The sequence below is a fragment of the Anastrepha ludens genome, chromosome 2 (genome assembly GCF_028408465.1).
Source record: "Anastrepha ludens isolate Willacy chromosome 2, idAnaLude1.1, whole genome shotgun sequence".
NCBI classification, from domain to species: Eukaryota; Metazoa; Arthropoda; class Insecta; order Diptera; family Tephritidae; genus Anastrepha; species Anastrepha ludens.
The window spans coordinates 58,484,001-58,626,397 of record NC_071498.1 but is presented as its reverse complement, the minus strand read 5'-3'; the positions used below and the strand labels follow the sequence as shown (position 1 = coordinate 58,626,397).

The 142,397-nt window shown below is 35.9% G+C and overlaps 3 protein-coding genes across 5 annotated transcripts; 1 reads left to right on the top strand and 2 right to left on the bottom strand.

Annotated features, from left to right (window-relative positions):
* Positions 1-12,830: 12,830 nt before the first annotated feature.
* LOC128871557 (ATP-binding cassette sub-family B member 6) lies at positions 12,831-19,283 on the bottom strand. 2 transcript variants are annotated; one of them, XM_054113406.1, is made up of 9 exons: positions 19,031-19,283; positions 18,864-18,964; positions 17,707-18,042; positions 17,440-17,639; positions 15,157-15,473; positions 14,679-15,083; positions 14,419-14,594; positions 13,804-14,353; positions 12,831-13,726 (listed from the first exon to the last, which is right to left on the bottom strand). In XM_054113406.1, the coding sequence occupies exons 3-9, from the start codon at positions 18,001-18,003 to the stop codon at positions 13,128-13,130; spliced, it is 2,544 nt and encodes an 847-aa protein (XP_053969381.1). In that variant the 5' UTR covers positions 18,004-18,042; positions 18,864-18,964; positions 19,031-19,283; the 3' UTR covers positions 12,831-13,127. The 2 variants fall into 2 exon arrangements, with proteins under 2 accessions (XP_053969381.1, XP_053969382.1); XM_054113407.1 differs by lacking the exon at positions 18,864-18,964.
* Positions 19,284-25,190: 5,907 nt separating this feature from the next.
* Positions 25,191-132,324, bottom strand: LOC128871555 (atrial natriuretic peptide receptor 1). The gene is made up of 9 exons (XM_054113402.1): positions 132,036-132,324; positions 71,940-73,105; positions 47,068-47,182; positions 40,594-40,738; positions 40,069-40,495; positions 39,275-40,000; positions 37,724-37,888; positions 28,071-28,248; positions 25,191-28,003 (listed from the first exon to the last, which is right to left on the bottom strand). Exons 2-9 carry the CDS (start codon positions 72,817-72,819, stop codon positions 26,125-26,127), a joined length of 4,515 nt encoding a protein of 1,504 aa, XP_053969377.1. The 5' UTR covers positions 72,820-73,105; positions 132,036-132,324; the 3' UTR covers positions 25,191-26,124.
* On the top strand, positions 29,595-31,652 carry LOC128871556 (uncharacterized). Of its 2 annotated transcripts, none has more exons than XM_054113405.1 (3): positions 29,595-30,801; positions 30,904-31,155; positions 31,248-31,652. In XM_054113405.1, exons 1-3 carry the CDS (start codon positions 29,799-29,801, stop codon positions 31,502-31,504), a joined length of 1,512 nt encoding a protein of 503 aa, XP_053969380.1. In that variant the 5' UTR covers positions 29,595-29,798; the 3' UTR covers positions 31,505-31,652. The 2 variants fall into 2 exon arrangements, with proteins under 2 accessions (XP_053969380.1, XP_053969378.1); XM_054113403.1 differs by having other exon boundaries at positions 30,901-31,155.
* Positions 132,325-142,397: the final 10,073 nt, after the last annotated feature.

Sequence of the window (142,397 nt, the reverse complement as noted above, 5' to 3'; positions counted from 1 at the left end):
GTTGCCATTGGCCTCTGCAATGATCACAGCATCTTCAGTTAAAAGGTCAACAACCCAGCAGACATAAGTTACCGAATTCGCAGACTTTGCTCAAGTTCTTGGACACAACTCCAGTTTTAACTTTTACTTACAAGTTTTATAAAGGGTATTTCATAAGTGACGCCCAGATGTCAGTGGTGAATAGTTACTAGACGGTACCTTATTTTATGCCATCTTTGACATTTGTTAAAGGTTCTTCTCTCTCCTATATCTGAAGAGGTTTTTGTTCTTTGTGCCACAGCGATCGTTTTTGGAATATATACAATAATATTTAAATTAACAGATTGATTTTATAAAGTTTTGTATTCTAAATATGTAAGTCAATCTTTTTTTTTTAACATAGTTGCAAAGGGAAAATAATCCTTATAATCTAATATTATTTTATAATGCTGGATTATCGAAGGTTTAATTTCGCAAGACTTTTCTGTGTATTTTAATTGCGTAAACATATTATCATGTCACTTATGTATGTATATTTGTGCCCAATGTCGCCCTTGGAATGAATTATAGTGGTATACGGATTCGGTAGGAAATTTTTATGTAATCGAATTCTTTACGAACTTGTGCTTCAGTATCGTTAGCTAAATATGCTCAGAGCTCGTTAATGAATTGGAGTCCCAAACAAGAAAAAATTTGCTAATTTTTTTTATTTGCCACAACTGCCACTTCTTTCAATTTCTCCAATTTCTCCAATTTTTGTTTAGTAGGCATGCATTCATAATCGTGTATAAACACACACATACAAATATTTCAAATAAATGGTTGTTCCATACACTTGTAGTCATTTGCATATAGGTATGTGTGTAAGCTCATATCGGCAGTGACTTTGGCGGGTATGCGTGATCGCTCCCTTATCACTCGGTAGGGGATAAGCGATAATCCGATTCTGAAGTCGACCTATTCATGTGAGTAACGTAAGAATCTCTCGATAGAGGGTGGGGGCTTATTGCTTTGAAGCTACAAAACTGTAAGAGGCCTTGAATAGTATTTACATCGGCGGAGTTTGAAAATATTTACGAAGTATGGGTCGAGTATTCACTATGACCACAGTCTTAGATTAGATTAGATTAGATTTGTGGGGGGTTGGACAAGTCCAAGCACTCAGTCAGCAGACCATTGTACTACACCCGGATAGATTTCAGTAGAAACAATAGAGATAGGAAAGAATAAAAAGTGGGTGGTAAGACGGATAAATTAGTTTGAGGTCATTCTTCCACAAATCTGTTGGATTCATTGATGAATCTTAAGAGATTTGGAAGAGGAAGATTATTAACTTTATCCATACTCAGCATATCGAAACCCAATATCCTAAGTCTGATTCTGGAAAACGCCGGACAGCTACAGAGAAAATGTTCTGCAGAGTCGTCATCCTCAAGACAGGATAGGCACATCGGGCTGTCTATGACCCCCATGGCAGCTGACCGCAGGTGTTGTGCCCTGCAATTACACCCACCAATACTCTAGAATACTCTCTACACTCGGTATAGAAAGTGTGCTGATATCCCGTTAATAAGTTCTCTGGACTTAACCATTGATCTCTATCTGGGATCAAAATATCATACTTCCTACCGAAGCTAACGACGGGCACCCGATTGTCCACTAGCATCGAGAACAGCGTGCATCGCTCCGAGAACTGGTGGTACATCTGACAGTAGCCAGTGCTTACTTCATTTCCCCAGACTTCTTTTAACTTGACTCTATACGCCGCCTTCATCGCTTCCTTTCGAGTTTGAAGATCTAGACGTTGCCAGATGTCGTACTCATGGCACCTGTGATACCCAAGCATACACTTCTCTGTAGCCTGTTTAGAAGTTTTGCTCTGAAATTAACCATTGAAGCCTCCCACCATACTACAGAGGCGTATCTAATAATGGGTCTAATCAAGGTGATCTAGAACCGGTGTACTATCGCCGGCCTTAGACCCCATGTCTTGCCAAAGGTTCTCTTATACTGCCAGAAGACTTTTAGTGTTCGAGAGACCTTCTGCTCGAAGTGCTTTTTTCAGGTTAGTTTACTATCTAGGATTACTCCTAAGTATTTAACCTCAGACCTCAGCCTTGAATTATTAAATAATTGTGTGAATGAATGTAGATTCGTATAAGTTTTCCTTCAAATTGCGAACTTAAGGTTCGTTTGTCATGAAAAGCTTGTCATAAAAATACATACATACAGGCAAGTCTCCGAGCTGAGCTGTGCAATTCACTCTTAGGGTATCAGATAAATTTTTGGTGCAGCTAAATGAGCTCACGTTGTTTATCGTTATGTCGATATCTCTCAAGGATGATAGAGTACAAAGTTTGGCCATCCGAAGCAAAATTGTTAGAGTAACCTCGGCTGACACGTCACCGGGGACCCGAAAGCAGAATTCTGCCTGCTTATTTCACATGTATTCACAGTCTCGTTCAATCAGTTGTTGTTCAGACGAAAATGAGTAAATATGAGTGGAGCGTACGTTGGTTTTTTCGCTTATACACCGCCGTCAAAACCCCCATGACATAAGCAAATCATCTGATTGCTTCAAAATCTTTGAGAGCCCGTTGACGGTCTGATGTTCGCCACACTTCTGCATTCTAATATATATATCGCGAATACATCTAATATAGTTTATCTTTTTCCCGCTGATGGACTGCGAGCACAGCTCTTCATCTCATTTTTTCATCGAAGTTGTAGTAGAGTACGTCTTTCGAACTCTCTAAGGCCGCAGCATATAACTCTAACCCCAATTTTTTTGGAGCATGCCGCTAAAGTGGCAGTCTTTTACCGGTTTAAATTATTCCGGTAGCATCGAATCGACTGTCTGGGGAATGTTGCTAACGTTCAGGCCAAATCCTTAACCTACAGCCCGTGATAAATGATAGCACATCAAAATTTTGACCAGATTTGCCTATTTTATTTTTTTCTTAATGTTAGTTATTTTTCTTATAAAAGTATAGCTCATTGACAGGGTTCCCGGCATAGACGGAAACTGCTAAGCTGAGCTGGCTCGAAAAAGGATCCTGGAGACGGTGTCATCGCAAAATAAGAGGATCGGGGCTTCCCTGAGAGTATGTGGTCTACTCCTGGAAAGATGGAGTGCTGGAATAGTGCGCAAACGAGTAAAGTCGCGTTAAGTGTCCATGCGGTGAGTCTTGGGATTGCTTCTAGTGCTTTCTGCAGAAGCTGTTTGGAGGATGAGGTAGAATCATCTCAGCATCTTCCTCTCAGTTGCCCTGCTCTCGTCAGGCAAAGATTTTGATATCTGGGCACTCAATTTTTTGCTACACCTGTAGATATTGCAGGCTTAAATATTACACACCGGATGAATTTCATCAGTAGTTTGAAGCGGTTAATACAAATGTAATTAGCCACTGTTGGTCGTCATACCCTTCTTCTTTTTTCCTCCTGTTTGGTTCTTCCCTCCGTTTTTTGCCTTCGCTATGGTATTTTCCCTTATGGTATCCCAATGGGCTATATTTTATTCTTTGTCCAGCCATTTATTCTGTCCTATCCTATAGCTCAAGAAAAGCTATATATATCCAAATTGTATGCAAAAGTTAGAAAAATCTCGCAAACTTTGCATCCCCATTCCTCAGTTTTTAATTAGAGTTTTTAGAAAGATCTTTATTTTTGAAGGTGGGAGTTTTAGGTTTTGTATCTCATCGAGAGAACTTGACTTCTCAATTATTTACTCAATTCAAAGGCTTTGCATTTTTTGCCGATAGTCATTATTTTCTGTTGGATGCCAGGTTGAAATTTTAGCAGTCATCAAGATTGTCGCGCTGACCGTTTCTTTGATTACAAGTGACTTTTATGCAGTTTGCTGCGCCAATAATCTTCATTAATTAACTTAATCCTGAGAAAGCCGCGCTGCCGTGAAGGTATCCAAAAACCAATCGGCTTGGCATTTAAGGCTGGTTACAGAAGGAAGTTAAGATCTGCAGTGCGTTACAAAGTGGAAATGGATTAGGATTGGGTTTCTTTAAACCCTTTAATGGCTCAAAATGTGCAGAGAATTTTTTTGACAGTCATAGAGGAAATGAAATAGAGGGATGTTTCTGAAACTTGAAATAACCTACCGATCTTCACTTGCTCGCCATTGGAACTTTTTTTTTTAATTAATACATTAGATCACGCTGGACTCCTTCGACTTTACTTAAGCTATGATCTAAAGTTATTTTAACCTGGGATTATCGAGCAACACTTTTTAAGCGCTCGGAAATTTTTAGGAAAACAAGTGAAGAAAAAAATATAAATACAATTTTGAGGAGAAAAAGTATAGCTCGGTATACATACAAAGTAAAACATGCCTTGGAAGATAGGACGCTTTATCGGTGCCTCTTGCGTATCTGGGAATATCTCAATATATTGTCTTATTTCAAATGTTACATCACACTGTAAGTTTCCTTGCTCGCCCGATGCCTCAAACTGTCCATTTTGTGGTATTTTTTGTCGGTTCTCCGACTCACTAGGCCGAAGTCGCCCAGAAAAAAAGTCTGGGACGAGTTTTTGAAAACCGTCAAATTGAGTGGTTAATTCCATATTTTGTATAAGAAGAAGAGAAATTAAAAACAACAATAAAGAAAAACAAATACCTTTGACGTTTTGTTTGGGCAAGAAATGATGCTTCTGGCTGTTTACGCTTTATTAATAGGGCATTTCGTTGTTTGCGATAATTTAAACAAAAGCGATCTCATTGGTTATTTCCATACATACCGACATATTCGGTTGAGAATATACATACATACATATATACGTATATGCTTAGAAAGTTTATTTTTGAGTAGCTGTTGCCGGAAATTCCAGTTACTTTAGAAGATTGACCGCATACTGATAGCGAATTCTGCAATACAGTGAGTTGCAAGCAGTACGTTTTCGATATTTTTTTACAGATGCACGAATCTGAAGACTCTTGAGCGAGTTCTGAAGGTCAGATAAGAAAGAAATTTCTTGTCTGCCGATAGCTCTAGTAAATCTGCCAAGTTATAGTAAAAAGTTCTCTTGTCATCTGCCACCAAGTACTCAGCTGACTTAATCTATTTGTGTTCCTTATTAAGTTCTACTCCAATTTCCCATACACATTACTTGATATTACATATTTGATTTCTTTTGAACCTCTTTATTCTCCGCTATCTTTCAGATCACTGTTGGTTGCATATCTGGCTATGAGTTGTCTCGTTAGGGTGGGTATTGACGCTTTAATGTGACCTTTTGCCACTGAACTTACTTATAATGATCTCGTAGACATCTACATACAGTTGCGCACCTAATAATCCGTACAACGCAAAAATTGCAATGTTTCTGCATTACATTTTAAGGTACGAATGTTTCGATATTTTTTATCAAAAAATATGCTTGAAAATAAAGTTATGTATCAAATTGATACCTACAGGGCGGCCGCCGTAGCCGAAAGGGTTGGTGCGGGACTAGATTTCACCATTCGGAATCCAGAGGAAACGTATGAAGAAAACGTTTTTTCTTATAGCGGCCGCCCCTCGGCAGGCAACGGCAAACCTCCGAGTGCATTTTTGCCATGAAAAAGCTACTCATAAAAAAAAAATATTTACCTTTCCTTTCTAGGATCCAGTTCAGAGATATAGTGATCACCGCAAAACGTATTTTTAGCGAGGAGCTTCCGAAGATCAGCTGTAGCTCCTTTCCAAATAAATATTTTTACTAATACTAAGTCTTAAATTTTTAGATCAATAAATTTCAAAGTTTTTTCAGAAAAAACTTTGGAAAACTCCCTTTTCCGGCCGTCTAACTGTATATACATATATATAATAAATAAATGGTATGAAACATGCATCATGCAGTAGTTAACAAAAAATTCATCGGATAAGTGTTATAGAAAAATTGATGATTTCGCAAGCAAATATTTTTATTTGTGATCGAATTGGAAGGTAACTTATAAATTTTGTAATCTTTATTTTTGCTTTCAAGTCTACTTTGTTCCTTCCAAAATAATTAACTTCTGATAAAATAATTTTACACTAACGTTGTTCTAAATCCAAAACTGCTGATTTCTGAAATTGGTTTCAGTTCGCATTGAATCTTTTCCATGGACTCAACAGTCAACTTAGGGGCTCCAAAATAACAACGAATTCTTCAAGTTTGTGTAATTCTAAATTCTCCTTGTATATTACTCGGTACTAGCTGCTCTATGATTTTTCGCAGTAGTCCGTTAGCATACGAGGTTTGTCCAAAAAGTAAGGCGAGTTTTCAAATTTCACGGGCTACGTATATTCGAATTTCGATTATTATTTTATTTTTTATGTTGGTACAGTCGTCTTGAAGATATGTTCACGGTTTTAGCAATATAGCCTGTTTAGTTTGTTTGTGAGAGGCATAAATAAGACAAGTGTTTTGCGTGTTCGGCGATTTTCTGCTATCGAAAAAATGTATCAAAGAAGTTGCATCAAATTTTGTGTAAAAAATTGAATCAGGGGCTCAGAAACACTTGAAATGTAGACAGTGGCATGCGGTGAGGGTATTCTGAGTAAAAAAATGCTTACAAGTGGTACAAGCTTTTCACCCCAGCACATCAATAACCGATGAAAACGTTGAGAAAGTGAAGAAAATTGTTATGTAGAACCGTTGAATCACAATTAGAGAAATTGTTGAGGATGTCCGCATATCGGTTGGCTCATGCCATGCAATTTTTTGGGACATTTTGGGCATGAAGCGTGTGGCAGAAAATTCCTTCAAAAATTGCTGAGTTTTGACCAAAAACATCGTCGCATGAGCATCGCTCAGGAATTGTTGAATGACGTCAACGATAATCCAGATTTGCTTAAAAGGGTCATAACTGATGACGAATCATGGGTATATGGTTATGACATTGAAAATAAGCCCAATCGTCCCACTGGAAGAGTCCAGGAGAGCCAAGACCAAAAAAAGCACGTCAAGTTCGATCAAATATCAAGGTTTTGCTCATTATTTTCTTGAATTACCACAGCGTAGCACATCAGAAGTCCTTACCACAAGGTCGTACGGTAAATAAGGAGTATTGCCTTGAAGTTATGCGCCGTTTGCGTGAAGCAATACGAAAAAAACGCTCGGAATTGTGGAAAAAAATGCATGGCTTTTGTACTTGCACTTGCTCACTAATCCTTGCTTCTGACAGATTATAAATAACACCGCTATCATGCCTCAGCCACTGTACACCCCATTTGTCCACTTGCGACTTTTTTCTGTTCCCAAGATTGAAGAGACCCTTGAAAGGACGGCGTTTGGCGACGACTGAGGAGATAAAAACCGATTCGCGGGGAAAGCTCAAGGACATACCAAGAAGTGCATATCAGAACTGCTTCGAACGCTGGCTCAAGTGTATTATATCTGAGGGGGACTGCTTTGAATGAGATAAAATAAAAATTGATGAATAAATAAATATTTTTTGAGAAAAATTAAAATTCACCTTATTTTTTCAACACACCTCGTACGTCGTCTAATAGTTGCAATCAACCGTTCGATGTATTGAGCAAATGTGTCGCATTAGAAGATATGTGCTTAGCTCAACGTTCTTTTAAAATGATTGAATTGCTCCTTACGATACGCCAATAGCATTGCCAGGGTCCTTAATGATCATTTGCCTTTTTTTGAACTCTAAGTCTGAGATGTCCTTGTTGTCGTGTTGTTCATCAGTTGACTTCTTGGTTTGCAGGAAACCACGATTTTTCAACACTTTTCCACAAAAATGCCTTCTAAGGGAGTTCCCAATAGTGATGGTCCTCTGTTACATGTTGTGGGAGCCACTATGTCTGGTGCTGTCTACCAAATCCATTGTTTATTATTGTGTCACGGATGCCAAATCACCATGGCAAAATACCCGATTAAGAAGAGCCTTATTATCGACATGAGTGCTCGTTAGTGTAAACGTGGCGAACGTCGTATTTGTAAAAAAAGTCATATTTACGACGAGGCGAAAGACTATGTTAACAAGCAAAAATGCCGTATATGAGCCGAATGCAATACACACGTTGCTCACCAGGTGGCAATGTGTCAATAAAAAGCTCATGTTTGGTGTAGATTTTGAATCTACTGGGTTTTTATAATTCATACTTCTCGAAAACACCGTTGGTGAAGCTATAAACGACAAACGCCACAAATCGTGATAAAGTATGTTATTTTTTTGGTCTACGTTTAACGATATGGACGAGGACATGCGGTTCCAGTAGAACAGCCTACTTGTCACACAGCGAACGCCACGAGTGGCCTTTGGTATGTACGGTTCGGGTGTAGGGTTATCTCCTGCGATGTTGCGTGAATTGGTATTGTTTGATTTAACCTCGACTTTTTCTTGTGGGGTTACCTAAAGTCGCAGGTCTATACAGTCGACAAAGTCCAGTTTAAAAATTTTACCTCTCGGTCGGTCGTGTCACCATGCAAAGCTGCGTGGAATATTTGAACGATGCCATATTTTATATAATAAGGACTTATATGGGCTTTTCAATTAAAAGAAGAATTCGTTAATATCTCACATACATCATTTCTATCTTCTTCAAAGGCGAGACATTTGTTGTTTTGTGCCTTCAACAAATTGAACAATTTTCTAGATAAAGTTCATTTTAGGGCTTTTGCCACAAAACTCTATAGCTAAAAGATCCATATAACGGTCACTTATCTAACATCATAATAGAAAAAACACCAATCATTCAGATACAACGTTTTGTAACGCCACTCTCTTACAAACGACAAACCGTTGGTACTATAAGAAAATTAAATGGGGGAAAAGAAATCCATTATTCTTATTTTTATTTTGCGCAAATGGTTTAAAAGTGTTTAATGGTCGATCTTTAGCTCTTGGGCGATGCTACGACCACTAACATGCCGGTCACCTTCGATTATTTCTGTGATTTTATCGACATCAAAAACTCCTGAACGGAAAAGGCGAATACAAAATTGCACGTATTTATGTGTTATGGTGCTCACACTCCCCAACGTAAACGTACGCCCGTATCAGCTGACACAATGAAAGAACCATCTACGATACTACGGAACGGAACGGTAGTGAGAATTGATTTACATGGGGCTCTCATTAGTTTCATCGTGTCAACTGATACGGGAATACGTTTAGGTTTACCATTACAGTATGGGCACCATAAACACCGTTCACAATTTCAGCGGCCTGGCTCGGATTTTCGCCTTTATCAAAGAAAAACTGTAAAATGTACCGTATTTTCTCTTTGTTGACTTTCATTGTTAATACCCTGTAACTTCCAACTGAATGCAACAAACAAAAAATAGCAAAGGAGTTTTTTGATCGATATTTTACGAGATACCGATCACTACAACCAGCTACCGAGAAAACAATCAGTGTACAGACAGGCCATAAACGACATTCATCGGGATACCCTTACCACCTTCTTAAGCTCCCGATCCCCGAATGCCGTTATCGCAGTCCAACCACCACCAATCGCAGACGAAGAACTCCAACTTCCCCGAGAGTACCGCGTAACCTTGGCACAATTACGTTCTGGATACTGTATCAGGGTAAACTCCTACTTATCCAGAATCGACCCCGACATACTAAACTTATGTCCGGCATGTGATGGCACCCCGCACGACACTAACCATCTTTTCACATGACCCATCAAACCCACTCATCTAACACCCCTCTCCCTCTGGACCCAACCCGTCGAAACAGCTAGTTTCCTGGGCCTACCGTTAGATGAGCTAGACGAAGACGACCGGTGATTACACTACTCTGACAGGGCAAAGTTACTGCTAAAACAACAACAACAACCGAGAAAATAATGTATTTTTCCCCAAACTAATATTGAAATTTAAAATCCTCTGAATATTAAATTTTCTGCAACCCATTGTTATATAATTTGGGAGTTGTTAGGCCCCTTTTTGTTGTCAAAGGAGGATTTTTGTCAGAATGCCGCGCGGTTAAACCACCTTCTTCAAGTCACTTAGGAACTTTTCTGGAACACACCACGGTGATGCCGTCTTAAATGATTTCTAGCCTATAGACTCCGATTCTATTCTATTTCGGAAACTCATAATTTCCAGATAGCGTTAATTATTCGAACTATTTTTTTATGCGTTCTGCGCCGGTTTTCCTTCTCATTCACCTGGTAAATGGTTCACCTTTCAAGATGGTACACATATCCGACGCTGGATTTGCCAAACTCTAATTCTTCACTTATTTTCATTTATTTCCCTACGATCAAAATGTTGCTCTTGTCAAATTTAGTCATTTTCAGCTAATGCCCTAAAAGATTTGAAAAGTACAAAGAGCACATTTGTATATTAAAGTGTAGCCTCCCCGCTGAGTTGCATACTTCTAGAGTCTATATCCTACATATAACCCCTTAATGCCAGTCCGGATTTTTAGGTTCACAACTGTCTGAAGCATACGAGCATAAACGAATGTATGTACACATTAACTCGCATATCGGTACTCATGAACTTCATAGATGATTTTGGCGAACACGCAGATTGGAAAGATCACTTGTTGTACTTGAGTAACGAATGGACGTCATTGCGCTTGCTAGCCGGCATGACGACGATGAGTTGTTTTGTGGACGGACAATTGTGCTGTTGCATATGTACACATGTATTTATTCGCATGTGAGTTAGCAATCCTCATCGTAGGAAAACATTCACATGTATATGTATGCGTATGCGGGCCATGCGATACGCTACGCGTAGGCACAGGGTGCTTCAATGAGTCCGTCTATTTTCTTTTCTAAATAAAATATAACAAAAGTTGTCTCACATATTTTTTTATTTTTATTTTTACTTATAAATAATTTTTATAAAATAAAATATATATACATATAATAATATCCGTTAAATACCCACCACAATTCCTCTGGCAACACATGATGCGCATATCAAAATTTTCCAGGACTTTTTGGCAGCATATCGCTTGAAGACGCATTATTTCGTTCTTCATTTTACTTTTTACCCAGAGAAATAAGTCTAATGATATTGTGGTAATCAGAGCTTTCTTCATACAGGGTTCAATTCGGCTGTCACAGTTTTCTGGATCGCCTCCATGGAGTCGAAACGCCTCCCCTTCAGCTTTCTTTTCAGGCGCGGGAACAAGAAGAAGTCCGGAGGGGACAGGTCTGGGCTGTAGGGAGAGTGGGGAAGCACCGGAACCCCCATCTCGGCCAATGCAGAGGTGCAGAGGAAAGCGGTGTGTGCAGTGTCATGATGAAGGCTCCAATTGTTGACAAGGTCGAGCCGAACCCGGCGACCCGGTTTTCCACCGAAGGAGCATTTCTTTGTTAAATGCCGCGTTTACATTGCTTTCTGGAGGTACAAATTCCTTGTGGACGATGCCAAATTTGATCGAGTAGCGATTGTCAGCGAACTGGGACCGATTTTTAGTGGAAGGGAAAGGTCCAACGATCATTTTCCGCCACCAGCCGATTCGGTTGATCGCTTGGCAGACGCTCCGCGCGGGAAGGCTCATTACTTTTCCATCAAACCCTGTATTTTCCTTGCTTCCGTCTATTCATGTATGTATGTATATACAATACATACACATAATATATTGCCAAAGCGGTTAATAACCAAGAAGTAGAAGCATAAAACAAAAAAGATACCTTCAACGTTTTCGATTTGTATTTCGGAAACTGCACCAACTGTGGCTGGAGGCTGTGGTTCAGAAGTACATACTTCTATATCATTGGCCGATTCCTATTCAGTATACGACTTCAAATAAACTATGCATTTTAACTAAAATATATTTTCTTATGTTCTGCATTTCAATCACCATTTTTATTTAAATTTAGAATTTTGACTCAATTTGTAAATTTTAATTCGTGTTTATTTTTATTTTGCGATCAGCTGTTTTTCTCACTTGCAAATTCTTACAAGCAAACATTATACAGTAAAAATTTGCAACTTTCCCTCAAAATGAAATGTCACTAACTTCCCCTACTTCGCAAGTTTTTTGGATACACAAACACCAAAACTTGATGCTGTTGCTGTTGCTGTAGCAGCAAAACATTCGCCATAAATGTACGGGAGTCCTTGGTCGGATATATAGTAAATCCGGGTCGTTCCGGTAACGTAGAACCGACTGTCGCGAGGGAACGACCAAAACTTGATAGTTTGTAACAATTGTTACAAATTATTTGTTTCATGAACAGACCGATTGACAATGTAAAGCACAATACGGTACTTTCTTAAGTACTTTACAGGAAAGTCGTGCCGATAAAAAAAAACATCGAAACTTTTATTCACATACACCTGTGCTTAAAATAATAGGAGTGCGACGAAACCAAGTTTTAACTTTTTTCTTTGTATTTAATTTTTGTTTCATGTTTTCTTAAAGTCTAGTTCATTCTGCAGCAATACCTTTATTATTTAATACAATTTGAAAAAAAAAATCAAATTGAAAAGAAACCAAATTTTACAATTTTTATTCGGTTTTCTTATATTGGTGTATGTTAGCTTTGACATACCCAAATTACGATTCGCTGCCGGTTACGAAAGTAGTCGGTTTCAGGTCTTGATGTTGTTCCACAAATGGAGAGATCTACAGTTTTAAGCCGACTCCGAATGCCAGATCATTTTTATGAGGAGCTTTTTCACGGCAGAAATTCACTCGGAGGTTTGCCATTGCCTGCCGAGGGGCGACCGCTATTAGAAAAAACTTTTTCTTCATTTTGGTGTTTCACTGAGATTCGAAACTACGTTCTCAGAATTGCAGTCACGCACCAAATTCATTCGGCTACGGCGGCCGCAACTGCCACTCATTTTTATTGATATTGGTGCGTTTTTTCCTACAATTTCTGTAAAGGCTTGCAGTATCAAATAAACTCTCAAAATAAAAAAAAATGTAGCTCCTTTTTTATAAGTGTTTTATTTTTATAAAGTAGAATTCTAATACATATCTCTAAAATGTTCCATAGTACAAACCACAATCTGCACATACAGTTCAATAACATACCATTACACCATTCATCCAACAGTTTTACAAACATAGCATTTACGGTTACGCTTGGTAAGCATACAAGTACAAGTAAATTTCTAAATTATAATTTTGCGTCTTTCGCATGTCAGCCGAGAATTAAATTCTTATACATATAAAGTCCATAATTGTATGAGCATAAGCACTTGCTAATTTTTTTTCTTGCATAACGACTTCAACGAGCACCTCCATGCGCATGTCCGGCGCGTAATAAAGCGCCGCTACTTCCACTACCATCCGGCGCGGGTTTAACGGGCGCACTCTCGTTTTCCTTGTCACTCTCCAAGTTCTTGAGCTGTTGCATCCACATCTCAGCATAGACGCCATCCTTGCGTTGCAAAAGTTCTTCATGTCGTCCACGCTCTGCAATGCTGCCATCCTTCAGCACGAGTATTTCATCGGCATTTATAATTGTGGAGAGACGATGCGCAATCATAATTGTCGTGCGATTGGCGCAAACACGCGATAGAGCCGATTGAATATTGCGTTCAGTATTTGTGTCAAGCGCTGATGTGGCTTCATCGAGCAACACCAGCACCGGCGCTTTGAGCAATGTGCGCGCTATAGCGACACGTTGTTTTTCACCACCACTCAGGCGTAAACCGCGTTCGCCCACCTTTGTTTCATAGCGCTCGGGGAAGCTTAGAATGCGATCGTGAATATCGGCTAAGCGTGCGGCCTCGTATACTTCATCGGCACGTGCACCAATTTTGCCATACTCGATGTTGTAGTAAATGGTGTTGTTGAAGAGAACTGTGTCCTGCGGTACTACGCCTGTTTAGTAAAGCAAAAAATATTTTAATAAATATAACATGGAGATGTAAGTAAGTACTGCATTTGACTGAATTTACCTATTGCCTTTCTCAAACTTTGCTGCTGTACTAACTTTATATTCTGGCCATCGATTAACACGGCACCTGATTGCACGTCGTAGAAACGGAAAAGTAAGCGCACGATAGTACTCTTGCCTGCACCAGATGGCCCAACAATAGCAACGGTTTTACCAGGGGGCACAATAAAGCTCACATTGTGCAATACAATCTTTTCTGGAGTATAGCCAAATGTAACATTAGCGAACTCAATGCCTGCACCAGCGGTTATTAGCGGCGCAGCTCCAGGCGCATCAAACACTTCTTGATCCTCTTTTAGCAGATCGAACATATTTTCCATATCGACGAAGTTCTTTTGTATGGCTCGGTAGTAGGTACCAAACCAATTGAGCGGCATATACAGATCCATTAGATAGGTAAAGAATAGCACAAAATCACCAACAGTGAGTGTTTGATGATGTACGACAAGATAGACACAAAGCATTGATCCACAAAGTAACCCAAGGCAGAGTATGATGTTTTGCGACGTATTCAATAAGTTGAGTGTGAACATTGAGAGAAATTCTTCTTTCTGCATAAAAAAGTTTTTAAATGGAATCAGGTTAATGGCACAAAAACGCAATGAAGTTTAGATACCTGATATTTTAAAATGGCCTGACGATATTTTTCTACTTCATACTGCTCAGCACCATAGTATTTTACAGTTTCAAAATTTAACAGAGAGTCAACGCTGCGTGCACGCTGCTCATTATCGGCTAAATTCATGCGACGTTGGTATTGTGTACGCCACTCGGTAACCAGAATGGTGGCCACTGAAAGGAGATTTATGTATGTAAAATACTCGCTCGCTATAGCTTACGTCCCATTAGATCTTTATACATCATCACATCACTTACAAATATACAGGAACATGGTGAGGAACACAATCAGCCCGAACCACCAATTGAAGGCATAAATGAAGTAAATCACAGCCACCAGCAAATCGATAATTGTAGGTGCAATGGAGAATATGATGTAGTTTAGCAAATTATTAATGGAGTCCGTGCCACGATCCATAACACGCAACACTTCGCCTGTTTTGCGTTGTAGATGCCAGCGCAACGAGAGCTGATGCAAATGATTAAATAAATCTACTTCAATTTCCCGAGTTGTATACTGTTGCACGCGTATCCACAAGAAGGAGCGCAAGTTATTGAAGAGCCCCATAGTGCCTGTGCCGCCACCTTGGACAAAAGACAAGGCCACATAGATGAGCACGAAGTCCCAACGAAAGAGTATGGGCGGTATGGTGAGACTGTCGACTAGAACGAATTAAATCAAGAAGAATTAATTACAATGGACAGCTTAGCAGGCGTTAAGCATTATTGCGCCTACCTAACTTTTTGCGGTAAATTGGCAAAAACAGCTTGATAACACGCCCAGATATTACCAACAGTATGCAGACAATAACGGTTAACTGTAGTAAGCCATCCTTCTTTGGCCACAAATACGGAAATAATTTGCCCAATTTTCTGAAAGCATTGCGAAAAGTGGAGCCTTGTGGGACATTGTTGGTGTTCTCATTATTGGCTGGTTCATCGAGTTGCACATAAGGGCGCATAATGCCAGGTGCCTTAAGGCCCAGTATGAAGATCAGCAGCGAGGTAATGAAGCGTGTAACGAAGAGGCCCATTTCAATTTGATCTTTATTGCTGTGAAATTAAAAAAAAGATAAAGCATTAGCATGAAATAATTGACTAGAGGAATGGATGAAAAATATGCTAAAAAACATTGTAACCAGAGAAAGTGAAATGAAAATAAACGTTACAGGTATAGCGAAATGTCTATGCATAGAAACTCTTTTCGTGCAAAAATTTATGGTAATTCAGGCAGTAAAGCGTAGGACCGGTGACACATTAGATTTGTAGGATTTTTATCCATACTGAAAATCGCAGAGCACCTGCGGTTGCCTGATATAATTAAATGCCAAGCTAATTGACACATCACGCTCAAACTCTGCGACACTATAGAAAACAGTTATACCAACAGTCCAGCGCTTTTTAAATGAACAATTCCCGATATTTTTTTGACAGAATGTACATCACCATAGCCTATCGCTTATTTAAGTTGAATATTAAAAAAAAAGTACTTATTATAATTATAATTCTGCGAAGATAAAATTAAGCATTGCCTACTACTTTCTTCTTCTTCTTCTTCAGATCCTCAATCCCTCGTGGGACATAGGACATTAACCACGCCTGCGCGCCATCTTGTGCGATTTTTGGCAATGCACTTCAATTGGTTCCAGCTCTTTCCAATATTTCCAGCTTCCCTTTCAACTGTTTGCCTCCAAGTTTCCCTTGGTCTACCAGGCTTGCGATCAACATTGTGCCCAATCCGTCTCCATTTTTGGCGTTTTATGAGCATTTCGACTGGCTCCATTTGCGCCTTTTTCAGTCGATCTAAGTTCGAAATTGTTTTGGGCCTAAAATGCGGAAGATATTCCTCGGGCAGTGATTTATAAAAACCTGAAGGCTCGTAGTAATGGAGGGTTGGATTTTGAAAATCTCATTTTTGAGTGAACGCTGATGTTGTTACTGCGGCTCCAGCCTTACCATCTTTGACATCTTCATTCGTACCACCAAAAGCTGTTATCCGGCTACCAATGGAAATTGCTTAACACATGCCTCTGGTTCACCCGAAATATTTACAGTTGCAGTTGAGTTGCCAGACAAACTTAAAATGTTTGTGTTACTGCAATTAATTTTTAAGTCTGCAGTTATAGCATTTTTGTCTAGTGATTCAACCATACTGTTCAATTCTGGTATTTTGTTGTTGTTGTAGCAGCATAAGCATTCTCCATATTTACATACCGGGAATAATGCTGGAGTGACACTCTTTGGCCTGATATAAATCCGATTGGTTTCGGTAACGTAGAACCGACTGTCGTGGAAACGTAAAATTGCCCCATCTCAATCCGCAGTTTCGATGCGGTAGCAGGACAACTTCCAAGACATCACCAATAACAAACAAGAACAGCATAGGTCATAGGGTACATCCTTGGCGAACGGCGCTTTGTATATCAAACGGGTCAGACAGTTTATTTTTATGTAGCACGCGGCGTTAAGCATTTTCGTATGTTGCCCGTGTTAAAGATATAATTTCATCAGACACATTTCTTCCTCCTAAAACCGCCCAAATGAAATTGTTGTTGCTGTTGTTGTAGCAGGATAAACATTCCTCGTGCATATACGAGGAATGCTGCTGAAGTGACAGTCCTTGGCCGGATATAAATCCGGGTCGTTCCGGTTACGTAGAACCGACTGTAGTGGGAACCCAATTGAAGTCCCGCTTAACGCTTTCATAAAATCTATAAATACAACATGCAAGTTTGTGTCATATTTCGCACTCTGCTCGATGATAATTCGTAGCGTATTAATGTGCACATACGGAAACGTATAAAGCCGTTTTTACTCGTACAAGGATCACTCTTGCTATGATTTTTGCCACAGCAGCGAGTACATCTTTTTTTGGATCTTAACGATTATGCCTTCATTCCACTCCTTCGGGAAGTGTTCATTATTCTAACTACATTATTCTGTGTACTACTGCATTACTATAAATCTTTTTTTTAAGTAGTTATCTACGAAAAATATAATAAAGTTTCCATATACTAACGTTTTTAGTGAGAACCACCAGTCTTCATGTCTCAAATTTATAAACGCCAATGATTCATTGATAAATCCCAAAGTCCAGAACAGCAATAAAATGAGACCATGGCCACGAGTTGGTAGCGATGGCAATTGATAGAAGCGCTCTTTTAAAATAATGCAAATAGAAAAGGGATAGGATATACAAATTAACACCGTTGACAGTATCTAAAAAAACAAGAGATCAAATAAATTAATGTAAGCAAAGACATAACAACAACTTCACAACACTCACCATATAACCATAAACCGCATGATCATTATAGATGCGCGCATTCAAGAAAAATCGAAGCAATGCCAACATGGGAAAGAAGAACAGTAGGAAGAGTTGTAAGGCGTAAAGACGCGATTTGGTGATATGTGTGGGATCATTGCGTGTGGCATATTTGCGATACATTAATAGCTGTACTGTGCCCAAGAGTAGGATGAAACCACTTGCTACTGCATTGCCGACCGTATCCATGAAACAATGCGAAATACCATTGTTAATCCAAACTTGGGAAAACGTAACATTCGGCGGACAGTAGAGCATTTTGATGGTGTTCTCGTTTGCTGCAGCGTTCAAGAAATTCTGTAAGAGTAAAATAATAGTAATTAGCAAATATGGTGCAATAAATACGAGATATAATAGAATAGGTTTTTGTAGGCGATTGCGGGTTTATCAATTTTGCACCCGGCCACTGCTGTGAGCCTGTGTAGTTTTCGTTTCTTTAATACCTAATAATTTCACATGCATTCATATCAATGTTGCTGAGTGGTGAATTAAAGCTTTGACGAGTGTTAGATTGATAAGCGCTACACTGCTGGTGTATCGTGTGAATCATTGCGAAATCAACGAAGTGTAAAATTACAACTTAATTAGAGCGTTGGAAAAAGTTTAAATATATTTTTTTGATGCTATACCGGGGGCGTATGCACCCGCACCAACGCGTTACATTATCACTATTATTTTTGTGAGTACTATTACTATGTCAGCACCTATCAGGAAGAGGGAAGCAAATGTTTGTGCTGGAAAAACTATCAGGGAATAGAATTTATTTCTTAGATTTACGGGGAAATTAAATTGTGCACACAGATACACGCACATATATTTGATACTTTAAATTCAAAACACTGATTGACATCTAACTCGCGTTTAATTTACACACGCGTGCCAATTAAAACAGAAAACTATACCCAATAATAGAACTGGCAACAAGCAATCAATTGTTAACCTCTGCTTTTAGGGAACAAAATATCAATGTAGAAACATATCACTGTTTGTTCCCGCATTTGCATTTGTTTTATATATGTTTGGTGTTTTATATAATATATAATATAATGTTTTTGACCAATGCGACTGATGTTTGGCTGTGTTTTGTTTTGTTAACAATAAAAACACCATGCACATACCTGCGTATATTATTTTTCGTTATTTCACTTGTTCACATACATGGAACTGCTGCCTGACTAAAGTTTTGTATGCCTTTACTTTTTTCTCTTTGCGGAAAGCGCTGAAATCGAAATTTAAATAAATGCTACTGAGGCCGTATAATTATGCAATTTTGGTATTTACGCACTTTTAATTTTGAGTCTTTCTTCTTGGGGATGACTTTCAATTTTTAATGGTGCTCTACTCTTGCGCTATTTGCCCTCTACGGGCTATAAACTTAGTATTATTTCACTGGCTATAATGCACTTCACTATCCGCTGCTTTAAATTAAAATAATATTTATTTTTTTAATTTTTAATCGGAGAAAATTAAATTTCTCTCACACAACAAAAATGCGGTTGCTTTAATTATTGCACAGCTGACCAACAGTCAATGGCAAAAACATTGCTAATAGAGATGGGAAACTGCACAGTAAAACTAAAAATCGATAGATCTGATTAATATTTAGTTGACATATTTGAAATATCCGGAAAACAGCTTTTAAACATTTTATATATACATACATGCAGTTTTTGCTACATTTTTTAAATTACATAACCCAAATTCTACTTCATTCCGTACTGGTTCGATAAATATATACTCCGTGGATTTTTGACGAATTTTACATGTAAAAAATAATGATAGCATACAATATTGCGTTTTTCGAATTTGCTGCGACGTCAACGCTGAAGAATATACAAACAAAAGGAATGAAATTACTTGTTTGTGAAAAGGAAGCGTAAGCAATGCAGGAAATAGAAACTACCAAACTCAATAAATTACATGCACACACATACTTTCTTGCGGCGTAATTGTCGAAATGGTGAAACATAAAGTAATTGTTTGGGAAGGCGCCACTTATGATACTCTATTCGCCTTGCGTGGGCTTAATAATTATCGTAATTTCTAGATTTGGCAACTCGTATCTTCTGGTGAGTTCTGTCTCGCTATTAGCCCCTGGTCACGCTCAAGCATGTATGTCCAGCAGGCTTATATGTGTGCGTGTTGGGTGACTTGTTGCTTCGTGTCACACATACTTGTTGTCGGCTTTTGCATGATGAAAATGAAAAATTTTAGATATTAGCGTCAAGCACCCGACACGCACACATATAAGCCGCAGAACATGCATGCTTGAGCGGTACCAGGAGCTATATCTAGTGTCAAGGCGAATTCATGTTTTTGTTTTGGTATCTCATCCGCTTGGTGCCAGTCGGATCGTGAAATTTTTTACTTCGCTATAATACGTACTTCAGTTTCGATATTTTTAGGCAAAGAAATTTGGCATTCGACTTTTTGTGGTTTTTGGCGCTTCTAGTGCTTGCTAATTAGTTTCGTTTCATCCACTGAAAGAGAATATCCATCTTATATCAAATTTTTGCGTGCAAAAAAATTACTTACTTTTTTCCTCAATTTTATAGTTTAAAGTTCCACTTCACGCCTGGTAATCAAATGTCAATTGTAAAACAGCTGATTGTTATAATTCCAACCACCGATCAGAATTATCAAGCTGGCTACCGCAGCGCTTTCTTACTTGGCGTTTAGGCGTTTTGAATTAAAAAAAAACTTAGAAAACGACAACTGCCAAGTACCGAAGCAACGAGCTTGGTGTGAAGACCTCTAATATATTTCTTGTGTACCACCCTGTGCTTGCAGCAGTTTCGTTAAGTTGAGTTCCTGTCTGTGTATTGCTAAACCAACGGAACAGGAAATCATTTTAAAAGCTTTGTGTTGATATCTCATCGTTGAAGTCGTTTTGATTAATGAAGCAATATTGAAAGGTGATGTAAGTAAATCCGTAATGCCCTCTCGGAAAAGCTACTTTTTATTTCAGACCAAATTTTAAAGAAAACGTACTCGAAAGTATAGAAATGAAAAGTTTAGCGAAAAGAGTTACCAGGCAATACTGTTGCTGTGCCATAAAACGTTGGCAAAAGAGGGCGTTAAGTTTGTTTTGGATCAGAAGATGGCGATGTTGTCTAGTGATGTTTTCAAGCAAATGAAGTGTAAAGTGTAGTTTTATTTAAACGAATTTCGATTAATATCATATATTCATTGGAAAAAGAAATGGCCCATCTTAAGGAATGACTTGTAAAACTGGATACATTCAAATCCAACGTCAGTTAAATACTTTCTGAGGAGTAGATTAAAGAGTAGCTAATATGTAACAAATCCACGGGAATAATTAAATTAAAAATATAAATAATTAAGTACGATTTATAAAATAACATAAAATTATTCTATGGTTCACATCGGCCTTTTTACTTTTTTTCAGAAAGGGGAAACCTTATGCCTCTTCTTCCCTTACTTCCAAATTGCGTCAATGGATTGATTAGCATGCGAAACTCTAACCTGTTTTCATAGCAATTTATAATCCAGTTCATTTTGAAAAACGGCTTTTAAAGGACATATCATTGATTCGATACCCTGTTTTATATTAGCTTTATGGTGCGCGTAAAGCAAGTCCATAGTGTTTCCTTGTGAAAATGTATCATGTACTAGGTTGTTCAATAAGTTTTGCGGTTCGATAAGAAAAACACAATAGTATGGTTGAAATCAGTTGTCAAACTTTACACAACTTTTTATTATTGAATCATGAGTTTATAAATGAAATGAAAATAAATAAATAAAATATAGTGAAATGAAATTCAAAGACTACAAAAAATATGGCAAAACGAAAGTATTCATCGAAAAATAATGAGGGTAATGAAATAAACAAAATATTGGGGATATAAACAATTAAATAATACCTGATATTATGTGAAGAATGAGCCATTGGAAGCTACAACTTTACTTCATAGGTAGCATACGGATTTCTCTGACGAAAAAGTGGAGTTATTTTCACTTGATCTATTCATTGAACCAGTTTGCCATGCTCTCGTAAGAAGTGAACCGCTCTCCAATAAGGGCTGACTGCATTGATCGGAACAGATGGTAATCCGAAGTTGTAATGTCTGGGAAATACGGCGGGTGGGACAAGCTTTCCCAATTTAGTCCCTCTAAATATTTCTGGACCGATTTAGCAACGTGTGGCCTGGCATTGTCATGCAGCAAAATCAGTTTGTCATGTCTACCGTCCCATTCCGGCCGCTTTTCTTTGAGAGCTCGATTCAAAGGCATTAGCTGCAGTCGGTAACGATCGCCAGTGATGATTTCAGATGGTTTAGGGAGTTCATATTAGATGACACCCTTCTGATCCCACCAGATGCATAACATAACCTTTGCAGCATCAATATTTTTGTTCGCTGTCGATGGACCTGGTTCACCTGGCAGGCTCCAACTTTATTGACGCTGAGAGTTATCATAATAGATCTATTTTTTATCGCTAGTGACGATACGATGCAGAAAATCTTTTCTTTTATGCCGTTCAAGAAGCATCTCACACGTCACCAAACGTCTTTCGATATCCCTTTTCTTCAATTGATGGGGCACCCAGTTACTTGCTTTCTGGACCATTGCATCATGTGCAAACGTTTACCGACGCACATACAGGTATTTGAAAGATCTACGGGATCAAAAGTCCATTTAACAAAACAATAAATACATTTACAAAAATGACTTCCTGAGGTACCTGACCCTTACGAGAACAAAAGCCAGCCCCTCCCGCGCACCCTACAAGCATTTGACATACGATAACGGCAGTCGAAATTCGATCGTATCACCTCGTGTACGTTATCTGTTCTCGGCACTCTTGCAAAACCCAAACTTTAAAAGAGATATTTTATGTTTTTGTGTACAACAGTGGAGTAAAGAGTTATGGATTCTGAAGCATCAGGTTAGTAATGAATGAAATGAATTAGAATCTTTATAATTTTCAAGTATTAAAGTTAACTTTTCAACCCTATAAGTACACACCTTCTCAAACTACTTTTTTTGTCTTAAAATAATATTTGTTAGTCAATAAGTAATACTATCGAGATAGATCCGGTTAAGATTCGATTGTAATTGTTTAGTATGTACCTTGTTTTGACAATTCATCAAAGAATTTAATCCGGATAAGTCCGGATAAACGGTATTTTAGTACTTTGATTGTTGTTGGTAAAATTTTATGAAAAAGGTCTTCTCCATTACAAGGGATTAAGCGAAATATTTATTTGTTGTAGGTTCAATGGGAACATCGGGAATGAAGATTGTGACTAGAAAATACTTGTTTGACCTCATGAACAATGAAAATTTACCCAACATAGAGGCAAGGCTAAATTTCTTGAAAGATCAGTTTATGTCTATTAAAGGATTCTCTGACAATCAAATTCAGACGTTGAAAAGCAATTTTGCACATTTCAAATCAGAATTTAAAAATCGATGGACTAAAGCTCATTATAAAGAAGCGGTATTCCTAAAAAGTAATGAATCTTGGCTGAACGGAACCTTCGCCATTCCTGTTGTTGCTGACAGTCCTTCAAATCGAACAGGACGACCGAGTAAATCTTTTGGAGATCTGAGCGAAAGAAGTAAAAGAAGAAAAACTGAGGAAATGCGCTCTAATTTTGATCAAAACCTTATCGTGCATGCTGCGCAAGTAGAATTAAGAAAGTCAGGAAAACGAGATGCTTCGAATGTGCTAAAAGAAATCATTACTTCGCCAACTCGCGCAACCAAATATAAAAAGGCCTATTATCGAACAAAGTTATCAAAAGATAAAATTTGCCCCTTATCTGTCCAGGAAGCATTGCAAATGTTCATCGCTGCAGATCTAACACGAGACCAATACGATACAATAAGAAGAACAAATAAGAAATTCTTTCCTTGTTATAGTCTTTTACAAGAAGAAAAAAAGAAGTGTTATCTGCCACCAGAATCTTGTACTGTAAATAGTACAGGTGCGGAACCCGAATTGCAATCTTTGGTCGACCTTACCGTTAGACGATTATCGGACTACCTGGAAGAGGTACTAACAACATTGAAGGTCCAAGAATGTGGGACCCTTAAATTAATTTGTAAATGGTGTTGCGACGGGTCCCAACAGACCCAGTTCAAACAAAAGATTGAAAATGATACGGATTCAGATACGAACATTTTTCAAAGCTGCTTTGTTCCTGTAAAATTAGTAAGATTTTTCGACAATCCTTAATTAGCATCCGATATAACAGGCATCAGCTACGAATTAATATATAGACTGAAAATTATTCTAGAAACAATTTCTAGTGGTCATAAAATTAATCCTGAAAAATATGATATTTATGCAACAGAAACTGCTCGATTATATGTGGATCTTTATCCGTGGCATCGCATGACACCCACAATGCACAAAATACTTATTCATGGAACTGTTATAATAAAGAGTGCTTTGTTACCAATTGGCCAGCTCTCTGAAGAGGCTGCAGAAGCCCGAAATAAGCAATTCCGCTCTTACCGGCTAGATTTAGCCCAAAAATTTACTAGAGAAAATTGCAACAGGGATATTTTTAACCGCCTCCTTTTAAGTTCGGACCCCTTAATGAGCTCTAGGAGACAAATAAAAAGAAGAAAGTCCCAATCATTTCTGCCAGAAACATTGGAAATGCTCATGCCTGCCGATCCAAACCTAGAATTTTCTTCACGTAGCGATGAAGAAAATATAGATAATACCATTTGATTGGATGTTTTTTTTAATTGTTTATATTTTTTTATGTTTGATCTTGTAAATCTTTCTTCGTTCTCATATTATATTTCATTCAATAAATGTTTTAAGTTCATTATTTTAGTTGGTTTTATTCAGAAACATCCATTAGCACACGTTAAACCCAAAAAATACTTTTGGCCCCTTAGATTGTTCAAATACCCCTATGTGCGACGGTTGATCTGCCAACATACAACTACATCTAGGGTTCGACATGCGTCTTCATCCAATAATTGTTGTAGTTGAGTATCTTCGATTTTTTTCGGTGTCACTTCGCGATTTTTATCACTCATGTCGAAATCGCCATTTTGGAAGCGTGGAAACCACTCTTTACAAGTTGTATTTGATGGAGCGTGATAACCGTAAATATTGATCAATACAAGACTCGTTTCGGCTGCACTTTTCTTTAAAAGGTAATAATGAAGCATGACTTCCCGCAAATGCGTTTTTTCGGGGCGAACGTAGACATTTTGACGTCAAACGAATGCCAACTACTGCGATCGTGATCTCACATATACACTACAAGTCACCAGTGTATTACTAGAGCGAACACAAAAATAGTATCAGCAGCGACACCTCTTTTACGAGGGCGGAAACTTATTCCCATACCAATAAAATCACCATTTACTTATTGTACTTTATTCCTCCCCATAGCTTGAGAATGAAAATATCATAAATTAATATTTAAAATAATTAACTACATGCTTTATTTTTTAATCTACAGTTTTTTTACAATAATTTAATTATTTTTCTAATTAGACTATACGATAGTTAAGTAAAAATAAAAAAATAAATACAGCTTAAAAAAAATTTTTTTACACATCAAAATAATTTGTTAAAGTTTTGAGAACAGCCACTGGGGAAGGATAATTTTAAAGAAATACTAAACCATATGTATACATTCAGTGAAGCTTAGCACACAAGCAAATCATATAACTTACAAACTATTTGTGATGATCATTTATTAAGAAAATGCATTTACAGTTAATTAATTAAAATTCATTTTTTAGCAATAGTTAAAATTTGTTGCCTACATTTTGCATATTGCTACAACTACAATAATTTAACATTGAACTGGGAGAAATTTCTGTTATGCATCACTAATTTATTTTACCCATGAGTAATTTTTCCAACCAGTTTTATTTTTAAGACAGTACTGAGTACAAGTATTTGTGAAGCTTTAATTTTTGTAACTATTTACTTATGGTTTAAAACTATGTAGATGTATAGACTTACTGCTTAATATATTTGTGTGTACGCGCATTTTAAATCTACCTATCATTAAATCCATAACACATGCATATGCGCGTACAAATCAGTATTTTTTGTTTGTAAAATTTTCGTATATTTTTTTTCATGAAAAATCCAAAATATGTAGTTTAACTTTTTTAAATATCTTCGTAATTTTCTTGCTTTCATTTTGATTGTTACCCAATTATTTAAGCTACTCCGCAGTTTCCTTTCAATAAAAGCAGTTACCCTAACAGTTACTCTCGTTACAATAATTGTACGTGTACAGTTCACTGCGTAAGCGTACAAATGTTCCACCTCAATTCCGCATTTGCTTTGCAACAGAAAAGAAAAAATTTGTTTCCATTTTACCTATTTTACCTATTTTAAAATCTAAAATAAAAATCCATACTAAATTATGAATTAATTTTGCCTAGCAACGGCTGTGTCGCAGTTCCCACTGAAGATGGCGTTACTGCCACAGCGTTGCTGCTGCCTCCACCTGTTCCCACACTCACACCGCCCACAGTCGCGCCATTCCCTCGATTATCCATAGGCGCTGCAGCTTTGCCTATAAGATGCAAATTTTTCGCATTATTCGCTTTTACAATGTTGCTGTAGCTGTTGTTGTTGCTATGGGATGCACTATTCCCATCGCTGCCGGCACAGCCACTTCTAGTTATAGCAATATTATTCACTTTGCTGCCTTCCAACAAATGCGCCTTACTACTATTCAGATGATTGTTTAAGGGTAGGTCGTCTTCATCGTCGGCATTACTGCAAAGGTTGCACATATCCGACCCTGTGCCTGATATGGGTCGTTGTTGTAAGAGTTGGGCTGAAGCATTCGTTTCACAGGTGTCATTGACGGCGTCATCTTCATGATCACCATCATCATTGGCTACTTGAAATTTGATGCGTAAGCCACTCTGTAGGCTGCCATTGTCGGGGCGCGCACTTGAAACTAATGTCGAAATTGTCGGTGAGGGTTTCATACGTATGCGTGGCGCCGCCGATACAGTAGGTTGAAGCACGCCACTTAGATTGGAATTCGAGTTGGATTGCAGCAAGTGTGTATAGCTGTTGCGGTGATGATTTGTTAGATTGTTATTGTGATTCTTTAGCGCGCCAGATAGCGGTAGCCGTAAGTTGGCCAATTCGTTGTGGCTCTCTTTGCGCGGTTCATGCAATGAACTGCTGCTGTAGATGTCTCCAGCCAGTCCAGGCGACTTGCAGATAGCCAAATTATGATCCTTACCGTATTGTTTAGTGTTGTCCAGGTAGTAATTGAAGTCTTCCGGCTTAAATTCGTTGCCATTCAATTTCGGTGATGATGAGGATATTTTACGCTTAACGCGCAAGGTCGGCGTTGTAACTGAATTGCTTTGCTCAGTTATCACAGGTGGCGATGTTTGTGAGTTTTGTGAGATCTCTGAATGCTGTTTTTGCAGTATAACACCATGGCGTTGGGGCGGATGCTTCAGTGAACAGCGCCTCGAATTCAGCAATTGTTGCGAGGGCACCGAAGGTGATTCTGGCTTTGGTACTTCCCCTTCCAGCCAATAGGTGAGCATTTCACCCTTGCCCTTCATGGGCACATAGCCACGTTGTGTGGTAACGAACGTGCCGAACTCGTCGAGCGCCTTCTTGGTATTTTCACTAATATGTATACGCAGCGCTTCACCATTCGATTCCATACGTGACGCCGTATTCACTGTATCGCCAAAGAGACAATAGCGTGGCATTTTAAGGCCGACAACACCCGCAACGCAAGCGCCGGTATGTAGGCCGATACGCAACTTCAGTTGGTCTTGCGGTCGATGGTGTATTCTGAATTTGTGCACTGCACCTAGCAACGCCAATGCTAGACGCGCAATCTCGCGTGCATGCTGGCTGCCATTACGTATAGGCAGGCCAGACACAACCATGTAAGCATCACCAATTGTTTCTACTTTATAAACATCGAAATTTTCGACGATGGAATCGAAGCAGGTGTAGAGGTCATTGAGAAATTGCACCACCTGCATAGGTGTGCTCTCCGCAGAGATGGCGGTGAAGCCAACAATATCACTAAAGTAAATGGTGACTTGATCGAAAGTTTCAGCCACCACTGGTTGGCCGCTTATCAACTGCGCTGCAACGCTCTGCGGCAAGAGTTGGTATAGCAGCTTTTCACATTTCTTCTTCTCTTCAATGTAGTCTTGTGTGCGTTCTTCGACGAGCTCCTCTAGATTATTCGCGTACAATTCCATACGCTTGAGTAGATTATCGACAATATTGCCAGTCTCGTTGTCCCTGAGTGAAAGAAGGTTGGATTATAAGAAAGATTTTTGAGGTATTTTACGTGGCGACTCGTACTCACTTATTTATACGACGTATGATTGATTTGAGTGCATTGAAGTCGGGACGATCTATAGGATCCTCGGACCAACATTTAACCATGAGGTTGTTAATATCAAGATATCCATCGTGGTCATCGATGTAGGGACGAAATGGTATGGATGTTAGTTCTGGATAACATTTGACTAGTTGAATAATTTCTAAAAACAAGAAAAAAGTTAAAATGTAGTGTTGAGGTTTAAAATGATGTAATGAAAAATTTCAAAATAATTTGTTGAAATGAATTAAATCTAGACAGGGTTGATGGCTACTGTAGCTGATTGGACTTGCGCGCGGAATATCGTTTGTTGTTCGATCACACCTTCACTGATTGCGATTTGTTTTCAATAAAAGCACTGTTTGTGCTACACAATGTTGGTCTTCGGCCAAGATTTCTAGCGCGAAAGAGCTGTCATTGTCAATCTAACAAACAAAACATTACATGGACTACCCTGTATAAGATCGTAAATGCTCGTAAAAGGTGTCAAGCATAGCGACCATGTACTTGGAGTCATTGGCTTGAAGAAGTTTCCGTATAGCTGACTTCTCATTACTCTAACATTTTTTCATAGAAATTTATACTCCAATACATTTTAAAAACAACTTTTAGAGGACGCTATCAGTGTGTCGACACCCTTGAAGCACCAGCTTTTTATTTCAGCCTGATAAAGATATCTGCTGCGCGTAAAGCAAGCCCTTAGCGTCTTTCCTTATAAAATGTTTCATGTACTAAGTTGTTTAATAAGTTTAGCGGGTCGATAAGAAAAACTTTATTTTATGGATTGAAATACATTTTATTATTCATTAGAGTCTCCCTGAACATCAATACCCTTGTTCCATTCCAATTTATGAATTCCGGAAAAATTCGCTTCCACAGCTGTTATGAAAAACCCTATACACGCATGTGTTTTTTTTTCAGGTCTGAAAACAGATGGAAGTCACTATGGACCAAGTCTGGTGAATAGGTGGATGCTCCAACAATTCGACCTTTAATTCATGGATTTTAGACATTTTCAAAATGCTCTTGTGAAACGCTGCATTTGTCCTGATGAAAAATATTATAATTTTTTTCTACGTCCTTGACGTGGATCGTCTTCAAGGCTTGTACGACCACTCATCTTTCTACTCTACTAATTGATGGTGAAAAGTCTTTATACACTTTTAACATTCGTTCATAAATTTCCCTTGCTTTTAAACCTTTCAAAAATAAAAATTCCATCACTTGGCTTGTAAACAAAGAATGAATTGGCAGACTCAAATGAAACTTCACATCCAACATAACAAAAAAAAAAAAATTAGGTTAGTAGCAACACCTTCTCTTGTCGAACAGCAAAACTTATTGAACAACCTAGTATATTTTTAAGTAAAAGTAAAAAAAAATGTTTTCCCTAATAAACATTCTTCTGATTATACAATCGCAACCGTATTTATCTTCTGTCATATTTCAATTTGAAATGATCTTTTACAAAAATAAAATTAAAATTAATACATATATATGGAAGTTATATTTTCTCTAAAATTGTACAAACTTTAAGAACAACGAGTGGCGAGCTTTGAAAACTAAATACGCAAATTATTATACTGAGAATGTTGCTTTCTTTGTCTTGAATAAAGTTGGCCTCCAAAAATCTGGGTGTAGTCCGAAAAGCTAATATAATATTTATCGGCCGAAAATCATTGATGCTCAATAAAAAGAAGAATTACAGGTGAAATGTCAAAATGCAGGCTGGAAAAGGAAAGTGCAAATAGGAAGTGTAGCTCCAGCAAGGAATCACTACGAAATATTTGGGCTGCTTCGGTTACGCTTGGCAAGGGAAGTGATACATTAACCAATTCAAAGGCTTCAAAGGAATACGAAGAAAGCAGTAAGTCGAAAAGTCAGTATCGGGCGAATCCAAATATAACAGCGAAACAACATAGATTTTCGCGACTACAATCCACAGAAAACCAAGATTCTACAGATTCACATGTTGCAACTGTAGCGTCTGACAAAACAGAAAATTTTACTACTATAACATTCAATTTACCAAAGCACAACACTTGGTTAAGGAATACCAAACCTAAGCATGCAAGGCAATCATTTCTATATGAACATTATCCCCTCAAACCTTCACTGCTGTATGGTAGTCCATCAAAAGTCGGACATGATCATCTAAAACTTTTGGACCAGATTTCTTATTTGCCACAAAAATCACTGCATTCCATTTCCGCATCATTGACCACTTTTCAATGTGCTTTGGTGAATCCGCGAATCAGTCCAGCGGATAGGCAGGAAAATTTGCAGCACACACGTCTAGGGAGTGGAGCGGAAGTAAGCAGCAATAACGAAGCTGTCATTTCTGATACGGCAAGGAAGACAAGAAGTGCGTATAAAGCAGAAGGGGAAACAGTGGAAAATGTTTGTGCGAAATGTCGCCGCAATGCATTTTTAGTCTCACATGGCTCGCAATATTCCACGGACACTAAAAGCACAATTAAAGTTAGAGATGTGAACACTACGAAGAGTTTAGGCGATACAACACAACCGAAAGGCCACACTACTTTGTCTGAGAAAGATAAATCCGACTTTGATGACCAAACAAATTTACAGCAACAGGATTCACTGTTGTTGTATCGCAACAAGCAGCAACGTTATCCGCAAGAATATAAGGCAGAATTAAATGAGGGCAACAAGGATGTGCTTCCGCTGGCTTCGTCGCAATCCAGCGTAGATGGTAAGTCTTGCCAAACAAACACTTGAATTAAAAATTATCTAATATCTCAGCTGAAATACACGAAAAGCATTAAAAATCGACTTAAGAAACATTTTTCAGTAGAGAAAGTGTCAACCGCACAAGCAACCGCCTCCACCAATTCACTCGCACCGGACTACAATGCGTCTGTACCCATTTTCGAAGTGCTAACGGCAAACACTGTCCACAACTACACTAACCAACTGCCATTAAAACATAAGGATTCGCTATTGCTTTATGCAAATTTAAAGAAAAAACGACGGAAGTCATGTAGCGTTAAAATTTTGGAAGTTCGGGAGGGTAAACTTTTACGTTTTGTTAGGTTTTCTGACGAGGGTATGTATGCCTTATAAATATGTACTTGTATATGAATATTTATACGCGCGCATTTATTTGTGCCATTAATCCCGTTATTTACGTACATCTAGCGCATCTCATACGTAAGCCGTCAGACGAGGATATTATTTTTAGCAGTGCTCGAAGATTAAACCACAAAGCACAATGCTGGGATGAATCACGCATTGCTTGGCTGGCTGAGTTGGAACGTCGCCAGGAGGTTCGTAGGCGGCGAAAGAGACGCTCAGAATATCAAAAGTCGAAACAGAATGCAACCAAAAGCGTTTTTGGCCAATGTACGTTCTTGTGTCAAAGAATACGTTTGTGGCTGGCTAATTTGATCATTTAATGCAAGTAGATGTACTGATTAATATGTATATTTTTTATTCGAAGCTTCTATACCTTGTTATTGACTCATTTAAAGAGAAAGTGAATTAGTTAAAAAAAAATTACGTTAGCAGTTGAAATAAATTGTTGATTCTGACGATTACCTTGAATGCCTTGAGTGCATTATTGCTATACTACGCAGATTATAAGGAGATAATTGTTGGTAAAATCCTACTGAGGGTCGTCGGATTATTCGACTAGTTTGATACAAACGTGTTCAAATCAGCATGGAACTTGGAGAAACACGCCCGTTAAGATCTAAACGGACGGATCTAAAATGGATACCGGTGTAGAATTAGTGTTATATTGCGAAGAGCTTTTTATCAGTGAATCCTTAAACTACCCCATCACTGTAGTGTTTTCCAAGCGGAAATAAGCGCTATTCATGAAACCTTAAGGCCGGCGGGCCAATTAGATGTCCTAAATTCAGTAGTTTTCGCGAAGCGTTGTAGGATGAGAAAAAAAACAATTAGCCAAATGAAGTTTTGGGGATAGTTTAATATATATTTGAACTAAAAAAAAAAAAATTGTGCAATCTCCAACAATATATTGTAAGCCGAGTTATCAATAGATTCCCAGAGCGCCTTGCCACTGAAGTATCCAACTTCTGTACAAGATACAACTTGCAATTTTCATCTGAAAACAAAAAAAGAAAAGATTATTAATTTTGATGTAATTATCTTCGATGTGAACTAAGAAAATTGGGAGAAACACGTAAAATTCGAATTTTTGGGGAAGGTAGAAAAAAAAGTGGTTTTTCAAGGAAAAAAAAACTCTTCAACTGGGTAAAAAAGTCGCTTAAAAAAAGTTTTTGGATGTTTTTTTTAGTTCACATAGAAGATAATTACATCAAAATTAATAATCTTTTTTTTTTTTGTTTTCAGATGAAAATTGCAAGTTGTATCTTGTACAGAAGTTGGATACAGGCGCTCTGGGAATCTATTGATAACTCGGCTTACAATATATTGTTGGAGATTGTACACATTTTTTTTTTAGTTCAAATATATATTAAACTATCCCCAAAACTTCATTTGGCTAATTGCTTTTTTTCTCATCCTACAACGCTTCGCGAAAACTACTGAATTTAGGACATCTAATTGGCCCGCCGGCCTTAAGATGGTTAGAGATAACCACAACATCAGCCAAAGATATCTGCATTCTATTAGACAGCCAAGCTGCCCTACGGGCTCTGGATGCATTCCACATAACACCAAGGAGTGCCTTACATCGCCGCCAATATCTTAATGAGGTGGCTAAATAGTATCGTATTACCTTATGCTGGCTTCCAGTCCACACAGATTTACCAGGGGCCAACTTGGAAGAGAAGGTACCTGTATGCCAAACATAAATAATTTTATGGGGGTACCTCTCGCAACTTGTAAGCTTCTTCTTATAGACGCACTAAACAACTATGTGAAATTGCTAGGTAAACATGGCTAAGACTAAATTTACGTCTATCCAATAATATGTAATATAAAATGGAGTAGATTTCAAATTAGGACCTTAGTAGGGGCCCTTACAGGACATTTGCTCATAGGAAATCACGCAAGGAGATTAGGCGTTTACGTGCATGTTTTCTATCGTAGCTGTTGGAACGGGGAGTTGGAAACAACTGGCTCTAGCCAGAAGCAGGAACCGATATTTAAGATCCTACCCCTTACTGAATTTGGATAATCACTTTAGGTGTCAACAATCTTTTACGCTTTGTTCAAAGCTCAGTATAGTTGAATCTGGAAGGGGAAATGTAGCCCCTGCGGCTCTCAACGGACCCATTTCGTTTTCTAAGTGACATCGCTGTTTCTATGTGCGATGCGAAACACTATTTTAGAAGAAAGTTCGGCTGGTTTTGGCAACGCACAATATAAATCGAACCGAACTTTTTTGGCCGAAGTGAAAATGGCTTGATCTCTGGCTGAGCATCGTCAAACGTGCATAAATAAGTGGTTTTCCAATAACAGGTGTTATGAATGAATGGATCGCACTATCGAGAGATGATTAACGATTTTTTATGGCCGGAATTGGATGGTATTGATCTGGACAACGTTTATTTTGAACAAGACGGCGCTACGTGCCACACAAGCAACGAAACCATTGATCTTTTACGGGAAAAGTTTCCGGACCGTGTTATCTCTCGAAGAGGTGATCACAATTCGCCACCGTGATCTTGTGATTTAGCACCTTGTGACTTTTTTCTTTGAGGCCACGTGAAAGAGAAGGTCTACGCCAACAGCCCAGGGTCGATTCAAGACCTCAAAGATGGAATTCGTGAAGCTATCGAGGACATAGGGCAGCCAATTTCATGAAAAGGATATTGTCCTGTAAGCTTGGTCGTAGTCGTCATTTGCCTGATGTTATTTTCCACTATTAACCTTCCTCTTTATAATGAAATAAACATCCGATCATTTGTATTAAAAATAGCATTTTCCTTTGAATATCAAAATAAAACCTCTTATTGGAGAATCCTTTACAAGGTGGCGCAAAATTAGCCATCAAATGTTTTTTGAATCATTCTTTTACTAAAAAAAAATTATTTCAAGTGATGAAAATCTTTATTTTGACCACTATGCACTCCACTGCTTATCTTTTTATTTAGTGCAGCTGTATAGTCTGCAAGTGTTAAATTTAATTGACGTACGACGCCATTTGTAAAAATTATAAGTCTTCCGACAGGGTGAATAATTATGCGTCATCTTTTAAAAACTTTCATCTACTATTCCACAAAAAACAAAAAAAAAGCCTCAAATTATCTACAAATTTATTGCCCTTAATTTTTCTGAAAGTATTCAAGGAAAGTTGAGCAACGCCTTTTGGATGAATGCAGAGAAATACGAAGTTGAAAAATGGCAGAGCAAACATTGGCAACTAAAAGAGTTATTTGTGAAAATGCTATTTATTCCAGGGATACATAGGGATACATCCAAAGTAAAAGCAATGGCAATGTATATGAAAGCGAACCAACAGTTCCCTAACGAACGCGCAATACCAACTCAGGTAACATTCTTCCAAACGCATTTATATCAACCACAAAATGGCTACACATTTCTCAACGACAATCCACCACGAAGCAGCTTACATAAACTTCAAGCTCCCACAAATTTAGGAGATCATTCAAATTTAAATGAGCAACTCCCAAACACACAACAGAACCTTCATAAGAACGATTATGTGGAGAGAAAATAGTTGCAGTGGAAAAAGGAGAAACAAAAGAATGTGAAAGGTGCTCAACTAAGGAAACATATTCCAATGAATCAGTGATTTACTTAAATTTGAACAATAAAAGAGAATCGGTAGCATCACCGCCCAAGGAAGAAATGCAGCCAGTACTCGGTGACACTAAAGAGCGATTGACGTATATTAAGTTTTTCGAAGAAGGTATTTATAAAGTGCATTAGTTGACTTAAGAGTTTGCGCTTGCAATTAAAAGCACTAAGTTTAAGGTACACTTATGCCACAAGGAGACAATACAGATATTACGCGTGCGAGTGAAACAAAACCAACCGTAGTTGAACGTGGATATTTACTTTGGGAGGTACGAAGCGCTGGCGCAAAAGTTTTGAATTTAGAAACGGTGATGAGTCGCACAATTGAGGAATTAAATCCAACGCTTGAAAAAGAAAGAAACTAGTTAAGTATTAATGGAACTAACATGTAAATACATAAATGGTCTTGAAGATAATTATAAAGAAAAAATCCATGGAATATACAACTACATTCAGAAGGCAATAGGTAGGTAGGTAGGTGGAAGTGACAGTCTGTTTTTAAAACAACTTATTTCGACCGTTGCCGACCCATTGTGATACTACAGTAGCAGTTCACTTGGTACGTCTCGTTTTAAGTGCAAAACCCATTTATCTGGTTGACACTTTTGCCTCCAAGATCATCAGTATAATTCAAGAAGGATGAGCCAAAGTTCTAAACAAAGTGGCATGATACGCGGGACAGTGACAAAGAATATGTCTGACAGACTTTCCTCCTTCTCATTCTTGTAGTTTCTGCAATAGTTGAAATGAGATACGTCCGATCTTTGAGCGTGATCCTGTAGTGCCTTTGAGCGCCTGACGTTCCATTCTGGCCGAATTCTTTCGGTACACGTCAGACTATCAATCCATCTCATTCTGGCTGAAGTGGCAAAGTGCCGATGACTGGGTAGGAGACGTCTGATAGTATTTCAGTCTGCCCTTCCTGGCAAGCTCATAAGCAATTTTATTTTTCTCTATGTTCCACCCAAGAGATTTGATCTCTTTACAGGAGTTGGCCAGTTTGGATTTGCTACATGGTGTCATCAGAGTTTTGATCGCGACTTGACAATCGGAAAAAAATTTTAATATCTCCCTAGCTCCCACGTTCCCTAAGCATTTTACAAGCCTGCAGTATCGCAAAGACTTCTGGCTGAAAAACACTAGCAGTATTTGGATAAATTGGATAAATTTGTTGATTTAGAGAAAACCCCTGTTCCCTGTTCGACTCCATTTTGGAGCCGTCAGTGAAGACAGAGGTACCAGTATCGGTACAGATCTTCCCCTTGTTCTAATTATTGTCTACTGGAAAAGATTGTCCTGGCACGATCTTCCAACTCCAGTTTGCGGATAGAGAGATCCAAAGTTCGAGCAACAAAAAGTCTATGGTCGGAGTCCAAACGGACATGGAGAACAAATGAAAATATGGAACTCGTCGCTGCAAGCTTAAATGATAATCCGCGTGAAAACCATCTATTCTAGGGCCTACGGTTGGATGAAATAGGCGATGATGGCCGGTGATTACAGCCTACTGGCAGGGTTTGATGAATTGCTGCGACAACAACTGAGTTCGTCAGCAACCAATGATACATGACGTAAATATGGTTTAGCAAAGAGGTTTATCGTTCCTGTCCGAACAACTTATTATTTGCACTACGGTTCTCCGTTCAGCGCTGCACATTTTATTTTCTTCTTAAGTCAAAATACATTGAAACTTTTGCCGACGTGCAAAATTTTGATTTTGATAAACATAAGTTTTTACGAAGCGGATAAAAAAGGAGATATTGGAAATCCTGTTCGGGCAGAAAACATTTTTGTTGCACTCTTAGTGAGATAGAGTGGGAAAAGCACGTGAAAATTGCCATCAAAAAGTTATCTGGTAACGGTGAATCTGCATTTAGATTTTAATAAGTAATCTACATGTACCTTCTGCTCAAATATGAACGAGACGTTATCAATAAAACGGTCCGCGGATGACATATGGCAAAAATAAATTTTTTGTTTTTTGGTAGGACTGTTATAAGCTTACATGGCAAATTTCAGCGTGATGTGTCACATAGTTTCTTTTCTGTGCTACTGTAAACAAGTTAAGCTCGAGTGTGTTCTTCGAATTCTCTTTTATGACTTCAATTGTCTCAAAATGTTTTCCACGGAGCGGCAACTCGAGCTTGGGAAACAGGAAAAACTCACATGGAGCCATATCAGGCGAATACGGTGCTTGCGGAACGATATTAACATTATTTTTGTTCAAATAATCGCGAACAAGACGTGATGTGTGAGCTGGTGCACTATCGTGATGCAAGAACCATGACTTGTTGTCCCACAATTCCTTCCTTTTAAGACGAATGTTCTCGCGCAAACGCTTTAAAACGTCTAAATAACGTCCTACCAAAAAACAAAAAATTGTTTTTTGCCATATGTCATCCGCGGACCGTTTTATTGATAACGTCTCGTTCATATTTGAGCAGAAGGTATTTTAAGACTCTCAAATCTGACGACTTTTTAACTAATAACAGATCTTCTACGTTGCAATTATTTCCATGCCATAAATAGGTCATAAAAAAAGAAGTATAATCGTAATGCCTTCAGAAATATAAAAAAAAATTACCATTTAATAAAAATACACCCCGCTTGTTTCACTTAACACGCTTGGGCAAGCACTGCATGTAAAATATTTTCTCTAAAACACAATAAAAAATATTTGAAAAATTATAGTGTGTTTGTAATTATGCAACGGGGTGTATACTAGTTTTTCCACGCCTAATACCCAGTCTATCCAATTTAAAGCATAACTTAGCATACATATTTTTCTTACGAACTTACACTTTCCCCTCTCGAGGGAAAATCTTCTCTTTTGCTCACAAAAGTCTAATAAATGCAAATCTTCTTGGCATTTATTTAACTTTCATAGTTGTTGTTGTTTACACAGTTAGTTTGCAACTTACCTTTGGGTGATTTTTCTATTTCAGTCTTGCCCAGGTAAAATGGTCCTTGTCTTGTACTGATTTCGTGCACAATTATGCCAAATGAATAAACATCACCCTTTTGTGTGCCCTCTGGTGGGCGATTGTTTTCCATTTTCAACAACTCAGGTGCTGTCCAAAGCAGTTCTGCAAGTGAAAGGGCAGCAACGGCAAATACATTAATAAAACAACCATACTGATGGTGAATAAAAAAATGCCAAAAAGTTTAGATGTAGCACAAGTAAATTTATAAGTTAATAAGCCTAATTGTAAAGGGTGGGTCATCACAGATTTATTTTATTATTTGTTTTGACACTGACATTCTATGCGCACTCAAGAAGTTCTCAATTGCACTTCGACACTGTTTCGAAATAATGAAAGTTTATTTTCAAAGTGAGAGTTGGGTTGCCAAAATTGCTTCGAACGAGTTGCTTTTTCGCCTTAGCAAATATATATACAAGATAATTGGCGCTTACACTCTTTTTCGGTGTTTGGCCGAGTTCCTCCTCCTATTTTGTGGTGTGCGTCTTGATATTGTTCCACAAATGGTGAGAGGTCGCTCCAGCTATAAACCGACTCCGAACGGCAGATATTTTTTTATGAGGAGCTTTTCATGGCAGAAATATACTCGCGAGCGCTATTAGAAAAAAACTTTTTCTCCATTTTGATGGTTAAAGGAGATTCGAACCTACGTTTTTCGAATTTCGAATGATAGCCACACACCAACCCAATCAGCTACGGCGGCCACCTCAGCAAATATGTTAACAAAATTTGCGCAACTGGTGATCTCAAACCGTACACCCAATTGATTGCCACGAAGCAAACGTAGCCACTGAGAGGGACCAAATTTTGTTTTTTTTTTAAATACTCATTTAAATGTTATTTCGGTTACGGAACCATCATTACCGATGTTTCTTGAGCTGAAATGAAGATATGAAGTTGGCCGAGCTTCGGTGCCAATAAGATGCCACACTAAGTCAGAAAGCCCATTAAACAAATAATCTTGATTGTCGTGACGAACCCAGTTGCCGCCATTGGAGCTGAATGAGGCCTTTTTGTGTAAAATTGGATCGAAAGGATGCTCTAGTGGGCTGTACGAGGAAATCATCCTTTATTACCCTTTATTGGGTGTTTAGCCGAGCTCCTCTTCCTCTTTGTGGTGTGCGTCTTGATGTTGCTCTAGTTGTGAGCCGCATCCGAAAGGTAAATGGTTTTTGTGAGGAGCCTTTTTATGGCAGAAATAGACTTGGAGGTTTGAGAAAAATAAAATTATCTATAATTTAATGTTTCATGGCCGGATATTCGAATCTACGCACTTTCCATTCGACTATGTCGAATGTGAAACTACACTCCACAATTAATTGGAAGGAAAAATATTAAATGTTTTTTTATCGCACTTTCAAAAGATACCACCCATTGACCCATCCTTTATAAAGGCTCTCTCTTTAAATGTGCTTTAAATTTTGTGTTAGTGAATAACCAGAGTTTGAGCTGGTAAATATTTTATTCGAATATATTCGAACGTTTACTTACTACTCCAATACGCATGACTATTGCAATCCTCCACATCGTTCTCCAATGCTTCGGGTCGTGTGCGTTTTAGCGTATGCAAGCCAAAATCTGTTATTTTCAAAACGAACCGAGAGTCCACCACACAATTGGAGGACTTCAGATTGCCATGAGATCGTATAACTGAGTTGTGTAGAAAATGCATGCCGCGCACAATATCGTGCATTAGCGACAACTTAATCATCCAGTCCAGCTGGAATTGCTCATTCTCCAGTATGTCCTGTAGTGAACCCTTCGGACAATATTCGGTGAGTAGAAAACGCTTCGGTGGCTCCAAACACGCACCATAGAACTTCACCAAGTGGTCGTGTTGCAGATCCTTCATACTCTTCAGTTCCAACATTAGCGAGCGTGTCAAATTGATTTGTCGATTTTCGATGGCCTTAATTGCTACTTCACAACCACGATACATACCCACTGGTATGAAAATTTGACGATCACCGCACAATGAGCGCAGATCCTCGGACATAAGCGTTAATTGAGAGTTTTGTCGCACCAGCGAATGGAAAGATCCACGTATGCCGCGTCCACCCAAGTCGGGACATACTAAGTCACTAATTGAAACCTTCCATGTCATGGAATTAATCTCGGCTTCTGATTTGTAGTGGCGATAACCGAAGAAGAAACAGACGGTCATTAGCACAACTACAACACCGAGTATGATAGAGAGTATTGCGTATCCGGGTAGTGCTGAAATAAGAATTTAGTTATATTACATAGAAAAAATATATAAATTTTTGTGGGCTGACAAAACCTACAATTATCTGGACATAGTGAGCCATCATAACCGCATATCGGCGTGCTAGGTGGTGGCTCCTTGCGACCACCTGCCCAATGAATCTCTTTGCCCGGCACAAAGTCCAAACGATTGTGCATGAAGTCGGCAACGATTTCAAATTGTCCCGTATCGGGATTCATATCCAATAGCGAGTAAGCTGAGATGCGATCTCCATTGGCATCGATAGTTACATTACCGGTAATACCTTTGAAGCTGCGACCCCACATGCGGCGCACCATATCCGTGCCGTTTATAGGCCGTGTCAACACAGTCGGATCTTCCCGGATACTATCATTGAGCGCTTTGGCATAAAGCAATACTCCGTCAAAGAAGGATGTCACAAAAGCAGATATGTCCTCATTTTCTTGGAATGTGTAATTGTATTTTTCGGCGGCGATGACTTTGATCTGGAGAAAATAAAGGAGTTAATTAGTTGATACTGCGTAAAAAATTCGTGATCAAAACACTTGAAATTTATTAACTGTTCAGTTAACCACCTATGTACCTTGTTTGAAACTTTTATGTAATCTTCATCATTGGGTTGCTTCGGCGTTAAAGTCAATATTGCTGTATAGGCCTTCCGAGCGCGTTCATTATTTTCTTCTGTATCATTTTTATCATACCAAGGCTTCCACGTGAGGTGAGAGGCGCTTTAAATGGAACAAACGAAAAAACAAGTTCTTGATTAAATACTCTGCCGAAAAAGAGAACATAATATAAGGAGATTCAAGAGTGATGCGGATATATGATAGAAATTATTGCTGATATGTTATTTGTTTTTAGACAACTGGTACTACTGGCTTTGTCAAACTTAGTCATGGAGCGATACACAGTTGAACTAGGCGAAGAAGGTGAACTAAACGTTTTATGAAAATGGTCACTCTGTAAGAAGTACATTTCACGCACTTTTATGGATGTATTTGAGAGCAAAGCTATACAAATTGTTTTTATACCATATACATCTGCGCTCGAAATAACGAAGTCATAACTATTGTACAATATTTGATTATGTGTATTGAGATTTTTTTGTTTAATTTTGTTTATGTTTTTATAAGAGTATGACGCATTCCACAACAATCATCATATAACACAAGCCCCACACATTGTACGAAATTAAAAATTTCGAGTGACTCAAAATGATCGTTGATTTTTGACAATTTTTTCTGCTGCCGATGTTGGGTGTTTTCTTCCATGTAAAAAAGGAGTAAATGCTCAATACCGCTACCGACAAAAATTCTCAAAATCCAATCAGATTTTTGATCTACTTTAAACTTAGACTTTATTATACCAAAATTCAATGATCAATAAAACTGCATATCTGAAATTTTTCTAAAAATTCTGAATAAAAAGTTTGAAACTTTGATGAAATTTTGCTGAAATTTTACACATTTGTGCAAAGTTCGAAACTTTACTTTATAAGGTTTTTGCTGTAGTATGAACTATACTTAAAAAAAAAAAAATAATTGAAATTACTAAACAAATAAATAAATAGTCAAAACTTATCAATATGTAATGTACACTTTCTTTTGACGTTGACTGTACGAGATTAAGTGACTCCACTTTTGTAATCAGATTTGGCTGAATAATGGCAAATATCTCAAATATTTGTTCATAAAAAAATTTTTTCGAAAAGTTTTTAGGTTTTCGGTATAAGTAGTAGTTCGCTCGTTTGTAATGATAGAAACAAGTTTGCGCCCATCAGAGAGTGCGTGACGTCACTTTTGCCAAGTTGTGCAGTATTGCCAACCATTTGCTCTTCATAATAATTTTAGTGCTTTTTTATACCCAAAATGCGAAAATTTATAAGTTTGATATTTTGAAAGTACTAATTTAAATTTTTGTTCCTTCTAAGTTAAGTTAATTCTTTCAACTCTTCTCAACATTGAACACCTTTTTATAATATATATTTTAAAAAGCGTTTGAATTTGCTGAATGCTAATTAAAACCATAGAGGTGTAATCCTCTATCCTTAGAGGGGCATAGGGCATCAAGAGGTGTATTCACAGTAAAAATAAGCAAAAAACGACCAGAAAATACCAAATAAACCATAACGACATTTTTACAAAAAGAATACCTTATCTTGTTACATAATCTCAAATATAGTAAAAAAGTCGTTCTATTAACAAAAAGCTCATAAATTAAATTGTATCTACATAATAATAACACATTTATTTAAAAAAACGTACATTTGAAAGACAATTTGTCACGCATACAAGGTTGTTTAAGTAATAAAAATTGGGTTTTTATTTTCTTTAAATGGGCATTTTAGTGCGTTTTTATATCCAAAGTTAGGCAACACTGCAGTAGCGATAGAGAGATTTGACTGCTGAAAGCAGAAGAACATCAACAATAACAGCAAACTCGGGCAATGCAACCAGATGTTAAAAAAAGTAAAGCTAAGTAAAACTGAGTGAATTATTGAACTAATTTAAAAAAAATATATATTTTACAAAATTATAAACATAACTTTTAATTAGAACAGGCTAGAAAAATGTCATGAAGAAAGAACTAAAACTCCGTGACTAAATAACAAAAAAAAAAAAAATGCTAAATCAAGTTACGAAAATGGTAATCTGGCCATACTGGTGCTAATACGACGTAACTCATTGTCAAATTCGCTGAGCGCAAAGTAACGGTGCCACGATAGGCGCCATCTCATTATTCTTTCTATCATTTTGTATGGAGACATGCGGAGGAGAAAAATATCAAAATCTGTGAACCAATGTTAACTTCTTTTAAAGATTTTCTTACGAATATCACCAAAACCAGAAAGTATATGGCTGAGATGGAAGGATCTTAATGAAGCATCTCTTACTGATTTGTGACCAGAGCGAGTGGAGAGGAGTAGCTAGTGGCTAACGGAAAATGGGACAAAATGCACCTAAGATCCATTGGATGTGCAAGTAAAATTGCAAAATTCATTTTCCATTTTTCAATTTCCCAAGCACAAGTTCTCATAAATAAAATCAAAAAAATTTCCGTTGTCAAATTGAGTAAGCTAAATTGAGTGTGTATGAACGCTAAAGACGATGACTCAATTTAAAAACTAATTGTTTCATTAAGATGCATGCCAGGACATACATAGCGCAAAACTTGGAGGTACGAGTAAAGTAAATTCTGTGTCAACAAGCTCGAGATGATTCCAGAGCTCAAGACCGCGTATGGTTTGAAATATACTCGGATACAACTCTAACTAAAGCAAAAAGTGATGGACAATTTTGATATACGCATTCTTGCCAGAGGAGTAGCGGTGGGAATTTAACGAATATTGTATTTTTTCTTTCTCTATTATAGAATAAAAAAAAATGATGAAATAACAAAAAGAATAAAAAATAACATTATTTTTTTCGACTAATTTTGTTAGGTTTTTTATATACATAATATATATAAAAATCTGTAGTCGTAATGAATCACCCGGCAGCTTTTGCAAATTTTGAATTTGATAGGGATGATTGCCACATCGGCAATGGAATAAATTTTTTTATTATAAACTGGTAGATAATTTCATGGCATTTTTTTTTTTAATATGATATCCAGGATATGTCTGGCGCTGCTACGAGTTACATGATCCTCTCGATCAGTTCAATTCTTTACTACGCTTCGCAATTAATCTGACCGTATGGCTTGAATAGTGGCTTGAATATTGCAATAAGTCGGCTGTTCGGGCGCGCTGTATGGTAAGTTGCGCCATCTTGTTGGAACCAAACGTCGACGATGTTTAGCTGATTAATTTTTGGAAAAGAAAATTTAGAGAGCTTGGCTCGATAGCACTAGCCATTCATCGTAACGGTAGCTCCTCCTCAGGCCGATGATGCCGCCAAGCTCTATAAACTTCGCGAACATATTTTTTTTAAGTAAATTTCCACAATTTGTAAGCACTGTTCTGGCATTAAAATACATTACGAGTTGCCAAACTTTACTGAGCAGATATGTCAAGACAGTTTGCCATTATCAGCTGTCAAAGCATAGCTATCATGCAACTAAAACACACCCGATACTTATACATTTGTAGAAACAATATTGGAATTGTACTGGTTTTTCTAGGTTATTTTTAATTCCTATACTTTTAATCGCATGCTCATATTGAGTAAATTATTACCTACGTTTTTAATTATTATCTTACTGGCATACTGACTATATTTTGTAATGAGCAGGTACTTAGTTTTTAGTGTTCCTAATTTGCATAGTTAATCACGTTTTTAAAACCGCGAGCAATAGTTAATTAGGGTACTAAAGCTTTGGTCACCTAATGATTTTATTGTAAAAGCCTAGCAGTATTTATACAAAGACTTATTGCACATAACATACATATCTACTACTTGTATGTATAAAAATGTTCAAAATGATGAGAATAATTTATTTAGCACGATGTAATTTCATACGTCTATCTGGAAAACAAATAACGTGATCAAAAACTGAGATATCGCTACGAAACTGGGTAAGTGGATATAATCAAGATTGGACCTATCGCCGATAGTTTTCAGGAATGCATAAGAACCTGTATCTCATTAACTGCTAAAGAAGGATTGTTAAAATTTTTTAAAAGTGATGACTTCAAATAAAGATATACGATCATTTAAAATAAACAAGGCCTTGACAGTGCCGGCTGTTCAATTAACACTTTACCAACCATTTCCTTACTTAGCACACATAATGCAATTTGTTCTCAAAAACCATGGTACTGAAAATGAATGAGAATAGATGGCAACCATACACACTCTATGTCCGTGGGCTGTCGCCATAGCTGAATAGCTGAAATTACTATTTGGGAGGGCCCAGGTTCATGATCCGCTGTGGCATGAAATAGCAAATGATAGAAAACGTGTTTTCTAAAGCAGACGCCCCTCAATAGGCAATGCCAAACCTCTGAGTGCTTTTGTGCCCTGAAAGAGTTTCCCATAAAATCCATCTGCTCTGTGGAGGCGACACACAATTGGAGGTTCCTCTGTTTGTGAAACAACATACAAGCTCTGCCAATGTACACACCAATTACACTGTGCGACAGCCGAAACCGTTATTGAGTGAAACAAATTGCAAATAATAGTTTGAGGTGCCAATTATAGGTCTAATGGCTTTTTTGGAGATTAGCTCAAACAAGGATACCACTTACCGCTTAATTTGGTCAAGTTTTCGAAACAATTTCTCAGAAAATGCTTATATTTCCCTGCCTACTATTAATTCGTACCCCTCTACCATTTCTCCTTATCTACACCACGTTGCGAAATTATAAGCACACATATAATTTTTTGTACAATATACTACAACAGAAACAGTATAATGCAATGTTTCAAGCTTTGTTAAAAATTTGTCTAAATTTTAGAAATATTTCATCAAATAAATATTCGTAATAATTTTCACGAAATTTTTTTTTTTATTTAAAAAACTTATAAATTAAAGTTTGAAAATTTGCACAAAATTTACAAAAATGTAAAAAATTTAAAAAAATTGCCATCAACATTTTCAATTTTTCAAAAAAAATATCTGCCATTCTTAAAACTGTAGGTCCCTGCATTTGTGAACCAATATCAAGACGCACACCACAAATAGGAGGAGGAGCTCGGCCAAACACCCAAAAAGGGTGTACGCGCCAATTTCAAAAAAAAAAAACATAGACTTTAAGGTAAAGTTCTTCACGCGAGAGGAATGATATTTCAATTCAGTAGTCAAAGAGAATACAACTGTGAGTTACACTGACGGATCCAAGATGAATTGCGGCGTTAGCGCCGGTGTATATTCGAAAGACCTCGAAACTTCCAAGCCTTTTTGCTAGGGGGATTGGAATAGTATTTTTTAAGCAAAAGATCTCGGATTAAGGGAATCTTGTAGAATAATTAGAAACCATACACAACAAATATCGGAAGTATGTATAGATAGTCAAACAGCCGTCTTAGCTTTAAAGTCATCTATAACCAATACAAAAATCGACAGATAATACAAAGAAGAATTCAATGCTTTAGCGCGCACGAGAGACATAACTATCATCTGGATATCATTTGACCATAGGTCCATAGAAGGAAATGAGAAAGCTGATGAACTGGCCAGACAGGGGCAGCATCATGTAGCGAATCCGAGGCGGTAGAATAGACTAACCTCAAGACGTGCGCAAAAGGGATCTCTTCTCGCTATATCAGAAGCAGACCGTATATGGACATATGGACTAACAAGGATACCTTCAAAATAACTAAAGAAAAGGGGCCCAATTGCAGCAAATCCAGAACTAACGAGTGGTTAAGAAAGCCACGAGCAGACATTTCCAGAATCACGTTAGCAATAACCGGCCACTGGCCTTTGGAGACCATGCCAGGAAGATGGGGTGGCCGTGCAACGATTGATGTAGAAGCTGCAATCCAGAAGAATCTAGAGAAAGAGTTTTTCACTATCTATGTGAGTGCCCAAGTGTGGGTGCTCTACGACATAGAACGCTGGGGGAATTCTCTATGGTTAACTTGAAAGAAATCGCAGAAAAGAAATTAGACGACATATGCAGATTCATAGTTAAATCGAGATGGTTCGACTAATAAAAAGCTGTGCTTCTACAAGTGGTGTATCAAAATGTCATTTTTGTGCTAATTAGGTCTGGGCTGAGTCACTCAGACAACACTTGCAACACCCCTACCTCAGTTTTATGGCGTATTTTTCAATTTAAGTATATTAAAATGAAAAATCGGGCTAATTTCTTTGTTGGCATACAAAGATCGGTAGTCTTTTATATGAAAGAAAATGCTCAGCAACATATGCCAAACACAAAAACAATGTCAAAAATCTATGCGAGATAATTTTAGTGTTTAAAAAACGAATATACAAAAATCAAATAATAAAACGAAATCAATGAAAGTAGTATGAGTATGTATTTGGAAATTGAATACTCTAAACTAGAACTTCAATAAGCTGTCATTTTTATGCATAACAGTACTTTTGTAGTTCCAGATAGCACGCAAATCATCATTTTCCCAATCATTTAATGCGTTCTTTGACTTACCGCGAAAACATTTCAATATTAATAAATACATATTCGCCGCTATCAACCATATTCAGCTCCTCAGCGGTCAGCATAATTCGACGAATGTTCTCCGGTTCCGCACACATAATGACAACTGAAAAGAGAGGCAAGCGAGACGGAATTTTTAGTTTATTTATTTTTATTCTATGTTCTAAATATAGCATTTATGGAAGAAGAGGCAAATCGCTTGCTAGCTGAATGCTAATTAGCCTGAAGACCAACCACTTCTACTCGTACGTGCCGAGAAAATAAACATAATTTTGCATAAAATACATAGTAACCCTTGGGTATACTTAAGAGCCCTGAATGTGGTGTCTTGTGACCGAAATTTAGACAGTTGTTTGATGAACTGAATATTTACATTCTGCTAGGAAAGTACCGGAAATTGATTATTTAAAAAGCACGTTTACAGGGGTTGTCAATAATGAAAAAACACGGTTAGTTCCCAGATAACAAATATTATGGAGTAATTTCGTCAATAAAGGCCAGATTTGTGGAAATACTTATGGATTTTGTATCGCTAAAAATCACTATTTCCCAAGATTATTATTGTGCATGAATTTCGTGTCCAGAAATCCGAAAAGATCATCGCATAACTGCCATAATTGGACAATGGCACTGCCAAGCTGAGATTCTAAGCTGAGATCTACGCAATAGACAAAACACTAAAAATGATAAGACTAATGAACTTACCTCCGGTAAACATTACCAATTTTGTTGATAGTCCAGCAGCGATCGAGGCACTGGTGTCAGCGCCCATTAATTCAAGATGTGCTAAAGAATACAGGAGGTCGCTTTCGCTTATCCAACACCACACTTTACTGGGTCCCCGGCCACTCTGAAGTGGAGTGAAATGAAAGACCGTATGAGTATGCAAGGAGAGGCTACTCGTATGAACTCCACCTTCAGCGAATGAAAGAGGACATAAGCATTCCTCTAAACGAACTGTACACTCCGATTGACTTAAGCGTAATCGCGGAAACCAATTGAAAGTGGTCTCTGACTACGAACTGCAGGGCATCCAAAGCGCTCTGACCAGAACTGAATCTAAAAAGGTCGAAATGTCTTCTTGGATGCAACAAATCAACCACCAGCGTCCTTAAAGGTGTTATAACGAGTCATTGCATTATTGGCACCATGGTCAGTAGAATGGGTTTACCTCATAATGACTTTTGCAGGACTTGTGATGATAAAGAAGAAATTGAGTCGGTACAACACCTCCTCTGTGAATGTCCTGCTCTTCAAAGAAGCCGCACAAAATATCTTAGCGATTATTGCTTTGAAGATCTGAGAAATTTGTGAAATGTCTCACTGGATGGACTCGCTACCTTCTTAGAAAGTGGTTTAAGCAACTGAGTTATGCGATGGAAATCAGATGCAGGTACCACAATGGGCTTTAGGGCCACCGAGTGCCTTGTCTTAGCCAACCAACCTGGTTAACCTAACCTAACTGCCGTATTCACTTGAGACCCGCCAAACATAAACATTTTGACTGGGTTTCTTTATTTTTGAATATTCAATATTATTATTTCTTTTTTAAATTTAGCTCATTTGTAAACAAAAACAATATATGCAATTTTAAAATTTTATACAAAAATTATTAAAAAATCCCACAAGGTTTTTTTCAAATTTCACGGATTTTAGTTAGAAGTTCTAGTAAGGTTTTTGGTATGCAGTTCTGTAGTTTATTAAGTTTTAGTGAGATTAAGTACAAGTTTGAAGTAGCTAAAAAATCTCGGTAATTTTTTATAATATTTTTTCTTTACGGTGATGCGCATTTTCTTCATATAGGAAAAAAAATTCATTAATCCTTTCTTAAAATTCTATTGATTAAAAATCGTGGAATTGAGATTAAACTGTTGAAAATTGGATGAATATTGCTTTTATCAGAAAAATATCAATATTTTTACACAAAAATACAACACATTAAAAAAAATAGCCAAGTGGTAAAAATGTTAATTTGCTATAATTTTTTGCCGGCTGTATGTGGCTCCGCCTGACATTCTTCTCTTTCCGAAACTGAAATTATCACTCCACCCTAGCACCCGTTTCTAGTCGATATAAGCTATAAACGAGAATTTTTAAAGCGATTACGGAAATTTTGTTTTTTTGATAATTTGAAAAATGTTACGATGATTCCAATCATATCTGTAGGCATAAATGTATTACCTACTTCGGGAGGGGCCTTTTTGAAGGCGATACAAAAAATTTTAATTAGTGCTAAATATCTTGTGTTTTATTGATCAATTTCCAATCCTTTTTTGACAAAATGTATAGGCACAAGTGTTCGCATTTAAGTTAATGACTGATCTTTAAATAGGCTGCTTACCTAATTTGAGAATAAGCGTGTTTGCACATTCTCTAGGTTTAGTTCATAGTTCATTTGTATTCGCCACACTTCTCGCTGGCAGCTATCAAATTTTTATTAGGTTACTAAGCAATAACGTAAAAAAAAATTATGATGCATATTTAAAGTTAATGACCATAAAATACCATTTATTTATTTAAATTATTTTTGATTACATACATGCATATATAATCGTGTATGCGAGTTTGGTTAAAAAAAAAAAAACTAAAATAAAATAAAAAAGTGCGTGTAGCGTAGTACACATAACAGAAGCGAATATTTTGAGGCAGACAAAGAAAGAGGGAGAGACCCGAGAGAGAATGAGAGAGAAAGAGAGAGCGAAAGAATATATATCTAAATAAATTCACAACATTTGCAGAGAATACAAATAGACAAAATTTACAAAAAACGGAGACCGGACACAAACCGTGGCAACAACGCGTCCTACTCCGAGCGTTTATCAACCGTACAAACGCAGCGACTCCAGGACCGCAGCAATGGCACAAAATACCGCAAGGCAATACCAATAAATCCGACGCCGGAATGGATAGCACTTTATAGTACGCACAAGCACTAGCAATGAAACGGTAATAAGCGATAAAAAGTAGGCACAAAAAAACAACGCCAAAAATTTGGGACCAAAAAACGCCCCAAACAGTAGACACCAAGGAAATATAACGCCAAAAAATAGGCACCAAAAATATATTTCCTACAAGTTTGCACCAACAAACAAGCGCCAAAAAATAAGCAGTGTTATTTCTCACTAGAATTAGCAACCACAAGGAAAAACTCAGGAAAAATAGCATAAAGTGTATCTAAGATATATATAAGGTATAGCTTTCTCTCTCCTTATCCTCTAAGTTTTATCTTTTTTCTCTACGTTACTCTCCATTCTTACTTGTCCGTCGACGCCTAAGAAGTTTCACTTCAAAAAAATATTTACAATGTTTCTCGTGTGAGAATTTTTTCTGTTTATTTTGCTTCATGTTATCAATTCTTTAACCTCAATCAAATGAGTCAAACATTCAAGCTTTATACAAAATTTAGAGAAACTCAAAGAATTTTCTCAAAATTTAAATTTTTTAGAAATTTTCATCTAAACTTAAAGATTGTTATTTTGAATTTTTAGAACATTTTCGGGTATGCAGAAACATGCCTCATGATATTCTAGTAAGACAAGCAGAAGTCTAAAGTGTCTAAATTGCTCGAATTTTTAATATTTTTTTCCGACGGCTTTTTGCATTTTATTTTATATGAAAATGAAATTATTGTGGAAATCAAAAATAAAAAAAACCCAACTTTAGATGTTTTAAATAGTTCTTATGATAAGAAATACCCGCAAATCACCAAATTTTTGTTTTGTAAAAAGGTTCAAAATTTAGATGAACATTTTTCAAGGCAAATTTATTAAAGGTGGTATCATTAAATCAGCTGATTTGCTTATTCTTCTTTCACTGTGTCCATGTGGTTATCAGCCCAAAATGAAACAAGGCGAATTCATTCTTTGTTTTCTCCTTTGCTTTGACAATCAAACCTACAAAACATTGTTGTTTGTCTAGTGTCACCATCTTTAAAGAATGCGCCTTGGCTTTTTAAAATTTTTTTAAGTTTTGTATAAAGTTTCAAGGTTTGATTTATATGATTTTGGTTAAAGTACAACGTGGCGCAAAATTTATCACCCCATTGGAAGATTCTTGCAAGTCACATTATACGCGAATCATATTTGACACCTGTGAACAAGACAGCTACAGCGTACAAAAAAGTGGAGCGCGCAAAGGGCAAAATAAAGAATCAAAATCATTTTTTTTATTTAGTAGAAAAGGTAATTCAAAACCAAAATGATTATTAATTTTATGCCACCTTGTATAAATAATATTTCATCATGTAATCAGTTATGCTCGCGGCTGTATGTGTGTCTGAGTCAGCAATCGCCAGCTGTTTAGCGTGAAGCCTCCTCTTTCGAATGCTGTAACTCTCGCTTCTGTAAACAAATGAGGCTATCGATAGCATTTGTTGGCACTCGAGAGATTTCTTTTGCTTCCCTCGAAAAATGTTAATTGCAGCAAAACCTTAATGAAATATTTGCGAAAGTTCATATGAAGTTACTGATGAAGTTACTGTTAATTAAGATGTATTGAAATGTATAGGTGGATGGCAATGAATATTTATCGCGTACACGCGCTTTTGAATAGGTTCATATTTTCAATATAGTCAAGAAGACTTTTAAGGCGATTTAAGTTAGAAGCGAATGATAATTTTGTAAAAATTGGTAATCTGGCTTGAAATTATCGTCAAGTACTTTGCTACCGGCTGAATTGGAACAATGATCTTTAATATGTTAGCTTTGAGGACAGCGATCAGTTGCGGCTTATTTGTACAAACTTGAGATTTCAGAAAATCGAATTAGTAAGATCTTGGTGATCAATTTACGCCACCTTCTTGAGAGGTAAACATACCCATTGTTCAATACTGTAACTTGCCATCGTGATTTTGCATCAATTACTAAATAATAAATAATAGATTTAGATAGATAGATAATAGAATCGCCAAAACAATATGGCCCGTACAGCCTACCCAACATACACCAGTCCCTATTCGAAAATCTGACATTTATATAAATTGCTACTCGTTCTTCATCTTCTTACTGAACTCTACTAAAGAATAAGGAAATAAAGCTTCAAATTGTGGAAAGCCAAGCCTTGGTCGCTCCATCAAAATAATCCGTCGGCCAATTAGTTCTTTCGCGGAATGGTAATATGAAATGGCTACATTTGGGCATATTAATCGCCTATATTTGTTGTTGTTATAATATTCATACATTCTTGGGAGGTACCGGAATATACTACCGTAGCTGAGGTCCGCACTGGAATTGGTGAAGCTGAAGTGTAAATATTGAAATATTTGGAAATCAAGTTTAGAGTATTTTGCATGAAATCCAGGGGACACATTGTAAAATTACTTAAAAAGGCAGAAATATTAGTTTGATGACTACTGTGAAGGTTAAATAAAAATAAAAAAATACGAGGGGCATTAAATACGAAAGCATTTTAAAACAACCGCGAGAGCAAAAGAGCTGTGACTACAGGTTACTTGGCTGGGCATAGGCACACTAAGATATCATCTAGACAGTAATCGTCCGTCTTTTTACGGAACCTAAAAAAACCGAAGTTCCGAACAATTAATTCATATTTATGACCTTATGAGGTAATGCCATGCAAGCCGTATTAATCAAATTTCTAATATGGATATAAAAGTGGTCTCTCATATTTATTTTGTAAATTCTTTACTTTAAACTCCAGTAAGGGTAGCGGTCGCCATAGGATGGTGCGTGATAAAAACCATCTTCCGTTCGGTAGGTAGGCAGGTAAGTAGGTAGGTGAAATGGTTGAAGCACCACTCTGGAACTCCCCAAGTAGCACGAAAGCGCCGTTGTGATACGATTATGAGACCTGTAACAGGCAGATATCTACAGACAGCCAGAGCTGTTGATGTAATGGAGAAGTTTGATGGGATTTAGGTTGGAGCACTGCCTGAGGCTGTCGAAGAAAGGATCACTCAGTGACCTAGCTGTCAAACCTGGAGATTTACATAGAAAGTGCGCAATGGTTTCCTTCTCCGAAAGGAGAAAAAAATAATCTTAGCTTTTTTGCGGGGGTTAAGAGGTAATCTTAGCTTTTCTGCGTGTGTGCTGATTGTTAAGAGTTTGGAAATTGAATGGCGTGGGGTGACTAGGAATTTTTGAGTCCCCCATCTTTTTTACTGGGGCCACAGGGTTTTCGAAATAGCACGTGAAGGAAAATGGAGGCCCATCTTTTCTGCGCTTTCCTGAGAAATAAGCGTTCGAAGACGGCTTAAAACCGTAGGTCCCTCCACACCATAAATAGGAGGAGCAGCTCGACCAAACACCAATTAGAGAGTGTGAGTGCTAATTGTATAATACCCTATGCTCAAAAAGTACCAGGAAGGTGATGTTGACTGTTTTCTTGGATTGCCAAGGCGTAGAGCACCATGAGTACCTTCCATCCGTTTGCGAGATGCTGTACGTCGCAAAGGGCCAGAAATGTGGCCAAATCCAATGATGATAACGCGCCATCGCACCGAGCCCAAATAGTGCTGGATTATTTGACCAAATACCAAGTAAATACCGTCGTGCAAGCACCGTATTCACCTGATATGGCCCCGTGCGATTTATTTTTGTTCCCAAGTTGAAGTTACCACTTCGTGGAAGGAGTTCTGTCGATAGAGTAGATCAAAGAGAATGCGACGAAGGAGCTGAAGACCATCCCTTCCGCGGCGTACCAGTGGTGCATTTAGGATTGGGTTAAACGTTGGCATATGTGAGTTGCTTCAGACGGGTCATATTTTGAAGGAGATAAAATAAATTTGCTTGAAATTTAACTCTGTTTTGTTTTATTTAAACATTCCCGGTACTTTATGATCATAGGGTATGTGTACTATATATGGGTAGCTTTGCTTGAGAATAAAAAAATGTTGAAAGATGAAGATCAATTCAATCATCTTGTTGGCGAAATTTAGCCGAACAGCTTTATAATTTCTGTACACATATTTTGATGGGCTTAGTATGCACTTACATCGTGCTAAATTTATATGACACAAATGATGAAGATTACAGCATTTTTGCCTCACGATGAGGACATCATTTTTGTTATTTTATATTACTCACGTACGCTTCTGAAATAGTCCCTACATTCACAAGAATATGGTTAGTATAGGCATAACACCTGCGTTAAATTGAAAATATATAAAAGTAAAGGGTGATTTTTTAAGAGCTATAGGAAAGTTTTTCAAAAAAAACACACGTAAAATTCAGAAAAATGCATGCAATTTTTATTTAAATCGATAGTACAGTCCATATAATTGATATAATGTTTGATAATTATTTCATGCAAATGTTGACCGCGACTGCGCTTCAAATGTTTCGGCCGGTATCTCACATATAAATGCTTTAATGTTGTCTTCCCATGCGTTAATTGAAGCAGGCTTGTCTGAATAGACATGAGCTTTAACATAGCTCTAAAGGCGTTATATCGTACGATCTGGGTGGCCAATTGACAGGTCATGAACGCGAAATAAAATGTTCACCGAACTTGCCTCTCAACAAGTCCATTGTTACGCGTGCTATGTGGCATGTGGCACCGTCTTGCTGAAACCACATGTCATGCAAGTCAAGGTCTTGCATTTTGGGCAAAAAAAAGTTGGATATCATTTCACGGTAGCAATCACCATTCACAGTTACGTTACGATTCGCAGCATCTTTGAAGAAGTACGGTCCAATGATACCTCCAGCCCATAAACCGCACCAAACTGTGACCTTTTCTGGATACATTGGTAGCTCTTGCAATTCTTCTGGCTGATCTTCACTCCAAAATCGACAATTCTGCTTATTTACGTACCCATTGATCCAAAAATGAGCTTCGTCGCTGAACACAATTTTTCGACTTTAAACTTTCTTAACAGAACACGCATTTTTATAATAAAATTCAATGATTTGCAAGCGTTGTTCGTTTGTAAGACGACTAATGGTTACATTATAGACCAAACTGAAGATGTGTGACAGTGAAACAAAAGACGAAACGTGCGTCGACTGTTTAAACCAACTGTTTAAAAAGATAATAGCTAAAAAATCACCCTTTATATAATATATCATATTCCGGGTCACCCTGTGTAAGAAGGCGTCCATTGCATGCAAGTAAATATTAAGCAATTCTTATACTTCTACTAGGGGAGCACGTTGCCGATCCACGAGCACCTACTTGATTGCTTAGCAGATTATGATAGTATAATTATAATACGTAGCTATGAATGTCTGGATGTATGAATATGTTTGCAATACTGAAGTGCATTTAATTATTCATGGCAATTTATACTTCATTTCAAAATGAACTGTGGACAGTAGTCGTTACGATGAATAGTTGTGCGGTCAGAAATCGTCAATCAAATTAAATAATAAACGCGGATTGATGAACTATTATAAATATTGACATTACACTGGTCTAAATGATTTACCTACTTACAAATTTATGTGTAAATCAAAATCAATGTAGCGCAACCTACAATGTAAGACAGTTAGCTGCTTTTATAAAATGCTTCCAACGCTAAGGAAGGTAAGGGTAAGGGAAATGAAAGGTAAGTGTGTATGTATGTACATGCATACATCTGTGTTCACAATAATAGCAGCGTGATATATTGCAAAGTTTTGATTATTATTTGCTTTTCTATTTAAATGTTTTTTATTTACATTTTTTTTTATAGAAATAAAGTTCATATTAAAACATACTCTTTTTTGGCGCAAAAATAATCATCCATATTTGTTTTTGCATAAATTTTTTACAAAAAATGATTTTGAGTAATGGAAATCTTTGTTTTGATTTTAAAGCCTAGACAGACCGTGGCGTTAATCGGGATTATCAACTTAATTTGAAATTATCTCAGGAATTAATTCAACTAAAGCTGATTGCTAACTAGATCTAATTCTTATAGTTTAAGCGGAATTTTCAAAAACTCAACAACTTATACTCAAAGTTTCAACCCATTTAATTAGAATTTTTAGAATGCCATTTTATAGCTCATTGAATTTGGGTATAATAAATTGCAAGTCTGAAGTGGCTGAAAATTCGAGATGATTTTTGACATTTTTTTTTTTGTGTGGCCGGCATTCCAGAATCTCAGCTAAGACGAGATAAGCACAGTCTTAGCACACTGATTTTAGTCATAATGGGGCATCGCCTAATCGGCAGACACGACCAAAGGGTGGGTGTGCAAACACATCACTTCTGCAGAAGTTGTCTAGGTGAGGAAGAGAGGATTCAGCACCTTTTGTGTCACTGTCCAGCTCTATTCAGGCATAGGCTTACCATTTTAGGTAGACAAATCTTTAATGAATCGGAAGATCTTCTGTTCTGTTGAAATCAAGGCTATTCTAAATTTTTTTAAATTTTGCCCACGCGGCATCACAATGGGTTATGAGCCTGAGAGTGTCTCACAGTGGCTAACCGCTTGAACCTAACCTAACCTACAGAGAAGAAAATGCATAGTACCGTCAACGAAAAAAAATTATCAAAAATCCATACGTATTTTGAGTCACTTTAAAGTGGCATAATATCATACCAAAGTTTAGTACTCTACAAAGCTGCACATCTAGAATTTTTTTTTAATTCGGGCTAAATAGTTTCAAATTTTGATGAATACTTATTGAAATTTTTAAAATTTTGAATTAATTTCTGATATTATTAGGTGCGTAACTAAGTTCTCGCTGTTTTTTTTGATGAAAATACAACTTTATTCTGAAAAAATGGTTACAAGTGAATCATTGAAAGTATTGCCCATCGCTGGCTTTTCTTTTGAGGCTTTTCCACGATTAAGCCATTTTTTGATATCTTCATATGAATGGAACTGCTGGTCGGACGGCGCAATATCTGGAGAATATGGCGAGTGGGGTAGGATTCCCCATTTCAGTGCTTCCAGGTAGGTTTTAAGGGGTTTGGCAACGTGAGGCAGCGGGCTGTCATGCTGTAGAATCACTTTTTCAGGCCTCTCCTCGTATTGCAGCCGCTTCTCGCGCAGTGCTCACCTCAATCACATCAATTGAAGTCGATACCGATTCCCAGTGATGGTTTCGCTTGGTTTTAACAGTAAATAACACCAACTTGGTCCCACCAAATACGTAACAATACTTTCGCAGCGTGAATATTCGCCCGAGGCTACGACGTAGAAGCATAACCGGGCAGTCCCCATGACTTTCTTTTCTTTGGATTCCTGTAATGAATTCATGCTTCATCACCCATCACGATGCGATGAAGAAAACCCTTTTGCCGCTGGAGCAGTTGTTCAAAGGCGAAAAAACGACGCTCAACATCCCTTGGTGTTAACTCATAAGGAACCCAAGTCGCCTGTTTCTGAATCAATCCCAAAGCATGCAATCGCTGGAAATGGATTGGCGGGTAACTCCTAATACTGAAGCAAGCTCTTTTTGCATTTGACACGGATCCTCATTGAGCAATGCCTCCAATTCAGCGTCTTCGAAGGTTTTCGTCCTTCCTTCACGCGGACGGTCGTCAACATTAAAATCACCGTCTTTGAAGCGGCGGAACCAATCTCGGCACGTTGTTTCACTTAAAGCAGCATCTCCATAAACTTTTTGTAGCTCTCGATGCGCTTCAGCCGCTTTTTCGAATGAGAGAAGAGAAAACCAACCGCAAATGGCGACTATTCGACACAAAATCAGACATTTTCACAAAACCAAAAGTATATAATACCAAAACAAAATCACTAATGTATCGAAGCAGTTTGCGGCATCTATCGACAAACTCTTTAGTTGCGCACATAATATTTGCTATTAAGGGGGCGTCCATAAATTACGTGAGATGTTTAAGGGGGGGAGGGGGTCGAGTCAAATCTCATCTAATCTTACGTTGGTGAGAGGGGGGGTCTCGGCAAATATCACGCAATTTTTTTTCTGATTGAAACAAAAAAATTGTACATGCTTAAGATTTAATCTCAAGCGTAATCGTAGTATGATTAAGATCATTCACTAATTCGTTCGAAAGAAAATAATTTCATTCATACTTCGACGTTATACATTACTACTGTCAAACCACCATATTTGTTTTATACCAAATAGCTCAATTTAATCTGAATTTGCGGTACAGTGTAGCCCGTCGGTTGTTTTCGCGCCACTATGAGCCGAACGCCCTATCACTCAGGTTGACGTTTGACAATTCCGGACTTTAAAGAACATGACGGAAAATCATTTGCTCCATTTCTAATATGCGTACCGATTCAACCGCTGAATGCCTTCATTAGCACGCCTATTGATCTCTATTGCCCAAGTATACGTGATGATTTAGAGAAAATATGCTGCAGTACATGCGGTATTTACTTCGCATCTATCACAAGAGCTGCAGAGCACAGGAGAGCAGCTCACATTGCACCAGCTAAGCAAGCGCGTATGTTCCGCAAAGTGCGACCCTCACGGATTGTCACAAGCCGAGCTAATGAGTTACTGTGCGCAAGCGTCAACGGCTTAGAGTGGCTAGATTAGAACGAAGTTGAAGGAGCACATGATTTTACTGAAAATCATATGGACATGTTGGTCCCAATAGTCTCTCTTGAAACCGCGCATGATTCTCCATGGACTGAATTAGAGTAGATATTCTTTTTTTAATCGCAGTAGTTACGATTTAAGTCTCCTATTGTTACATTTTTATTACACTTATAACTCTCAGCAATATTGATTACTAGTCTTAACTAGTCGTAAATAAGAGCACGAAGCAAATTTTTTTACTTTTTACAATAACAATCCAACGCGTTTACATAAGAAACCCACATTTTGAAAAATCTCACGTGAGATTGGGGGATGAGGGAGGGGGTTGAATAAAATCTCCCGACATCTCACCAGGAAGGGAGGGAGGGTCAGAAAATTGAAAAAAACACCTCACGTAATTTATGGACGCCCCCTAACTTAAAACAAAATGGGTTATATGGTTCCTCTTATATCTTTTAATAATAATAATGGTAGAAAATAAATAGTCAGCACTTTGTAATACTTCGCGCTGCTATTACTGTGAACACAGTTGTAAATCCCTCCGCCAAGTAACGCAAACAGACGACAACAAATGTTGGTACGGCAACCGCACAGGTACGCGTGTTTGTAAATTTGTGTTATTGACAGTTTCAAGTCTAATGGTTATTAAATTTTCAATTATTTTTATTACATTCGCTGCCATATGTAAAAATTTCATTGCGTTATTATTTTTACTCGTACGCTTTGTAATATATACACATGCAATGCCGAGTATCGTACGCTTACTACTCTTTGACCATTGAATGTGATGCTTATTGACGTAAGTTGTTGGCGTATAATTCCTATGAATGAGCATCTAAACACCATTGACTACAAACGATTATTAAACAAATGTAAACATGCATATATTTATATGTATGTGGCTATGTATGAGCATAAGCATTTCTAGTAGCATATATACTCGTATGTATGTACTATGTATCGCGTGTGGCGTGTGTGTTGTGAGGACAGCCGCACGCAAATAAAACGTGACGTGTAATTTTTATTGCCCACAAGCAGACTTTATGGCGCTACAGCTCGGCGCCCACGGTCGCTTGATACTTCGGAAAATGGCAACGTTTATATTCACAATGCAAAGGTAAAGGTGCTAGTAAATTGACAATTAATGTGTGAAATAGTCGCAATTAACACATTTCTGGAGAGTCCATATATTTGTTTGTAGTTTCATTATGAGTTTTTCATTGCAATGAACGAATGTGCGATGATGGTTGTTGACATAACTAAATGTACAGATATACATATGAGAACAATGAATTGAATGATTCAATGGATTGAAAATGTGATGAGCTGTTGGGTAGGAGAAAAAACAGAATCATTTAATTTGAATAATTATTGAATGAGTATGGACATAATTGAATAATCGTTGTAACACTTTTAGGGCCGTTGTCTCAATGTCCAATTAAGCGATCATTCAGAGCAAAATCGGTAGATGACTTCAATGACATTTATTAGCAGATGTGCTGAAAAAACAATAACTGGCAGCCGATGGCAGAAAAAATATTAAATAACATTTCGTTTTGCTATCGTTCACTTCGTATCTGTATTGAATCAGAGGCTCTTTAAGTATTACTGCTGATTTCTGTTGAATAAGTGCGACCACTATAAGGGTGATGATGATTTTAAATAATTTTGTTTGTTTTTTTTTGCTTTATTTTACAAAACTAAAAACATAGCATTAATACATCATGTGTCGACTTGACTTCAGCAAAATTAAAAAAAAAAAATAATAATAATAATAATGGTAAAAGTTATCGCTGTTTGTGTGGATCCCGTTTCTCTAGAAGTCTCTTGCAGTGATCATCACAAGTCGTTGGAGATTCATCTAAAATCAATCGAACAAGAGAAATAAGTTTTATTAATAGATAATCTTGTGCCTGATCAAAGGATTTTTTTTTCAAAATTAACAATATGGCGGCCTCATGCACGAGTTTTTTATGCTTTCTAAAGCAGTATATATTTTATTGAAATCTACGAAGCGGTTTTTGAGTTGACGTGATCACCAGTTCAAAAAACATAGTATTGAGAAAAACGTATTTAAAGTTTTGATACCTGCTCTCGAACGTTCCGGAGCGCCCATTGTTAATTGTTGAATAACTCGAAAGTATTTGTCGGATTCACTTCAAAATTTCACACAAATTTTTAAGATATTATACTTTAAGAAAATGCAAAAAAAAAATCAAGTTTTCTAAAATTCTGACTACCCCTAACCCCATAAGTCGAGTAAATATTGAAGTGAAAGCCTTTTTACATATTGTTTTTTAAATTCCGCTTCCCTTTTCCTCTTATTTGATTCAATACAATTGGCGGCCGGTGCTAACGATAATTTATTTATTCGACGCTCAAGAAATTTTGTACCCGATTTCTTGTACAGTAGGTTCTGTTTTTATGCGGTAGATACGTTCCGCAAGAAACAGCATAAAAAAAAACAGCATGAAAAAAGCTACTAGTTCTATAGTAAAACTATAGATACGTTTCAAATGCTAAAACCGCATGAATCTGAAATAATTAAATAAAATCGCATAAACAAAATATTGTATTTTTGAAAATTATATCTTTATTTAAGAAACGTCAGAATCGAAAAATAAATTTAAGTCAGAAATAGAATCAGACAATACCCACATGTTGCGCGTTCGTTTAGGATTTGGCGTAAAATCACTTCCGTCACTTTAGGAAATGTACACGTCTGATCTAGATAGTTATGCAGGCGGTTCCATACTTGTAGGGTTAGCATTTCTGATGTAATCTGTGATGAGTTTTTGCTTAGCTGGTTTAGAATCTTGTTTATATGTACAATTCCCGATAGGTCGACATGCATTTTGTGATTTAAAAAAAAACCGCACTATTTCAAAACCGCATAAAAAAAAGCCGCATAAAAACAGAACCTACTGTACATATCTTCTATTATATGTAATAATAATTTAATAAAAAGCAAAACTTTAAAATTACGCCTGAATTCTAATGATATTAAGCTCAACTGATAGCCTAAACAGACGGCAGCGTTGATAGGGATTACCGGCGCATTTAATTCTGATTAAAATTGTAGTGTGACAGATGATTATTACGCGTATTAGTAAGCAGCTGATTTGTTTAATGGATAGTTTTGCCAGTAAAAGAGGGACCGCAAGCGACAAATACGCGTATTAGCTGCCCTGATACCAAGAAATCATGATTTATTAAAAAAATCTTAAATTGGAATTTTTCAAACTGTTCTGAAAGATAGAAAAAAATTATTTTTTCGAAGGTGTTAGTGCAAAGTAGCATTGCATCCAGTCTTTATTGTTCTTCTCTTTAAAAGTTTGATTATTTTACTATTATTATATTATTAATTGCCGTTTTTCGATAATATTGTCATCGAAAATTCCTGCCTACCGCTACCGTCAGGCTAGGCTCATTTGAACACATAGAAATTACAATACCTACCTTCACCTCTTAGAGCACGGGGTTTAATAACTCGCAAACTGCCAACTTATAAATAAAACAAAACTATTTTTGTGTGGGGGTAAGGGTTAATTGAATTTCGCAACAAAACTAACTCCCAACTGCAAAATTTAAAAATTACGAATTACTCAAATTAATTTGTAAAATTTAATTTGAAAATCGGTATTCTTAATGGCAATATTTCTTTTTGTACTATATTACAGTGTCATATTCGAAATTACTTTAAAATGCTATTCGATTCGAGTTTTTCGGACCGACTTTAACGCCAGCTAATCAGGCGACGGTACGGCAAGTAAAAGTAAAAGCCAGCATCTTGCCTGATAAAGTGCTTCAAAAATTCTACATTGAGAGGACTACCTATTAATCTACTCTATGATAACGCCACTTTCATAAGGTTGGCAGTAGAGGCAGTATCAATTCATATGGCAAAGTTCATTGTACATACATAGGTTGTCAAAAAAGTTTTGCGGTATTTTTATTGAATTTTCAATTGTTCATAAAATTGGTTATAATAATACGATTTAAGTCAAATATGCGCCGTTTTGTTCGATGACGAGTTCCCAACGAGATGCCAACTTCATAATGCCCCTCTTATAGAACCTCGCTTCCCTATTGTCAAAAAACTCGGAGAGCCAATTTTCACAGGACTCTCTTGAGGACAACTTCCGACCAACAAGCTCGTTTGCCATGGACAGAAATAGGTGGTAATCACTTGGTGCGAGATTCAGACTATACGGTGGATGCAAAAGAACCTCCCATCCGAGCTCCCGGAGCTTCTGGCGCGTCACCAAAGATGTGTGTGGCCTGGCGTTGTCCTGATGGAAGACAATTCGGCCTCTGTTGATCAAAGATGGCCTCTTCTGCATGAGTGCTGCATTTTGCGGTCCAGCTGTTCGCAGTACAGGTACGAATTGAGCGTTTGGCCATAGGGGAGCAGCTCATAGTGGATGATTCCCTGCCAATCCCACCAAACACACAGAAGAACCTTCTTGGCCGTCAATCCAGGCTTGGCCACCGTCTGGGCAGCTTCTCCGCTTTTCGTCCACGACCGTTTGCGCTTCAAGTTGTCGTAAGTGACCCACTTTTCATCGCCAGTCACCATCCGCTTCAAAAACGGGTCGATTTTGTTACGATTCAGAAGAGATTCGCATGCATCCATACGGGCAAAAATGTTTTTTTGCGTCAAGTCGTGTGGCACCGATACATCGAGCTTCTTTTTGAATTCAAGCTTCTTCAAATGGTTTATAACGGTTTGATGACTCATGCCCAGCTCTTGGCCGATGCTACGGCTGCTACTATGCCGGTCTCTTTCGATCAATTCAGCGATTTTATCGCAATTTTCGACGACAGGCCTTCCGGACCGTGGCGCATCTTCGATCACCTCTGCACCAGAACGAAAACGTTGAAACCATCGTTGTGCGGTGGAAATGGAAACTGTATCGGGTCCATAAACTGCACAAATTTTATTGGCAGCATGAGATGCATTTTTGCCTTTATCGTAGTAGTACTGTAAAATATGCCGTATTTTCTCTTTATCCTGCTCCATGTTTGCGACGCTATAACTCACGAACGACTAAAAGCAAACAACAATTAATTAAACACGTGTTAGCACGTGAAAAGATCTTTCCAAAAAGCTCTAGCGTGAACCGATGCGACGAATACAACTAGAACTACGCGCTTGCAAAGACAAGCTTGCGGAAATACCGCAAGACTTTTTTGACAACCTATATTATTATATATACGAAAGTTTCGAAAAACTTTTTAAAAAATGACAATTGCAATGTAGTTGAAACTATTTGCTTTAGAAAGGTAAAGGACTGCGAGATTGCATCGCCAAGGCGATTCAGCTATTCGTTTAACTTCGCTTTTCTGTATTTTTGGATATTTTTCTCTTTGAGAAAGGATTTGATTGACTTCTCTGAATTTATTGAACTCTCAGAATTTGATTGAATTCTGAGAACTAGAGTAATTTTCACTGAAAAACAGCATGAGCGGGGCTTAAAAAGCATAATTATTAATACAAATTTATAGTCATCGCCCAATTGAGACGGCTTTAAAGACTGCCATTTGTTTCCAGTTCTTAAAACTTTCTACAATTTTGGACTTGCGAAAGTACTTTATATGACGGAATTTGAAGAATTTAAGAATGGGACCGATTTGTAAATGAAAATACTTGCAAAAGCGTATACAAATTATTTTTGAGCAAACATTAATATATATATATTACATATATATATATATATATATATATAATTGGCGCGTACACCCTTTTTGGGTGTTTGGCCGAGCTCCTCCTCGTATTTGTAGTGTGCGCCTTGATGTTGTTCCACAAATGGAGGGACCTACAGTTTCAAGCCGATTCTGAACGACAGATATTTTTATGAGGAGCTTTTTCATGGCAGAAATACACTCGGAGATTTGCCATTGCCTGCCGAGGTGGTATACCCAGACCATACTCCGTCGATTTCAACATGTGAGTACTGGTTTCGACGATTCAAAAGTGGTGATTTTCACACCGAAGACAAGGAGCGTCTTGGCCAGCCCAAAAAGTTCGAGGACGCGGAATTGGGGGAATTGGTAAACGAGGACTCGTGCCAAACCCAAGAAGAGCTTGCTGAATCATTGGGCGTTGATAAATCAATCGTTTGCAAGCGTCTAAAAGCGATGGGAATGATCCAAAAGCAAGGACATTGGGTCCCGTACGAGTTGAAGCTGCGCGACGTCGAACGGCGATTTTTTACCTGCGAATTGCTGATCGAGCGACAAAATCGGAAGGGTTTTTTGCACCGGGTGGTGACTGGCGACGAAAAATGGATCCACTACGATAACCCAAAACGCAAAAAATCATGGGGTTTGCCCGGCCACGCATCAACGTCGACGGCCAAGCAGAATATTCACGGCAAGAAAATCATGCTCTGCATTTGGTGGGATCAGGTCGGCGTCGTATATTTTGAGCTGCTCCAACCGGGCGAAACAATCACGGGGGATCGTTACCGACTGCAATTGATGCGTTTAAGCCGGGCATTGAAAGAAAAACGGCCGGAAACGGTAAAAAGGCACGATAAGGTTATTTTGCAACATGACAACGCTCGGCCGCATGTTGCTCAACCTGTCAAAAAATACCTTGGAACGCTTGGCTGGGAAGTGTTACCCCACCCGCCGTATAGTCCAGACATAGCTCCCTCCGATTATCATTTGTTCCGGCATATGAGTCTCGATTTGGCGGACCAGCGGTTCTCCTCGTACGAGGCTACCAAAATATGAGTTGAGTCATGGATAGCCAAGCAGCGGCCAGAATTTTGGAGAAACGGCATCCGGAAATTGCCCGAAAGATGGGCGAAAGTTGTAGCTAGCGATGGCCAATACTTCAAATAAAATATTTTGTACCGTTTTTTCACAATAAAGCCCCAAATCTTCGAAAAAAACCTTTAAAACTAATTCAACCTCCCAATAGTTGCGCACCAACCCATTCGACTAGGAATATCTATTTTCGCTTCCATTTCCCAATGCAGAGCCATTGATGCAGAACCAACACTTATAGAGAGCCTTCTGGCCGTCACAGTGGTACATTGTAGTACAAAACTCGCATATGATATTAAAAGAGAAAAAAATGAAAAGTAGAGGATGCAAATTAATTTATGTCCTATGAGGAACAACCAGTTCAGGTGCAGTAACAGTTAAGATGTTTCAGTTCTCATGATTCACTGGATTCTAAATTTATTCTTCTTGCGTCAGTATTATTAATCACAGCATCATTTCCGTTACTTGCAGCCTTCAAACGCAACATTGTTGACATTTATGGATATACAGGTTGGTTGAAAAGTAAGAAAGCGAAAATAAGAGAATGTGAATTAGAAAATAATAATAATAAAATACTATAAATCCAAAATATGATTTAGATTCCATTGTACTTGAATTATGGTTTTAAATTGTTGTAGCGTCCATTCTGTGACGCTACATATGCACCCACATATCTTATTCCAATGATTCTTCAGTAATTTTATATCTGCAATGATTTTCCAAAACCTCTGTGAAATAAAATTCTAAAACTATATGTTGAATTGTTAAAATATGTGGCATTGACTTTCCGAATGGATTTTCCATATGATAGTATCCTTGTAAAATACTTGTTCATATCTGCAATTCCACTATTGGTCAAATATGAGTCTTCACGAATACCATACATTTCCTCAATGATATTTAATGTTGTTGCACTTTTTAGATTCATCTTTTAATCTCTAAAATCCATCCCATGCGCAGTTGGAAATGAAGGAGAAGATTCCTTTAATACTTTCGCCATATTTCTATGAATTTATGTTGCCTATAAACCTTCGAAAACAAAGTATTTTATGAAAACCGATGTTCGTTTCTTTCCATAATAAAAACAACAAACACTGAGACGTGGCTTGTAAATAAAGAAAGATTTGACAGATCGAAACACAATTTGTTGTGTGTTCGAACGAAAAATGAAATATTAAAATGGCGTATTTCTAGCCTCGACCACTTTGTCATTACGTACAAGGCAGTGTTGTTGGTCTAGTGCCATCACGTTTATTGAATGCGCCTTGCATAAATTCATAAATGAATTGTTTACAGTGCCTCTAAAAAGTCATCTCAACGAAAAAATTGGAAAATGAACATTTTCGTCCTATTATTTTTTACAATTTTCGACCTGGATTAACTAGACAAGAATGTATCGATGAACCAAAATGTGTATACGGAACGGAAGGGAAAACAAGAATATACAAATCTGTGATAAGACCCATTCTGAGGTATGGTGCAAAGGCGTGAATGGAAAATGCAAAAACAAAACAAATGCTACGCACCACAGAAATACAAATTTTAAGATCCATCGCAGGAAAAACTCGTCCAGATTGTAAGGACTAGAAGACGAGCTTGGAATGACCATATGTGATGGAATAATAAGGATTGCTAGAGATTCTAAACCAAACGGAAGACGTGCACCGGGAAGACATACAAAACGATGGAAGAAGAGCTGGATATCTACGTCAATTGAAGACACATAAAATCCGTTTTTATTATATTTTGTTTATGAATTTTATGTTTTTTTGTGTAATGAAATGTAATTTACTTACAAGTATTCCGTGAAGAAAAACAGGCAAGACGCCTATAATAAAAGACAAAGAAGAAGAAAGAGGGTACTCGCTGATTAGGCATAGTGAACTTTGGAGTGAGTTCGTTTTTCAACAGAGCAAAAAATATTGAAATTTTCGGAAGTAGAAAGCTTAAAATTTTTTGCATAAATACAGACGTAAGCCCAAGTACCGTTTCCGTTATACTAACATTTTACAATTACGACGATTTTTGTTTTTCTATGGATAGTATGTTGCACCCTGTATACACGTTAGACGCAATGCACTTTTATCGTCGCAATTTTCATCGCAATAATAAATTTGATCATAAAATTTGCTACGGCAATAAATTTATGAAAAATCATTAGCACACCAGCTGAATTTTGGGAAATATTTTTTTACGATTTTTTTTAATTAGTTGGAACATTTTTTTTAAGTGGAAAGGGTTCAAATAAATAAAATGGCGATAAATAGATATGACAACGCGATAAAAATTAGAAAAACAGCATGAAATATGTAGATATTTTTGTTAAACAAAAAAGACAATCAAACTGAAAATTTTCGGTACTGGCTTTCGTAAAATTTTGCCTTAAAAATTAAGTGAAATTAAGTCCGAACACTACGTTTATTCACATATATTTAAATTAAATTTTTAAAAATTCATACTTCCTTATTTAAATAATTGCTAAATTAAAAACACGTGTGAACTTTATTGGTAATAAACTTGTTTTTAAAGAAAGATAGCGAAATAAGTGTCCGAGTGCAATTAGTGTTGACATTTAATGACCTACTGACGCAGCGGACTTGAGTATACATTTTGCGTAAGTACAAGTATATTTACTTGTGTATGTATGTAAGACTATACTAATGCAAATACGTACTTACATACATTGAATAAATTATTGATTATAAATAAATAATGAGCGAAAGACATATGTTTAATTGTATGTAAGTCAAAAAAGCTGTGCGAAAAGCTGGTTCAACTTGTGCAATCATTGATGGCGTTCATTAACCTTTCGTGGGTTCTCATTTTATACATTTATATATGTAAGTACAAATGTATGTATGTTATGTAGCAACAATAGTATTTATTTATTGCAGTTTGCGTAAATCGGTGCCACATTTGCTATGGTAGCTGCCTTCGTAGCCTTCATAGCCGAGAATGCTTAAGCCTTACTTAGTAGCCCCTTTTTCTACCTGCGCTACTTGGCTACTCAATATACAGTCTGTGTCAGAAGAAAAGAACCGGTTTTTTCTTGTAACTTCAGGATATATTTCGTTCTGCTTTTTACTGCGTAATAGTCCCACTCAAAGGCTACGACACCAGTGCTAACTCAGGTTAGTGTCGTTCGAAGCTTTTCCGTAAACGCAACCAAACAAAAATGAGAGGGAGAAGTGCGCGAAGCGTTTCGAGGCGGTATTTTTATGCACGCATTCGAAAGGGCCGAAATTATCTTACGCCGCGGCTGCAAAAGTAATTAAAAAATCAAAAAAGTTTGTTGTGATGTGGAATCAGCGGTTGAAGTGAACAAAGTGAATGCTGATGACTTTTCCGAGCGCGGCTTGAAGCGAGTGTCGACAAAAAAGCAGGATAAAGAGATCAAAAAACTTTTGAAGCGGACCCGTCTTTGCGACTACGCTAAGCAGACAAAGTTCTTGCTCAAAAGGGAATATATGTTATTACCAGCACCATCGAACGACGACTGAAGGAGGCGAACATATCCCACCACCCCACATCATCAAAACCACTGCTCTCAGAAAAATACATTGAGAAACAACAAAATAAGAAAATGGTGTCACAGTAATGACCTTCTCAGTTCCCAAACGTCAACCCCATTGAAAATGTGTGGGAAATTATGAAAACGCATCTTGCCCGAAAGCCAGTCCCCGATTTAAAGCAACTCGTGCGTCAAGTTCGCAAAATCTGGTCCTCTGTCGACGAGCTATGCAGAAAAGCTGGTTCAAAGCATGCCGAGAAGATGCCAGGCTATACTCGACAACGATGGAGACTATACGACTTATTGAGTAATTGCGACTCGTACTTTTGTACAGACTTTCATGTGAAAAAATGCTTAAATATATATATTTTATATTTGAATATGAATAATCGCGGTTCCTTTTTTCTGACACAGACTGTAACTACGAATACTAAGTTTCAATCAATTTGTCACACTGATCTGTGAGATTTCGCCGGATAAAACAGTCATCCAGATAGAAAATATCAACTCTGGAGAAACAAATCAAACCAAACAAGGAAAAATACCAAATATCAGTACGCAAGATGGGCTACCAGTTTTATTTTTTAAGAAATCCTAAAACTGCTGTGGGCTTAAAATCTACCATGGTGGTTTGGATCATTAACCTCGCTTCCCAGGTAATTTAGTCAGCGTCGTGCCACTGCTGGGCAATCGTATAGAACAAGTTTTGTTGTTTCTTGTACCTCTTTACAGAGTCTACACCAATCATTTTAAGCCACACTAATTTTTGTCATGTGGTAGTTGAGTTTACAATATGCTGTTAGTAGTTCAGTGTAGAATTTTATGTCTTTTCTGCTGAGGTCAAGTTTTGCCTCTACCTTTATACATTCTGGATCGATGAATCCTTTCGATTACCGCATGCCCGTTTCGGCTCTCCAGTACTCGATTAGGCTTCGTTTTTCCCGCTCACGTAAAAAGCACTTTTGAAGCTGTTGTTTACCCCTCACATAGGTTCAGGACTAATGAAGGGAGTGCTTGTATCTTTTTTCGCAAAGTTTCTTGATGCTAGAGTTTCGAGAATTTTAAAGCATTGCCAGGCCAACCTTGATTGATATGAGAAGCTATCTAGCGATTTTAGAGCTGCGTGCGAGCCTCGCGGGCCTCTACGAAGACACTCCCTGGCACATAGATCTAAGACGTGAACCTCTGCCTGAAAAATGGAAGTCTTTTTTCCCATTGCAATTGTCAAGTGTCATCTGAGTCTTAATTTGGTCTACTTTTGGCCATCATACCAAAGAGGCTCAACTCCTCTTCCTATTTGTCGTGTGCCTCTTTATGTTTTCCAGTTAAAAAAAAAAAAATCGGTCAAATTAGTCTAAAGGTGCTTGATCAATGCAGGCTGGCTTTGCTTGCTGTACTTGTTTTGCTTGGCTTTGAAAACTTGTATGGCCAAATGGGCGCTTTGAAAGCTGTCACAACAATCAGATGATTCGTAAAAGGAAAAAGAAAAATTTTTGAATCATATTGCAATTTTTTCTTTTAATAGTAAAAATATACAAGATAAGACACCGATCACGCCAACCATGAAAACTTGGATGCGCGAATTATATTTAGATCGACAAAAACATTGGCACATTCAGCTTTGCGTAAGCTTTCAAGAGACAAGGAACGATTCAAGAACGATATGTACATCTATGCTTTTCAATGGCTTTTATCAAATTTTCTTCAAACATTTTTGAAAAACAAATCTATATGTGACCTTGTCTATGAAAAGGTACCTTACGTGTCAAAAAATCATTTTTCACTTTTTTGTTGATTCGAATAGTGTGTGAAAGGCTCTTTAAAATGGTGAAAACCAGAAAGTCATAATTTGCTTAAAAGTTTGTTAAAAGTAAAAAAAAAAGAAAAGTACAAATACGAAAAAGACTGATTTTTTTAGAAGTTTAAACCTTAACTGCCGTTTTCTCGAAAACTTGTTTTCGCACGTAAGGTACCTTTTCGTAGACCAGGTCACATATAAACAATTTTTAATGTACCGAAAATTCACAAATGAAGCTAAACAAAATGAAATTAAATGAAAGACAGAGGTGTTCGATTCCTAATGGTAAAAGCGCTGCAAAAAGAACATGAAGCTGAGTGAAACTTCGCGGTACTTTAAGCGCTTCAAGCAAAGCTGCCATTTAGTCCCATTTCATATATTTTATTGTAGTATTATTCTATTTATTTTTGACAGTTACCGAAGTCAGGAAAGCAAAGCCAACCTGCATTGCCTCACTAGTACCAAGTTGCCTTTACCATACAAAGAATGCCGATGCTCGAATTTGTATATGGAAGAAAAAGCCTAGCACAGCAGACAAATGATGATATTGTAATAAAAACTGCGTTGAAAGCATTTTTAGTCTCTTAAAAATAATAAAATTGCCTAAGAAAATATTAAATATTTAAAATATAAAAATTCAGGCATTTCTGGGTTAATGCAGGTGAAGTTTCGGTTCACTAATAGGAAATTTAGTTGGAGCAGGAGGATGCGCAAAAAAAAAAATTTAGCGCTGCCTAAGAAGTTTAAGGGAATACAATTGGCTGAAAAGGTGATAACTACAGTCGCATTAAGAAATGGTGAATAGATGAAGCAACGGCATAAATAAACATCTGTTGGCAGTACTGGAAAAGAGCTGTCAAAAATTAAGTTACAATAGTTTGGAAGCTCTTAATGAGTGTGAGAACGCCTTCATATAGGGCAACTTTTGTTGCTTCAACTCGTTACTTCTAGTGCTCGTGCTCTGTTAACCCCCTCTGTGATTTCGTTACTTTCAATGCTATTGTTGACTGTAGGCTAAAAACTAACAATTGCAAGGTAGGGAATGCGAAGAGTCTAATGAAATTCACTTGAGAGAGAGTTGACAGCATTGAAAATAGTGAGTTAGTGGGGAAACTTGCTCGGTCATTTTGTTGTGGCCTCACTTACAAATTTTTCGTCAAGCGAGCAGTGTTCAAACTAGCGAGCAGGGACGTGGTGAATCGAAGGCGCCTTAAATTATTTTGACAACAAGAGAAATTATGTTTTCAACAATTCAATCTTAATTTAAAAATAATCAAATAAAATAATAAAAAGCTTCACTTTATTTGGCAATCCCACCCAAATATTCTTAAATGTCTACCCCCATGTTACTTACTTCGGACCTCCTTAGACAATTTCTTCAGCATGTTGATGATCTTCGTGCCATTCCAAGTATTCCTATCGAATCCCTGCTGCATGATCGAACGTGTTCCCAGCTTATCGTGAATCACGTATGAACAGAAAAAACACACAGAATATCCTTTGTCATCGATACTGTCCGACTCATAGATTAGCGCCGTGCGTGTCCAATTGAACTCACTGATGATCGCAAAAACCGCATTGCCCAAATTGTTGCCTTGTGTGCCACGCAAACGTGTTAGGGTTGGAAAATTGCCAGCTTTCTTGCCAAATGCTGAAGCACTGCCACCAGTTGTTATAACTGGGATGTTATAGGCGCCAGCATAGCGTGAGATCGGTGCCAATACATATTCACATGGCAGACCGAAAATGGCATTTAAATCCGGTTGTCGCAAGAAAACCTCATAGAAGCCGATGGGCCCATAGATGGATGAACAAAAGGAGTCGCGTGCAATGAGTGTAAAATCGATGTAAGCGTTATGAAAGCCAATCTTCTGCACGACATCAAAACCCAGCTCGAGTGCGGGCAACATTTTCGCCATGAAGCAATCATTATTTCTATCCGGTTCAGTGGTTGGCATCATGGCCAACATTATGATGTGATACTGAGCATAGTTAGCGGTGTCATTGCGACGTGGCGCTATAAAATTTTGTATAAGTTCGCTCCTAACACCTTTCGCAACAAAGGGCAATGTGCGGTTGGCAATCTGGGTGGGTAGTAGTGCGGGTCCCGACAATACTGGCGCCGTCAATTGGCTTGCGCTAGTGTTGGTGGCAGCGATTAGGTGGAACAGCAGCAGCGTATGAGTGACTAAATACCACAGATGGCGCTTCATAATACCACCTGCGCTTCCCATAGCGTTGTGATGAAGGTCGTGTGATTAGAGCATTTTACCGCTAATGGGCGGGTAGTTGGACAAGACTTTTGACGATTTGTCATTAATTGTTGGGATTCTTTAACGTTTTCACTCTATGTATAAGCAAACTGATATGCATATTTTAGGTTTTTGGTATTACACTTGGTTTACACTTTTTAGGGGCTTAACGATTTTTCCAAGTTTACGATGTTTCACATTTCTGCTACGATATTACTCATTTCTACGAAAGCGTAGACTTTTTATGTCATTTATATTCTATTGAGATCTATTATGAGGAGTAGAATATATATTAAATTATTATAAATTAGCGATGAAAAGTTAACACTTATTTTCTCGTCAACTGCAAATTACCGAATAAACGCGGAATTAAATTTGTATTTCTTTCATTTTGTTGTATTGAATAGTTTATGTCCTTTATGAGTGAAGAATAATATCTACGTCTTACAGTCGTTCTTTTTTGTTTTTTGTAATTTTTGTTTCAACATAATCACACTTTCTATTGGTGACCGGCTTATACATAGTGGCCACAGTTTTATTAGTCTCGCGGTGTATAAAATTTGTAAACATTAATAAAGGAAGGCATTTTACGGTACGGTGTAATTTTTTTTATCATATACAGCCGTTGACAGCTAATTAGAAATGTGACATTTTGATCAGCTAAGACTGCTTTTGCTTTCTTTTGTTTTATTTTTAATAATTTCCTATAAAAATTAAGTTTTTTCTAAAATAAATATACTATAATATAAATCAAAGTTTAAAACTTTGTGCAAGATTTATAAAAATTCAACAAATTTTCATCAAAGTTTTGAAATTTTTTAATCAGAATTTATTAAACTAAATTAGATAATAATAAGACATGTTTGAAGTGCCCAAAAACGTTCGGTGATTTTTGATAATTTTTTCCAGAGGGTGTTACGAATTTATTCCAGATAAAAAATGTCTGACATTCAAATTTTTTTTCACGTAAAACTTTTGTTTTACCTTTTGATATACTTTTTTTTGACGTTTGTAAAGGGAAATTGAAAGAGAAAATTAAACATTTTATACCAAATGGTAATTTTCAATACTATTTTAATTAGGTTTACTAGTTGCGGGGGAAAACAAGTCTATGACATCGATTTCATATTTTCTCACGTTCTCGGTGGACATTATTGAGTACTCGAAGGCATCCGAGTGAGTTATGCATGCACTCTAGTTTTTGATTCTATAATACTAATATAGCTTATACCCAAGAATGATAGAAACAAGATTGCGTTCGTCAGAGAATGCATGACGTCACTTTTGCCAAGTTGTGCAGTGTTGCCAACTATTTGCTCTTCACAATAAATTTAGTGCTTTTTTATACCCAAAATGCGAGAATTTTTAAGTTTGGTGTTTGTTTCTTTTTGTTTTTAATTTAAAGCTACCGAAACTGTAAGTTAAAAAAAACGTATTATTATTAAACAAAAGAATTTTTAAAAAGGTCACTCTGAGAAGATTTTTGTGCTAATGCAAACTTGTTGATTCTTATAAAGTTTGATATTTTGAAAGTGCAAATTTAATTTTTTGCTCCTTTTAAGTTAATGCAAGAATATTACATGCCCCCCTCTCAACTCTTCTTAACATTGAAAACCTTTTTCCACATTTTAAAAAGCGTTTAAGTTCACTGAATCTGAAGTAAAACCATAGAGGTCTAATCGTTTCGTACGGTCCTCATTCCTTAGTGGGACATAGGGCATCAAGAGGTGTATTCACAGTAAAAATAAGTAACAAAATACTGAAAAAACCATAACAACATTTTTACAGAAAGAGTACCTTATTTTGTTACATAACCTGAAATATAGCAAATAAGTCGACGCACATTTTAAAGACAATTTGTGACGCATACAAAGTTCTTTAAGTAGTTCAATAGAAATTTGGTATTTTATGTTCTTTAAATGGGCATTTTAATGCATTTTTATATCCAAAGCTAGGCAACACTGCAGTAGCGAGAGAGATAACACCAACAACAACTGCAATCGCGGGCAATGGGAACAGATGTTAAAAAAGTAAAGCTAAATAAAACTGAGTGAATTATTGAACTAATTTATAAAAAAAGGTATATTTTACAAAATTATAAACATTAATTTTAATTAGAACAGGCTAGAAAAATGTCATGAAGAAAGAACTAAAACTCCGAGGCTAAATAACAAAAACAAAAAAATGCTAAATCAAGTTACGAAAATGGTAATCTGAACATATTGGTGCAAATACGACGTAACTCAGTGTCAAATCCGCTGAGAGCAAAGTAACGGTACCACGATAGGCGCCATCTCATTATTCTTTCCTTAATGGCTTATATCCATGGAGAAAAGATTTTAGAGGTGTGCTATTTAGTAAACAGCTATTTGGCTATGAGCAAATTTGACAGAATCAGCTAGCGTTATTTGGGATGTGTTTACTCTAATTAATTGCGCTCAAGAAGAAAAGTACTGACTACGAGGTTCGATAAAACATCAGTTGGTTCATATAATATTAAAACAATTACGAGGTAGATATATTTTGTTTTTTTATTTTTTAATTTAACGTTAAGGAAAAAAATTAGTTTATGCAACATTTTTTTTTATCTATTTATAAATTGGAAAATTCGTTAAATTAAGGTGTGATTTTTTTCAACTTTGGGAACCCTGTACTGATTCACATAAAGAAATAAAACAAAATTTTATTATTCTTATTCTACGTGATGTCTCTCGATCGCTTTAAAAAAAACGTACTTTACTAATGTGTATCTCAATTGTTTTTTTTTATAAGCGCAATCTTCCACAATTTATATAAAACAATTACTTGTTAAGAATGACCTTATTTTCAACAGATTCTGTGTATTTACAGTTAACGCTATAAGCGTTCAAAGTTATCAGTGGCCATTGAAGCTTTCAAAGTGAGGAAAAGAAGTTCGCACTGGTTCAGCGACTTAAGGGGTTATATACCTTGTGTTTTTCAAAAAAATCAAAATAAATTTTATTTCTTTATCGTAAAGTACAATCCCTTGAGAACATTTTCCAAAAATTTCATAGAGATCTGAGCAATAGATCGAAAGTTACAGCGTTTTAAATTGTGCGTCGTCACGTCCTGAGCGTACGGCCTCATGCGGCGCTTGAAACTTTAAACGCGATTATCTCAAAAACGTGTTTTTCCAAAAATGCTTTTGCGGTGGACGCGATTGCAAAAAAAGTATTCAACCGATTTTTATAATTTTTTTTTTTAATTGTTCGTAATTGATGTCGCCTCTTAGTGAACGATCAACTTTTTATGTATAAATTTTTATTTTGCAGATATGAATTTTTTAATGCCAATTTTAGGACTGTAGAAGTGGAGTTTTTTAAAAACATGTTCCTATTTTCACAAAAATCAAAATATTTAATATATTGATCGTTCACTAAGAAGATATAACCCTATACTAATGAAATCTTTTCGATTTTTTGATTTCAGTTGACTTGGTGGACTTGAATCGCGTCCACCGCAAGCCTCTTCCAAAAAAAGGGTCTTGGGGGAAAACGCCATAACTCCGCCATTTTTAAATATTTTTACACAAACAAAGCCTTTTTTTTTTCTTTAAACATTGTAATATCCAATAATAAAAACTTTTATACAATAAAATTATTGCTACATATCTTTAAAAAAAACCCAACTTTCGCTAATTTCACCGGACCACAAGGTATATAACCCCTTAACAGATCAGATTTTAAGTGCAAAAGTGCTGTCACCCGGATCACTCGGTACTAATTTTCAATACATACACATTTATGTGTCCACAATAATAGCAGCGCGATGTATTGCAAAGTTTTGACTATTTATTTATTTTTTTTTTTGATTATGTGCGTCTTGATGTTGTTCCACAAATGGATGGACCTATAGTTTTAAGCCGACTCCGAACGGCAAATGGTTTTTATGAGGAGTTTTTTCATGGTAGAAATACACTCGGAGGTTTGCCATTGTCTGCCGAGGGGCGAGCGCTATTAGAAAAAAACTTTTTTCTATCATTTTGGTGTTTCATGCTCGGAGATTCGAGCCTACGCATTACGAATGGTAGTCACGCTCCAAAAAATTGGGCTACGGCGGCCGCCGTTATTTTATTTATTAATTTTTTTATAAAAATTAGCTCATACTAGAAAAAACCGTATAATTGAAAGTTTCAAACTTTGCTTAAAATGAAAAGAAATAATAATCAAAAAATGTTTCACAAACTTTCAAACTTTTTAGTGGGAGTTTTTAGAAAAAAAATTGCTTAAATTGACGCACTTCTTTATATTCAGAAAATGCACAAGACTGCCAGCAAAAATAAAATTAAAAAAAATCAACACGAGTTTTTAGCCACTACAAACTTGCGCATTCTGGCATGTTCTAAAGGGTGTTTTTTTAGAGGTTAGGTTTTCAAGTTGGCACTACTTTTTTCGTAGATGGTCTTTTTGACAGCTGTCACTTGATTTATGCTCAGTTTGGTTTGCCATTTCATAATGAATAGACTTACACCTGAACAACGTTTGCAAATCGTGCAAATTTATTACCCAAACGAGATGGCCACCGATCCCGATTTTCACAAGAAAATTTTGTTCAGCGATGAAGCTCACTTTTGGTTGAATGAGTATGTCAATAAGCAAAATTGTCGCATTTGGAGTGAACATAATCCACAAGCCATTGCGGAGACGCCGTTACATCCTCAAAAAGTCACTGTTTGGTGTGCTCTATGGGCAGAGGGAATCATTGGTCCATATTTCGTTAAAAATGAAGCCGGCCATAATGTTACAGTCAATGGAGAGCGCTATAGAGCCATGATTAATGACTTTTTCGTGCCTGAATTAGACGATGTTGAAGTGGACGACCTTTGGTTCCAACAAGATGGCGCTACATGCCATACAGCCAACGCAACAATCGATTTATTGAAGGAAACTTTTGGTGAGCGCATTATCTCGCGCCGTGGACTTGTGGCGTGGCCTCCAAGATCGTGCGATATAACACCGCTGGACTATTTCTTGTGGGGCTATGTGAAGTCGCTTGTCTACGCAGATAAGCCCGAGACGATTGACGTCTTGGAAGAGAATATTCGGCGCGTTATTGCTGACATACGGCCCCAATTGCTGCAAAAAGTGGTCGAAAATTGGGCCTCTCGGCTGGAATTTATTCGAGCCAGCCGCGGCGGCCACTTGCCCGAAATCATTTTTAAAACATAATGGCAAACCCTTATCTTTATATTAAAGCTAAATTCTTGGCCATAACATTAAATTATATACGTTTTATTTCATCTTGAAAACCTAACCTCTAAAAAACACCCTTTATCAAAATTTAAGGGGTACAAAAAATTTAATAAGAAATATATAAATAGTTAAAACGTTGCAATATGTCTCGCGACTAGTGTTATTATGAACACAAGTGTAAGTGCAATCTACAAAATATTTTGAAGTCGTCGACTGCCCAACGCAATACGAAAGGAATGAAAGTGAAATAAGGGACAAAAAATCAGTAAAAAATTCAATGGTTCTTGTATCTAACCAGGCCTGAATTGTTTGACCTTCAACTTTGTTGGCGCACAAAAATGTTCGAGTGTATATACAAGTACATATGTATATGTGTGTACCTGTGTGTATGCGTTCGAAATCGTAAGTTATTTTGTTAAAGCAAGTGCGTTTTTGGCAGTTTTAAAAATGTAATTGCTTGTTTTATGTCTGGCTAAAGGTAAATAAATATGTTTGAATGTATAACGACTTTGAAATGAGAGTTTCGTGTTTATTGACATACCTACATATGCAGTAGAGGGTCTACAATTCACGAGTATTAATGATAAATTATAATTTTGAGATGTGAATCCGTTTGTCAAAATTTTCAATTTAGGCATAATTGGGCCTCTGCCTTAACAATTTCGAGCCGAATATACAAGTAAGGTATTTTTCAAACCTTAAATTGTTTCTGATTCCTTCATATAAACTCTATCTTTGACATAACAGCTCCATTGCGGCCTAATATCGTGAAATTATTCTTCCAGGAGAATTTCGTTTGCCAATGAAATGTTGCTAAGATATGTCGATATCGAAAACCGTTGATGGAAAGTGCAAATAATTGTGTACGCTATGCAAATAATTTGTACGAATTATCACAAATTTTGATGCCGTTCGCAGAATCTACAAAATTAGCAAGGAAGGGGAAATTGAGAGAGCAAAATGATATTTCATTTTGAAGGGAAGTTGCAAATGCTTGCTGGACAAACAGCTGGTTGGTAGGTTGAATTTTCTTTAGGCCAAGGTTGCATTTTCGCCGAAAGTTCGAAAAATTTGTATATATTCAAATATGTAAGAATGAGCAAATCACTCAAAGGAGTAAGTAAATAAATTTGTATCCTTCTATCTTTACGGCGGTCACCGAAATGGTTTGTGCGTGAGTATCATTCGGAAGTGCATAGGTTTGAAACCTCGGGTACGAAACACCATATAATAGAAAAAGTTTTTTCTAATGACAATCAGCAGACAATAGCAGCTCTCCACGAGTGTATTTCTGCCATAATAAAAAAATCTTCAAAAAAACCGTGCGGAGGCGGTGTAAAACCGTAGGTGTCTCCATTTGTGGAAAACATTAAGACGCCCACCACAAATAGCAAGAGGAGGAGCTCGGCCAAACCAATAAAAAAGGTGTAATTGTCATATATATAGAAATATATATTTATTTATTTAATTGCAAAAATTTAAATAAAGTATCTACCAAAAATTGCATTCATGATCGGAGCTCCGTGCAGTTGTTTACTACAGTCATGTATCCTACTGTAGAAAGACGGCAGTCCAAAATTGGGAACAGTGCGGGTACACATTTTTAAAAATTTCAACACATTAAATAATTTTGCGCTTTCACCGTGAAGTTAGCTGTGTTAAAATCACCCCAGAAATTTGCTCTGCAACCGTGACAGTCAGCTGTCATTGAAACTTGCAAGTTTTAGCGAATCCCGCGCTCGCGTAAAAATGTCCAAGTATCTCTCTTTGGAGGGCTGCACATCTTTCATCGAAACCAAATGGATCCGAATGAATTCAAGATATTCTGATATTTGTCCGCAAGGCGGAAAATTTACTGACAAAATTTGGGTTGCAATCAGTTCCTAGCCTGGGGCTGGGAACATCTAGGTTAAATAGGGCTTGATGTAATATCTCAATGGTAGTAGTGACCCTCAATAGTACTAATATGAACTACTCCTAAAATATGTAGTATTACTCAAAAGATTTTTTAGGTCGAAGTGTCGGCCATTGGACGCACTAAAAATACAAAGTTATTATTTTTATCTCTCTTCGGGAGTTTAAAGTCTTTAAAGTTCTCAGGAATTTTGTTGCTAAATTATTATTACTGGACTTTACACGAACGTACCTAATTTTGATATTTGGCAATATTTACTCCCTTGACCTACGGCAGTCGGATTAATATCCGGCCAGGGACTGCCACTGCACCAACATGCTCCATACATTTGTGGAGAATGTGTATGCTGCGACAACAACAACAATTGAACCACATTTAATTAATTTTTTGAATCAACATTTTCATCAATATTGGACTATGTTGGACGATTAGAATAAGGAAAAAAATTTCGCAGATTCACTATTTTTCGAAGTTTTTAAATATTTTTTTTTTATTTTAGTAAATTGTAAAAAGAGACACCATCCAGCTGTGACAATAAAATAAATAAACGCTGCTAGAAAGGAAACTCGATCTCAAACGAACCCTGCATGTTTTTGACATTTTGATGCTCCTTATGTTATTACTCTCTAAATTTTCTTCCTCTCCCCTTAAAACGAGAGTTATTTCTGATTTTGAAGAATCTAAATAGTATTGCTCGCCATATTTACTAGCCATTTTTACTTTTGAATGTCGCTAAGGTTGCTCCAATTCCTTTTTTCCCCGAACAACAAACTTTTTTAAATTTATAAATTTCTGAATATTCCAGGAATGTGCAGACGTCAAACACTGGATTAATATTTTATTAGGACAAAGAAAATAAAACTTGTACTTGTAAATGCTGTATATGTATATTTTATTTATAAAAAAAAAAAGAAATCGTGATGCTACAAAACCAATATTGCATTTTTTAGGTTAAAAAATCTGAGAATCCTGAGCAACCACAGCAATTATGTCCCCGAATATAAACTGGTGGACGCCGTAGCCGAATGGGTTGATGCGTAACTACTATTCGGAATTCGGAGAGAACGTAGGTTCGAGTCTCCGTGAAGCACTAAAATGAAGAAAACATGTTTTTCTAATAGAGGGGCGACCGTACGCAATGAAAAACTATATTTCTGCCATGAAAAAACTCCTCGTAATAACCATTTGCCGTTCGGAGTCAGCTTAAAATTGTGTCCAATAGAATGTCAGCACAAAATTAAATAACGTCCATTGTTGTGCTTCTAGCTCCAGCTACATGTTAGCCGTTCACGCAGTTCGTCCTTTCTGCTTTTCTTTCTCTTGCTCTTTTTCTTTTCTAGTTTTTTTTGTCTCGTGATATCCTAATGTACAAAACGTTGTTGCTGATCTAAATCCACTAACTTGAATTCGTCATGGGTTGTGCGGGTTATACATTTCACCAGCCGCTTAAGCTAACAATTAAGGAAGATATGATATTTGATTTCCTATAGGGAACATAAATACAAAAAATTTAACGAAAGCTGTTAATCGTATGGCTGGTCGGACACACAAATATTTTTCTCTATATTTTTATGTGTATTAGTAATGTTACTTTCCTGTTCCTTTTCTCCTGGCTCGCTAACTTTAACTTTTTGGGGTTGGCCGCGGTTTGTGTTTTCTGTGCAAGCGATTTTTTTTTTATTTTGCACCGAATGCTTGCAACTCATTAAAATCGCGTTTGGCTTCATTTTTGGGTTATTAATTTTTTACTTTCATTGTTTAGACCTAAAGCTGTTGAAGAGAACAATAATTTTCTAATTTTGTGCATATTTTTCACATATGGACATTAGGGTACATCACTCCCCATACTAAAACCAAAAACAAAAAAAATCGGAATAATAAAACTCTTTATATTTTAATACCTCCGCCAAAATATTTCAGAAAAGTTTTAAGAATTACGTGAACTGAACCGATTTCGAAGTACTTCCGAAAATAGGATCATTATTTTGATCTTGTCGATGAAACTTTCTAACGTTTTTAAGCAAATTTTTCAGACCCAATACTTCTATCATCTAAACGCTGTTTTGGAAAAAAATTTTGCAAAACTAGTTTTTTAACAGAAAACTCGATTTTTGAGGTATTTTTAAATCGGTTCAGCTACGTAAATTTTAGTGTTCCGAAATAGTTCGCAGAAGACTTAAAATATAATAAATTTTATAATTTCGGTAGAAAACCTACAACTTCTTTTGACGACCTACCCTAATGTACATACATATGTATGTAAGTATTTGCATCTCAGCTAGCTTTATTTATTTTTGCAACGAATTTAATTGAAATCTACATATGTGTTTCCATGTTTATCCACAATTAATATGCAAATATGAACGAGTATCAGAAGTCATAATGACTTCGCTGTTTTTTTTCTTCACATTATAATTGCTTTCGCACCTTAATTTTATTCAAATTCTTTATTTTTCTGTCGATGAATGCCCAAGCTGTGGATAGGATGCTAAATATAGAATTACCTACTGAAGCTCCGTTTTAGTTTTGGCGTGCGCATACAGGTGCGGTCAAGTAAATAGTAATGGGTTTAATCAACAGCGAATGAGAGTCGCTGCTCTTTGTATTTAGTTCGTATTTCTGATTGTGAATTTTAATGTATAAGTAAGATGGCAACACTGATTCGCAAGTCGAACACTGGCATAAGAAGTTTACCTTAAATTTACCATTTCATGATGTGAACCAAAGAAAGACCAATTCACTGGACCAATGAAAGATTTAATAAAGCACCTGATCCCGGAAACCATCATTAAGCACGTCATTGACACCATGCATCAAATAACTACCCAGGTAAAATGTGCGAGTGGGCTAACCCAAAGCTTTAACATTAATGTAGGCGTACTTCTAGGCTCATCCTTAAGCCCTCTTCTCTTTAATCTGGTCATGGACATCCTTACGCGTGAATTCCAAGACAACCTCTCTTGTATGTTGACGATGTAGCCCTTCTCGAAAGCAAGAAGAAAATCTGAACCGTTGCGTTACCGTCCTTGAATTGAATGGGCTACAAGTAAGCCGGACAAAGACCGAAGCAATCAAGTTTAATTTTACCACAGCGATTTCTGAGAGTCCTACTCGTACAATAAATAACGCCTCCCTCAAAATAGTTTATAGCTTTAAATACTTGGCCTCGCATGTCAGCGAAGATGACAACTTCGAACAAGAAATTGCTCACCGAATTGAATGTGGATGGTAAAGCTGGAGAGCAGCCACCGAAGTCCTCTGCGACAAGCAAATTCCACAAAAATTTAAAGGTAAAATCTACAAAAGCATGATCAGACTGGCAATGACATGTGCACCCAAGTGACATGACATGAGCACCCATGAGCGGCGTTACACTGCTGGAAAATATTCAAAACACTTATATTCCTGGTAGTGTGTATCCTTATATTTGGGTGGAAAATCACAACCAGCGATTGTTCGTGAGCCCGAGCATCTTAAAGGAAATAAAGTTTTTATTTATCGCACTACTCCTCGTTACAATGTTACTGGTAGCATCGCGAAACGTCATGGAGGTGATTATCAAAAGACTGCAACGTCACGTGAAATGGTTCAAAAAGGGAAGAAGCGACTCGAGCGAAATCCCTGCCGAAGTGCCAATTAAATAGCAAAAGAACTGAAAATATCTGACGGTAGCATCTGCCACGTACTGAAAAATGATTTCAAAGTCAAGGCTTACAAGATCCAAAAGGTGCATGATCTCACACCAAAGCAGCAACAAGTCAGACTTGAGAGAGCGAAGGAGTTGCTTCGCTTGGCCGAAAGCAGTCAATTTCCGAACATTGCGATTTTGGCGAAATATTTTTTTCAAATTGAGCTATACGTAAACTCCCAAATCGATAAGCTTTATTTGACCGATCGTTCATACGAGAATTTGAGTCATCGATTGGCCACTAGGAGGCAGCATCCATTACAGGTAATGGTTTGGGCCGCTGTAACCGCAGATGGGCGCTCCCCAATCGTTTTCATCGAGCCTGGCGTCAAGCTAAATGGAAAACATTATCGATGGATTATTCGCTTTGGACCATTTTGGAGAGAAAGGTCCGAACTAAAAGATTCATCAATTTCGAGGCGCTGAAAAAAGCCATTGCCCGCAAGTGGGCCAAAATACCCGCAAGTCACATTCGGGCAGCTTCCGATTTGTTTTTGGCCCTTTCAAAGCCATAATCGAGACAAACGGTGGTCATATCGAGCTAAAGGAAATTGATTCTTATTTTGTATTATTTTTACACACTTTTTACTTTGAATTGAATAACAGTAATTTTCGGAACTAAATTTATGGCCTTTTTAATTGGTTACACTTCGAGTGCCGGACCCTATCAACAAATATATCGAATTAAGTTATATTACATTGAAAAAAATTGGCGCATTTTAATTAGCTTTTATTTAAAAAAATCGCATAAAAAGTCAAGGTTCTTATAATTGATGTCTTGACTGGATGTACTATAGTGGTATTATTTTTATTGCAACTGTATATAAAATATAACACAAAACCGCCACACATACAGCTTTGGACCAATCTATACATGCGTTTTTTTGGATCATTGCTAGTTCTGACACTGAAAGCTCTGTGCCGATCAAAAATGTGTATGTCAGTTGGGAATTTGTCTTTGAAGAACGAAATTAATAACTTTACGCGTGAACGTCGTTGACAAATATTGCATTGCTGGTGCTGCTTTAATTAAAGTGAAAATTTGGTTAAAAAGTGACGGCATCATTGTCCAATTTTTTCCGAAAAAGCTGCTTGAAATATAATACCATTTTGGTTAAAGATCAATGAAGAAGTTATATTTTCCCTGCTAAGCTTCCATTTTGCAATCTTCAATTTGCATTTTTCTTGCTGCTTTTGTGACAACAGTTGACGGCCTCGAAGTTTTGTCTTAACTCCGCTGGTTTTTATTTTTGTCATAAATAATGGAACTTTAGAATACCATAAAGATGGATGATATGAAACGAACTTCGCCTGAATGCAAGAGATAGATAACTGAAGATGACGGGGAATTGGTATTGAAAGAATGTTCCATTTTGAAGCCATCGATGCAGCCGGTTGAAAGAAATTCTTATTCATAAATAATGCTCTCTATCTAGTGATAATAAATAAGAAAATAAGAACAAAGAACGACCCGAATTGGGGTAGAACAAGTAATGGGTTGTCTCCCTAGGCAATGCGGCGGCTCATTCAAAATAACATTTCCTTTATTCGCTGAATTTAGCGTCTTGATATTGTTCCGCAAATGGAGGAACGTGCAATTTTAAGACAACTCTGAACGAGGAATGCTTTTTATATATGAAGCTTTTCCATGGCAGAAATACACTCAGCGGCTTGCCATTATCTGTCGAGGGGTGGTCACTATCAGATATAACTTTCTCAATCATTTGGAGTTCCAAGAATGGAGATTCAAACCTGTACACTGTGAAATTTCAAGTAAAAGGAACAAGGTTTGAGTCTTTAGAAAGCTGTGAAGTAGATAGCGGCACGCGCCATGAAGGAGCTGGGAGGAGATTTTCAACACTGCTTTGAAAAACGGAATATAGACACAAATTGTTGTAGGAATATTATTAATACAAGGTGGCATACAAATTAATCACCTTATCAGAAAATGTATAATTTTTGCTATTGGCTGCTGCTATACCTGCGTACAAGTAGGTTAGGTTGAAACGGTTGTCCTGTGGGACACACTCAGGCTCATAGCCCATTGTGATGCCGCGTGGGGAGCTTGTCCCTATCTCTCCTAAAACCAGTGTGTGTTTTTCAAAAATTTTAAAATATCTCTGATTTCTATAGTACTGAGGTCTTCTAGCTCATTAAAAAATTGTCTACCCAGAATAGTAAACCTGCGTCTGGATAGAGCAGGGCAGTGGCACAGTAGGTGCGAGATTGTCTCTTTCTCGTCCTCATCTAGACAACTTCTCAGAAGTCATGTGTTTGCACACCCATCCTTTGGGCGTGTCTGCCTATTAGGCAGTGCCCCGTTATGACTGAGATCAATGTGCTAAGACTGTGTTTATTTTGGCTTAGCAGAGATTCTGTGCGTTTAGCATTTAGAGTCGGCCAAAGTTGACGGGCGATTTTGCAGGTAGCTTCATTTCGCCATCTTCCGTTTGCTTTCTTTACAATTTCTTCAAGGATGTGTAGCTTACATGTTTGTAAGGGTATCCCCATGTCATTATCTATGTGCTCGTCAGACAATTTAGTGCCGAGTCTTGCTAGTTCATCGGCTCTACAGTTACCCTCAATGTTGCGATGGCCAGGAACCCATGTTACCTTTAGGTGAAATGACTCAGCCATCTCGTTAAGAGATGTGCGGCATTTCATGGCTACCTTGGAGGTTGTCGACTGTTTTGTGAGGGATTTTATAGCCGCTTGGCTATCAGTGAAAATGTAGATATCATTTCCGGATATCGCATCACACTGTATCAGTGTCGCGGCTTTTATTATTGCCATCAGTTCAGCCTGAAAGACACTACAGTAGTCGGGGAGCCGAAAACTGAAGGAGATCCCCAGATGTTCAGAATATACACCTCCGCCCACCCTGCCCTCGAGCTTTGAGCCATCTGTGTAAACATGGATGGACTCGCCCTGTCTCACGTCGTCCCGTTCCCACTCTTCCCTTGAGGGTAGGAGGGTCGTAAACGATGTAATGGCATGTATAGGCGGGAGTGCATAGTCCACCAGTCTGGGAAGCCCCAAAGTGCCAGCCAGGATTTTACCGTGGCCATAATCCGTGTTTGACCACTTGTTTAGAGTGTTCAGCCTTATTGCCGCACTGCGTGCGTTATATATTGCCTGCAGATCTACCGGAAGGAGGTTTAGTGTCGCATATAATGCTTTCGATGGTGTGGTTGACATGGCGCCAGTTATCAGAACAGATGCTAGTCTTTGCACTTTGTCAAGTTTCTTGATGTTCACACCCTTCTGAAGGGCATCCCACCATATTACTATACCGTAGTAGAGAATTGTACAAGTAAAAAACAAAAATATTTCCATTACACAAAATTATTATTTTTTGAGTAAAAATCTTATTTAAAAACAAAATTGGACAATACAATAGCAATTAATATGACTTTATGATATAGCTCAAGCTTCATTTATTTGGTCTAAAAGAACTCGGATTAATTTTTTCCAAGTACATTTGCTTTTGCGCGAAAAACATTTATTTTTTGGTAGATAAGACATATTTCGAATATAAACCGAATGGTATTTAAAACCAATTCTGCGGAAAACGATACATCTCTTACGCCTCTGTTAATTGTTTGCTATTTTTAAGTCTATAGTAAAATAAATTATACGTATGCGTGGATGTGTGTACCCGTATGCCATTTGAATAGAATTGACAGCTCATTAATGTTGCTATTTATGGTATTTGCATTTTCTATAAATTATAATTGAAAAAAATGTTAACTCGTGGCTTATTCATGTCAACGACTTGTTGCTTAAAATTCAGAGGCAAAAGCAATACATGTAAATTTATGCTGTACCCTGCAGGAAAATTTGAACTAGTGAACAAAATTTTTAGTTCAGAATTCTTACGCTTTTGATGGTTGTAAATCACTTCGTTTTGCGGGTAGCGACGACTGTCTTCAGAATTTGAAAAGTAAAAAAAGCATGCATCATTTTTCTCGCACAGTACAAACACCAAACATTTCTCATAAAGCTTGGAGAATGCTACTGAAGTAATAGTACTTGGACGAGTATAGATTTGGGCCTGACGGCTGTAGTACTTCAGTTCGAATCAACCTAAATTTAAGTATACATAGGGACTTTATTTTTTGGGTCAAAAATAAAACTCATTTTTCGAGTGTTATTTTTTTATTCTCAAATAATGATTTTTTGTGAGTTGTTATTTTTTTGATAAAAATAATAATAATTTTGAAAACCCTTTTTGCGAGCAATATTTTTTCGTTCTGAAATAATGATTTTTTGTGAGCTGTTATTTTTTTGATAAAAAGTAGTCGTTATTTTTTAATAAAAAATAATGACATTTTTTGAGTTTTATTGTTTCATCCTGAAATAATGATTTTTTGTGTGTTGTTTTTTTTTTTGATAAAAAAATTAAATCTGAAAACCAAATTTTCGAGTGCTACTTTTTCGTTCTGATCCACAATAACCGTTACTTTGGGGGCTCTATTTTTTTATTATTATTATTAATTGTGTTTTATTTTTTGATCAGAAATAATAATTATTTTTTTAGTTTTATTTTTTGGTCAGAAATAATCTATATTTTGAGAGTTTTTTTTTTTTTATCGGAAATAATCATTATTTTGGGACTCACGTCATCTCATCTCATGAAACGTATGCCTTTGTTCCATGGAGCTTGAGTTTAAGAAAGTCTTGACGAAACTACCTTCAGCCCAATCTTATGTTATGTTAAGAGCGAGGCATACAACTATCGAAACTATGGAAGCCCTTCATTTTTTTCATTGAAAATTTATAAATAATGACTATGTGACAGACACTTCTGAATGCTCCAATTGTAGTTTCGAAATTATACAATGAACTTCAGAAAATGTAAAATGTATTTCAGTATAGTCAACTGTACTTTAAGACAAATATTGCATAGGGTACTAGTTCACATTTGTTGAATCTATAACCAGTTGCGAACTATCGAAAAGGAAGAGCAAACCAGTTCCTTTCTGCCAAATTTATTACTCGATCGAACAATTGAAGTGGTATAATTAACATAAGAAATGGAAATTAGAAATAACGCGCGCTAGTGACTTTCCCTACAGGACATAGTGCAGACTACGTTTGCTATTGTGAATTCAAAATGCGTGTAGCGACTCAGATAAATAGATATGTTAATGGTATTTTGCCTGTGCCAATTATGTTTAGAAAATTAATGACTTTGCAGAAACCACGCACAGACAGAGATAAACAATTTTTTCTTTCTCAGACTTCAGCACAGAACGAGTGTTGCATGGAGTTGTAGCTTAATAAAGTAATGAGTAGTGCATACTCAATACCACGGCAGAGAAAATCTGGACTGGTGAAAGAAATTACCAATTCAGAACTAGTAGGATTTCAGCAATTATGGACTACTTAGCTACTTACGCAGTAAAAAAGTGAGTAAAAGTCTTGAAACAGTGTGCGACAGTTTTAAAGCTGAAAGCCAATATGACTACACAACCTGGGAAGGAGGGATGCGGTAGCAGTGGAAATTCGCGATCTCCATTTGCCAATTCTGCGCAAATTGGTCAAAATCGATTATAATTCATCAAAAAAGAAAAATTGAATGAAAGTTTCGTTTCCATGTAAGGATAAGGTTTTTAACAAAAATTTAGATAAATGGGAATTTCTTCTGTTCTATTATTGATATAATTTGTTATTGGTTTTTAGTATAATATTGGTGCTTTTTTCCATTTGTTTTTGTTAAAAATTTTTATGTATTCCATGTGCAAAATTTTACATGAACCGTCATATTTGGTACCCGTGCCATCGCTTTGTGATCAGACCCGTGTTTGCAGTTTTATAGTCCATATAATTTTATTGTGACAAAGAGCAAGTTTCAAGTCACTCCAATTGAATTTGAAAAATCCACATCACGCAGAAGATGGAATTAACTCGTGAACATTTTTGTGCGATGATTTATTACGAGTTTCGAGACAGGAGTGTATTAATTGATCCACTTCAACTTTTGCCGTTGAAGTACCACATTTAGCCACTGTGAAATGCTGGTACAATGAGTTTCAATATGACCGTCGATCCTGTAAGATGAATTTCGTGACGATTTTTGTACCAGAAATTGATCTTGAGCGCCAATTGATAATGCAAGGTCGGAAACAAACAGCAATCGCCAGTGTGAATTTTCCAAGTCGAGCTTTATCCGACAAAAGTTGTTTGCGGAAAAAACAGCTAAAAGCTAATGATCGGTTGTTTTTTCGAAAAATCTGGTCATGTCACAGAGAAACCTAACGCAGTCAATTGTGAGTGGTACACAATCAATTGGTTGTCAGAAGTTTTCGGATAATGAAGGAAAGCTGACCACCGCAGAGGAGTTATCCTTTACCAAGGCAATACGAACTTTCTCGTATCGTCTCACACAAATGAGTTTTGAGAACGCAAACGATCAAATTAACGGGTCACCCGCTTCACAGTCCTGATTGGGACCGTAACGATTTCATTTGTTAATAAAAAAATAGATATTTACATTTCTCAACGTCTGAAAAAACTATTGAAGTCTTTAAACAGCTGCTTTAGAAGTATCCACTTCTGAGTGGAAAAAGTGATTTGCAAATTGATTCAAGCGAGGGCAGAATAGTATTGACTTCCAAGGAGAATATTTTGAGCAATAAAGCAATAAAGCTCGGCCCAAAAAGGGTGTAAGCACAAATTACATATATATATATAGAAGTAATTTTTAAGGTAAGAGGACGTCTTTAAATCCGCAGCAAAACAAATATATTTTTTTATTTCTATTTATATATTGACTTTTTATCTATTATATTCTATTTATTTATATATTGGCTATCTATCTATTAAATAGCAGCTAGATAAAAAAAACAACAAGTATTATAATATTGTACAATACTAAAATGCCTACTCCCATTCATGACTGATCACCATAGGCGGCAGAAAGATTAAAAAACTGGAACTCGGCAAAGTTCAATCAATCAAAAGACAAATAAAAGTAAATTTTGGCCACACGTGTTGGACTTTGACCGTTAGAAACACTTACTAATAAGTAAATATGAAAGTATCTTCAGTCAACGTTTTTGCAAGCTGTGCTAAATATAAAAAAAACGTGTGTGTAGACCACTAACAGACTGAGATAAAATTTATGAGTATTCATTCATAAAGCTTAGACTTTCTAAATTGTAATGTATGTATGTAATTAATTCAGCACACGCGCATAACAAAAATTAAAACTAGAAATACAATGAACTCCACTTAATCCGTTTTGCTGATAACTCGGAATACTGAAATGGAAGATAAGGTCGCGCATAATTGAATAATTCGGTTAAGCAGAAAAATATTTTGGTACCAAAATTTGAATTTATACCGACTCAGCGTTATCTAACGGAGGATGTATTCTTGCTTTTACCAGCATTCTAAATCTGTTTTCTTTTATATTTAGGACCTAGAATGCCGCAGTTTCATGAAACTCGGAATAAAATAATAAAGCGTTGGGTTTAAGCAAAAAGCTACCGCCCACTCTATTTTACTATTGAGAGTTTCCATATCATTTCAAGTATTTTAGACCTTATCGTCAATTAAAAAAAAAAATTGGTTTATTTGCCGGCTTGAGAGTAAGGAAATAAACTGAAAACTTTTTGGAAAAAAATAGTAGTAATTGTAAAATTATTCAACGTTAAAATATTGCTATGGAGTTTTTTACAATGTAATATTTAAATATTGAATACAAACTTTTTGAACAAAATTTTGTGTAGAATTTTTTTATTTATATTAAAAAAAAAAAACACCTTTTTGTTAGAGAAAACCTTTGTTTTTGTTTTCGAAAATCACGCAAACTCAGATTTTTTCTTATTTTTTCCTTCAACAGCTGGAAATGTGTAAACTCATTTTAATATTTCTTTTTAAAATTGTAAATCAAACATATTTTGCTTGTAATTTTTCAAAACCACCCCAATTCTAAAATAAAATACAAACTTAAAAACACATTTTTGTTCAAAATTTCGGAGAAATCATTTTCTTGTTGTTTTTTGAAAATCTTCCCAACTAAATTTTTTTCTTATTTTTTCCATTAATAGCTGAAGAAGTGTAAAATTATTTTAAATATGATATTTTTTTAAATTCAAGTAAACATTTTTTAAAATAATTTTTCAACATCACCAAAATTCAATATCTAAAAGTTAAAATGCAAACTCTTTAAAAAAAGTTGAAGTTCAGTTGAATCTTTTTTTATATTTTTGTGAAACATTTTAGAGAAAACATTTTCTTTGGTTTTTTTGAAAATAACTCCAACTTAGATTTTTTTCTTATTTTTTCCGTTAAACTGGATATCCATAAACTGGAAATTATTTAAATATTTTTGCTCAAAATTTTATAGCAAAATTTGTTTCTGTTTTGTTTTAATTTTTCAAAATTACCCCAATTCAGTATCTAAAAGATACTTAATTTTTCCATTTCTGTTGAAAATTTTAGACAAATATTTTGTTTTTATAATTTTTAAAAATTACCCCAATTCAATATCTAAAAGATAAAATGCAAAATTTTCAATTAAAGTTTTGAGCTGAAAATTGTTTATTATATTTTTGTTTAAAATTTTTTTTGTTGCTTTCGAAATCACACCAATTTAAATTTTTTTCTTATTTTTTCCATTAATAGCAGGAAAAGTGGAAATGTTTTTAAATTTCTGTTTATAATTTTGGAGAACAATTTTTTTTGTAATTTTTAAAAATCATACCCACTCAGAATTTTTTCTTATTTTTTCCATTAATGGCTGAAAAAGTGTTACATTTCTTTTATTTTTTTTTTAATTTTTCAAAATCTTCTCAATTCAATATCTAACAGATAAAATACAAAGTTCTTAAAAAAAGTTTAAATTGAATTTTTTTTGTTGTTTTGAAAAATAGTCCCAAATTAAGTTTTTTTCTTATTTTTTCCTTAATAGCTGAAAAAGTGTAACATTTTTTTAAATTTTTGCTTAAAATTTTAGAGCAAACTTTTTAAAAAAATTTTTCAAAATCACCGAAACTCAATATCTAAATGACAAAACACAAAGCTTTTAAAACGAGTTTTGAGTTGAATTTTCGAAATTTTTTTGTTGGTTTGGAATATCATCACATCTCAGATTTTTTTCTTATTTTCTGTTCAAAATTTTGGAGAACAATCTTTTTTGCACTTTTAAAAACCATCCTCGCTCAGAATTTTTTCTTATTTTTTTCCCTTATTATACTTAGTAATGCCTAAGATTTTTATGGAGAGTTTCTACTAATTATTTGAGTTATATTCAGATTCGTTCAAGGAACCACTGAAAAATATCATTCAAATATCTGCTTACTGATGTCCGTAGCGACGTTTCAATCGATTTACGGACGTAACATACAAGTTCTTTGTTAGTTTTTTACTGAGGAGTCAAGGCATACCATCTTGCTCAAGGAAACATAAGGAAATGGCCAAAGCCAGCGACCTAACTATATTTTACGAGTAAGTGAGCTAAATATATCTGAAGCATATTCCGTTTGATATTTTACTAAATTTTTTATTCGTTTATGCAGCTTTAATAGGTTGCATCACTGCATAAATTATACAAATTATGTTTCAATTAAAACCTTCGTTCAATTATCTTTCGTACGACATCGTAATGATACATTAAATTTTATTCCCATTGCTAAAAAATTAAATAAATATTTTATGCAGATGCAAGCTGGCTTCCGTCCAGCTACCGCGTTGTTCATGCGTCGACGGTAGAAATACCTTGAGGCTGATAGTGAAGGAGTCGGCTGAGTAGCGCACGCCTCTCTGCCACTGCTTTATCGATTTTGAAAAAGCGTTTGACACTCTCAAACATGAAACAATTTGGCGAGCGCTTGCACGCAAAGGAGTGCCTGAAAAAATATCATTCATGCCGGGTGAAATACGAAAATGTTTTAAGTGGTGGCAACGTAGTTAAAACCGTTTTCTCACCTTTTGTTCAATGGTGACTTAGGTAGCAATGCGAAAGTCTGTGCGGTTAACAGAGGCATTTCCTGGGGGTTGAGGGGTCGCCTTGAAGATCTAGAGAGGCGGAAAATATTTTCTGCTATCACACAAAGATTCGCATACTATATATCAGCAAAACTACAAAAGGTAAGCGGCGCTGCGGCATGAGCCGGACTAAGAATCAACATCGCAAAAAACAAAGGACAGACCATCAATACCACCGAAACCCAAGTGGAATGTGGACGAATATTGTTACCTCGGGAGCAGTATTTCAAAAACTAGCAGATAAGCAGCGCACATACGCACGGGAATATCTAAGGGACGCGCTGCGTTTGGTACGCTGGAAAAGGTATGGAGAGCGATTCACATTTCCAGCGTACGAAGCTATGGATATTCGACGCTTGCATGAAATTAGTAGCTTTAGGTATATGGATGCGAAACGTGGAATATAACAGACGTTGTAATCTTTCCTTAACCGTTGACTTCGTAAGATTATACGGATATTCTGGCTCGACATTATAAGCAATGCTGACCTTTGAGGTGCGGCCAAGCAATTACTTATCTCCAGAGAAATCCAGCGTCGTAAGTGGAAATGGAATGGACATACGCCTACACTGGATCCCTCAAGGAAGTCGGAGACTCGGGAGACCAGCCAATACGTGAAGACGACAAGTTAAAGCAGAAGCAAAAAAGTAGGCCATTCGTGGAGCCAAATTAAATTCTTCTAAAACTAATTATAATTTGGAAAATTTCCAATCAAATTATATTTTAGTATAGGAACTACGGGAATATATGTATTAATTATTAAAAATTATTAAAAATGAGATGGCAACCCTAGAAGTAGTATTTCAAAATAAATGTTGCCTCAAATACCTCTTATTGCAATTATTTGTTATTGCACTTTGGCAATATTTTTGTGTTCTTCTTGCATTAAAAGTTAGCTGGCAACCCTGTTAAAACTTATACTCCATTAAAATATTGATTTTAAAACCTCTCGACTGGTACCAATACTGTTACACTGTATGCTCCACTCAAATTGCTAATCAATAAAGAAAAAATTATCGGCTTTAAAAAAAAATTGTGGCAACGCTATGAAACTTGTTCTACTATTACATTCCGTTCATTTTATAATCCCATTTATTTTTTATTATTTTTACTCTTTCACAAGATGTACCGCTTAATACACGCTTAAACAACGCATTGAAATTATTAAAATTCACTATAAAAATGGTGAAAATTTGGCAGAGACGGTTCGTAAAACTCGAATATTTTTGGGTCCTCGTGAAGCACCTTGTCGGACCGCAATACAGAAATTGGTGAAAAAATTCAAATTAGTGATGTGAAGCATAAAACCCGTGCACGTCGCTCAAGAAAAGCCGAAAATATTGCTGATGTAGCCGAAAGCGTTGAAGACAACTCAGGTTTGTCCATTCCTCGTCGTTCTTTGGAATTAGGCATTTCACCAACGTCATTACACCGTATTTTGCATAAAGATTTGGGTCTTAAGGTTTATAAAGTCCAGTTAACACAAGAACTCAAGCCGGCCGATCATCAACAACGTCGTGTCTTTGCTGATTGGGTCGTTCAAATGCATGAAAATGATCCGGAATTCCATCGAAAAATCATCTTCAGTAATAAGGCCCGTTTCCACCTCGGTGGCTTCGTCAACAAGCAAAATTGTCGTATCTGGGGCTCAGAAAATCCAAGAGTTATTATTATAAAGTCTCTCTGTCCTCAACATGTGACTTTTTGGTGCGGTTTATGGTCCGGCGGAGTCATTGGACCTTACTTTTTCGAAAATGAAGCTAGAGCAACAGTTATTGCGCTATCGAGAGATGATTAACGATTTTTTATGGCCGGAATTGGAACAACGTTTAAAACAACGTCGTTGAAAATAAAACAAGACAGCGCTACGTGCTACACACGCAAAGAAACCATTGATCTTTTACGGGATTAACACCTCTTATTGGAAAACCCTTTATTTGTACCCATTATACATACATATGTACATACATAAGTGCATAGACTGATAATTTTGTTTTTTGTTTACATAAATTTAAATACTCCTGCATACTTGCGTTAATTCTGCAGAAAACTTTAATTGCAAGAAACGTTAAAATCGTTCCAAGTAAACAACTAAGTCATTATGAATATTTTATTATTCTAAGATAATTTATTATCCCTCGCACCGCTTTAAAACCAGTTATACAAAAAGTCAGCAAAGCCACTCAAAGTCAGACAGATAATTCAAAGCAAACTGTATAGAACAAAAATAAACTCTATAAGCGCCGCGGTCGAAGCTGCCGCTAAAAATAGACATGCAATAGAAAAAAACAAATAAAAGAAAAAAAAATGAAAAAGTAAACAATAGAAAAAGAGTCAATTGATTATTTCGGCAGCAATCACGGCGAAAAATAGCATTGGATATGTACACAACGCACAATGAGGGAAGTATCACCTTTCCGTATGAATGTGTGCGCTTATAAATGTGCATAAGGGTGATCCAAAAAAAGGTTGAAGTATTGAATATTTATTACCATACAATCAAAAATAGTTTTTTAATGACATAAATAAATAAAATAAAAATAAACGTACATATACATATGGGCTGAAAAGTCCTGGGCCTAACACATATATGACACTAGATTTATTGCAGCCACCTCTTTTTCGATTAGAACTAACCTTAAAAAGACAACTGTTAATATTTCGTGATATTCTATTCATTATTTCGTTTGTTATTGGCTAAGAGTGACGCTATTTTTGTTACTTTTATATTTAATGGATCAAAAGGAATTTCTTGATAGGTAAAATACCGTTAAAGCAAAGCAATGACTTGAAAAGTGTTATGGGGATTCCGCTCTATCAGAAATAACAATAAAACATGTTTTGGTGACTTCAAATGTGTTCGTAGAGATACCGATGATAACAACGGAGTGGACGTCCAAATGAGACGGTAACGCCAGAAAATAAAAAAAATCCACAAAATCATTTTGAATGATCGAAAAGTGAAGTTGCGTAAGTTAACTGACATCGTAGAGATATAAAAAAAAAAATGTGGGCTTTATATTGCATGAGCATTTGACTATGAAAAAGCTCTTTTCAAACGCGGCGCTCACTGTTGACCGAAAACAAGAACGTGTTGATGATTTTGAGCAGAGCCTAATAAATGGAAATTTTTGCATCAATATGTGACAATGGAGGAAACATGGATCCCTCACTTCAGTCCGGAATCAAAGCAATCGTCATCTGAGCGGCACCTTTTTAATGAGTTAGTGCGGTGGAAGTTATATTCCTAGCTGACTTCCAGTGAAAGCTTGGTGACATTCGGTTCAGTGGAAGCGAAAGTGTCAGTATATTTGTGCCATCGGTACAAAAATGAGTTTTCAACAAAGAGCTAATATCAAATTTTGTTTTTAAATCGGTAAAGCGTTTACCGAAACATTTGAATTGATGTAAAAAGTTTATGGCGATGATTGTTTATCTCCTGCCAGAGTTCGTGAGTGGTTCACACGTTTCAGAGATGGTTGTGAGGACATAAATGACAATGAACATACGGGCCGCCCAAAATCAGTAATCACCGAAAACTCCATCGAAATTGTTCGTAAATTTATCAAAAATGAACCGAAATCATTGTTGAAATTCATGGAATTGGTGTTGAATATCTTCAAAACAGCGATTTATCGCATTTTAACTGATCATTTGGGTTTATGAAAGGTCTGTGCACGTTTCATTCTGCACAAGGTAACTGAGAACCAAAAATTGCTCAGAATTCAACATTCGAAAGACCTCATTAAAGAGGCGTGAAAAGACGAGAACTTCCTTGATAACATTGCAACTGGTGATGAAACGTAGTGCTTCCAACATGAACCTGAAACTAAGCGTCAAAGTGCCGAATGGAAGGCCCCAGATGAGCCACCACCCAAAAAATCGCGTTTGGATTCCAAAGGAATTGTTCCCAAGGAGTTCATGCCAACGAACCAAACCGTCAACGCAATTTTCTATCTTAGCGTTTTGAAGCGTTTGTTGCATCGCATTCGTCGACTTTGCCCTGAATACCGTGAAGGAGGAAGGTGACGCTTATTGAATGATAATGCACCATCTCATCGATCCACTCTTGTGACTGATTTTGTGACTAGAAATCGCATTTTAACCATCAATCACTCAGCGTTTTCACCTGATATAACAACTATATTTGTCCGGAAGTGAAGAAATTATGAAGTCTTAGAAAATATTTATTAATTTTGTGCCATTTATAGTTTTGTATCTGACGTCGTACGTCATATTTGACACGTGTGGACCAGACAACTGCTTTATAGAAACAGACAAGCAATGGAGCGCTTAAAAGTCAAAATAAAGATTTCCATCACTTAAAATCATTTGTTTATTTAGTAGAAAAGTTATTTAAAACCAAACATGATTGATTAATTTTGTGCCACCTCTTTGTGGTGTCGTCCAGTACTTAGATTTTTTATGTACCACCCTAACGCATACTTCGAGGTATGCAAATGTGAATGCTTATGAAGCGCGCAAATATCGATTGGCCTAGAAAGACATTTTTATGAAAGCTTGATTCAGCTGGTAAATAGAGTTGATGCTCAAGCACTGAAAAATAGCTACGCCGTTTTTGTTATTGCAAAAACAGGCCGGCCTGTGGATTTGAGATTGCGGCATAGATTTTTTATGCAATTTAACTACTTCAAGAATTCTCTGGCAAATGTATTTTGAAATATTTTGTGAAACACTGTTGCCACTCAAGTGAAGTAATTTTAAGAAATTTGAGCTTGAATGATTACGTAGAATACAACTCAAAAGATGTCTGAAATATATTTAATGTTATATTCAAGTCTCTTTGTACCTCTGATTTGTAAGCTTTGTAACCATAGAAATGAAAATGAAATGGAACGAAAATGTTTATGTGACTAAAATTAGAAGAATTCAAGTATTGCGCCAAAACCCGAGCTCAGGAGAACAAATCTTAAGTCAAGGATGCATTATATGGTGTTCCCTTGAGTTCGATGAGAGCTCTAACAATAGAGTACAAAAAAAAATAATAGCTAGCTTTTATTAGCTTGACGTGAAATGGAAAATGAAAGCGCAGTATTCGTTGCAGAAGCGCAAAAGTTTATGCAGTTCCCGGAAATCAATGAAACCACTAAATGATATCATATACAAATAAAAGAGCCATAAAAAAGAGGTGTAGGTAGCATATAATTATCTAACAACTACAAAACGCCCACCACAAATTGGAGGGGGAGCTCAACTGAACACCTAACGAAGGATGGAAGGATGCACGGATGTAAGGATGGAAGGATGCACGGATGTAAGGATGGAAGGATATACAATGTACATGTACATACATATATTATAAATGCCATAACATTTTCGCGCTAATAAATTGAACATATTTCATTATTTTATTATTATTGTGCATTTTTATTGAATATATGTATGGCAAAGGAAATTAGATGAGCAAATTAGCCGGTAAAATGGAAAGGTGCCAAGCAAAGGCTTGCAAGCCTTCAATAAAAAATTAATATTAAAACTAAAAAATATGAGAAAAATGTAAAAAATTGCAAACCAATTAAATGTAAAGCAAAGTAAGACAAAGGTAAAATTAATTAAAATTTATAATATCAGATTTATGTGTGTGTGCATGTAACTAAATATGCAACCTGGGAATGAAACTGGCAGCTCTCGAACCACATCCGGGCCGTGGAAGCTACATTTTTTCTCAACTTTCAACTTTTTCCACAGTAATTAATTTTTTCAATGCTTGTATGATAAAATAAAATAAAATAATTCTAAAAATAAATATTTGTTTTTTATTCCTCAAATGATTAACGAGCGCCAAATTTACTTTTAATAGCGAATATCACGCGCGCATAAAATTCACAGTAATTTATGCTAATTATAAAATGAGAATAAGAATTTTGTATTAATTAGCATAATGATTAGATGGCTATTAAAACGGAAATGGTTTCTAATTCTTTAAGAAGAAGCTGAAGACTAAAAATACGAGCAAAATATAAATAATTTATGATATGCCATTAATAGATTTATGGTGTTAACAGAGTTGTGGGGTTGGTTTTGAGGCACATAACAAAACTTGTTGGCTTAAACTGTAAAAACTATGCTACCATTGATGATTGATATCGATGATAGTTAGCTAAGGTGGCGCAAATTTATTCACCCATTTTTGTTTTTGAATAACTTTTTTACTAAATAAAAACCAAAATGATTTTGATTGGGGGATTTCTTTATGTGGACTTTTAAGCGCTCCATTGTTTGTTTGTTTGTATGCTGCAGCTGTTCATTTCACAAGTGTCAAATAACATTGACATACGGCGCTATTTGCAAGAATTATAAATCTGCCGATAGGGTGACAAATTTTCCGCCACGTTCTACTTATATTTTATTTCTTACTCTTTGACTTTTGTGACAGAGCTATATAGAAAATGGATTAAGCCGCCAAAACTTTACTGACCAACCACGAAAATATAATATTTTTTAGAATAATTGGAGCAATTTTTGAAGAAAATAGGTAGCAAGTCACCCAATTTTTGTTTCTGTACAAAAAATAAATAAATTACAAAAAAGTAAAAATAAAATAAAATATGGTGGAATAAAACTAAATAAAATGAATGAAAAAAATGTGTTAGATTAAAAAATGAAATAAAAAGATTAAAAAAAGTATTATAAAAAAATATATGAAAGAAAGTAAAACTAAATATGTTTAAAAAACTAAATGAAAAAATATAAAAGAAATTTAATTAAAATGAGTAAAATAAAATAAAACTAAATTAAATTAAGGTAAATAAAATATTTTAAAATTAAAATGACATTTTATGTAAAAAATATCGCAAAAATAAAAAACGATTACATCTAAAAAAATAAAGAATTAAGTGTAAAGGTACTTATGTATATGTACAAAAATAGGAATAAGCTAAAAAATGAATTTAAATGAGATAAAATAAAAATTAAAATTAAAAAAACTAAATAATAAATATAATTAAATTAAGTAAAATAAAATAAAATGGAATAAGATAAAATGAGATATAAAAATAACAAAATAAAAATTAGAATAAAAAAATGAATACAAAATATAAATAAAAAAAAATTATATACAAAATATAGCAAAAGAAAAAACAATTTGATGTAAAAAAATAATAAAAAATATAAGAAAAAAGTATTAAGCTCAAAAAATAGAATGTAATGAGATAAAATAAAACTAAATAAAATAAAAACTATAACGAAATGAAAAAATATAAAAAAATTAAGTAAAATAAATTTAAACAAAATAAAATGAGATATAAACAAATTGAAAAAAATATAAAAAGTGGAATAAATATTGTACAAAAAATAAAAAATATCAAAAAAAAAACTATTAGATGTAAAAATATAAAAAAATTAAGTATAAAGGTATCACACTTATGTACAAAAAAAATAAAATGAGATAAAATAAAAAATGAAATAAAATCAGATAAAACAGAACCAAATAAAATTTAAAAACCGAATAAAAAATATAATTAAATTGGGTAAAATAAAATGGAATACAATAAAATGAGATATAAATGAGAAATAAAAATATAAATAAAAAAAATCAATAAAAAGAAATATAAAAAAAGAAAAAAAAAACAATTAGATAATTAGAAAAATAATACAAAATAAAATGTATTGAGATTAAAAAAACTTAATAAAATAAAAACAAAAACCAAATGAAAAATTCAAAGGGTTTAATTAAATATAAAGATTAAAAAAATATTACAATAAAAAAATAAAATAAACATATCAAATTAAAAATTAAATGTTAGAATTGTAGCAAAAAACAATCAGATGTAAAAAATAAAAAAATTAAATATTCAAGTGTAGGTACAAAAGATAAAATAAATTAAATCAAATGAAATAAAGTAAAATAAAATATAACTAAAATAAGAAATAAAATAAATGAAGCTAAATTGAATAAATTAAGCTAAATTGAACAAAATAAAATGGAATAAACTGACTAAAACGAGATGCAAAAAGTAATTAAACATAAAAAATAAGAATACGAAAAAATAGATGTAACAAATATAGAGAAAACAATTCAGCATAAAATAAAATTTAATAAATAAGTTTAGAAGTATATGTACAAAAAAATATTAGGTGCGCAACTAAGTTCCCGCTATTTGGCAATAGATGCAGTGTGTGCTAGTCGATTCTAACATAACCTAAACGTCATAAACCAAGCTTAGACATATGGTAAACAAACTGCTTCGACGCATTAGGGATTTTGTTTTGGTATCATATACTTTGGTTTTGTAAAAATTTCTGATTTTGTGCCGAATAATCGACATTTGCGGGAAGTGTTGATTTTCCTCTTTCATTTGAAAAAAGTAGCGGCTGAAGCGCATCGAGAGCTATTTACAAAAAGTTTATGGAGATGCAGCTTTAAGTGAAACATACATGCCGAGATTGCTTTCGTCGCTTCAAAAACGGTGATTTTAATGATAATGACCGTCCGCGTGAAGGAAGGCCAAAAACCTTCGAAGACGCTGAATTAGAGGGATTGCTCAATGAGGATCCGTGTCAAACGTAAGAAGCGATTGCATGCTTTGGCAATGATTCAGCAACAGGGGTTCCTTATGAGTTAAAACTAAGGGATGTTGAACGTCGTTTTTTCGCTTGTGAACAACTGCTCCAGCGGCAAAAAAGGTAGAGATGGGGAATCCTACCCCACCCGCCATATTCTTCAGGTACTGCGCCATCCGATTATCACCTGTCCCGGTCGATGGCTTAGCTGACCAGCAGTTCCATTCATATGAAAACATCAAACAATGGCTTGATCCGCGGATAGCCTCAAAAGATGAACAGTTTTACCGCGACGGTATACGAGATCTACCAGAAAGATGGGGAAAAGTAGTAGCCAGCGATGGGCAATACTTTCAATGATTCACTTGTAACCATTTTTTCGGAATAAAGTTGTATTTTCATCAAGAAAACAGCGATACCTTAGTTGCGCACCTAATAATAAGTTCAAAAAGGGCAATAAAATAAAACAAAACTCGGTACAATGACCAAAAAAATTAAAAAATGGATTGAAAAGAATGATGAAATAAAACGAGGTAAAAAAAAGTTTTAAGAAATTGAAATATAAAGTATATACTAAAATACAAAGAGAAATTAAATAAAATAAATACACAGATAAATACAAAAAATCTATTAAATCAAATTCATTAAAAATAACTTCAATCAATTAAAATTAACCGAAATCAAACGGAATGCTTGCATTTTTTGTTTTGCTTTGCATTACTTTTCCGCATCCAAAATCTGAACTAAAATTAATTTTATGTTCTTCTCTGTGAATGGTGTTCCTCAAATATCGAATAAACATTTATACAAAATTCTTTTTATTTTAAACTGGTTAAATTAATTGCTCACAATATTTTTCGGTTCGTTGGCAGGGTTTGGCAATTAAATTCAAATTTAGTGGCACATTTAGCGGAGAAGTTTGTTTTTGCTATCACCTCAAGCCAGGTAAAAAATGTTTAACTTTTTAAAATTAGCGTTTTTGCACACGTTTACGTTTAAACAAATAAAGTATCGGGTGAAGTGATTTAGTGATCGTTTGGGGAAAATAACTGAGCAATTTCTATAAATATTTACACAGCGAAAGCATTTGACTTTTTACTTGGCTAAAAAATAGATGAAAATTAAAGAATTCCATAAATGACGGCAGGCAATTCGTTAAATGTACAGCATAAACTTTGACACACACACATACATGCAAGTTTATATGAACCCACAGATATAAATGTACGAATATTTATTTATCTGTGGCGTATATTGCTAACCAGATGCTCATTTGAATGGGTTGCCTTTTTTTGTTGCGTGGCCTTGAACATTTCACGACTGGAAAAATGTGCGGTTAATCGCGCAATGCACTCGTGCTTTTTTGGAGTATAATTTAAAGTATTTTTATTTATTTTTTGTCGCATATCTTAGTCTTGATTTAGTGACAGCAGGAACGTCAGCATTTGTAATGAAAGATTAGTTGCTATTAGTAGCAAAATAAGTTAAAAAAAAACGGTCAAATAAATTACGTTACTAGATTAACTGTAGTTAGCTAAGTTGGGTTATGTTGGAGTCAAAGCAAGCCATTTTATGCACAATGCCATATAACAGATAAACGAAAACTATGAAAAAAATTATATGAAAGTGAATACTGCATGACTGTGAGCCCCCCTATCTGCAAGTAATGCTCAAAACGCTCAAATTAATTCGGTTACCTCATAGCCATGAAAAAGAGGAATTCCAAATTCCAGCCAGAATTGATTGATTTCACCGGATGCGGCGATTGCGCACACATTTCTACAAGCAATCGATCATTGATGGCCATTCGCCAATTTTTTTGATTAATTTAATAGGTATGAGTAATATTAGAGCTAATTTAATTATGTAGTCGTTTGACAACTTCGTACGGAGGCATTTTAGTATTTATAAATAAAAAAAATGAATATAAATATGAAAGCAAATGTATCTGGTAGACTAGACTGTAGAATCTATTGACAGCTATAACAGTTAATATTCATCTCAAGTTCTGAACTGTAATATGTACTACTAATCATGATTATTGAACACCCCCATTGTCAATGGTTTGTCTGACAAGAGGTCTTGATGGGACTGGTTGACGGTATTATTACCAAAAAAAAAAAAAGCAAAAAAAAAAAAAAAAATTAGAGCTCATACAATACCGAAAGTTGTTTGGGCTTGCGTCGAGTTATTTCTAAAATCGTACGACCAAATAAAATGCGATCGGTTCATACTCAGAATATAAAATGTTAGTTTGAGCAAAAAGAAATCCATTATTTTTGCGTAAATGGTTTAAAACTGTTTTATGATCGATCTTTAGCTCCTGGGCGATGCTACGACTACTAACATGCTGGTCAACTTCGATGAATTCTGTGATTTTATCGATATTTTTGATATTTTCGACATTATCGACATTTTATTTAACATCAAAAAAGCTTGAGGGGAAGCGCCGAAACCAAAATTACACGGCTTAAACATCATTCACAATTTCAGCGGCCTGCCTTGCATTTTCTTTTTGCCTTTATCAAACTGTAAAATCTACCAATTTTTTTTCTAATATTGTAAATGATTACTATAAGTAGAAGGAGTTTAGCTCTACGGTCTGTGCTCACTTAAGGGGTTATATACCTTGTGTTTTTCAAAAAAATCAAAATAAATTTTATTTCTTTATCGTAAAGTACAATCCCTTGAGAACATTTTCCAAAGATTTCATAGAGATCTGAGCAATAGATCGAAAGTTACAGCGTTTTAAATTGTGCGTCGTCACGTCCTGAGCGTACGGCCTCATGCGGCGCTTGAAACTTTAAACGCGATTATCTCAAAAACGTGTTTTTCCAAAAATGCTTTTGCGGTGGACGCGATTGCAAAAAAAGTATTCAACCGATTTTTATAATTTTTTTTTTTAAATTGTTCGTAATTGATGTCGCCTCTTAGTGAACGATCAACTTTTTATGTATAAATTTTTATTTTGCAGATATGAATTTTTTAATGCCAATTTTTGGACTGTAGAAGTGGAGTTTTTTAAAAACATGTTCCTATTTTCACAAAAATCAAAATATTTAATATATTGATCGTTCACTAAGAAGATATAACCCTATACTAATGAAATCTTTTCGATTTTTTGATTTCAGTTGACTTGGTGGACTTGAATCGCGTCCACCGCAAGCCTCTTCCAAAAAAAGGGTCTTGGGGGAAAACGCCATAACTCCGCCATTTTTAAATATTTTTACACAAACAAAGCCTTTTTTTTTTCTTTAAACATTGTAATATCCAATAATAAAAACTTTTATACAATAAAATTGTTGCTACATATCTTTAAAAAAAACCCAACTTTCGCTAATTTCACCGGACCACAAGGTATATAACCCCTTAATGGATGCAGAGCATTTCTCCCAGCTCAACCTTCTCAAGGTACTCAAAGAGATGCCGGCTTATTTATCTGCTATTTCGATCCCACGAATTCTTATTTACCCTGGAACTTATAGGATATATACTTGGTTGCTCTGGCCTAAGATATTCAGTTTATCAAGACAACATCAAGATGCACAAAACAAATACGAGCAGAAACTCAGCCAAACTTTGTTGGGTACAAAGGGTGTAACGCCAATTATTAGTATTATTAAAGTGAAAGTTGGGAGTGCCTCAAAAATCATTTGGAATTTGGAAATTTTTTTTTGCTTGTGGTGTTGAACTTTTCCTTCATATCAAAAATGTGTTCTACAAGGAGAAAATGGTATTACGGTGGTATTCTAACAAATTTTGTTTTTAAATCAACGCAATTTTTGAGGCAACTCAGATTTTCACTTTGTTAGACTATAAAAAATGTGCATATGTATTTATAGTATAATACCCTCTTTTTTTTCTTCGCCTTCGCCGTGTTCCCTTAGATGGGGTCGGCCCTCCTATTTATGGATTAATACCCAGGTACAAAGAATTCGATAGTACGGTCACATTTTGCGAATGAGCAATGAAAGAACTGTAAAAATATCTTCGCAACAAATCTATAAGGCGATAGAGAAGAGGTTGCCCGAGAAAAAGATAAAGAGAGATGGCCTTGAAGGCGATTTTGGACCTATGGGTATATCTGATATCAAACGAAAAGCTGATGTAGAGGTGAATTGTAACGGAAGCAATGGTTCACTCCGAACTTTGATGCTATGATGATGATGATGAGGAATGTTTTTAATACAATTTTTTTAATGCATTGCATACTTATAGTAGATAGTGTATATGTAGGCAACTTTTTTATTTTTTCAATTTTAATTTAAAAGTTTAGCACTATATTTTTTAGGCAAAATAACATACAAAAAAAATTCAAAAAATGTTATATTAAGAGTTTTCCGTTTCCAATGAAAAAGTTCGCCAATCACTTATTGTCTGCGAATCGATGTTTTTTGCATGGCCAGTTTATTTATCTCCGGGTAAAATTGCGTAAGGGGTTATCGCGTCAATCAAGAAGAGTTTATTTGCCTTTACGCAGAATGGAAAAACACTAAAATAAAGAACTTTAAAGCACCAGAACAAAATTATGTATATTTCAATTTCAAACTAACTAAAGAAAGAAAAAACAAACAAATGAAAGCGAAGAAATTAATAATTAATCGTACTTTCAACACAAAAGCCAGCCGTGTAGGTACATACCTATTTTACTCCAAGACCCCTAACAGCGGGGGGTCACCTCATTTTTAAACAATTTGCTTGTAATTTTTAAGGAAAAGGTGGGGGTTTTATGTAAATTTTTATATCATCTTACGTTTAAATTTATTACAGCTGCCTTTATAGTAGTCACTATCTATACATATGTATGTGGGTATGTATGTATGTATTCATTCAGATGAACTCTTCTTTAGCTTGAATTTATGCAATTACCCTGCGGTCATTATAAAGTAATATACTTCGACTTAAACCTGTTTGGCCCAGTCGACAAAGCACATTCCATAATTCGTACACATTTTTTAGTATGTGCAAGGGATGATAAGCTTGGGAACACGGGATTTTCGATATGAAATGTAGGTGAAAAATTGTTTTTAGTAAAAAAAGAAAAAAGAAAAAAAAAGAAAAAAAAACATTGACCATAACTTCGGGGTGTCTGAAGGTTTGTTTTTGATTTTTTATACAATTTCTTCGAGTTAAGTTGTTGAAAAATAATGAATATGAAAATTTGAGGGATAGTAAAAACTGAACATTTGACAACTTCGGTATGTACATATATAATAGTATATGTATATATGTGTGTAGAAATGTTTTCAAAATATTCAGGACTCCAACGAAATCCCGAAAATTTCGAGATCGTAAAAATCGAAAAAATTTGCATCACTAGTAGGTACACACATGATGGTAAATGATTTCTAAATAGTATTTGCCGGTCGTTCAGTAACTAAGTGGCTGTAGGTAGTAGCATTCATAAACAAAGGGTAATTATTATTTTTGTGAGGCGTGCAATGCACATACGCGGACGGAACTCAAATTACACGACAACGATAACTATTGACAATACCCAGTGTCATTGGCAATGAAAACCAAATGAAGCACCTGAAATTCGTCACCGTTAATTAAGACATGCAAACACTGACCCACGTCAATAAGTTCGAAAAGATTAAAGGGGAATAATTAAAACATTACACATTTGCACTCAAATAAATAATTACCGATAGTAAAAGTAGGTTCAAAATAAATAAAATATTAATAAATGTGCAATGAAATTGAAAGTTCGAGTTTTTAATAAAAATAGTAAAATGAAAAAAATATATTAGTTGAAAAAACTTACACTTAAAAAGAATTTTCTTATGAAATGAAAACGGTTAAATTTATTTCTTAACTTTTATTGTAATTAGACTTGGCTCTTCCACCATTCAATCGACACCACGATAATCCGCATGACGTACAATAAAAAACGCGTGCATCTTGATGTTGTTCCACAAATGGAGGGACCTACAGTTTTAAGCCGACTCCGAACGGCAGATATTTTGTTCTTATGAGGAGATTTTTCATGGCAGAAATACACTCGCAGGCTTGTCTGCCGAGGGGCGACTGCTATTAGAAAAATGTTTTTCTTAATTTGGGTGTTTCACCGAGATTTAAACCTACGTTCTCTCTGTGAATTCCGAATGGTAGTCACGCATCAACCCATTCGGCTACGGCGACCGCCTGTTGCAGATACTCAACTGATATTTAACCTAACCTTGCACTCGCGAAAAGGTGAACTAATTAAAACCAAGAGCGTTCACGTTTGCGAATTGTTCACGTTTTCGAATAGAGATATTTACTGGAAAACGGTGTTACATATTTTTATAATTTTTTCTTTGCAGGTTTTACAACAAAAACGGATTTTAGGCGCAAACAAATGAGGGAAGATTTATTTGAAAAAATAATTTCATGAACACAAATTACTGAAATTAAAGTATATTTTTCATGCGCAGTTTGGCGTTTTACTCGTATTAATAATAACGCGCATTTCAATGAGTTTTTAAAAATGTCACTAAATTTTTTCTGCTGTTTTTTCATCATGAAGTCATTCAGACTCGTGCGGAGCTTTTATAATCAGTCGAATCCGAACTCCGTTTTACATGAAATAATTAAACATCCATTCAGCGCTAGAAAAGACAAGAAGTGGCACAATTTTGCGTGACAAGAATAAACATATGAATGTATTCTTGGAAATTGGTATACCAAACGTGCATAATTGTCTAAAAAGGGATTCCCAAAAACTAGCAAAAATAAAATTTAAATGTAATTACGCAAACGTGTTGAATTATTTGATATTCATGCTTTAGAGCTTTCTAATTTTCTTCTTCTTTTAGAGCAGTCAATGTAAAAAAATTTGTTTATTTTAAGCGGTATTCACGATATGCCGTGTTCACCTTTTCGCGACTGCACTGTAATGACTTTTCATAAATTTAGCGGTAGACAACTTTTCACGAAAATATAAAAAATCCTGCGGAAAAGAGAGTAGCTTATGACTGAAATTTTAAAGAAGAGGGTCGTGACGAAATCGGCAAGTTTCTTCAAAATAATTCAGTTGCACGTATGTTCGAACGAAAATAATTTTTTTTTTACAATTTCAGATGCTGAAATTTCCATAAATTTCAAATAATGCTTTATGCAGTAGTATCTCTAATTGAGCCTAAAAAATCATGATAATTTCATTAAAAATTGTGTTTGTCTTGACTTTTCTTCTTCCATCGCAAATTTTACCATTCTTTCATAATTTTGAGCGCATTATATGTCGCGAATGCCGGACATTCGCAAAAGTTGCAACATTTACACATCGAACATGACGCTGTGCAATATTGCCGCATAGCATAGCATGGGCTCGAACGAGCCCTGTTCCTCAATGATTTCTAGCCTATCTATGGAAATTCGGTAATGCAGATTCCATATTACTGAACTATTGTATATTCCAGTAGCGCTCTGAATAATAAAATCAGGTATTCTCATTGACTATTTGGTGTGGGCACACCAAGATAATACAAACAAAAACGAAAAAGAAGAAAAAAAGAAAGGAAAAAAATAAAAAAAAGAAAAAAAAGACCTTAAAAAAAGCTATTGAACTTCTGTTTTTGGATTTCGGTCCATTTAAGAAGCTCCATTACGATGATTGCTGGTTCGCTTTAATGTCATATTCATAAATCCATATCCCGTCATCGATATTGATGCCTTTGACAGCATTTTGCTACAAAGAAAGCATTTATTTTTTTTGTAAATTCTAAATTTTTGGCATTTTGGGTGTTTGGCCGGAGGAGCTCGGCTTATTGTATGCAGCTTGACGTTTTTCGTCAAATGGTGGGACTTACAGTTTTATGCCGCCCCCAATTGGTAGATGGTTTTTCATGAGGAGCTTTTTATGACAAAAGTTCGAACCCATTAGGCTGCGGTGGCCGCCAATGTTACTCTCGCAATTTTGCCTCGGATGGTCAAACCTTGTGATCTATCAGCCTGGGTACAATTCTATGCTGTAGCAAAGCGGTAGTATTCGTACCAGTGTAACCTGTCTGCACATCGATCGAAGCTTCGCTAGGTAGATTAGTAAGCAGATCCTCGGTATTTTTTGTTGTTTACAGTTGAATATAATTCGATAAGTTATGGGAATTCCATAATAAAACTGGTAGATATCACTGTGTGACAAAAAAAAAAATTAAATATACTTTTATGGAGACCTAGCACAACTTGTAGGTATAGTAAAACTAAGAAAAATGGTATAGGAGAAATTTCCGATACACCCCCAAAATCTTATTTTATGGCCATAAAACCGTTTTTCAGTAGGTTGATGTGAAGAATAACTCCTAACTTCGCCAATTTCCATCCGATTTCGAATTTGCTTTTTTAGTTCGAAAGAACAAAAACAAGCCTTTTTGACAGTGTGTTGACAATTTTTCTGAAATGACAACTGACGAGACTGTAGACGGAAGTATTTGGAATTTTTTTATTTTTTCAACTTTGACATAATTTTTACGATATTATCCGATATTGAGGATTTTTTTTAGTACACTACTGTTGTAGTAAATTTAATTTTGCGTCGAATGAGCTATATTTGACTGTAATTGAATTAAAATTAATAGAGTTGTGTGGGTTTTAAGATTTTTTCTTTTCTTTTACTACGAGATTTGGTATGCGTTTCGAAGCATGAAAATGATAACAAGTGTCATTATAAACACATAATATTTATTGGAGTATTGTGCAGTGCAGCACTGTACGGTATGGTACGGTGCGGTACGGTGCAGTACACAACGGAACTGGTTCCAAACTTAAAAATGCAGTGGAAACGGCCCTTTGGAGTTTAGTATGGTACGGTACACTTGTCATTCTCTTCATCAGTTTTGAATACTTCTCTGTAAGAAATTCGATCATCATCATTCATCTGAAGTCGTCATCAACTAAATTCCATTGTTTAAATCGAGAAGCGAGCGTTTCAGATTGTCTTCCCGATAGAAGTAAATCACGAGAAAGATCCTGAAAATCTGAATTTGATACAATGTGTCGTTCTGAAGACTTAGAACCAGACGGAAAGTACTCTTCATCATCAGGTTTATTGGTATCAGTTTGATCATCATCAGCAATGAGTTGAACTTCCTTCAGTTCCTGCAGTTGAGTCAATCATATCGTCCAAGACTACGGGGTTCTTAACAGTTGCAACATCAGCATACTTTATGCGCTTTCGAGCTTTTTAATGATGACCGTTTACGTCCGTTTTACAAAAATAACAATCATCTGGTTTATGATAAGGCTGATGATGCCACATCATCGGAGAATATAAAGAAATTCGACTTTTCTGGCAACGTTTTGATTTATATCTCTTGAATTTCAATGAAACAAACAATACAACTTTGACGTTTTAATAAGGTTAAATTATAATAACAAACGTCTTTTGTTAATCAATGTACAGTGTGAACTATGGTACACTTGGGAGCTTTTTCATATTTCTATTGAAAAAAAAAGTTCGTAAGTTCTAACCAGTTCTGTTGTATGCAGTACAGTGTACTCTTATGTATACATATACACTCCAATAAATATTACGTATCTATAATAACGCATCAAAACACGTCCTTATTCCCATTTAGCGTAAGTTACACCTACATACCAAATTAGTAAAAAAATAAAATAAAATCTTAAAACTCACACAACTCTATTAATTTTAATTCAATTACAGTCAAATATAGCTCATTTGACTCAAAATTAAATTTACTATAACAGTAGGGTACTAAAAAAATCTTCAATATCGGATAATATCGTAAAAATTATGTCAAAGTTGAAAAAATAAAAAAATTCCAAATACTTCCGTCTACAGTCTCGTCAGTTGTCATTTCAGAAAAATTGTCAACACACTGTCAAAAAGGCTTGTTTTTGTTCTTTCGAACTAAAAAAGCAAATTCGAAATCGGATGGAAATTGGCGAAGTTAGGAGTTATTCTTCACATCAACCTACTGAAAAACGGTTTTATGGCCATAAAATGAGATTTTGGGGGTGTATTGGAAATTTCTCCTATACCATTTTTCTTAGTTTTACTATACCTACAAGTTGTGCTAGGTCTCCATAAAAGTATAATTTCACTGTCGCACAGTGTATTTCTCATCTATTAACAAAATTTTTAAGAAAATTTCGAAAATGAAAAAAAAAATTTCCCAAAAATTTTGAACAAAAAAATATATTTTTCTCAAATAAAATTTTTTCTCAAAATTGTGAGCAAGAAAATATATTTTACGGAAAAATAAAAAAGAAAAAAAATTCTTTCCCAAAAATTTTTAACAAAAAATGTATTTTACCAAAAAAAAAAAAATGTTTTTTCTTTATATTTTTCCAAAAAAAACATTTTTTCCCAAAAATTTTGAACAAAAAATATATTTCTCCTAAAAAATAAAAAAATTTAATAAGTACATTTTATCCTAAAAATTTAAAAAATATATATGAGAAAGTTAAAAAGAACCGAAGATATTTTCTTTTAAAAAACTGCATACCAAAATTTTAAACATTGAATAAATATCAAAAAAAAAAAAACATTTTTTTTTTATTTTTTGAGTTTAATTCTTATACTCATGATTACAAATAAACTAATTTTTGAAAGCATTGATGACAATGTCCAAAATATTTGGATCACTTCATGTGGAATAGCTCTTAGCGAATTTAAGACGCAATGGACTGTCCAATTTTATCAAATTGAGTTGTTGAGAACGGCGTTGAATCGACAAGATCTGAATCCTCAGAAACATTTGTTTCTATAGCAGATACGCCTCAGCTGCAGTTACTAGTATAAGAGTGAATCGTGACCCCAATGAAGCCATCGTAGTCCTGTAAGTTACACTGACGGACGATTGAGCGCACATGGGCGAAGTGTTTTCTACCCCACTCGGCTTGTACATACATACATATGTACATAGGTTTGCACTTACCCATTTTGTATTATACTTTCTATTACATTTTGCGTTTTATTGCTTCACAAAGCGTACATATCTAGATCCATCCATAAACCAATCCATATACACGTACATACATAGGTGCATAAGTATTTGCACACATGAACGCACGTACAAAGTGCGAATCGATTCACGTGTGAAAGAAATTGAAATCGACGCAAACGAAAGGCATAAAAATGCAGTCAATGTAAAATGCAATGCAAATGTCACGTTGCGATTGTCATTTAGTATTTGCTTTTATTAATGGACACTCTTTGTGCGTTTCAGAAGTTTCAATAACTTGGCAAATAGATTATCGCCTATCGGCAAGCACATAGAACGCTTATATGTGTGCATGTAAAACAAAAGTAGATCAAATTTGGGCCAACTATTAACTCTCTAATAGCCATTGGCAACTTAAGTTACATCCTAGGTGTTGCTTTTCTTTGCGTTTTGAATGTGAGAAGGACGAAAAATATAAAAAAGATGAAAAATGTGCAGGGTACATACGGTAGTTGAGGACATGTAGCTATAACTTCCCGAAACCGGTACTTTTCTGTTTGCTTTTTTTTAGATAAGACATGAAGGACTATAAACTTAACTCAAGAAATGCACGCAGTTATCGTCGCTATATATGCAAAGTCCATGAGGTCGAAGCTGATTCTATTCTATGCGCAAATCACACTGATTTAGAAATCGCTAATTGTCTTAAGGGGGGCCTCTTATCAGTGGCTTCAAAAAAAGCTGTTTTTTCTCTATTTTTTTTTTCGAGGCGAAAAAAGCGACACACAGGAATAATCTTTTGCATTTGTTTGAAGGCATGATTGAAGAGTAATAAACAATTTTTTAACATCATTAAAAAAAGCAAAATGGCGGACATATGAGGGATCTCGCACAACTTCTCGTTGCGCGCCAGTAAAACGGCGTGTAAGATTGCGGAAAAAATGAACACACAATTAATTATTAAAAAAAGTGCTTTTTTTCGCTTTTTTTTCAAAAAAGGGGTTAAATAACATTAAAAAATACATTTTGTTTTTGTATTTTGTTAGTTAATTAGTTGCGCATTTTAATTATCTTTATATAGATTATCGGTTTGAAACGATAACTTTCGTCGTTTTTTTTAATCTTACACGCCATTTTCAAAAACATGGTTTTGAGAAAACGTGTTTCAAAGTTTTCAGAAGGTAGATACTGTCTACTGGTAGATACTGTACTCACAAGGACGATACACAGGCTTGTAACTCCGAAATCACTTTGAATTCCGCTATAAAATTTTGAGGGCACATTCTCCTGAAGCGGAAGCATGTCTATGAAAATCAATTAGGGTTCTTGCGAGGGAGCTCAATGTTTCTGAGGGTCTTATACGTAGAATTGTCCACGAATATCTCTGTTATGGTTCTGGGTGTTGTGAGTAACAAAGGGGATTCATGTGATCATTTTACTCAATGATTTCGAGTGAATTCTGCTGCATGTATCGAGGTTCTAGATATAATACAATATTGGGGGGCTGAAACATTTCCATGACCACATAACATCGAACTTATGGCCGCCGAACTCCAATGGATTACTCCCTTGGATTACTACGCGTGGGTTGAAGTTGAACATGAAATCAATGAGCATCCTCATAACACCATTTCTTCTCTGCAGGCTGTAATTAATAGTGTTAGGGTCAATACGAATAAGGAACATTTGATTCGGGCGTGCAATCATTTCCGGGTCCGGATCGAAGAGGTTATTGCAGCTAGTGGGAATTTTATTGAATGATTTTATAGATACATAATAAGGTGATGTAACGTAATAACTTCGTGAAGTTTCATTATATTTTTTTCATAGTAGACGCTAAATAGTTTTACTCTCAAGTTGTCCTAAAATACCGTACGCATATTGTAAAGAAATATATTTTTGTGCTCATTCAAACACTCTCTGTGGAGTTGTCTGTCTCCCATCGGATACGTCCCCAGACGGAGGATCGGGAAAGGCTCGGCATCATGCAGGGTAAGTAGGAAATAAAATACCACTCGCGGACCAAAACAGGCAAACACCTGCTTGGAGGTGCGGATAGTTCACCTATCACCAAGCAAGGGTAGGAAGGCTAGCAACCTACTTATATAAAAGGTGGATTAAAAAAAAACAACAAGCGTTTATCTCAGATTGAGTGGCACCCTGGCGAGCGTCTGTTCTCTGTGTAAAGAGCGGTCGTACTAATCACTTAATGCGAATGGCTATGAGCCACTGTTACCTAAGCATACGGAGTGAAATCTGACAAAAATGGCTTTCAGAAGGGTTAATGACATCTCGCCGCCTCGTTCAAATCTGGCAGGTCCCACACAGCGATCAAGGAGTGTAGTCTTAAGTGATCACGTAGGTCGGGTTGAGATTATAAATAAATAAAAAAAATAAATAAAAATAAATAATTGGCGCGTACACTTCTGTTAGGTGCTTGGCCGAGCTCCTCCTCCTATTTGTGGTGTGCGTGTTGGTGTTGTTCCACAAATGGAGGGACCTACAGTTTCAAGCCGACTCCGAACGGCAGATATTTTTATGAGGAGCTTTTTCATGGCAGAAATACACTCGGAGGTTTGCCATTGTCTGCCGAGGGGCGACCGCTATTAGAAAAATGTTTTTTATTAATTTTGCTTTCACCGAGATTCGAACCGACGTCTCTCTGTGAATTCCGAATGGTAATCACGCACCAACCCATTCGGCTACGGCGGCGCTCGGGTTGAGATTACTTCCCATTAATTCTGGCTTTAAGTCATGGTTGTTTTTCGGAGCACCTCTATCGGTTTAATCTGGAGAACACCTCGTTCTGCCCAAAATGCAACAACACAATTGAAAGTGTGGAACTCTTATTCTTCTACTGCGATCGTTTCAGAGAGTAGCGTCTAACACTTGCATCACTTCTGGGTAGATAGCTGTGCCCGGAAAATGAGAACCAAGATGAAAAACCAAACCATTAAATACTTTCTGGAATGTAGTCAGAAATTTTGCAACAATGATAGTGCTATACCTTCAATGCACAGAGTGGCAACGTGAAGAAATCAACAGCAGCTTTCGACTGGAGATGGACTGCCTACGAACTGACGACAAATCACAGGATTTGGATACTATCGATAGCATATAACCTCCATACGCTCATGTGAGAGGAACTTGGACGCAGGTACCTGTTGTGTCAATAGACACAAACGCGGCTCCACCTTGATGAAATGTTACTACCGTCCCAGTGTGGAATTTAGTCGAGAAAGAGGATTGATATAGTATTAGTATGAGCATGATCTACATACCAAGGGTGCGACGGCCCCCTTGATGATGTTTCTGACATTTTTATTTAACCCTTCTTAAGAAGAAACACAAGAAATTTGTTCTTTATCAACCAAATCGAGATCAGTGCATATTTTTTGAAAATAAAAGTTTTGGGCAATAATGTGTAAACTCTTCGGGAGAGAATATAAATAAAAGGCTAAGAGGATTATACAGTTATCACATATTAGGATTGCGCTAAGCTAAACTTGTTACTTGGAGGGCGCAACCATGGGAGCTTTGAACACCTTACATACCTACCTCTCAAAAAATATTTTTTTAAAATGCTTGCAGACGGTTTTGCGGGCAGGGCATATGTTCGTTTGATAGCGACATCAATGCTCCTGCTCCTCGAAAGCAATACCATTTCGAAAAGTAGATAAAACCAAATTGGATCAGCATTACGAAAAGAGGAGCACATGCGTTGACTACAATCCAGTGAAATTTCTGAGTTTATAGGGGGTTTGGATGGAGTATGATGAAGAGGAGAGAGGAGAATATCCCTGCACACCTCAGACTGCTGTCAAGTAATCTATTTAACCAAGCTATCGATACTTCAAAATTCCGAATTCAATTACACTACATACTTTAGGATGATTCGCGTGATCCATAACCTATTTATTCCTAGTCTATTTATTAATTGACAAAATTATCAAAGAAATGAGATCACAACACGTGTTCCTTCCCTATCTAATCAAATGATCGCTCTCACTAGTCAATCAAGTCAGATAATCAATATTAGTCGGCAAGCAGTTTTCGAGATTAATTATATTTTCTTACTTCACAGCACATCGATTTATGACCGATTCTTTCTATTCTATTCTATTCTATTCTATTCTATTTCTATTTGTTTATACAAATTTCGTGCATAAAATTCGCGCGGTGCCTTTCATTGTTTTTCATGGTTTGAAAATTTTGAAATTGCTTTACTATTGCCTCAACCGCATTACTAATATGCATGAATTTGCAACAGTCAACAACAATAAACGTTCATTGCACAAACAATGAAAAAATATACAAACAACACAAAAAAAAAAAAGTGAGTGCAACGAGTAACTAATACATCCACATAAATTAAAATATGCGTGATCAAGTATCTTTATGCCCAAGTTGGAAACCGAGACCTGACATCTTACCATATAAGACATGAAAAATCTTCTATGAAATTCCAATGAATTTTTCAAACAGCCATCGGGTTTTCCACGCTCTCCTCTGGATTCAAGACGCTCAGCATGACATGGCACATATCATGTCATGCATCTTAAGCTGCTTTTCGCGCTCTTCTGAACTGCTTTTCTCACCTGACTCATCAGAATTATCACGTCAACATTGTGTGTCTCTCAATGTTTTGTCATGCATGGCACCCAGTATGCCATTTAGACTGTTATGCATTATAGATTATTGTGACATCATTCCCTCCTCTCTTTTTAAACTATAAACTAGTAAACTCCGTGAGAGCTCATATATAGATTGTTTAAATTTTGTAGTAAAATTTTATTTGAGTGCGAATGAAATATTAAGTTAGGTTTGGTTAACTTAGCGGAGCAAGAATGATATCACAGATACTAGTACTGGCCCCTAGTACTGTTAAGTGATAGAGTGTTTGGAGGCGCTTTAGTGGATTGCCTATCATTTGAACAATCGATATAAAGAAAAATTAATAAATATTATTTCTCAAAACTATCTTAGGTAAAAAACCATTGTCATCCTCAAGTAGCGATTATAGCTCAGGGTGAGCTTTAGCTTCGTCCAAAATCCTCTTCCAATCTGCACGGTTCATAGCAAATGATTGGCAGCTCCTAACTCGTAGCTTTGCGAGGTCCGCTATGATTTGGTCAAACCAGGTTCACCTTCAACGTCCTCGGGCCCAGGTTGTTAGAGAGTTTGTTGATAAAAATAATTTTTGATGGCGGCTGTGTCCTAACCAACGAAACCTTAGAGATTTAATGTGTTGAACGACATCTTCTCTCCGGCTTAGCATATTTGGTACGTTCCATCGTTGCAGCGTATGGGGCCAAATACCCTTACGAGCAATTTTCGCTCTAATTCACAAATTTTAATATTTAAATTATTTTTTGCTACTTCGCAATTAGTTTTTCGGCAAATGTGTTTTGTGTCATCTGTTCTTCAATGTTTTCATCATTAAAATAAATTTATAATTTTTTTTACCGCTTTTATCCCTGAGATTGTGTGTCTTTATATGACTAAATTTGTGTTTGAACTGAATTTTTGTTTATAATATTCACAAAATTCCTTTGAAAAAATTTCACAACCTAATGGCACGAATCGATGACTAGCGACATGTGAAGTCATCGGGGAGGTCAACTGTTCCATGCTAGTTTAAATTTTTTAGAGAGTTCTGGCTATGGATGACCTACTGTATGAATTTCCATAGAAACAAATTTTAACTAACAAAAATTATTTCTTTATCATTGTTTTAAAGTAAACTCCATTGGAAGTACGGTAATATCAGTTTTAAATGAAGACAGGCGGGGAAATTTAAGAACACTTTAAATGCAGCGGAAACAATTGAAATATGCCTTTAATCCTTTGGAAATGGATGACAATTTGTAATGTATGTAGGTAAGTGAAATGGTTGATGTTCCAGCTTGGGGAGCTCCCCAAGTAGCACTAAAGTCTCGTTTTGATACCAATATGAGACCTCCAAAGGGCAGATAGTTACAGCCAGCCAAAACTGTTGATATAATGGAGAAGATTGATGGCGCACTGTCCCAGGCTGTCGAAGAAAGAGAAACCCAGAGACCTTCGTCTTCTAGGTGCCAAACCCGGACATTTACAGAGAAATTGCTCAACAGCCTCCTTCTTCGAAAGGTTCCAACAGCTTCTGTAAGAGGGGTTAAATGGTAAACCTAGCTTTTCCGCGGTCGTGCTGATCGTTCAATTACCGGTAAACACAGCTACGAGTTTGAATTTGTAAGGTAATCAAGGAAATAAGGAAATAAAATAATGCTCTCATCTTACTACCTGTAATTTACCAATTTTTTTATTAATTGATCCATTAAAAATATGTATTGCTTCTGAATTTTATTTTGAAACTTTTCTCCGACAACCAAAACACGTTGTAATAAACTCCCTGCAAAATCTACGAATTAGAACTATTAGAACTCAGGATACGTTTTTTCCTAGAATATATGAAAATCCTACTACGAAGGATTCAGTAAAAGGGCTGATTATCTCTTTATTAACATATGACAAGCCATAAATTAAATAATTCGTTAACCGTGTGGCACTGTGTTTTAGGAACCACATATCGTCAAAATTCATACCATCAGAAAAAAGCAAAAATATGTTGTTGTTGAAGACATGAGACAAGAAGTTGCTTAATGTTGGGTACTCACCACGCACGCCAAGTAGGCTTATAACTGGCAGCCAAAGGGACCTCTCTCTTTTGCGCTGATCGTGACCAGTCAGAAAACTAAGCGGCCAAAGGCAAAAAGCAAAAGTAAAAGTACTGAAAACATGAAACAATGCTTAGAGAGCAAGCCGCACAAAAGGGCGAGAAAAGCAGAAGATTAAAAAATAATATTAAGTAAATTTATGTACTTTTGTTTGGTTCATAACTTAATGAATAAAACTGTTAACAATACAACGAAATAATAACCAGTTGTTAATAAAACTCGTTATCCTAATCTGTTGTCATTAAAAGCAATTCCAGCTACATATTCAAAAAAAAAATGGCTGGACCGCACCACAAGATCGGGACAGCCGGAATAATTGGGATAGCTGTGACGACCGTCCAACTCGACAACTTTCGATTAACTTCTTCACATCGGGCTCTGCCAAATATTCTAATCGTATATACGATTTTAAAAATGTTGTTTTCTTAAATCCACCATTTTCTTATTCGATTTCAATTAATTTTATACGACTCTCAATTGAAGTCGAACTCATTTTAGTGAACTTAAGACGCCATTGAACTATGGCAGCACCGAAGCCACAATTTTTTATAAAATAACTCAAACATCAATGAACTTGTATATGCAAGTAGTAAAAACTAAATGATTTATCGTGTCTGGCTGCTCTCTGAAACACCATCAATGACTTCATAGCACTGCCATCCATGATTAATTTTCCAACAGGGGTGTGTTTAGGTATACACATACATGCATACATATTTCTCTTCGACTGTGCGTAGAAATGTTGTGTTTGCCCAATAAGCACAACGAATTCGGTTCGAATTCAAGAATAATTTGTTTTCTCTGATTTAGCTAATGAGATGATACAGCGTGACGAAAGATCGGCGAAGTCTAATTCGCAGGCGAGTCAACTATCGTTAGCCAAACGAGTATTTTTAGTTTTTCGAATTGTTAGCAACTTGAGATTTCAGCTCGTTGGCGATTTCAGTTTGTACTATATGCGAATTAAAGTTTTATAGGTTTTAAGTACTAGCAAACCGAAATGAATTGTGGCACAAAATTAATCACCCTATTGGTAGATTTATAATTTTGGCAAGCAGATTTATAATTTTAACAAATCTTGACTTAGCATAATATGTATTTGACACTTGTGAACTAGAAAGCTGTAGTATACAAGCAGACAAGCAAAGGAGCGCGCAAAGATCAAAATAAAGATTTCCATCACTTCCTATTTTTATTTAGTAAAAAAGTTATTTAAAAAGAAAATTGGATGATTAGTTTTGCGCCACCACAATTATAAATATACAAATGGTAAAAAATTATGAATTGTAAATTAATAGTCGGAACTGATTATTTTTAGAAAAAAAAATTCCCAAAAAATATCCCAAAAAAATTTCCCCAAACAATTTCTAAAACAAAGTTCCAAAAAAATATCCCCAAAAAAAGTATCTCAAAAAAATTTCCACAAAAATTTGTTCACAAAATTTATTTTCTTGAGTTCGCTTCGTATGCGTTACTGTGCCACCTTCGTTTTCGTGTTTATTCTGTACAATGTATGCGCTTTTGGTCGTTTGGCTAGGCAATGATCTTCAAAGTGAACATCTGTCCATATATGTGTGTGTATGTGTATGACAATTTGTTTTTGTAGAATAGTTTGATGTTTACGCGCTGTCATATCAAATACAATACATTTCGACAGCCGCTGTTCTGCAATCCAATTGAACTTAATTAAATGATATTTTGCATTAAGTATACACCCGCTCACCCCTACAGTTATGCAGATCTATGGCAATGATAGACAGTATTTTTAAAAAAATATTATCATGAAACAATTTGAAATGTGTGAAGGGCAAAATGCAAGTGTATGTGGGTAAACATTGCGAATAGCTGTGGGAAAATCTTCGATTGCGAGAAATTTTACACGGTGGCGCAAAATTATACATCCAATTTTGTTTTTGAATAACATTTTTACTAAATAAAATAACAAAAACACAAATTATTCTGTGATGGAAATCTTTATTTTGACTCTCACGCGCTTCATTGCTTGTCCGTTTTTATATTGCAGCTGTTTAGTTCACAAGTGCCAAATATGATTGACATACGACGCCATTTGCAAAAATAATAAATCTTCCTATAGGGTGATTAATTTAGTGCACCTTGTACATAAGTTATGGATTAATATACACATTACGCGGATTAAGGCAACTTGCCGTTGAAGAAAGTTTCAAAAGGGCTGCCAGCATTCAATTCAATTACTGATAAACTAAATATGAAGAAATATTTTTATAATGTTCTTTTATTTATAATTCAACATTGTTTTTTTAAATACAATTTCCGATATTAGATTACATGTGTTTTCTGTTGCTACCAATGCTAGTGAGTTCAAATGTGCTTATCCCTCCAACGTTCTTAAGGACTTTTTGATGCGCTTCAAAATAGAAAAATGCCTTTCTCCATGGCTGTGTTTGCCAATCATGCAAAGATTGCTTGCTATCAGGATTAAAAAATATAAATAAAGATAACCGAGATTATCATTGACTGAGACATTGAGTTTAACTTCAATTAGCACTGCGACACTGGCGTACTCGGCAGCGGAATTCTGCCCGCTCATTCCACACACATTCACACACTCGTCTAATCAGCCGTTCTTCAAACGAAGTGAATCGTATATTACCAACACAATCCTAGTTTTTTCGTAAACAAATCGATTCATGACCCCTGCTACGTCAGCCCATCAACTGATTCTGTCAAACTCGCTGAGAGCCGACTAACGGTCTGACATTGGCCACACCCTTAAACATCTTTTCGCCATGTTCTGCCACTTCCTAACGCATGGTGAATCGAAGACGTCTAATAAAAAAATAAAAAGTACTTTCAAATCGGCCAGCTCACGCAAATTTTAATATTTTTCTGAAATATTTTGGAGAAAGCTTTAAAATATAAAATATATTATGTATGAATATATAGCAAATTTTAAAATAAAAATTTATAAGAAAATTTATATTTATAAAATGTATACGAAAATTTTTATTTCCGGTGGAAAAAGAATATTTCCCATGAAAAAGGCTACCGAAAGTGTGATTTATATGGCAGAAAGTATAAAAATTTATAGAAATATAAGCAGCACGTTGAGAAACAATGGACTCAAACAATTCTGAATTAATTTCATTTATATGACCACTTTTCTCTAACTAAGTTACGGCTAAACAAAGACAGTAATATTATACTAATAATTTGTGCACAAATCAACAATAATTGTGAGTTATGAATCCAACATATTTCGTGTTGCATTTTTATTGAACCCATTCGTACATACTACATGTATCCAATTTTTTTTGTTTTTTGCATTTCTATTTATCAACCCAAGTTGATTGATGATGCATGGAATATCTTGAAAAATTAAACTATCTGAAGTTTAATTTTGTGTTTAATTAATTTTTGTCAGATTACGTTTGGTTTTGTTACATATTTATAGCACTAGTACATACAGACATTAAGTTTTCACGCAACTATTTCCAAAGAAATGTTGGCTTTCAAGTATGTACATATGTAGGTATGGCGGCCGTTGTAGCCGAATGGGTTGGTGCGTGACTACCATTCGGAGTTCAAAGAGAACGTAGGTTCCAATCTCGGTGAAACACCGAAATTAGGAAAAAGCTTTTTCTAATAGCGGTCGCCTCTCGGCAGGTCATGGCAAACTTCCGAGTGTATGATATGAGTATAATAAATGAATAACGGCGGCCGCCGTAGATTATTATACTCATATCAAAAAAAGGAGTTGACAGCATTAAATGGTGACTTTTCTGTCATGTGTATATGTGAGAGCAACAAAACAATCGGGCGAATCTCGATTCCTTATTTTGATATGAGACAAGTTTTATTATACCGCGTTCACACAGGGCTACTTTTGTTGATTCAGCTTGCAACTTGGGGAAGCAGTGGAGACGAGGAAGGGGGAGGGGGGTCGAGTACATGCTCTGTATTATCGTTCTTTTAAATATTCTTGTAGGTCGTTGACTAAAAACTCTGCATTATCGTTTTTTCAAATATTCTTGTAGGTTGTTGTCTAAAAACTAAAACAATTACAAGCAACGGAGTTCCCATATATGAACACGACGGGCAAAACCAAAAGAAAATTTGCAAAGTTGAAGCAAAACAAGTGTTTACGGGTTTTTCCAGTGCGGCCAGCATACGCTTATTTATGCCAGTAAGACTTGGCTTCTTAAAACATCCCAAACGAGTGTGATGTGGTTTATGTTTTCTTGTGGTAGCAACATAAAACATTCCCCATGAATTGTTGCGGTACGCTACTAACGTGGAAGTTCTCTATATATATTAGCATATATGCATAATTGGCACCCTCTTTTTGTGTTTGGCCGACCGCCTCCTCCTACGAGGAAAGATTTTTTATGTGAAGATTTTTCGCTAAAGAAGAAACACATCACAAAATACTCCTTCAAAATAAAGGAAATCATTGAAATTAAGTAATCTAGCAATGGAAGTTTCTAATTGACAGTGAATCATGGTAAAAAGATTTTAAAGGTGAGCTCTTTAGCAGACTGTTAATCGGTTCTGAGCGAAATTCACAGAATCAGCTGGATGGGCTGACGTCATTTGGGGTGTGTTTACAAAAAACTGAAATTGCCATTTCAACAACGACTGGTTGAACGAGTGTGTGAATATGCGTTATATGATTGCGCAAAATTCGGCTGCCGAGTCCCCAAGTGACGTGGCAGCCAAAGTTCTCCTCACAATTTTCCTTTTCATCATAGCTAAATAACAAACCTGGTAATCTATCATCAACGATAGAGAATAGTCGCCATACAACTTTTCAGGCTTTTGAGCGCTTTGAGTGATGATTTTGATTCATTTTTGCTAAATGATCTTTCTACTACCAAAACCTTATACATCCAAGTTTCAAGCTTAGTTGAATTAAAAAAAAATTTATAAAAATTTCAATATTTTCATAAAAATTTTCAAATTTAAAATTTTGGAAAAAAAATTGATTTTGAAAAATTCAATTTTTTAATCAGAAATTCTCGAACATTTTTGATAATACGGTTTCAAGCATAGTTTAGATTTAAAAATATATACAATACATATATTAAAAAAATGTTCATAAAAAATATAAATTCTTCATAAAAATATACAATACAATTTACAATTTACAAATACAATTTAACCAGAATTTCTCGAACATTCTTGAGCATACTGTTCTATAGGCCATTTATTTTTGTATAATAAAACGAAAGTTAGAAGTGGCTCAAAAACCGCGTTTATTTTCTACAATTTCTTTTTACTGGCTCGAAATTTTTTTTTATATGGCATCATTCCCTAAGCAATAGTCATCTAAAGCTTATCAATCTGTTCACTTAAGCCTCCTTTTTTAAAACCTTGTAAAACAAATTACGATCTCAGTGAAGCATATCGATCTTATTAATCTAAGATTTTAACTCACGCTCCACACTATATCGGACTCGCATTTCACTGTTAAGAAAATAATTCCTATATTTTTTTTGCAGCCGTGGAATTATTCTGTAGCTGAATAATTTAAGATCTCCACGCTTAACAAATTAAAGTTGTCTTTAAATCTTTAGTAACTGTAACAATCATTTTGATGCAGTCTAGAGTTAGATGCAAGTTGGGCAGCATAGAACTACTACTCTAATGAGCTTGTGTCGTAATTTTTATTCCACGCACATTCTACGAGTATACTTGAATTCAAACATCTGCGGAATGACATGACGTATTTCTGGCAATGAGTTCTAAAAATACCAATTTTGAATTTTTTCTGGCTTATTGATTCTGCTGCTAGTTGTTATTTTTTATTTGGTGCTCTTCTTTGTTATTTTAGAATTTATACGCATACACACACACATGCATATGTACTTTAGAACTATGATAAATGTATGTGTAAATTAGATTTTGCTTGCCATAAACATGAAATTCTGCATAGCTAATTCTCTATGATAAATTCCGAGGACGATTTTTTAAGTTTTTCATCTGTTTGAAATATTTGCGCAAATATTTAAGATTTTGAAGGTAAGAAAAGAATTAAAAGTTGGCAAAAGCGTCAAATAGCTTTCATTGCGATTGAAATTCTGCGAAGTGATCCAAAAAAACAACAAAGGAAAATTTAGTGCAATGCGAATGGAAGCTGATAAACGTCATTTCACGTAAGAACAGCTGCCGGAATGACAATAGAGAATCTCGGCGTGGTACTATATATAATAAGCACAGAAGTTTGCGGCCGAACTAAGTTACTGTGTTTGTGCCGAGGATGTTTTGCACAAGCGGCTATAATGCGAGGAAACACATCACAAGACATTGCAGTAAAATCACCTGACAATGCTGAAATAAAAAAAAAATTCTCAAACTCGCCATACTCGCTCGATTATAGCTTCTTGTAGATCTATATTTTTCTATCTATGGATTAAGCATTAGCATTGAATTAGGCACTTAAAAATACACAAAAAAGATCAGTGACGCATTATAGTAAGAGAGGGAAGTGATCGCGATGGTAAGAATAAAACTCTTGTCTCATCGCTTATACGTTTCACATAAACGCGAGATGGGATGTGATTGGTCTCTCAACAGAAGTTTTCAAGGCGATATGTTGGCATCCGATGTGTTAATTCGACCGTAGGTGTCATGGCGAAAATTAGGACCTCCTAATCTGAAAGAGGCTTTAATAAATATTATTTAGCCTTATCAAGTGGTGAAGTATCAAAGGATAGTTTATCGAGTGCCTAAACCAACAACCCGACGACGGGGCAAAATATTATTGCTTAAAAAAAAAAAAAAAACTACTCCATAATGCCTGACATAGAAAATCAGATCAGAAATTAGCACGCTTACCAAAATATATGTATGTTATGTAGATCATCTCCAGTTGATTGACAGAGTATCTTCCGCAATATATCGACGTATGCATCGGAAGTCAGTCAAATACTAAAACAACTCATATGGGTACATACTTAATAGAAATGTAGCTAGAAAGGAGAAGCTTCTTCTAAGAAGAGCAAAACTTTGGTTTAATGGGCCTTAACGACTTTATCGAAATATTATCAAGTTTCTCAATCAAGAGTTGTCGATCAAAGATGAGAATGCGTTCTGAGCATTCTATACAACTATTTATCGGAAGATTTATGGATCTGTTTGCGTGGACGACACTGAAAATGGAATGATGAACTGTACTGTACGAGTCTTGTAATGTCGTAGATACTCGTATAGTCAAATGCATAAAAATACAACTACTCCTTGGAAATAGACGATGAAACTCCTGGGAAAATGCTCCAGTTTCAGAATAAAGGAACAGTGTTAATTTATAGTATATTGTTTTTTGCCTACTTTTAATATTTACCCCCTTTGAGCTCGATTTTTCTATAAACTAGTGTACTCTGGTAGATAAAACAAGTGCGAACACAGCTTCAAACTTAGAGAACATAATGAAATTAAAGGGAGGCTCGCACTTCGAATTAAAGGTCTTTTGTGATCTCTGCTCATTACAAAACCTCATCGAAGCTCGGTTTCCTCAGTAAACCTAAGATGGAGCTAGGTTGGGTTTCGGACTTAGCAAATAAGCTAGAACGAAGGGGGCAGAAAACGGATAATTGATTTTCGAAATTGAGTATATTGGTTGCTTTACTTAAAATTAAAGATACGCATGAAATGTTGAAAGGAAGTAAGAATGAACATATAGAGGGCCAAGTGAGGACAATTGCATGAAATAAAAAGAGCCACAATACTGCCAATCAGCTTCACATTCTTTGATGTTGCAATGGTGCCACCAATAATAGGGATGCAAAAAATGTATCGATGTATCGAAAACATAGATGTTGCGATACGAGTATATCGTATAAAGCCGATGTAGCCGGTGTATTACATTTCTTTAGTACTTCAAAATTCTTCGGAGAAAGAACTTTGTCTAAATCTTTAAAGCTTACTTCTTCCTCACAGAAAATATTATATTTTAAAAAGCCAGCTTTGTATAACAGAGGAAAATGTGAGTGGTGTGAATGAAAGACATAACGAAAAATATATTCGTCGAATACTAACCATATAAAGCAAAGAGTATTTTAGAAGTTTTCAACCATCCAAATGATCCTTATTTCAACTTATTCCTGGAAACTGGAAATTGAACGGAAAGTGTTTCTGTTGAGTTGTAAGATTTAGTATGTCTTCATTAGATTGGCCATGCTATTTAGAAAAAAAAACAGAAACAAAGTTTCGATTTTAACGCGGTACTGGGCGCTGAAAAAATCAAGGTTATGAGATTTAAATTTTAACTGCCGCACTCTGTCGTTTAACGATCACTTAAATGAGCGTTTAGTGAATATATGAAAATATTTACTCTCAGAGTCAATTAATGTTTTGTTAGCGCCATTAAAGATACTTAAATTTAAGTAGCGAAAAGCCTTTACTTAATTTTTTTAATGATCGATTTCCATCGTTTTTGTTTGGTTTTCTGTTGATTGTTAAAATAAAGCAATTATGTGGAAAATTTATTGAATTTGCCCAAGACGTTATTTAAGTTATCATCGTGATCTCTTTACTAAATACTCGTTTAAAGGATTCCATGTCTGAAATGCGTCGATTTACTTCTCACTCTGTAGATAATATTATTTTACCTCTACTGGTTTCTAAATTAAAAAACCCATCAAGAGAAGGACGTTGCGGTACTATGTGATCTTGCTCGAGTTAACAAGGGCGATAAGTACGTCACCTAGTGTACCGAAATATTTTTTTCCCTGATTTTCCCAATGCAAAAAGAGATCCTCTTCTTCTTCTGCTACCACCAGAAGGTACCGCATCGAATACTTTCAGAGCTGGTGCGTTTTTATACATTCGGATAACATGATCTAGCAAGCGGATCCGCATGATCTTTATTCAGTCCACTATGTTTATGTTGCTCTGAAAGCTCATTGTTCTGTTGTCTGCGATATTCGCCGTCGGCAAAGGTTCAAACATCTTTATCTTAAACAAACCAAGGGAGATGTTGTCGTCGAACAAGCTTCTGCGCCATAGGATAGGACGGACATGCTGAGAGACTTATAAAGTGTAATGTTTGCTCGTCGAGAGAGGACTTTACCACTCAATTGCCTACGTAGTCTAACTAGCACTTGTTGGCAAGAGAGATTCTTCGTTAAATTTTAGTGCTGACATTAATATCGGTGATAATGCTGGTTCCTTAATAAATTAAATCTCTTACTACTTCACTGCTTGTTTGAGGAGAGAATGTACTACGTCTTGTCCTCTTTTATCAACAGCCCCTTTCTTTTCACTTCGTTATCCAGTTTAGAAAAAGCAGAACTATCGCCGGCATATCACAGCAATTGTATTCTCTTAAGGGGGGAAACCGGTTTAAAAAAAAAATAAAAAAATCGGTTTAGATCGATCGAAAAATCAATTTTTTTTTATTGCATAAATTGTATAACTACTCAAGAATATGTGGTAAAAAATTTAAAGCGAAATTTGCATTATTCTCGATTCTATGAGCACTTAAGTGACTGCCCGTCGGTTCCACACCGTAGCGCGCATTAGTTAGAACGACGTTTTTCTCGAAACTACTTTTTTTCAACTGGTGGGCATTCTAGCTTAAAAAGTTATCGACCAATCGCTCTAAAATTTTTCGAGATTTTTTGTTTATTCAATTCTAATTTATATGAACCTTATTCTGGGATTATATTATTATTTAAAATATGTTTCTTTAAGCAAAATAGATGAAAAAATATGGTATAAAAAAACTACTTTGTGTTCAAGCGCTTCAAAAGCATGTAATTTTCAATATTTTTTTACCACAATTAGGTTTATATTCTTAGGACATATGTTGTTAATAAAAAAAAAAAATTGCTGTTGATTTCAGAGAAAGATTGCAACTTCAGGAACTCTCACCAGCAAGACACTCGGATGGCGATCGTCCATGGACAGCACGCTCTAACGCAACTATCTCCCGTGGAAATAGCTTAAAAAAAATTTAAAAGTGTACCTAAAAATATAAATAAAATATCCTCTGAACTTCAACAATTTCTGATTATTCCTTTTTTGTTCAAAAAATTCTCGAAAAACACCAAAATTTTGACCTCCTAAACCGGGTTCCCCCCTTAAATGATGCGTGTGATGGCTGAGCTATTAAGTTATGGTGCTTGCAGAATCTTAGTATTAAATGGCTTGAAGAGATCTTTCCTAATTCAGTCCATACTTAAAGTCCTGACGAGCATAAGCTTATCCGACCACATTTTGCAAAGGAGCTGTTCCTTACCAACTCCTTGTTGCGGCGCCTGAGCTATGTGCTTTATTGTTTTTAGCCGCACTATTCCAGGTCGCACCTTGTCATGACCGGGTAATGGATCGATAGTACCCTCCTTAACGATTTGACGGCCTTTTAACTTTCCCTCTGACTTGCACTGCTGCCACCATTCAGCAAGCGCGGGAGGTATTCTCACTATAACTTAATTATGCCATGGAAGTTAGTCTTCAGATCGCCGTCTTTGAACAGATTGCCGTTATTGATTTTCGAAACACGATTAAGTTATACCCAGAAGAAGAACTTTTAGAGAAGTTCCACGTGTAATGAGTAAGGGATGCTATAAAAAATGATCACAAGATCATGGGGGAGATACTTCCAACTAGTATTAACAAATAACCGATTAAATTATGCATCTAAGATGTATAGTTTATTATTAAGTATCGATAATTATTTATGTGATCGCTAGGAGATATTTTATAAACGTTTCTGAGCGCGTCAGCTAGAGCGCCCGTTTTGCAATTGCAGCTCAATCGTAGTAACATTTTGAACGAAGTTTACTCTGAAAGAACCTTTGGACTTAATTTAATTCCACGCTGGAAAATTAACCAGCTCTACAAAAATATATGCACTTATGAGTATAGCAATGTGATTAAGATCAAACGGCTGTTTTGATTAGGTGATTTTTCGTTGTTGTTTTAACAGTACAAAACATTTCTCATACATTTGTGGGTAATACTGCTGTAGTGGCGGGTGGGTTAAAACCCTGGTCGTTCTGCTAATAAAGAACCGACTGTTGGGGGAACAAAGAGATGCGCCGTATTATTTACCTTTAGTAAATCGCATATTTACTTATAGGACCAGATTTTAAAATTGCTTTGTGTTTTATTAAAAAAACGAAGAAAATAAATAAGCCCGCATTGTTTCTTCTTTCGCATTTTGAATTTTTCGTTTTCAGGTGATTTTTATTTTAAAAAATTACGAATAAAGTATTTATTTCTACTTTCACCTTATTTGCTACTTGTTTAAAGACGAATTTATGGCTGTGAAAATAATTTGCATGCGAATTAGGCGACTAAACCACATTATTTTCAATATTCGCATTTGATGTTGTCAGCATTCATAAGCACAAATTTCAGTATTTGGTATTCCAACTCGTTTGTTTTTTAAATTTGCAAACTCTAGGTATATACGCGTTTATGTTTTTTATTTTTTTTTATTTTTTCACTGCGAACTCGTGGCTAAGATTATACTTTTTTTGGGGGGTTTTCAGTACGTATGTGTTATGGAGATTTTTCTCTGTATGTACATACATTTGCACTTCTTTAAAGTTTTTCGAAGATAATTAGACATTTTTTTCCACATTTTCAACTAATTCTTCCAAGCTTATCAGTTTACAATATTTGAGCACAAATATATGACCTCTGCTGTTATTTGGCATGTTTCGTTTTTTTTCCTACATTAAATTAAATTAAATTTATGCGTATCTCATTTGCTATATATATAGTAATTAGCCTTAATGAGTAAATCAACGACATGGATGTATAATTTAACATTTTTTTCAGTTTCTTAAACATTCAAAAATAAAGTATTTATTTAAATTTTATTTTTTACATTTATTGAACCTTCAGAATTTAACGATCAGCTTATCAGCTGAAAAAATATTAAATAATTGCGGTTCAACCACCGGTTAAAGAAGCAAAATATTTATTTAACACTTTTGTTCCAACTTGAATCTTTGCCGTCGCCCACGTCAACACGATTTTACTATTCTTGAATTCCTTTTTTATTACGCAATTCGATACACTAGAAAAATATTAAAAAAAAACAACGTCACAAAAAGCGCGCATTTATAATATATGTTTGCGCCATTTGAAGAATAAAAACTACATAAAATTAAATACTGCAATGCATAGAGCGTATTTTTTACTATGCTTTTACTATTTATAATTTTTCACTTCCCACTTTCATTTACAACATTCATGCATATACATTTTTTTTGCACAAATCAAACACATTTTCCACCAGTATGTTTTTTATGGATACATACATACATTTGTTTACATAAAACATCACAGAGTTGATTAATTAATCAAATCAAAATATTGCACTGCAATAATGGCAAAATTAGCTTTCAAATGACTTCGATTTTGACGACTAAAAAGTATCGATGCCGACAACGAGGTCACCAAAGATCGCGTTCCGCAACTTTATTTGTACTTCGTCAACCTCGCACGCGTCGCCGATTGTGCGTCGATCTTGCGCGCGCGTTCGTACCAACAATCGACGCGACCAAGACGATAAACATTCGTCTACCAACACAATTCAAATAGTACTGATCGGTTTGCCTGCCAAGCGGTTCGCTGTGAGTTGATGCTTGGCTTTGCGACACAGCAACGATTGCTGTACCGAAGCCGATGGGGGGGTATTATTCTGCATTGGAGCAAATGAACAACAAAAAATACTAAATGAAATCGAAAGCAAGAGAGACTGCGCTTTAGAGTGAAAAGTAAAACTTTTGGAGCACAATATTTTACGTTGTTTTTGCGGGAGTGATTCTGTGAGTGAAAAGTTTTAGTGAGTTGTGGCAGTATTGAGTATATTAAAATTCAAAAAGTAATGCCGATGATTTGACTGATGTTCAAGAAGAGTTAAGAGAGTGTGAAATATGAAAAGGAATATGAGTATGAATATGATTATGGATTTGATTATGAATATAAATAAATATGATTATGAGTATAAATATTAATATGAAAATGCGTATGATGATGGATATAAATATGAATATGATTATGATTGTGGATATGAATATGAATATGATTATGAATATAAATAAATATGATTATGAGTATAAATATTAATATGAAAATGAGTATGATGATGGATATAAATATGAATATGATTATGATTGTGGATGTGAATATGAATATGAATATGATTATGAATATGAATATGAATATGAATATGAATATGAATAGGAATATGAATATGAATATGAATATAAATATGAATATGAATATGAATATGAATTTGAATATGAATACGAATATGAATATGAATATGAATATGAATATGAATATGAATATGAATATGAATATGATTATGAATATTATTGCAGACATGAATATGAATATGAATATAATTATGTATATAACTAAATATTAATATGAATATGATTATGAATATGAATATGATTATGATTATGTTTATGAATATGAGTATGAATATAAATATTATTGTGGATATGAATATGATTATGTATATAAATAAATATTAAAATGAAAATGAATATGACTATGAATATGAGTATGAGTATGAGTATGAACATGAATGTGAATATGAATGTGAATATGAATATGAATATGAGTATGAATAAGAATATGAACATGGATATAAATATTATTGTGGATATGAATATGAATATGATTATGTATATAAATAAATATTAATATGAAAATGAATATGATAATGGATATAAATATGATTATGATTGTGGTTATGGATATGACTATGAATATAAATAAATATGAATATGAATATAAATATTATTTTAATTATGAATATGATTATCAATATAAATTTGAATATGCCCTTAAAAATGTGATAAAAATTGCATAACAAAAGATCAAAGGAGAAGAGAAGGCAAACTACGATTTGAAAATTGAATTACAAATAGCGTAGTAGTTAAGCAAATGATGTATTCGATGGCATTCGGCTGAGTGAACTCCGACAGTGTAACGAACTTATTGAACATTAAGTGTTGGAGACCACTTATGACTTTTGCTACGTAAGCAATCAAGTTGACGCGCCTCAACACCTCAACAACCGATCGCCCACTTCTTCGCAGAAAAAGTTCGTAAAAGCAAAAAGAATGCAATCAATTCAATCTCGTTATCAGCTTCGTCAAACGTTGCTGTATGTCCAACAAGGAATGCTTCTCAAAGTCTCTGGAGCTCAAAAGCGGAGAGTCGCTTTAGTAAAGCGAAAAGTTGGGATAAATTGAGCTAGATGAGATCATTCAGAAAGCATATAAGTATATATGTTTGGTTCTATTTGTCATATATTGTTCCTTTTGTCTGTTTGGTAATTGTCACACATGGCCAAGACTCGAGCCTCAATCCTCTGTAGATACTCATTTTTCTTTTTCTTGATTGGCGCGATAACTGTTTACGCAATTTTGGCAGAGTTTAACAAAGGGCGCCAGTCATTTCTTTATCGTGCAATTGGGCGCCAGTTGGAAATATCAAGTGAGGCCAAGTCCTTCTCCAGTCGATATTTCCAACGCAGAGTAGACCTTCCTCTTCCTCTGCTACCACCAGCTGGTACCGCGTTTCTATCCATTCGGACGACATGACCCAGCCAACAAAGCCGCTGGATTTTTATTCGCAGCGCTATGTCTAGGCCGGCGTTAAGCTCAAACAGCTCACTATTCCTCCGCCTGCGATATTCGACATAGCCAATGTGCAAATGCCCAAAAATCTTCCACGGAATCCTTCTCTCAAATACTCCAAGTGACACCTCTTCGGATATTGCCATCGTCCAAGCTTCGGCGCCTTATGGAGTATAAGTTTTGTTTGCCGATAAAGGATTTTACTACAAAGTAGCTATTGAGATACTCATTAAGTGGAATAAATTCAGTGACTATACCCAGCACAGTTCTTAGTTACGATTTTCCCAGCATCACATAACTTTTGACTCGCTGCCTTAGTCTGAAGCGTGAAATAATACTTTATACTACCGTTATGAATTGGGACTATCCATAGGAATCGCAATTCTGCTTTGGCAGAGGCAGCTGATAACCGCTTTCGCACAGCTAAGCTTCAGCCCACAAAGGGCTGAGGTTCAGACAATTTTTCCATTAATACTTGTCTTGCTTATGCATCAGCCTTAATGTTATTACACCACTATACTCGATTATTACCCGTGCTGAACTTATTCAGCCTGCAGATAACCTCGCCAACCACTTTCAAGTTTTCTAATAGCTAATTAGGTAATAATAGCATTTAATAATAACTGCTTCGCTAATAGAGCAGACAAATACTTTGCGTCTCGTTCGCCCTCACTGTGGCAGACCCACGGCTATGACGAACACCTCCAACTGAAATAGAGTGGAGCTGTGGGTTAAGGGAAAGATGTGTTCAGTGCGGTAGGTGTATGCAAAAATGTCAACTCAAAAGCTGGAATTAATCAGGGAGCCATCCGTGAGCCCACTAACAGCCAAGTGCGCTCACATAACGGGAAACACTGCTCTACACTCAGCATTGCGAATCTGAACATTAGCTCAGCAGCTTCAGTTCGTAGTCCCCTTATCTTTTCAGTGGCAGATTCCTGACAAATTGAGCTCGGGCAAAATCACTCGTTTCGCCGACGCTGTGAATCAAATACGTTCCGAGCAGCCTATTAAAACGGTGTGATGCAGTTAGGGTTTCATTCTCTGTAAATAGGGACGGTATTGAAAAGTATTGGTGTGCCTATCTCAAGCCATGACCATAGTCAAGTCGGTTTTTAGCGACAATCATTTGGTGATACACATTTTTTTTAATAATATTTGCCGCTCGGTTATCAAAGTAGAAGTATCGAGGGTAATTCTGCTATCAGGAAGTTTCTCATAAAAACCAACAACCGCTTGGAGTCGGAAACAACTGCAGGCTCCTCAAATTGCACAATTACATCAAAAGTCACACTACAAATTGGAGGGGTGGTTCGGCCAAACACTAAACAAAGGAAGTATGCGCCAATTATATACATATATAAGTATATATACTTATCTTTATGTATTATTATATATAAGTATATCTGTCAGCCCTAAACTCAGCATCATACTCAACAAACTTTATTGACTCGATTCAAAGGTGCTGTTGCTAACGGTGCTGGTTAAAGTTCAATGAATAAACTAATAAATGTTGATTAATTATATGTTACTTTCGATTTTTGCCAGCGAAGTGTATACAACAACAAATACATATGCCTAGTGGGTGGTTGGAAAAATATTGCGGATATAATCGATGATTGGATGGTCGGTGCACAGCACTCAGTAATTTGTTGAGCAATTTAGCTACAAGCACAATACACTACGAGCGGTGACTTGGCGGGCTAAGGCACTTAATAGATGAAAAATATATTGAATTTTTATTTTCAATGCAATTTCCTCCAGTTGATCAAAATCGAGTGAAATTTGATAGACTCGATGCTGCCGAAGACACGATGCTGCCGAAGTTCAGTACTTTTTTTGTTTTTTTTTTGGGAAGAGGAGAGTAAAAATGTCAGAAACATTTCGATTGATGCCGTCGCACCTATGTTATGTGGGCCATGCTCCCACTAAAACAAACCTCCCCTCTTCGGCTAACTTCCACTCCGGAACCGCATTCGCCCTACATCGCGGGAGGAGCCGTGAGCCGCGAAGTCTATGGCAACTTGAATGTAAGCGACATTGAGAAGAAAGAGGCGGGGTAGTAGTATTGGAAATTGTAGTGGCAATCAAGCTGCATTAAAAGCCAAAATAACCCACGCTGCTCTTTGAAATTAGTTGGTGAATGTAAGACAAAACTGAACAGTGTTGCAAAACACAACAGAGTTTGTCTAATTTGGGTGCCTGCTGGACATTGTGGTATTACAGGGAACGAGTTGGCTGATAAACTGGCTAATGGAGGCTCTGCAAGCATGCCACTAGGCCCTAAATCTTTTCTGAGTGTCAATTCTGCATCGATTCAACTATGGATTGACATCTTCATGGAGTCTACCCATACAAGGCGTTGGTCTGAGTTGGACTCCTGCATATTATCTAAGTGCTTTGTGAAAAAAACAAACAGGAAACTAACAACTTTTCTTCTAAAACTTAGTAGGAAAGACTTAAAAGTACTGGTGGGTCAGCATATGGCTACCATGGGAAGCATTGGCGACCCAATATGCCTACCCTGTCTTGATAATGAGTACACATCAGATCATTTTTTCTGTAACTGTCCGGCGTTTTCTAGAACCAAACTCGGGATGTTGAGTTGCGATGTACGGAGTATGGAGAAAGCTCCTACTCGTCCGGATTTCTTAAGATACATCAATGAATGTAAAAGAATTGCGGTTAGGTGACCTCAAAGCAACTTTTCCGTCTTACCATCCATATTGTATCTATCCTGTCTCTCAATTCGTTCTACTGTATTCTATCAGGGTGTAGTACAATGGTCTTCCTGACTGAGCGCTTGTACTGGTATACCCACGTACAAATCTAATCTAATCTTATCTAAGGGCGTTGTGAATGGACGTATATCTTGCAGGGAATACATTTCGCGCGCCAACTTTCCACGCCCCTTTTGTGCGTTTGCTTCATGTACCAGTGCTAGTAAATTAGCCCAGTACTGGCTGTTGATTGTAGTCCTTTCAGGCTGTTAGTCAACTATTAAAATCTCCCCTCATAAAATAGTAACCATAATCTTCGACGCCGATTTTGGTGGTCTTTCTCCCTTTTCTGTCCACTGCATGAACACTTACTGAAATTAGGGATCACACTGCTGCTCCACGTTTAATCAGCGATCAAGAATTTTGAACAAGAAAGTCAAAAAACAAAAAAAAAAAATGTAAGCCTTTACAGTCGTAGCTGCTGGTTGAGCGGTGAGAGTATTCGGTAGTTCCAATGGGCACTGAGTTTTTTAGAATGAAAACGTTCATTAACATTTTTTCTATTCTCTGTTTTCAATTTCGTCAGTCACTGCCGTCCCTGGCCGACTCGAGCGACGATCGTCATCACAGGTTTCTCTTCCTTGTTGAAATAGCCGAGTCCATTTTTTCACCCATTGTATATGAAGGTGCAGAATCCTCAGAATCGATGGCATTAAAAGTCTTTCTCTTTGACAGTCTCTTTAAATTATAGCGAGAATTTCCGGCGTTTGCTAAATTGGTGTTGTTGCTATTAATGAACTAAATAAATAAAGCGGATATTATTTACACCCGCAGTTAGTCACGCAATTATTGTTATCTGTAACGAGTAATCCGTAAACACCGTAGGTCATAGTGTTATCAGATGCTTCTCGTATGTACGCAAAATTTATTGCGTAAATTATCACATAAATAATTAGCTAAGCACTATTTAATTGTAAAAGCTCAGCAAATTATATTTTTATAGCTAATTATTATTTTTACTGCTGATTTTCGGCATGCTTTGTTGCGCCTTGTAAGTACACGATTTTGTATTTTTATGAATTTTTGTGAATTATTTACTTATGAATTAATTTCTCTATTCCGATTTGTTTAGATGGAAATAAATCTGGGTTTAAAAACAATTCGATTTCTCTCGCTCTGGCTGAGTTTTTTTTGTTAAATTTTGTTTACCTAAAAACAGAAGGCAGCCGTAGCCGAATGGCTTGGTGCGTAACTATCATTCCGGAGTGCGTAGGTTCGAATCTCCGTGCATAAAATGATAGAACAATTTTTGTTTGATAGCGGTCGCTCCTCGCCAATCAATGGCAAATCTCCAAGAGTATTTTTGTCATGAAAAAGTTCCTCATAAAAAATCATTTGCCGTTTTGAGTCAGCCTAAAATTGTAAGTTCCTCCATTTATAGAGAAACGTCAAGACGCACACTACAAATAATAAATAAAGGAGGAAGAGCTCGGCCCAACACCTAACAGTGTACGCACCAACTATTTACCTATTTTTAAGAACTCAATGACCGATACCGTGGTGGAATGCCAACTGGTTTTATCAATGAGTTTTACTTCTACTCGTTTTCTGATCTACCAGCTTTCTACCTTTGCCCCCTGTATAGCGTGCACAGCTTCCCTTCTCATACAACTTAGAATGAAATTTGAAAAGGTCGAGCCAAGGAGCACCAGGAGATTTGGTGGCTCCTAAAACACTCAGGCTAAAGAGCCCATTGTATTTAAAGCTCTGGAAAGGGGGTAGATAGTGAAGGAGAAAAGTATCAGAGAAAGAGATAGGAAAGAATAGAGGCAGAGATAGAGATAGTTAGTCCTGTGAGAATTTTCCAGATTCTTTGGCAAATCTGTAAATATCCTCCAGTTTTAGAGAACGCATATTACTCATTCTCATGAAATCGGAACCCAATACTCGTAGCCTTGCTCTAGCAAAGGCAGGACACTTACAGAGAAAGTGCTCAGTGTTATCCGCCTCCTCCAAGCATGTCAGGCATACCGGGTTCTCGATGATTCCAATGGTGGTTATACGCTGACCCCATGGGTTGTGTCCTGTAATAATGCCGACCATCAACTGAATATCTTTCCTTCTAAGTTTTAGTAGAAAGTTTGACAGTTTTCTGTTCGGACTTGTCACAAAACACTTTGCAAAAACCTCCCTGCATGCATTCTGGTTTGCACCATTGCTCACGCAATGGAAATCTGACATCAAATTTCCTTCCATACTCATACAACTTACTGGCCCTGCTTTTATAGTAATTCAATTTTGCAGCGAAATAAGTTAGGCTTTGCTTAGGTGATTGTCACTCTACCACGGGTCACCTAAGCGGGTATATATGATACATATATTCCTATTCAGCTATTGAAAAAAGAGTTTGTTTACATTTCGCCAGAACAAATATATGTAATATATTGAGTTTTTAGAGTTTTCATTCGCTTACTTTATTTCAAAGGAGGAAAGTTGACCTTTTTTATGCTCTTATAAAACAACAAGAAGAATGAAGTGACTGGATAATTAATAATAGCAGAATATATTCCCTTAAGTTTCAAGTGCAACGAAATATTTTCTGATAACTTAGCTTTTCTAGTCAAAAAATAATCTTACTAGAGCAGTGGGCCGTATGCTCTGGCTCTTTTTATTGCAAAATAATAATTTATTGTTATTTTTCATATATTCAAAAAGTAAACATTTTCGGTTCGAAAAAATCCATACCATAGAATATTGAAAGATGAAATAAAAATTAAATGGCTTTTTTCCTTATTTTACTATTCATTAAAATAGGCCACCTCTTTATTTTTCAATTAACTTGGTAAGCTCATAAGACTTTTCACGCTTCAAATTTTAATCACAGAAACTGCATGCACCTTAATTAATTTCTGTGATTTTGCGCATGTTTACCCATTCAACAAAGTGGCTGGAATTGGACAAAAATCTCGAACATTAGTTATTATTGTAAAATATTACTATGTTTGAAACTCTGATTTTCGGTGCAAGATTAGGCATTAGAGGCATATCATCATCAGTAATTTAATGAGGCGGGTTAGTAGCGCTTTCTTGGTTGTAAAAAGCGGGTCCGATATATGAAAAGTGCTGGAATGAAAGTTAAAATATTAGCATAAGGATCGATATGATTCATTAAGGTCGTAATTTGTTTTAGAAGGTTTTAAGGAAAGCAGCTTGAAGTGTTTTCATGTGGAGAGAGAACATTATTATTACGCTAAAAGAAATGGACTAGAAATTCACTCGGTGAGCAGTTGAACTATAAATATTATTTGTAGCATTTTTTTACAACCAAAAAGAATAGTCGAGATTTGAACGAATATGGCATGGAGGAACATCATTTACCGAGTCCCATCAAAAATCTCTAAGGCAAAAGGAAAAACTGTGTTTCAAATGGTTTCTAGGTTATCTATGTAACGTAGCAGTGTTCGAATTATGTTGTTAAATTTATGTTGATACTTGTCTTCGAAGACTTCTTTTGCCGAGCTTCTATTGGCTGTTCGCTACTCGAGAAAATTAATATCAATATTCCTCAGCGAAGCAGGAAATCATGATAATTTCTGATTAGGACTGGTTAGAACTAATTATGCTTCAAATGCTCTAATTTCTAGGACTCTGAGAGGATTTAATTCGCTTTCAAATCATATAGGAGTAGATATTTCTTGAACAAAGCACCACTTCAAAATGTTACTAAATGAATCCTTGAACCAAATTCTAAGTATTATCTAATATTCTTTCTCTGTATTCTCTATAAGAAAATGAAATAAAAAAATTATACGTTTAATTTATTTTTAATGTAATGATTAGCTTAAATTTGTTTTCCATAGTCTGTAATACTGTATTTTTAGATTATTAAATGAATAAATAAATAAATGTATATTTTCGCCTCGATTGAAGACGGTTAAGGCGCGTGGTGAAGAGGACAAAGTTCAGATTCTTCTATACAGACTTAAAAAAATTAAAATTAAATGAAAATAAACAAAATTTAAATATATTTTTTAACAGATCGGCTATGATATCTTCTACTATAGTAAAATCGATATTACTATAGTAGAAGTTTTGAGTAGTAGATAAAAAAATTAAATTTTTTAGTCTTCATGGTCTTCATGAACTTCGGCCGCCTTAATCGGGGCCAAAATTTATATGCTATTTCTCTGACCGTCGTATTACCAATTAAGGGGTCAGGCTAAGAGAAATAGTTAATTGGATTTTTGAAGGACCACCTTAATGAGCATCGATCATATATTCATGCTGTTGCTGTGTGGTGCGCACATTGAAGAAATGAAAACAGAAATAAATTTTCAAAAAACTTGTCATAACAAGTCTGTGCGATGTATTTAGATTCTTCGCTTTGCCAAAATCAATAAAAATTTAATATTAATTTTGATTTTTGAAGAAATAAATAAAATAAAAAAGTAATTATTATTCTGAGTAAGCAAGAATCATAAAATGACAGTTGATGCTGATCAAAAAAGCAAGAAAAAGGAAGTAAGAAAAAAATATATCACCGAGCTAACAAATAAAACTAAATAAAAAAAAACAAAGAATAATTTTTTTAAGCAAACAAATTAAGTTTGAAAAATATTACTGAGTATTACTGAAAAGTATTACCGACCATGAAGAAAAAGTCGCAAAATGTTTTTTCTTACCCACCGCCTTGCACTATAAATGCTAGTCCAGACGTTTATATTTTGACTCTCTTTTTTTTCTATTTTTAGAGGTTATTTTATCTCGAAAGGTTCAGTTCTGATCCAGCTTCATTCAATTAATAGAAAGAGATATATCTGAATAAACTGTGAAACTGTGCTTCTGAGTAAATAAGGGAGAAGGAACCTTATTTGTACCCACCCATTTTGTCCATCCCACTGTGTAGAGGTCGCTTGAAAATGGCACAAAACTCGAAAGATGTTTGGCCATTTTGTTTACTGGATAATTTCCGCCATGGAAAATTTTGAAAAAAAACGTACTTAAACGTGTATGAACAGATTTATGCCAATACATATAACCAGCAGTGCTGCTGGTTTTTTAGATACAGCAGAATCAGCTTTACTCTGGCGTGATGATAATTCGACGCCTCGCTATTGGATTAACTGAGATAAATTTCAATTACTCATATTTGATGAAAGGTACCACAAGGTGGAGGAGTCATGCATTCGTAATCCTCTTGTGTGTTTATGAAAATTTGAAATGTTGAACTTACTAATGCCCATGTGTATACAGTGACGCACATAAAATATCGAACAAGTACTAAGCAAGTATAAGTAATTACGGTC

Bases quoted from the DNA above. Each gene is read 5' to 3' on its own strand.
- LOC128871555 (XM_054113402.1), bottom strand. From the start codon at position 72,819: ATGGGAAGCGCAGGTGGTATTATGAAGCGCCATCTGTGGTATTTAGTC. The intron at 37,889-39,274 runs GTAAGTAAACGT...TTTCACTTGCAG, and splicing joins TAGTCATGCGTATTGGAGTA to AACTGCTTTGGACAGCACCT. The intron at 28,249-37,723 runs GTAAGTTGCAAA...TCTTGTTTTTAG, and splicing joins AATAGAAAAATCACCCAAAG to AAATTATTCAACTAGTCAAA.
- LOC128871556 (XM_054113403.1), top strand. From the start codon at position 29,799: ATGTCAAAATGCAGGCTGGAAAAGGAAAGTGCAAATAGGAAGTGTAGC. The intron at 30,802-30,900 runs GTAAGTCTTGCC...AACATTTTTCAG, and splicing joins GTCGCAATCCAGCGTAGATG to TAGAGAAAGTGTCAACCGCA. The intron at 31,156-31,247 runs GTATGTATGCCT...ACGTACATCTAG, and splicing joins TGTTAGGTTTTCTGACGAGG to CGCATCTCATACGTAAGCCG.
- LOC128871557 (XM_054113406.1), bottom strand. From the start codon at position 18,003: ATGCTCTACTGTCCGCCGAATGTTACGTTTTCCCAAGTTTGGATTAAC. The intron at 17,640-17,706 runs GTGAGTGTTGTG...TTGTTTTTTTAG, and splicing joins ATGCGGTTTATGGTTATATG to ATACTGTCAACGGTGTTAAT. The intron at 14,595-14,678 runs GTAAGTGATGTG...ATCTCCTTTCAG, and splicing joins CACCATGTTCCTGTATATTT to TGGCCACCATTCTGGTTACC.